Below are 122,633 nucleotides of genomic sequence, written 5' to 3'. Positions count from 1 at the left end.
GGAGGTGCAGAGAGAGAGGGAGACACAGAATCGGAAACAGGCTCCAGGCTCTGAGCCATCAGCCCAGAGCCTGACACGGGGCTCGAACTCACGGACCGCGAGATCGTGACCTGGCTGAAGTGGGACGCTTAACCGACTGCGCCACCCAGGCGCCCCTTGGATACCTTACATTTCGATGGCAAGTTCCAGCTTATATACATCCTAGCTAGAGCCCTTCTACATGCATCCTAGACCTGCAGCTTGAAAGGCTGGGTCACTTTTTCAACCTCCCAGAGCCTCAATTTCCTCATCGGTAAAGTGGGAATAATAATGCATATTTCACAATGCTTTTTTTTTGAGAATTTACTTAATATATGTAACACTTCTAGCTCTGTATACAATATGAAGTAGGTGTTGGACAGATATGTTTTTATTATTACTCCATGTAATCTTTTTTTTAATGTTGATTTATTTTTGAGAGAGAGAGAGCACAAGCAGGGGAGGGGAAGAGAGAGGGAGACAGAATCTGAAGGAGGATCCAGGCTCTGAGCTGTCAGCATGTGGGGCTCAAACTCACGAACCACGAAATCATGACCGGAGCTGAAGTCGGATGCTTAACCGGCTGAGCCACCCAGGTGCCCCACTTCATTTGATCTTGACAATAAACTTGTGAAGTAGATTTAGACCCAGGTTTCTGATTCCAAGTCCAGAGTTTTTCCACTATGTCGCACAGATCTGGTGACTCACAAATTATGTGATGATAATGATTTAGAAATAAAAATCTCAGGGGCGGCTGGGTGGCTCAAGTGTCTTCAAGGACACTTGAAGTCAGTCAAGTGTCCGACTTCAGCTCAGGTCATGATCTCATGGTTCGTGGGTTCAAGCCCTGTGTCGGGCTCTGTGCTGACAGCTCAGAGCCTAGAGCCTGCTTCAGATTCCATGTCTCCCTCTTTGTCTGCCCCTCATCTGCTCATGCTCTATCTCTCTCTCAAAAATAAATAAATATTAAAAAAAAGAAATAAAAATCTTCAAATGAACTAGGACAGTTCATATGGATTATTTAATAATTATAAAGTGGTATCATTTCCATGTGGTCTTTGGACTGACTTTCTCTAGTGGCATTGGGTTTTTACGGACTCACATAAGGTTTACATGGTCAATAACTATAAACACTCATAAGACAATAGGCTGATTTCAGGGCATCTTCAGAAAAGAATAATCTCTTCACTTGTCTATGTAGAAAACTAAGATTTTTCTAACATAGAAATCCCTGAGTAGGGGCAATTTCTGAAGCATATTTTGTTCTCTCTAGGCTGTGTAAATTGTTCACATAAGCTATATCGTTTTGAGTTATTGGGTTAGACTTACTAAATTTAAGTTTTTGTTTAAATTTTCTGGTTATTGAACTATACTCTGAAACAAGGAGAAACTCCAAGCAAATGTGTGGTGGGGGCTGGAAAGAAGGACATTAACACGTATTCGGTGCACGCTGTTTGTTCTTCAAGGTGCTTTCACGTATTTGTCTATTCATCTAATCAAATATCTGTTGGGTGCCTACCATGTGCCAAGCACTCAGCTAAGTAGCAGCAAGCTTACATTCTCTTCTATTAAGTTAATGTCCATATGTATACCCTATAGATATATATTTCTCTGTAGGAAAGTGGCTACTTGGAGCCAATAAGCCAGAGTGTGCCAGAGAAAGCAGGAATGTCCCTAGAATAAGGACTCCTAAGTTCCAGGGGTCACACACACACACAATAGCCAGGTGGGTTATTATGGTGTAGGCTGAAAGATTATTCAAAAGTCCCCAGAGAAGAGCTGACTGCCCAATTCTGGTCACCTGTCTCTGGGATGATGAAGGCCCTGGAGACCCTATTAATTAGACTCATGCCAAAAAGGCACAATAATGTGAATTAAGTGGGATGTTATTTGTTGTTACTCCCAGGCTTGGTAAATGGTGTAAACAATATAAACATGGGGCAGAGAAGGGAGAGTTCCAGGAAATGCATTGGAAATAGAGAAGTGGTTGGGGTAGGGACATAGGGAGGAGATGTCCTATCCTAATATATGTAGGCAAGACTCTCTATTCTGTTCTTCACTTTTGACCAGGCAGCTAGGTAGTTTTGGGCTCCCTCAAGAAATAACTGCTATGCTACTGGGTATTTACCCAAAGACTACACAAACACTAGTGCAAAAGGATATATGCACCCTTATGTTTATTGCAACATCACTTAAAATAACCAAATTATAAAAGTAGCCCAAGTGTCCATTGATAACTGAATGGATAAAGAAGATGTGGTACATATATACAATGGAATATTATTCAGCCATAAAAAAGAATGAAATCTTGTCATTTGCAACAACACGAATGGAGTTAGTATAATGCTAAGCAAAATAAGTCAGTCACAGAAAGACAAATACCATATGATTTCATTCATATGTGAAATTTAAGAAACAGATTCTTATGTGAAGTTTAAGAAACAAAACAAACAAACAACAGCAACAACAATGAAAAAGAGCAAGAGAGACACAAACCAAGAAACAGACTCTTAACTATTGAGAATAAACTGATGGTTACCGGAGGGGAAGGTGGGTGGGCAGATGGGTGAAATAGATGATGGGGATTAAGAGTACACTTATCATGATGAGCCCTGAGTAATGATGTACAGAATTGTTGAATCACTATATTGTACACCTGAAACTAATATAATACTGTATGTTAACTATACTAGAATTAAAATGTTAAAAACTTAAAAAAACAAAAAGAAAGGAGTGCTATGAAGAGAGCTGAAAGTATTTCCTGCTTTGTTGGCTCCAGTTAATCAGGAAGATGAGGCCTATAGGAAATAGTCCTTGCAGTGGAAGCAATTTAGCGGGAGTGACTGAAGCCTTATAAGAGCTACTGTTTACATCCAGCAGAAGTGCATGTTGATTGGTCAATGAGTTGGGCAGACAATTGCTTCTACAACTTTTATTGAACAGTTGGTTCTGGCATGATTCTGCAATTACTTGAATATTGCATAAGGCTTTGTCCTTAGTTAATAAAATGAAAAGAAAATGGAAAATACTATGCATGAGAAACATGGTCTCATTCACTTGCTTCTTTGAAACAGGTGGGAAATCATTAGGTGTGCTGATGGAGACAAATCTCTATCCTTGATCTGATGTTCTTCAGATGTAAGCTGACCAAATGTGCATTTACTTCTGAAGGAAAAACTCATATTAAAGTACTTACTCCCGACTTCAGCCAGGTCACGATCTCGCGGTCCGTGAGTTCGAGCCCCGCATCGGGCTCTGGGCTGATGGCTCGGAGCCTGGAGCCTGTTTCCGATTCTGTGTCTCCCTCTCTCTCTGCCCCTCCCCCGTTCATGCTCTGTCTCTCTCTGTCCCAAAAATAAAAAATAAACGTTGAAAAAAAAAATAAAGTACTTACTCAAAAATGCTAGAGGGGCACCTGGGTGGCTCAGTTGGTTAAGCCTCTGACTTTGGCTCAGGTCATGATCTCATGGCTTGTGAGTTCAAGCCCCACATCGGGCTATGTGCTGACAGCTCAGAGCCCGGAGCCTGCTTTGGATTCTGTGTGTCCCTTTCTCTCTGCTCCTTCCCTGCTCACACTGTCTCTCTCTTTCTTTCAAAAATGAATAAACATCTAAAAAATTTTTTTTAATGCTAGAAATAACCTTATTATAATTTCAACTTAGACAAATAAACTTTATTTAAAAATTTATGAGGCAATTGGGGAAACATGGACTGGATAGTTAATGACATCAAACAAGTTATTGTTAATTTTCTTAAGGTGGGATAATGGCATTGTGGCTATTTTTCAAGATTCCTTATCTTTTAGAGATCTAGGCTGAAGTGGTTGTGGGTACACTGATGTGGTGTTTGGGATTTGCTTCAACATTAGCTCAGCAGGAGAAGGGAAGTGGGTACGGGTTTGGGTGAAAGAAGACTGACTGTGGGCAAACAATTATTGCAGCAGGGCAATAGGTATGTAATGCTTGCGAGATGTATGTAGGCATCTCGGTTACCTGTGCGTTAGGAGGAAGTGTGTGTTGTCTTTTCCCAAAATGGCTTTGTTTTGTTTCTGTTTATGAAGTGAATCTGTGTTCTTTCTTAAAAATTAGTATACCTAGAAGCAACTCAAATGTCCACCGATGGGTGAATATGATATAAACAAATGTCGTATATACTTACAATGGAACATTACTGAGTCTTAAAAAGGAAGGAAATCTTGTCATGTGTTACAACATAGATGAGCCTTGCAAGATAAGTGAAATAAGTTGTATGATTCCACTCATATGAGGTTCCTACGTTAGTCGAATTCATTGAGACAGGAAGTAAAATGGCGGTTGCCAGGGGCTGGGGTAAGTGGAGAATTGGGAGTTGTTTAATGGGTACAGAGATTCAGACTTGCAAGATGAAAAAGTTCTGGAAATCTGGTTCACAGCAACATGGATATCCATATCACTACTGGACTGTACACTTGAAGACGGTTGAAATGGTGAATTTTATGTGATTTTTTTTACCACAATAAAAAAAATTTAGCTAGTACTTTTAGAAAAGGAATAAAGAAGAAAACAAGTATCTCCCTAATCTTGCAGCCTAGAAATAATTAGCATTAATGGGTATGTATCCTTCCATACGTTTTTCCTGTGGATACACACACACATACATATACACACACAAACACTATTTTAATGAAATATGGGATCATACCCACTTAACAATAAAGAAGATACCTTTTCATTCTGTAAATAGGTTTTCATGCTCTATTTCAATGGTTGCAGAGTTTTCCACCAAATTAGATCTATGGCAGAATAAAACTTTGGCAGTTGTTTCCAAAATTTTTGTTCTCAGGACTCCTTTATGCTATTAAAAATTATTGAGATCCCGGGGCGCCTGGGTGGCTCAGTTCGTTAAGCGTCCGACTTCAGCTCAGGTCATGATCTCGCGGTCCGTGAGTCTGAGCCCCGTGTTGGGCTCTGGGCTGATGGCTCAGAGCCTGGAGCCTGCTTCTGATTCTGTGTCTCCCTCTCTCTCTGCCCCTCCCCCGTTCATGCTCTGTCTCTCTCTGTCTGAAAAATAAATAAAAACATTAAAAAAAATTTTTTTTTAATTATTGAGATCTCAAAGAATTTTTTGTAGGTTATATCTGTGATATTTAATGTACTATATATTAAAACTGGTCAAGTAAAAAGACTTATTAATTAATTAATTTAAAAATAACTATAATAAATACATTTCATATTAATATAACTAACATTTTTAGGATAAATAGCTATCTTTTCTAAAACAAGAACATTAGTGTGAAGGGTGGCATTGTTTTACATTTCTACAAATCTCTTACCTAGCTTAGTAGAAGACAGCTAGATTCTCATATCAACATCTGTAGTCAGTTATGACATTACATATGCAGCTTCTAGAAAATTGCACTGTACTCTTATGAGAGAATGAAAATGAAAAGATCAAATAACATCTTGATATTATTATGGAAAGAGTTTTGACCTTGCAAGAATGTCTGGGACCTTTCATGAACTGTGGATCACATTTTAAGAACCATTGTTTTTTGGGTTTTTTTTTTAAATTTTTTTTTTAACGTTTATTTATTTTTGAGACAGAGAGAGACAGAGCATGAACGGGGGAGGGGCAGAGAGAGAGGGAGACACAGAATCAGAAGCAGGCTCCAGGCTCTGAGCCATCAGCCCAGAGCCCCCCGCCGGGCTCGAACTCACGGACTGCAAGATCGTGACCTGAGCTGAAGTCGGACACTTAACCGACTGCGCCACCCAGGCGCCCCTGAACCATTGTCTTTTAGATACTACTCTATGTCCTTAATTTTTTTTTTTAAATTTCAGCTTTATTAAAGTATAGTGACAAATAAAACTGTAAGATATTTATGGTGTACTATGTGGTTTTTTGACATATGTACACATTGTGAAAAAAATCCCCCCATCTAGTTAATTAACACATCCATCACTGTACATATTTACCTTTGTGTGTGGGGGGGGCATTTAAGGTCTACTTTCTAAGCAAATTTCATTTATACAATATAGCATTATTGACTATAGTCACCATGTTTCACATCAGATCCTCAGACCTTATTCATCTTATAGCTGAAAATTTGCATCCTTTTACCAACCTTTCCATGTCCTTTTTTTCCTTCTAGCCTTCTCTTTTGAACAAGTAGCCAGCCAGGCTCATTGTGGGGGCTGGGGGTTGGGGGTGAAAAGGCAGGAGAAAGGAAAGAAAGCTTTCATTTCCAAAAGCCTAAACCTAAACCCACGAAGGAGATTGTAGGCAGATTGTAGGAGATTGTAGGAGGGGCATCAGAGGTGACATTTCACTATAGTGCAGGATTCCGACCTTGTACGCATCTTGACATACATAGACAATTACAGCATTTGCAGGGCATTCTGGGGAAAGTGAATGCCCTGGAGGAAATCTATATATACACTTGGTGAAAAATGCATTCTATTTTGGATGTTATATAATTACGGTAAGAAAAATAAGTACAGAGCATATGTTTGCTAAATATCTGATTTATATACAACTTGCAAATACTGTCTCTTCCATTTTTTTTAACAAAAGATTGGAGTTTGATTTCATGGACAAAACTTTTGAATATGCACGGTTGTGTTTCAAATGGCTTCTCCCCATCTTGATCAAAAATTTTAAATGATAATCTCTTCAAATTATTAAAAAAAATTTTTTTTAATGTTTATTTATTTTTGAGAGAGAGAGAGAGAGACAGAGTGTGAGCTGGGGAGGGACAAAGAGAGAGACACAGAATCCGAAGCAGGTTCCAGGCTCTGAGCTGTGAGCACAGAGCCCAATGTGGGACTTGTACTCATGAAGCGTGAGATCATGACCTGAGCTGAAGTCGGTCACTTAACGGACTGAACCACCCAGGCGTCCCAATTCAAATTCTATTTTTATTGAAATATAGTTGACACACAATGTTACATTAGTTTCAGGTGCACAATGCAGTGATCCGACAAGTCTATATGTTATGTTGTGCTCACCGCAACTGTGACTACCACCTGTCACCATACAACGCTATTAGAGCACCACTGACTATGTTCCCCAGGCTGAACCTTTTATCCCCGTGATTTATTCATTCCATAATTGAAAGCCCGTACCTCCACTCCCCTTCACCTGTTTTGCCCATCCCTCTACCTCCAAATTCTTGATAAAAATTTTTGCTCACATAAGTAGATAAGAAGCAATTTTCATTTTTTAAAAAAAAATTTTAATGTTTATTTTTGAGACAGAGAGAGACAGAATGAGCAGGGAAGGGGTAGAGAGAGAGGGAGACACAGAATCTGAAGCAGGCTCCAGGCTCCAGGCTCTGAGCTGTCAGCACAGAGCCCGGCCGGGCCTCGACCTCACGAACTGCGAGATCATGACCTGAGCCGAAGTCGGACGCTTAACCGACTGAGCCACCCAGGCGCCCCGCAATTTTCATTTTAAAAACAGTTGTAATTATATTTAAAGAATCTCACAGCAATTCTTTCTCTTTCATGGCAAAGATAATGTTGGAATTTTCCGATAAAGAGAGTGGACTTTTAGATACAAAGATCTTTTTCACAGGAAGCATTTCAAAATCCGATAAAGAGAGTGGACTTTTAGATACAAAGAACTTTTTCACAGGAAGCATTTCAAAATAATGATGAAGCTGCAATTGGCAGAAAGAGCTTGCGGATGACCAGGCAGCGATGGCTCAATAGATGTTCCAGCTGACATCAGGGTGGGTGGATGCCTGGAGGACACGTCTTGCCCATCCCCTGTCTGCTCCCTACATGCACCGCACCTTGGCATTGCCTACAAGCACCCAGCACTCAGATATTACCCTACAGAAGAGGGAAAAGTCTTAATTGACAAGGATTGCATTTACCCACCTCCTATGCAATGGGTTCAAAATAAAAGTTGTTACAGAAAATGTTCTGAAGTTTTATATTTAGTGCACACCTCAGTTTGTGCTCTGAGACTCATTTCTGCCACAGTGTTTATTTAGCTGGTTTCCGAACATTTTGTTATGATAAACAACACTTTGGGAAACTTCTTTCCACACACTTGTTTTTCAGCTACATTATGATTATTTCCTTAGATTCAGTTGCTGAAGCAGATTTGCTGGATCAAAGGTTTGTGGCCTCTATCATCTATCTATCTGTCACCTATCATCTCTTTACATTTTGCTTTTTTTTTTTTTAAAGGTCTTTGTTACATGTTGGTCGAATAATCTTAAAAGTTAACTACTGGGTCACCTGCGTGGCTCAGTCAGTTGGGCATTTGACTCTTGATCTTGGCTCAGATTATGATCCCAGGGTCCTGGATTAGAGCCCTGAATTGGGCTCCTTACTGAGCATGAAGCCTACTTAAGATTCTCTCTCTCTTTCCCCCTGCCCTTCTCCCCCATGTGTGCTCTCTCTCTCTCTTAAAAAAAAAAAAAAGTTGTTAACTGCTTAAAAAAATAAAAATAAAAATTTAAGGAGTGCCTAGAGGGCTCAGTTGGTTGAGCACCCAACTCTTGATTTTGGCTCAGGTCATGATTCCAGGGTTGTGGGATTGAGCCCTGAAATGGGCTCCTTGCTGAGCATAAAGGCTGCTTAAGATTCTCCCTCTCTCCCTTTCTCTATCTCTATCTCCCTCTGCCCCTCTCCCCAACTTGTGCTCTCTCTCTCTCTCTCTAAAATAATAAGAAAAAAATGTTTTAAGTTGTTAACTACTCATATTTTTTTCTATCATTTTATTGAAAATTTGCAGATACATAGAAAACTTGAAAGACTTATATAGTAAACATACATGTAACCACCACCTCAGTTCTGCAATTAACATTTTGCTTTTTGTTCTATCATGTCTATCTGCCTAACCATCCTTCCAACAGTCCATCTTATTTTTCAATTGAGATACAATTCTCATATCATAAATTCACCCTTCTAAAATGCACAATTCAGAGGTTTTTTGTATATTCACATAATTGTGTGGCCATCACCACTAATTGCAGAATATTCTCATTACCCCATTAAGCAGTTGCTCTAAATCTCCATCTGCTTTCTGTCTCTCTGGATTTACCCATTTTGGAGATTTCACACAAAAGAAATCATACAATATGTGACCCTTTGTGTCTGGCTTTTTTCAGTTAGCACAGTGTTTTCAAGGTTCATCGGTGTTGTAGCATGAATCAGTACTTTATTCCTTTTCACGACTGAATAATATTCCATTGTATGGATATACCACAGGTATTTGTCCTTTTATCAGTTGACAGACATTTGCATTGTTTCAACTTTTTGGCCATTATGTATGATGTTCCTATGAACACTTATGCAAATTTTTGGGTACTTATATGTTTTCAATTCCACTGTGTATATACCTTGGGAGTAGAATAGATGAGTCATACAGTAACTCTATGTTTAACATGTTGAAGAATTGCCAAACGGTTTTCCACAGTGACTATAATATATTACATTCGTATTAGCAGTAAATGAGGGTTCCAATGTTTCCACATCCTTTCAAACACTTGTTATTTTCTGTCTTTTTGATTATAGTCTTATGGAAGTGAAGTGATATTTTCTCGTGGTTTTGATTTGTATTTCCCTAATGACAAATGATGCTGAACATCTTTTCATGTTCTTATTGGCCATTTGTATATTTTCTTCGGAGAAATATCTATTTAAGTTGTTTGGCCATAATCTTGTTCTTTTTTTTTTTTGATATTACAATGTAAATTGCAGAATCCAACATGCATTATAATCATTACCTAGAGTTCAGTATTTGTTTATGGTTCTTTTTCTTTTTAGGTAGAATTTACAAACAGCATGTTAAAAACAAGACAATAGACCTCAAATGGAGTCACTTATACTAAATCCCATATCACCAAATTCAGACTTAATTGCAGTTTCAGCTTTCCCAGAGACGGAATCTTAAACCAATTAATCAGGAATCACATGATTGGCACTAGTTAGGTAATCTGCCTGAGAGACCTCTAGTATCCCCTAAAGAAGAATGACCTTGGGGCGCCTGGGTGGCTCAGTCGGTTAAGCATCCATCTGACTTCGGCTCAGGTCATGATCTCACAGTCTGTGAGTTTGAGCCCCACGTCGGGCTCTGTGCTGACAGTTCAGAGCCTGGAGCCTGTTTCAGATTCTGTGTCTCCCTCTGTCTTACCCTCCCCCATTCATGCTCTTTCTCTGTCTCAAAAATAAATAAACGTTAAAAAAAAAAAAAAAAAAAGAAGAGTGACCTTGCAATAACTAATGCACTTTTTTTTTTTTTTTTTAACCTGGTGTAAGTTCCTTGTTCCCACTCTTTCTGCCTATAAAAGTCTTTCATTTTGGGGACGCCTGGATGGTTCAGTTGGTTAAGCATCCAACTCTTGATTTTGGCTCGGGTCATGATCTTGCAGTTCTGGGTTTGAGCCCTGCCTGGGCTCCATGCTGAACAATGAAGTCTGCTTGGGATTCTCTCACTCCCTCTCTCTCTCTGCCCCTCCCCTGCTTGCACTTTCTCTCTTTCTCAAAATAAATAAATAAACTTAAAAAAACAAAAAAAGGTCTTTAGGGTTGCCTGGGTGGCTCAGTTGGTTAAGTGTCCAGCTTCGGCTCAGGTCAAGATCTCACGGTTTGTGGGTTCGAGCCCCACATCCGGCTATGTGCTGAGCTCAGAGCCTGGCACTTGCTTCAGCTTCTGTGTTTCTCTCTCTCTCTCTGCCCCTCCCCTGCTCATTCTCTGTCTCTCTCTGTCTCTCAAAAATAAATAAACGTTAAAAAAAAAAGTCTTTCATTTTGTACTGCACCTCGGGATCCTTTCTATCTGCTAGATTGGATGTTACCCAATTCATGAGTCATTGAATACAGCCATTAAGATCTTTAAAATGGACTCAACTGAATTTTTTTTTCCATAAATGCACAAACCCTAAGTGTAACATTGGATGAGTTTTGACAAATCTGTGAACCCCAACCTCTATCACTTCAGAAATTTCTTCAAAGCCTTTTTGGACAAACCCCTGCTCCCATCCCCGGAGGTAATCACTCTTCTGCTTTTATTCATCTTATATTAGTTTGGCCTGCTCTATAAGCACATATTACATAGTCCTGTGTAATGATCCTCTCGCTCAGAATACTATGTTTGAAATTAGGCTGTCGCATGTATCAGAGTTCAGTCTCTCTCTCTCTCTCTCTTTTTTTTTTTTCTAAGCAACCTCCTTTATATGAATATATCCCAGATTGTTTATCCATTTTCCAATGGATGGGCATTTGAGGTTGTTGCCCATTTGGGGCTATTATGAATAAAGCTGCTAAGAACATCCTTTCCCAGTCTTGTTGTGGACATATATTTTCATTTCTCTAGGGAAAATAGTTGGGAGTGAAATTGGGTCATAGAGTCTTGAGTGAAACCGCCAAAAGTTCTTCCCAGAGATTGTACCATTTCACACTCCCACAAACAATGTATCAGGATTCTGGTTCATTCTATGTCCCCACCAACACTGAGCATTGTCAGTTTTAAACACTGTAGCCTTTATATGCCTGGACAGGACAGAAGTATAGTCCTATCTCATTGTGGTTTTAATTTTCATTTCTGTGATGACTAATGTTTTTATGTGCTTGTTTGCTATTTGAATAGCTTCCTTTGTGAAATGACTGTCCAAACTTTAGTTAATTGCATAGCATTTTAACATATGTTGGGTTGTATGCCCTTCCAGATAGTAAAAATTAAAAAAAGAATACATGGTGCTATGAATTCACATTTTTAAATGTCTGAAGAGCCAAAGAAATGCAAAATGTATTGGCAAGATGGGCCCGCCTAGGTGGCATGTCAGAGTTATGTAAATTAATGTTAAGAATTAGGGCCTGATAGAACTCACACCCAAGGATGTGGACTGTGACTTGAGTTACATTAGAACTTTCAGAGAATCTGGGGCACTTTTGCCTTTGTGAGAAAAAACATTAGAAATTGTATTCTACTATTGTATTGGTATAAAGATGACTACAATCCAAGCTTGATTTGGTATTACATATTCACTATTATTACATAAATATTTTTCTTCTTATTTTAAAAGAAATTCCAATTAAAGTATATTTGCGGCCACGCAAAAGTATTGTAGGCCTTAGACCCTGTGCCACTCTCAAAAATGAATGTCATTCTTGTTATTGACCACCTCTTTCTTAAATAATGGCAGAGAAAACTATGGTAATTATAAAAGGGAACTCACCCTAAGTCTGGGTTGTCAAAAATATATATATATATGTATGTATATGTATACATATATACACATATACACACACACACACATACTGGCCTGGAGGTCTGTAGTTCAGGCTCACTGTCCAGGCTGAATCTTCTGGTTGTTCTGCAACCTTTCAAGCATCTAAGTAGGTAATTTCCTAAAGGGTGGGACAATGGAATCTTTTCCTTGGTGGGGAAGCATCAGTATCAGAAAGCATCACGTACAGGAATGTTTAGGAAAATCACACCTATACATGAATATTCTGGAGTGAGAAAACTGTACATATTTGTCACTTAAGGGTTTAAGCGATTTTGGCCTGTTGGAGTAATACTTTCAGCTTTGTAATTCCCAGTTAAATGTATCATCCAGCAACTGATTTAACTCATGATTTTAATTTCAGATGTTATACGGTTAATCTATTAGATTTTAACTTGCCTAAGAACATAAGATTTGTTGGTTTCAGTAGTACTTGACAGAAAAATCAACTACATCAAATGTATAAATATAGTTGGAGATACTTAAGGGGATCTACTCACTTTAAAAGTCCTTCTTTAAGGTGAGGGTTAAAATTGTCTAGATTTATCAAGAGAATTATACATTTTTTAAAACTGTGACCTCTTAAAAGCTTAAGAAATCGATTTTGAATAACTTGGATACTAACTTTTAAAATGAGAATAACTCTCTGTGCACAAAAACCACCCATGAGGACATTTAAAAAACGGCGCTGACCGTGCGCATTGTGACAATGAAGGAAACTTGCTATAAGTGGTGAGGACAGGCTGAGTAAAGCAGGGATACCAGGAACCAAATGCAAATAGGAGCCTGCTCCTCCTCTTACCCAGGCCTCATATGTGCCATTCTTGAACCATAGTCCCAAGCTCAAACACATGTATCTATGAAGTCATATGGCATATGCCCTAGATACTCACACCCCAATGTCAAAGCCCTGTGTCAATTTGCTATGGTCACGTTCCTACAAAATATATTTAAATCTTTCCATCAGTACCTGGTCTCTCAAATATGGCTTCCTTCTTGGCCCAGACTTTCTGCTTTTGTATTATTTATCTGGCTATTTATTCCACCCAAATTCTTCTTTTTACTCCCTGGGTGCAAATTAGAGCTTTTTGAAGCAACCTCAAATTTTTGAGTCACTAGGGCCCTATTTACCCTCATTTAACAGAATAATGATTCCTTAAATGATGCCCTAGTGGCCTGAATAAATAGATGCCCCCTTCGAATTGCCTAATTTGCATCCTGAGCATGAGTTAGCCACCCAGCAACATCTAGAATTCTATTTTTATTTATCACATTAGTTAACTTTCTAGTTACTTCGAGAACTATTCTCAGAGTAGCCATATCATGTTGCTTGGATAAGGGAAATACTAAAGCCCCTGAGCCAATGTGGGTTAGTTTAAGTTGCTATATGAGGTAAATGTATATGTATAATACATACATATTCATATGCAAAAAGTATCATTTTTTAAATGTGCTGGTCATGATATTCCAATATGCAGGCACGTTAAGATATATTAATTTCACATTAAAGTTACCAAGTTTTTGTTCCCTGGGATATTGTCATGTGCACATACTCTTCATGCCTCTGAGAACTCCTCCTCCCACCTGTCCACAGAGTTGATTCTGTGCAGAAAATTTGCACCACGTTATGGCCACTGTTTCTTGCCACAGTTGATTAACCAAGGATGAGAATGCAATCTCAACTTGGTCATTCCTTCTTGGGAAGTTTAGAGACACAGGAGAATGTTCTTTGGTATGCACGTGGAAGACCCCATGAACCGAGTTTGGAAGCTGCAACTGGAGGACAGCCAGCCTGTACCCCATCCATAGAGCCCAAGGAGCCCATTTACAGAGAGTGGGGAGAGAGAGAGAGAGAGAAGCAGATGTGTGGAGCAAAGTAAAGGTAGATAAGGTCAAGGCAGCAAGGGAAAGAGAGCAGCTCATTGCTGATGGTTTCATGGTTCACAATCCCTTGTGAACCTGAGTGCACATCTTGTCCTTGGAATCTATGAAATGACCCTGCATTTTATAATAAATTCTCCTGTTCATCCTAGGTTACTTTGTTTGGGTTTCTTTTACTTATAACCCAAATAATCTTGACACAGAAATAAAGGCCACTTACTACATAGTAGGTACAAAATCTGAATCATTTTTTAAAGTGTATTTATTTTGAGACAGAGAAAGAGAGAGTGCACACATGCATGCAAGTGGGGGAAGGGCAGAAAGAGAGGGAGAGGGAGAGGGAGAGGGAGAGGGAGAGGGAGAGAGAGAGAGAGAGAGAGAGAGAGAGTCCCAAGCAAGCTCTACGCTCATCGCCGAGCCCAACATAGGGCTCTATCCCACAACCCTAGGATCATGATCTGAGCTGAAATCAGGAGTCGGATGCTTTAACCCACGGAGCCACCCAGGTGCTCCAGAATCTGAATCTTTTTTTAAAAAAATTAACTTATATAGGAGAAGACTAATGCAATCTCTTTCTGGTGTTCTGTAGGCTTTTTGTTTGTTTGCTTTGTTTTGTTTTTATTACATTTTTAATTTTAATTCCAGTACAGTTAACATGCAGTGTTACATTAGTTTCAGGTGTACAATACAGTGATTCAACATTTCCATACAACACCCAGTGCTCACCACAAGTGCCCTCCTTAATCCCCATCACCTATTTCACCCATCCCCCACACCCTCCCCTCTGGTAACCATCAGTTTGTTCTCTATAGTTAAGAGTCTGTTTATGAGCAGTGCAATTTGAAATGAAAGAAAGATCATGATCTAAATGGTTTTATTAGGTTCAACTGTTGTTAGGATTTCCCTTCCTATCTTAAAGTAAATAAACTGCACAGTAAGTTCAACCTAAAATACTAGCGTGAACATTGCATAAATATAAGCACATTGTCATTTTCCCTTGGTTTCCTCAGAAGCTTTTCCTTTTCAGTGGAGATTTGTGAATTCTGTAATATACCCTGTTCAACAGCAAAGTTCAGATCTTTTAGCAGATGCTTAATAAGCAGATAAGAGATTGTGCTGATATTGGGGATACAAGATGAATAAGACTGGTTCTTGCCTCTATAGGAGCACCCAACACATGAAGAAAGAACACCAATGCTTGTAAGTTCCCTTTCTCCCCTTTCTCTGCTGTTGGGGCTCTATGGAAATGGGGTGTGGTCACCAATGTCAGCTAGCTGGTCTAAACAAGCCACCTTCCTTGGAGTCTGATCTAGCAGAAAAGCACTGAATTAAAAACCTGCTTAAAAAGCTGGGCTTTGCCAATACTAACACAGCTCTGTGAATCCTTTTCCTAAGCCAGTTTCCCTGTTTATTTTCACAACTCTAACTGGGGCAAAGGGAAATTGAGAAAGGGGCTCACAGGGTTCGGTTGTAGGAAACAAATGACTCCATGTATATTTTGCAGAAAGGGATTTTTAAAACGGCAAGTAAGCACTTACAGAATTGCTGCTGGGGCCGTAAGAAAGGGCTCTTGGCTGGACCTCTGGGATGATTCTCAAGGACATCTTGCAGAACTGGCTCACCGGGGAATCAGAGGCTGAAGCGGGACTTGTTGATTTCATGGACACACTTTTCTAGCCTTGGTCCAGGACTAAGTGCCTCTGGACACCCATGAAGCCAATGATGGACATAAAAATGCCGCTACGGAAAACCCCAGGACAGTACTTGCCAAAGGAAGAAGCTAGAGAGCAGGAAGATGGCCTGTACCTCACTTCCACCTTCAGAATAACGATTCTAATAAAGCTAACACTTACTGATAACTATGCACCAGGCTAAGCAATTTGTAGGATTGAACTCAGTCCTCTTAACAACGCTATGAGGTAAATGCTTTCATTATCCACATTTTACAGACAAGGAACCTGAGGTAAAGAGTGAGTAAACATATTCGGGTCACACAGGTAGTAAGTAACAGTAGAGGTGTGCATGCATCCCATTGGTGCAATTGATTTCATGTCTGGATCCTAGCTGCAAGGAAGTCTGGGAAGCAGAGAATGACTTTTGTTTTTCCCACCCCTGCAGCTTTCGAGGGAGTCGGGAAGGCAGCAACAGGGTTCTTCACCACATCTATCCCCACAAGGCAGCTGCAGACCCAGGGCAAAAATGCCACAGCAACAGTGATTCAGCACAAGTAGATTCAATGCGTTGAATCTGTCATCTGTTACCCAAAGATTAGCTCCCCACAAAACCCTATCAAAGTGATACCAGCAGCTTCTAGATTGTTATCTGACACAACTCCTGTTTGAACAAGGCTTCATGTAGTTTGCTGTGTTTATTTCATTCATACAAAGTTACGAACTAAAATTTAGTGTTTCAAATTTACTCATTCTTGGCAAAATACGAAGTGTTTTTCTTTAAGAACAAGCAAGCCAACTCTGAAAAATGATCACGAACTCATTGGATGTCAACGACTCCCCTTCATTTCTCAGAATCAAACTCAAAAGTTGTCTTTTTTGTGACGATTTCCGTCTAGCGTTGAGTACTTTTGTGCATTAATTATATTATCTTCTATGAAAATATAATGTCGGCATGGGTTTTCTAGGGCTGCCATAAAGTATTACCACAGACAGAATGGCTTAAAAACAGAAATTTGTTTTCTCACTGTTCTAGAGGCTGGGAGTCTGAGATCAAGGTGTTGACCGTATTGGTTTCTATTGAGGCCTCTCTTTGTGGCTCATAGACAGTTGTGGCTTATAGACAGTTGTGTCTTCAGGCAGCCTTCCCTCTGCGTTTCTCTGTCCTAATCTCCTCTTCTAGAACCAGCCATATTGGATTAGGGCTCACCCTAATGACCCCATTTTAACTTAATTACCTCTTGAAATTCCCTCTCTCCAAATATAGTCATATTCTGAGGTACTGGGAGTTAGGGCTTTAGCATATGAATTTAGGGGGCACAACAGCCCATAACATGCACCCCATAACAACGTCCTTTGCCGGGGCACCTGGCTGGTTCAGTTGGAGAAGCATGCGATTCTTGATCTCAGGGTTGTGAGTTCGAGCCCCACGTTGGGTGTACAGATTACTTAAAAATAAAATCTTTAAAAAACAAATAAGAACAACAACAACAACAACAACAAAAAACCAGTGTCCTTTGCCAATTAAACTATTGTACTCTCAGCATTTTTCATACCAAATGCATTTTTTCCAAATCTAATTTTATTTTTACATACAGGAGTTAAAATGTTTTATGTAGACAAACATGCCCGTCTTTCCTTCAAGTCTTCAATTATAGTTTCTTGATTTTTTATTCTATTTATTTATATAACTAAAGTCTCTCGAGCTTGTTTTGGTATTATTCAAGTGATGGTTTTTATTTCTCTAGAATTTTAACTAATTATTCCAACATCACCTTTTGAACATGCCTTCCTTTTTTCATTTGTAGGTGATGATGTCTTCTTTATAATGTCATAAAGTTATTCGTATGTAACTCTATTGCTTGGCATCCAAGACCTACATATAGGTTTAGACTCGCACCAGGAAAGGGAGAGTTTTCTTCCATGTTTTCAGTTGGGGCACCCCTCAGCCTGTGAGGGGACAGCTGAGGAGGGTCACTGCAAATCTACTTCCCTCCTTGCTCTGTTCTCCTCTATTGTCCCCTGGGGTCCAGACTCCATTTTGCTACACTCTCAGTGGTTGAGGCTTGTGAAATCATTTGCCATTTGCATCAGAGGCAGGCAAAATAAATTTTTCTCTCCATCCCAAAGGGCAATGGGTCTTTACATCCTTCAGAGATCTGATGGGGGTGGAGGTTCGAAATAGCCATTCTGGCAAGTAAAAGAGGGGACTAGTTGGTCAGAGAAATATAATATGATTCCCGGGCAGGACTGAACCCCATTTAAATTTGGTGGCCATCGGGACGCCTGGGGGGCGCTCAGTCAGTGAAGCGTCTGACTCTAGATTTCGGCTGAGGTCATGATCCCACGGTTTATGAGTTTGACTCCCACATTGAGCCCCGCATCAGGCTCTGTGCTGGCAGTGTGGAGCCTGCTTGGGATTCTCTCTCTCTCTCTCTCTCTCTCTCTGCCTCTCCTCACCTCGCTCTCTCTCAAAGAAAACAAATAAACTTAAAACAGAAATAAAATAAATTTGGTGACCATCAATTATGGTGGAAGCCAGCAGCTCCATTATGTGCATGAGTCACTTTGGCAGGGACTAGGGAGATTTGAATTCCTTTGCCTGGGGATTGAAAACAAGAAGAGTGGAGAGGCTGAGATCAGAGAGATGGAGGAAATGGGACATTATCTAGTTCAAAAAGATAGGAATTAGGCATTTCAAAGAAGTCAACAGAGTGAGGACTGAGAACAGGCCATTGGATGCAGTTGCTGAGAAGCCGCTAGTGCTCAGAACTCCACGCTATTCTCTCCAATCTGCTCACCAGACTTACCTGTGTCATCAAATTGACAAATATTTTATTTTATTAAAAATTTTTTTAAAATATTTATTTATTTTTGGGAGACAGAGAGACAGAGTGCAAACAGGGGAGGGGCAGAGAGAGAGGGAGACACAGAATCCGAAGCAGGCTCCAGGCTCCGAGCTGTCAGCACAGAGCCTGACGTAGGGCTCGAACCCACGGAGCATGGGATCATGACCTGGGCCAAGGTCACTTAACCGACTGAGCCACCCAGGCGCCCCAACAAATATTTTAAAGCATTTGTTTCATTCACAAAAGTAAATATAACTAAATAGAATAACATCAATGACATTTTCATTAGATATACTGTATTATGTTTCCCACTAATTATCACTAATCCTCTAAATGGCAATATTCCAGAAAATGTAAGAACATAATAATAATTTCTAAAGTCACCCCATAAAGATGAAGGCATTTTAAAATTTTTAGTACATTTTTTGTTGATCACTAGAAAAAAATGAATAGCTTTTCTCATGTTTGTAAGTGCACAATTAAAAGCTAAAAAAAAAAAAAATCCAGCAACACAAGTAATATAAAGATATTACCCTAATATATAGAAATAGGAAGTGTGTGGGGTGCTTGGTTGGCTCAGTTGGTGGAGTGTGCGACTCTTGATCTTGGGTTTGTGGGCTTGAACCCCACATTGGGTATAAAGATTACTTAAAAATAGAATCTTAAAAAATGTAGGAAGTGTGTAATACCAGTAAGCAGTTTGGATTGTGTGTGTGTGTGTGTGTGTGTGTGTGTGTGTGTGTGAGGTTGAGTATAGATGAGCTCTTTGCCTGACAGGTTCACTCAGCTCTAAAGTCTAAGTTAAGGCTGAGCGCATATGCAAAACTGACTTTGGAAGTCAATTATCACAGACAACAGAAGGGAAAAGCCCTTACCCATGCTTTACCCACTGTCCTCTGTATCTTCTGGGGATAATAATGACAAGGCATTGTCTTTATGACAATAGAAAAGATATTATTATTAGAATGTCATTGTATTTTCTTCTGCTAATTTCTTGGAAATTATTTTTAAATAAAATTTCAATTTATATTTTAATATAAATATAATTTTAAAATATTTTCATGAAAATGTATAACAACCCTGTTTGCATCGCAAAAATTCATAAGGACGAAAGAGAGACACTGGCTACTTTGATGACCTTAAGGAAGACTCCGGGAATGTGCCCAACAGCATGACCTTTGAGACCCAATCCAACAACCAGAAGTTCGTCATCTTAGTAAAGTTTGAGCGGCCATAACTGCTTGAACAATGTATGGCAGAACCTGGCTGTGTGGCTTCGATTCCCCCTTTCCCCAGCACCCCCAAAGCAGTTGGCCTTTGGGGCTGTGCCCAGATGGGTTTTCTCCTACTGTTTATCATGCCACACTGGTCCCATGGGTGGTTCAGAGCTTCCTGGCAGTGGGAAGACTGAACGTTGGCCCATCCGGTCCACATCGTAGGCTCCAGCAAAAGAGCCAGGCAGCACAGACTCTTCTTTTGCTAATTTTTTTGGTTGAGCATAATGAACACTCAACAAGGATGGAGAAAAAGAAGAAAAGCAAAGGAAGGTTTGTTGTCCAATTGTGATCTTAGTGGCTGTGCCAGTTATCAATTTATTGTTACTCGCCTCAAAATCTACCCTTTATCGTCTGCTCTGTGATAGTGGGCTAGACTATTTAAGCGCTTCTTGTTTGCAGCGAGCATTTGGTTAGATTTTATCAATAGAAGGTGCTGGAAGGACACTGCAGGAGGAAGGAGCTTCTCCTTCCTGTCTGTTTCTTCCATTTTATTTCCCCCAGATTAGACGCATTTGCCCATCCAGGCAAAAGCAGCACTGGGCCACAGCAGGCTCCCTGAGGTAGGTGGTTGGTGTTGGGGGGCCCAGATCCCCCCTGCCAGCAGGCGTGCCCACCCCTCACTGTGTAGCATCCACAGTCGCTGCCTTGGCTAAAGTGACGGACTGATGAAGGGCACTTAACTCCATGATGCAATTTGTGCTCCAGAGCGTCTCCAGGGGATGAGACTGAGCTAGGCTTCCGTGGAGACCACACGCTTGCCTCACCGGATTCCCCTATTCTGCTCTGCTTCCCCCATTCTGCTTCTCCTGAGACGCTGTTTCCCCCATAAAGCACTTGTACGCGAATTCGCATCTCAGCTCTGTTTCTGGGAGCTCAGCCAAAGACCCACCACATAGACCCTGCCACATAGAATTCACTCACCAGATGCTTGTTGAATAAAAGTAGAATGATTCTAGGCTCTCTGATACAAATTGGCTCAGATTATAGGGTCTGTTGCTTCGCTCTTCTGAGCCTCTAGTTTGCTATCTGTAAAATGGAATCAATCAAACCTAACCTGTGGAACCGTTGTGGATAAAGCACCCGGCCCAGCCCTATGGTTCAGAGAGTGTTAGCTTCCAACCCCTCCTTTTGTTTCGTTTCCCTCTTTGAAGATGTGGGGACTCACTTGGTGCGTCCAGGGTTGGCATGAAGATGATTTTAAGCTGAAGATAGTTGAGATTCAACTGATGTAGAAAAAAGCCTTCTTGGAGCTTCCCTTACATGACTAAAAGCAGAAACTTCTAAGAAAGGAGCCTGCCATAAATTCTCTTTGGGGTGGCTTCTACTCCTAGGAGCAGGACCAGTAATAAACTTACCGTAATTACCCTCTCCAGGGGTGTTTCAAGGCCACGAAGAAGACAGAAAGACCACTGCATCCGTATAAACACATATTATCACAGTTTTTCTTATCTCCCATTTGTTCTCCTAGAAATCCATTTGTCTTTGCTAAAGGAATCTATTTGTTCTTCCCATAGAAGCTGTTAAATATACAAACCTTTAACTTGAACCATTCAACTAGCCAGCTGCTTCTTTGACTGGCTCCTGCGTATACACTGAAAAACCTTTTTCTCCTGTTAATGTGTCTTTTGCCCATTGAATTCACAAGCCATGGGCACTAAACCTAAGAGACTAGAGGAAAACGTCTTTCCTCTCCTACAGAGGCTTTGGAAAAGAGCTATTTTTTTCATTTGTTGCTGTGTGGCTCGACTACGTACAAATACAAACATCCTGGAACATTATCTTAACAAGGATGGATGATTCTGCCAAAACAAAACAAAAAAGCAAAACCAGTGTGATCATTATTGTACTCATCAGCTTTTAGCAACTGCTGAACCATGTCCAAACCACAGATGTCCACAGTGACCCCTCTCTCCCTTACACAGGAGGAATAGACAGCACGTTTAATTACATTGTTAAAATTTACAAGGGAAGTTAAAGTTTGCAAGGGAAGAAGGAAAGAATACAAACCAAAGTGTCAGCATGAGTTATTTCTGGATGAGGACATTTTAAAATTTCCTTTTTTTTTTTTGTTAATTTTTCTGTATTTTCTAAATTTTCAGCAGCGAATGTTAGTTTTATGATAAAAATCCTCTTTCCTTCTTAATAAATAGTATAAAAAAAACAAAAACAGGGACACCTGGGTGGCTCAGTGGGTTAAGTGTCTGACTCTTCATTTCAGCTCAGGTGATGATCTTGCAGTTCATGGAATCCAACCCCATGTCGGGCTCTGCGTTGACAGCGTGGAGCCTGCTTGGGATTCTCTCTTTCCCTCTCTCTCTCTCTGCCCCTCTCCTGCTCAAAAAATAAAAAAACAAAAGTAATTAGAAATACAAGGTAGGCAACATTTCCTAGATCACTCTTACTTGCTGGGTTTTTGTCGTTGTTTGTTTTGTTTTGTTTTGACCTTCAATCCAGATTTGACATGGCTTTTTAAACATATGCTGCATATTTAGCATTCCTTGCTTGCTGGTTACATAGGCAGCAGGAGGTAAAGTCATTTCCTCTGAGATTTTGTAGTTGATGCAAAGGTTAAAAAAAGAGACAACAGGCCCCAAATGGAGTTGTAGCAAATGGAGTTTGCTCCAAATGGAGTTGTCTCTCTCTCTCTCACAGAGTCGTGACATCAAGACTTTTCTTTCCAGGAAGCAACTTTATTCATGCTGGCTGGGCTCAGTTGGGTGTGTACCTGAAGAACTGAGCCCCAAACGCCACATGGCCTACTTTTTTTTTTTTTTTAATATATTTGCTATTTCTTCATCTCCCATATATGGTAACACACAAACACGTGGTCTGATTAAATGGTCTCATGTTCCGAGGTCTCGAGGGACGTTGTCACGTATGCATATGCCTTGAGGTGTTTTTTTTTTTCTTCACATTCCTTAGGGAGGGGACCCTACCACAGAGTCACTTGTGCTAAGCCCACATCACCAACCCAAGACCTAATACCTAACTTAATGTACCCATAATTGTAACCAGATTAAAGTGAGTCTGCTCCTTGGTGAGTTTCAGGTAGAGAAGACTCCAGGTAGAGGGGTCACATGAAGGAAGAAAGTTTATGTGCATGCAGCAGGTAACGAGATCACAGGGAATAAGTTCCAAAGCCGTAACTCCCAGAGCAGGGACGAGTGGGTTTCTTTTATTTAGAGTCAGGATAAATATTCGGAAAGGGGAGTTTTGTCATCTTATGTCGAGGTAGGCACGAGGTTGCGCATGCGTCTTAAGGAAACACGACTGTAAGTACGTTGTAGGTTGTGTTAGGGAGGCTTGTGCTCTCCTTGGGTGGAGATTTTAACATTACAATAAGGCGTAGGTAACTCTGACGACAGGATGTGGCTGCGGGCCTGCTCCAAGAGCAGGTATAAACTAGATGGGGTCTTGGGCTCCAGATCTCAGGTAAGGCAAGCAGGGCCTTGCTCACCTTTGAATCTGCACTTGGAGTTTAACCACTGGTTTATTGTCTCTGATCAGGTGTGGCTATTTCCAAGCCTGGTAGAGACTTAGTTTTTGCATTCCCTTTGTTCCCTTGAAATCCTTTACTGCTGAGGTTTCTGCATTTCTTTGTAATTCAGCACCTCCTGGGAGGTTCTGCCAGCCATGTGCTTGGGCAAGCTGGGCACAGACCAGGGAGAATAGCTGCGGGCCTAAAATGACTTCTCTTGTTTCACAAAAGCTTTGTCTCATCTTTTCTTTTTCTGGTTCACAGCCCTCTCGGGAGCTTTCCTGGTGCAATCTGAAACCTGCCGCAGCAATCAGAGGGCAGGGAGAGACCGAAGAAAGAGGCAGGCCGCCCTGGGTTGGTAGGTGGCAATTTAAATAATAGCAAAGGGAACTTACCTAGGAGGCTTGTCTTGGGCCGCAGCAAGATGAATAGATCCCCACACCGTCGCCCTCCAAATCTTAAGAGTTTTATAAACCTTGTCCTGCCCCCTTCTGCCTATAAAAGTCTTTCTTTCATTTTGCACAGCTCTTTGGAGCTCCTTTCTATCTGCTAGATGGGATTCTGATTCATGAATCAAATAAAGCCAACAAGGTCTTTAAAATGTACTCAGTTGAATTTTGTTTTTTTAACACAAGGGTTCAGCATTCGCCTCCCAAACCTGAAACCAGAGCTCATTTTGTTTTGTCTGCCAGAAATACTGCAGCTGGTCACTACTCCTCACTAGAGCTCAGCTCTGGGAGCTGTTTTTATCAAGCAGAGCTCCTATCAACAAAGGAAAGGAGAAATTTAAACAAGAAAGGAATAGAATGATTCCTTGGGAAGGACTATGAAATACTGACATGTCTTTTTTTTTTTTTTTTTAATTTTTTTTTCAACGTTTATTTTATTTTTGGGACAGAGAGAGACAGAGCATGAACGGGGGAGGGGCAGAGAGAAAGGGAGACACAGAATCGGAAACAGGCTCCAGGCTCTGAGCCATCAGCCCAGAGCCTGACGCGGGGCTCGAACTCACGGACCACGAGATCGTGACCTGGCTGAAGTCGGACGCCCAACCGACTGCACCACCCAGGCGCCCCACTGACATGTCCTTTTGAAGCCAAGGTGATTTTAAGATCACATACGAGTTGTTTGAAAACAATACTAATGTTGATTAGAATTCGATTAAGGACAAGTTCTAAGACACTTATACAACAGAGAACTTAATCTTGAACTGAATGAAGATGAAAAGAAAAGAAGAATAAATTGGGGTCAAATAGCCTTATTGGGAAACGAGGAATGCGTGTCCACATCTCTGACAGACTTTGCTTTTTAACTATTCTAATAAACTAGCATGTGTTGTGGAAATGTAATGAAAAGTGAAATGTCTTCTCAACTCAGAAAACCTCTCTACAAAGAAGAGAAAGAAAATAATTTTTTTATTGAATAAGCATTAAACCAGAATGTGATATGCATCTCTGGCCATCTGCTAAAGAGATGGCAGACAGCGGGGAAATCTTGCGCCGTTACAGCTGAGCGGATGCCCTGGTGACATTCGGCAGGTTTTGCAACGTGAACTCAGATGATAGTTGAAGTTAGGTTTGTCTTCTCCTAGGAAACTGCGAGGCAGGGCACCATCTTCCTTGAGGAGTACATTTCATAGAGATGGCTCTTGGTCCTCGGGGACACATTTCTGAGCTGTGAGACTGGCAAGAGGCTGATGCAGCCATTAAAAAAAAAAAGAAGAAAAAAAAAGATTTACATACGTTTGAAAAACAGAGAAAGAAATTGTGAAAGAAAAGGGAAAGGAAGGTCTCTTTCCTTGTTTCCAAAAGGTAGAATTAAGCCCCTTATCTTTAAGCCTTTTACACATACGGTGGGGTAACTTCTCAATTCACCTAACTCGGTAGATAATGAGGCGGGGAAAAGTAATTCAGTGAATGTCAGGTATGCAGTTTTTCCTCTGGCAAAACAGCAGAAACATACTCTTTTTCCGATTGCCTAGACCAGGGTTTCTTAACCACGGCACTATGAGCATTTTGGGGGGCAGATGATTCTGCGTGGTTTGGGACGGGCCTGTGCATTGCAGGATGTTTAGCAGCATCCTGACTTCTCCACCCACTAGATGCCCGTAGGACAACCCCCTCGCCCAACTTATGGCAACTAAAAACGTCTTCGGTCATAATGAAATATCCTAAGCGGAGTGGGGGTGGGAATCGCCCTCGGTTGAAAAGCACCGGTGTAGACAAATGATCAAAACACATGAACCAAAGAGGTAGGTGAGCCTGGGCTGGGATGCCAACAAGCCTTCTGCCCTCACTACCTGAGCCACACCTGTCTGAGGCATGCTGGAGCTGTGGCCTGAGCACGGATATCCCGAGGAACTGAGGGTCAGTCCGCTTAGTGGAAGACATCTCTGTTTGTATCACCCAGTCACCGGTCTCCTTCCCACCCACCCCCCACCTCCCCCGCCCCCACAGCACCTCTGGTCATTCTTTCTCAGTCCTTGTGATGCTGGGAGGAGGGTTAAGACCCGAATCATTGTAGCTCCAGGGCTTGTCTTGTGTCCAAGGCCTTGTCAATCACCGCACTCTATCTTTTCGGCTATCGTGAAAAAGAGGAAAGAGGAATGCTTTTTTGGATGGTTTTGCCTGGCTGTGAGAGTATGATCCTGCAGGCAGCCGCCTGGCCACCGTCATGGGGGAGGCTGACTGAGAATGGAAGCAATTCAGTGGGAAGCAGAATTAAGATAAAAGGCGAAAATATCCTGGACACAAAATTGGAGCCCTGGATCTAGCCATGTCTGAAACCATTGCTTCTGAATTGTCTGTTAATGTGAGTCATCAAAGCTGGGGCTGGGAATCTAGTGGCCAACCTGCACACAGCACTCACAGACCCTTCGAGCTTTCCGTTCTCCCCAAATGGATGGGGACGTGAGGTGGGTCTTATCCTCTTTTTTTTTTTTTTTTAGTTGCAAAGATTTTACCTCAAAATATTTACAGTTAATTTTTGTGGTGGTTTTAACACATTTCCACAAATACCTTGATACTTTGCCTTCAAGCAACGGGAGCTACATCTGCCTCCTCTAAGTTATGAACTAAGTAGACAGGGTGACTCACTTGTAGTCAGTAGAGAATGGAAATGTCCCAGTAGTAACTACAATGTCAAGATCTGCAGACGTCACCTGAACTAAGTAGTCAAAGTAAACATCTCTAACAATAATGAAGGATGGTACCATGTCCCCTCTTCCTGATAGATGCAATGAGGAGGGTATTATAGCACATGATATTTCTTCCAAAAATGTACTACCCCAGTCTAATCATGGGAAAATATGAAACAACCTACCAGGTGAGTGCCTTTCACAAAATAACTGAGGTCTTCAGGTCAAGGTCATAAAAACAAGAAAAGATCAATAAATTGTCAGAAACCAAAGTTAATTACGCAGGCCTGATGACTAAATGCAATATGGAATTTCGTTTGGTTCCTGGAACAGAAAAAAATATTATTGGAAATACATTATTGGGGCCATCGGTGAAATTTTAAAAAGTTTTTAGTTTCATTAATAATTTTGTACTAGTATGAATTTATTAATTTTCATAAATGTACCCTATTAACATTCTCTTCTAAACAGAGCCCATACTAGATAATCCAGTTGAGGGAGTGTGATGTAGGCAACTGCTTAAAAAAGTGTTGAAAGACTTGGAAAGTCAAAGAAAGGATGGGGGAGAAGGGAGGGAGGAGCAAGCCACATATTTGCAACAGCAGAGAGCTGCTACTACCCGTAAGACTAGAGAGATCAAGGGAGAAGGTGGTACCAGGAGGCCAGGAACCAGAGCCACCACCATCGGTGGGAACAGTAGGGGCCAAGGGCAGGCCACCCCAAGATAGGCCACTTTGGCATAAAGATTATTTTGAGTTAAAAGCAATCAAGACCCAGCAGATTCGGAAAAGCTCTTTACCTACCTCCCCCCCCCCCTCAACTGCCTAAAAAGAATGTATTTATTTATATTTATTTATTTCTCTATCTATTTATTTTCAGTCAAAAGGTCTCACGTGTTTATTACTGAACCAACCTACAGGTGCAGAAGCATAATAACAGAGAAAAGTCTTTTCCGTGATACAACAGATCAGGTAGTAGGGAGGTTTGGAACGTGACCTTCAGGCAGCATAAACGTGTGCCACCTCAGGTACGATCCCGTACAGACCTGGCTTCGTTCTTCTCCAATGCCGCCTCTTGGAGTTGTAGCTGGTGTTATTACCAGTTTTCATCCGAATCCCCTGAGGAATGGGACGATTCTGCTTTTTGGTTTCTTGGCCAGGAATCGCTTGATCCTGAAAGTCTTGTGAGAAGACATGGCAAGAAACAGTCAGCAGCACACGCCATGATGGCGGAGAGGAGGAGAGACCTAAAAGGAATTCGGATTGAGGACCTGCTCCAGGTGGAGAGCTGTAACCCTAGATAACTACATTATACTGTGAACTAGGCGTGGTCCAAGCAAGGCCTGTTTGATGGAAGCCCTCCATGGCCCATTGTTTCTCGGTGGCCCAGCAAACATTTGTTTACCACACATTTACCTTTTTTCAGTCTTCCTAAAGACCCCATTCCTTCCCTTTGGAGACCCAGACCTTTGAAGACCCGGTTCTGCTTGGTTCAGAATGACATATATACTTCATGCTGCCTGACTGTGTTTGGAATTTCCATCTCTATGTGGATGCTCCCCAGGTCTGTAACTAAATATGATTTTTCTCCTGTTAATCTGTTTCATGTCAGTTTGATTCTTTGTCTGGCTAGCAGGACCATGAAGGGGACAGGAATTCTTGCTTCCTGAGAGAACTGGCCACACTGCCAGAGGAGCTGAGACTGAAGAGGGGGTGTCTGACAGAAGCTGGAGCCTCGGGGGAGCCATGGCCAGAGAGGCCGCCCAATCGCCTCCCAGTGACTTTCATCGGAGAGACTGGAGAAGAAAATCTTTTCCTCTACCCTCTCAGGTTCAGTAATTGGGGGGCTGAGAATTTAACTGACGAAAGGCAGATTAACACGAAAAAAAGAGTTAGTTTGAGTGTGCAATCTGATTATATGCCAGAATGCTGTGAGGAGTAACTCAAAGAGGAGGTTAGAATTTGGGAGTTTATTTACCTAAGTTAGCAGGGGAAAGGGAGGCTGGGAAAAAAGCTTCTATTGGAAGAACAGATAGGTTTCTTTTTTTTTTTTTTTTTAATGTTTATTTTTGAGAGAGAGAGAGGCAGAGTATGAGCAGGGGAGGGGCAGAGAGAGAGGGAGACACAGAATCTGAAGCAGGCTCCAGGCTCTGAGCTGTCAGCGCAGAGCCTGATGTGGGGCTCGAACTCGTGAACTCGAGATCGTGACCTGAGCCGAAGTCGGACACTTAACTGACTGAGCCACCCAGGTGCCCCAAATAGAGTTCTTTAAGAAAGACAAATGGAGGGGCGCCTGGGTGGCTCAGTCGGTTAAGCATCTGACTCTTGAGCTCAGCTCAGGTCTTGATCTCAGGGTCATGAGTTCAAGCCCCATATTGGGCTCCACACAGAGCATGACGCCTTCTTAAAAAAAAAAAAAAAAAAGACACATGGGTTTTTAGGAGAACAAATAAGAGAGAAGAAAATGTGTCGTGATGTTTGTTTATATAGGTGCAGGTGGTCTTTCCGCCATGGAATTCCCCCAGAGAGGGGAAATATGGTAGGTTTACTCTTGGTCTCTCTCCTGGGAGCAGACCTGTCCCTAGCAGGAATTCATGGAAGTTAAATTTCTCAGAAGTTTCTCCTTTTAGTCAGGTAAGGGAAGTTCTGAGGGAGCTTCTTGCTGTATCTGTTGAATCAAATATCTTCAAGTTAAGTTAACTCTGGGGTTTATACCAACTCTGGGGTTCCAAGCAGGTCCTGAGGGGGTTCAGGACATGCTCCTGTCAAATATGACACCGTAGCATATTGAATATTTTAAGCTGAAAGGGTTTGAAAAAACAGAAGCAGTAAGGTCACTGTGAATTTCCTTCTGCCCTTCTCCCAAAACAGGTAATAAAATCCCCATGTGAGAGTTGCCCTCCCTGTACCCCAGGAGAAGACATCCTTATCACCAAAGACAAAGGGACACGGAGAAGCATCTGAACAAATAGGCCTTACTAAGTTTCCCCTGCTGTACTTACCCCATACTCTTTTACCTGCCGTATTTCTTTTTCTTTTTTTTTTTTTTGTTTTTTTTTCAACGTTTATTTATTTTTGGGACAGAGAGAGACAGAGCATGAACGGGGGAGGGGCAGAGAGAGAGGGAGACACAGAATCGGAAACAGGCTCCAGGCTCCGAGCCATCAGCCCAGAGCCTGACGCGGGGCTCGAACTCACGGACCGCGAGATCGTGACCTGGCTGAAGTCGGACGCTTAACCGACTGCGCCACCCAGGCGCCCCTACCTGCCGTATTTCTACACGACTGCCTACTCTTTGTTAAACCTAGCATAAAAATACTCAGGTTTAACTGTTTCTTTGGGCATCACATAAAACCTATATTAAATAAATGCGTGTGCTTTTCTCCTGTTCATCTGTCCCTGTTGGTCTAATTTTCAGCCCCAGCCAGGAACCCTAGGAGGGTCAAGGAAAACTTTTTCTTTCCCTATGGTCCCCACAGGCTTAACCTAACTGAGGGCCGCTGGGCAAGAGAGCCTGGGAAAAGGAAGTATCCAGACTCTGGGCCCTGAAATTCAGAGAAACAAGAAGCAGGGAATGGTTTTAAGAGCAAACGCACAAACGACTGGCCCATCTCTTTTTCTGTGGTCACCTGTGATCTTACCTTACCGTTTGCCCCATCTCGAGTCCTCCATTATGAAGGAAACAATGCCCACCCCTTAAACAGCAAGCCCAGTGGTTCATTTCTGGGTCTACTTAAATTGCTAACTTGCTGGTACTGCCTAAATAGCGAGCAGAGCTTTGTATTTGAGACACCTCCACCATGTCCCCAACAATCATATACATGAAAACTACCAATTTACGTTGGTTTACAAGCAACACCAAACTGAGTGGTCTTCATGAAACACCCGAATAACACTTGGAAGCTTCTTAATTCACAGTGTAGATGTGACAAGTGTTCCCAGAGATACGGAATGAAACCATCGTACCTATGGGACAATTGCCCCGCAATTCTAGCAGAGACCAGCCAGGGTACCTGTTTCAAGGTGGGATTCCACCTTCTCTTTCCCCAGAGATCACTGAAGTTCACAAGGGAGAAGCAGAAATCTGGATCGGGATTCTTCAGTCTTAGCCTGCTTAGTGGCTTGTATCTGACATAGGAATCCAACCAGCCACTGTGAATGAAACCACCAGCCATTATGAATCAGAAATATCCCAGTTATGCATTGGAATAAATAATGGGAAAGGCTCTCTGCCGAACTGACAAGAAAGAAGTTTTGGCAGCATCTGCTAGAACCTGCTCATTCTGCAGGAAGATATAACAAAGCATGCCCTGCCCTCACTAACGCAAGAGCAGAGGCCGCCACTGCCCAGCTCGCTGTTCTCCTTCTGCTTCCGTCCTTACCTTTCCTGTGTGTGGATGTGGGCTTGTGTCCTTCGTGCTTCTCTCAAGGACTTTCAGCTTCTCCTGCAGGAACACATGTTCCTCCAGCCCAACATCTTGGCAAAGATGAGTCTTTCTGCAGCAGGGCCGTTAATGATAGTAGGAGCTGGTGTAAATCTAGGAACCAGGGCACAGGGGAAGGCGGTGACCCAATTACTGACAGCTGTTAGAGCCTCGTTTCTCTGCATTTTAGTTTCCCCAGCAGAGTGGCACAGACACCACCATCATTAACATTTAATTTTGATTTAGTATGTCTGCACTGGCTGGAACAACTAAAGTGCAGCCTGTTGCCTATAAAAGTTCAAGCCCCTTTGAGGTCAGTCTGATCCGCACCTGCTCAGGCCCAAGCGAGGGGGAGAGGACACCGTTCAAGGTCATTCCAATTTCTAAAGGCTTCTTCCTGCTGCAGGTGTCTTGAAAGATAACCAAAAAGCTATGCGAAGAGCTGGGATTACTTATGCAAAACCCTCTTCTTCCTCCCCTGTGGTCACGCTGAGAAAAAGAAGAACTAAGGTTGTGTAATATAGATAGAAGGAACCCAAATACCAACCTTAGTGATGGCAGTTTTTTTTAGGTGGGCTAAGTGGTGCAATTTGAACATAACTAAAGAGTGATAAAGATCCTCTCCTTGACCATGCTTTAGATAGGCTCCTCTGAGCTCTCTTTTTGACCAGGCCTGGACTTTGACCTCTAGAACCTGCAGGCTCCCAGCACAAATGATTCCGTCCATTTCCCAGCCCCCCAGAAGCCCCTGCCAACAGACTTGAATATACACATAGTTTCTAATTGCTGGAAGCTGCATGCTTAGGATGACCCCAACCCCCTTTAAAGTATCTGCCTGAGGAATTCCTGTTTCAGCCCAAACCTGGTAACAAAGAGGCCCCAGGAATACCCCCACCCAAAACAGCTACTTTAGAAAGCTTGCAGTTGTAAATCCTTTCTTTCCAGCTTTGAGATGCAGACGTTCCACCACCCAGAACTGCAGGCTCAAGAACCCAGAGCTGTCGAAAAGCAAACTGGCAGGTAAACAACTCAGGCTCTCCCTCCCAGGCGCTGGGCGGCTTGCTCTAACTTGCACCACTACCTCCTGTCACAAAGATACTAGGAGTTTGCTTCTCCTCCAGATAAGCACCCAAGAGTGAGTAATCCCAGTCTGCTGGGACCCCAGCTTGGTCCCCTGCCTACTCCTTCATTCTGGCTTTAATACGTCTGTCACCTCTGCATGGATAGAAGTTGAGCTCAGTTCACACGGGCCCTCTTCCCCACTGCAGTGGTTATTAATGAATAAAGTCTATCCTTGCCACTTCAACTAGCGGCCAGCTTATCTTTGACAAAGGTCAGGTGGTAGGGTCCCCTCCCTGAGGGGAGAAAAAAAAACTTCAAGGCAACCTGGCTATATGCACATATGTATGACAACATCCCTCACGACCTTGTAACATGAGACCACCTAATCAGGCTGCATGTTTGTGTGTTACCATATATGAGAGACAAAGAAATAGAAAATGTATAAAATACTACGCCACGTGGCATTCAGGGTTCAGTTCTTCAGTGGACCCAACTGAGCCCTACCAGCACGAAAAGAGTTGCTTCCTGGAGAAAAAAAAAAAAAAAAAAAAAAGCCTTGGTGTCATGATTCTCTGTGCGGGAATCCTGCTACAGTCAAATCCACATGTTCTTGCCCTAGGGAGCAAGGGTTGTTAGATCGCAGTGCTAACAAGGCTAAGGTTATGAACTTGATCTCTGTATGGCTCTGTCCATATTGTGGCTGCATGCGCACACCTCTATCAGGTGTTTCTTTTTTTTAATTTTTTTTTTTATGTTTATTTATTTTTGAGACAGAGAGAGACAGAGCATGAACGGGGGAGGGTCAGAGAGAGAGGGAGACACAGAATCTGAAGCAGGTTCCAGGCTCCGAGCTGTCAGCCCAGAGCCCGACGTGGGGCTTGAACTCACGGACCGCGAGATCACGACCTGAGCCGAAGTCGGACGCTCAACCAACTGAGCCACCCAGGCGTCCCCCTATCAGATGTTTCAAGAGTGCCTCTCGTAGATCAGGAGAGACACCAGATTAGAAAGTAGAGATGGCCCAGCACAAACCATTTACTGCTGGCTTTGTTTTTTTTGTTTTTTGGTATCTCATTACTGCTTTAAGAGCTCAGATATCCAGATGGTGTGGCTTGCAGCCTTCACTCAGCTAGAAGACCACCTTCATGTCTGCCTTCCGCCAAACGCCCTTGTCCCTCTGTGTTAGACATTCCCAATTGCCTTGCCCTTTTAGCGTCTAGCTCATGGTCTGCCTCTTTCACCAGGTCTTTCTCAAAAACTCCACCTCCACTTCTCTGCCTCTAGTGCCTATAAGCATTTATCTTCGGTACACTGTCTCATTCTGTTACCGTCAGTGGCTCACGGTTCATGTAACTGTGTAAGAAACAAGGACCGAACATTCCACCTTTTGTTTTCCATCCGTGTCAAGCATCAGGCTAAGTATATTGAAACCGATCAGTTAAATGCATTTAGATATTTTCATTGAGCTTTCGAAAAGCTTTGACAAATCTCAACAAAATGAGGTTGAATTCCTTCATAGCTTCTAGGATGGGCAGTGGGCTGTTATTATAATGCTCAAAGTGCTTACAAAGTTACACAGAATCAAATGCCTGTTACTGCACCCTATATGGAGTAGACAGTCTATTGCCTGTGGAGTTTTTCCAATTTTGTGTGTGATCAGGCAATACTATAAAAAGACAATCATTTAGCATGTAGCATTGTAACAGCTAGGCTTTTACATTTACATTGTTGGTAGCCTACATTTTCATAGCTGTACACCGATCTCTTAATTATGATAACACACTTTATGCCCATTTAAGACAGAAAAAAAGGGGCGCCTGGGTGGCTCAGTTGGCTGGGCATCCACCTTCGGCTCAGGTCATGATCTCATGGTTCATGAGTTCGAGCCCCATGTCAGGATCCGTGCTGACAGTTAGGAGCATGGAGCCTGCTTCAGATTCTGTGTCTTCCTCTTTAACTCTCCCCCACTCACACTCCATCTCTCTCTCTCTCTCTGTCTCAGAAATAAATAATAAACATTAAAAAAAGAAAAAAAGTTTGGGAAGATGCCATAGACTAGATGGCTTGTAAAACTCCTCAGAGTTAGGGCTTCAAACTTCCAGTTTCTGTGGGAAAGTTGTTTTCTCTGTGTCCGTTTACTCATCTGTAAAATGGAAATAATAGTATGAGTCATACAGTGTTGTTGTTGGGATTAAATTAGTCACATGAAAGACTTACAACGTACTTGGCACATAGAAATTACTAGGTAAATGACTGTTAAAATAGTCGAAGATGTTAAGGCACGATGAACTTAGAATGTGGGTCTTTTTGCAAAGTTTCCAATGGATGCCTCAGGTGAATAAAACTTTAAACTGGTCCGGTACTCCAAATCATTGCTAGGGGTGCCTGGGTGGCTCAGTCGGTTAAGCCTCCAACCTCGACTCAGGTCATGATCTCATAGTTCGTGGGTTCGAGCCCCGCATCGGGCTCTGTGCTGACAGCTTGGATCCTGGAGCCTGCTCCAGATTCTGTGTCTCCCTCTCTCTCTGCCCCTCCCCTGCTCATGCTCTGTCTTTCTCTCTCTCAAAAATAAATAAACAGTAAAAAAAAAAAAAAGCTAGAAGGAAAAAAGAATCATTGCTTATTACCTTTTTTCCTACAGATAACCAGCTACGTACATTCGAGCTATAAATCTAACAAGGGATGGGAGACAGGTGATATTTAAGTTGTGTTTATTTATTTTTTTCAATATATGAAGTTTATTGTCAAATTGGTTTCCATACAACACCCAGTGCTCATCCCAAAAGATGCCCTCCCACTCCCCATCAACCCTCAGTTTGTTCACAGTTTTTAAGAGTCTCTTATGCTTTGGCTCTCTCCCACTCTAACCTCTTTTTGTTTTTTTTCCTTCCTCTCCCCCATGGGTTTCTGTTAAGTTTCTCAGGATCCACATAAGAGTGAAACCATATGGTATCTGTCTTTCTCTGTATGGCTTATTTCACTTAGTATAACACTCTCCAGTTCCATCCACGTTGCTACAAAGGGCCATATTTCATTCTTTCTCATTGCCACGTAGTACTCCATTGTGTATATAAACCACAATTTCTTTATCCATTCTTCAGTTGATGGACATTTAGGCTCTTTCCATAATTTGGCAATTGTTGAGAGTGCTGCTATAAACACTGGGGTATAAGTGCCCCTATGCATCAGTACTCCCGTATCCCTTGGGTAAATTCCTAGCAGTGCTACTGCTGGGTCATAGGGTAGGTCTATTTTTAATTTTCTGAGGAACCTCCACACTGTTTTCCAGAGTGGCTGCACCAATTTGCATTCCCACCAACAGTGCAAGAGGGTTCCCGTTTTCTCCACATCCTCGCCAGCATCTATAGTCTCCTGATTTGTTCATTTTGGCCACTCTGACTGGCGTGAGGTGATATCTGAGTGTGGTTTTGATTTGTATTTCCCTGATGAGGAGTGACTTAAGTTGTGTTTAAAGAGAATCTTTGAATTGTTAATTCGGGTAGTACTCATTCTTAACACAGGTTCCTACTTGGTGTGTGACACTGGGCTTAAGTGCCGGGTGGCATCCAAAGAGGATAAAAAAGGTCTTGGTCCTCCAGGAGGTTTCAAACTAGCAGTATGAAAAAGGACATCAGGCATAATGAAAGGCTCAGAATACTTACAGGAGGGAAAGAAGCATGTATGGGGTGGGGATCAGGACGTACCTGGACAATTTCAGCCAGGAGGCAGTGTTTGCGCATCTTTAGTTGACAGCTGGGGCATACCGTACATATTAAAGATGCACTGGGTATAGCATTAAAGCAATTAGGAAAGGAAGAGTTTGGAAATCGTGGGAAAATTTTGGGATTTAGTCCAGTTTGATGAAAGGAGGTATTAAGAGAATAATAAAAGGTCTAGCAGCAAAGGCAGGCCAGAGATATGCTGAGGCAATTGGATCTCATTTTGTGGAGGACACTAGATTTCTGAGCAGAGAAATAACGTGCAGGTATCGAAGAAGATGGATTATTAGTGGGAAGGGTGAGAGGTATAGTCAAACATCATCCACAGTTCTTAATGTATAATTAAAATGTATTTTTTCATTTTTAAATTATAGACAGTCTTTAAGAAAAATATGTCTACTAAGTCAGTCATCTTAGAAAATGCTTGTCAGATGGCTTCATGCCTTCTCGGTGGAAGAGGTAATTCCGGGGAAATCAGAAGGCAATCTCAGCAACTCTTCCACTTCTTCTTGCAAAGCCTCTGCTTTTTCGTGCAACAGCATCTGCAATAAAAAATCAAGGCATGAGACCAAAATATGCATTGCCAGAGAATTGTGAACATTTTTACCACCGTCTATTAGATACTTGAATCTTAATACATCAGCGATGTAGACATTAAAACTAATAATGAGACTGAAAAATAGCCACTTAAGAACAAGTGATTATAGTAAATGAAGCTGAGGCATTGAGTTAAAGCCATTTTAGCTGAGCACTGCATTTGGTACACCAAAAATAAAGGAGGTTTAAGACCCTCAAAGATTTGTTTTATTGAAGACTCAGCCACTTAAAAATTAACTTTTAATCTATAAAATGTAAGACAATTTTGCAAAAATTTAATTAGCTCTTGAAAATGTTATCCTTTATATATGCTTTTTATTATTCCTCAAAGTTTAGTATGCGATCTTTTAAAAACCTATCAGTGTTTCAAAGAAAAATTTTATTCAAGATCCTAAAATTAACATGGCTAATTTCAAAAGAAACATAAAGAGCCAAGAAAGTAGTTCTAAACGTGGCGCATAGTAAACGTCAATGAATATTTGCTGAGTAATGATTTTCCCTCTTTCTTTTAAAAACCACAAGTAGGGGTGCCTGGCTGGCTCAGCCAGTAGAACGTGCAACTTTTGATCTTGGGGTTGTAAGTGGGTATAGACATCATTAAAAAAAAAAAAAAACACCCCAAAACCAAAACCCAAACAACAACAACTTTAAGAACAAAAGCCCAGAAATCGAGTGTTTGTATTTGTGCAGCTGGGTTTTGTGTATACTGGGGTGTAGTATTTGCATCACTTCTGTTACAGAAGTTTTATAATAAAAAGTTCCGCAAAATCACGTGGAGGAAAAAATCATACGACAAACCCACTCCAAGCGTGGCATTACATAGCATTATATACAGAAGAGATTAAAATGCAATCAGGTAAGCTTTCCAGTAGCTGAGGTAATGGTGACCACGTAAAACTAATCTCCCAATAGATCCTCTAAAAACGATACAGATCAACAAGACCAAGTAAACTGCCCAAAACTCACGTGTCAGCATTACTAGAATACAGAGAACACCATCAGCTTCAAATTACTTGTAGTTAAAAATACCTGCCAATTTCCAGCAGAACCATTTTTTTTTACAATTTTATTTTTTTAGCTTATTTATTTTGAGAGAGTGAGAGAGCACGAGCAAGGGAGGGGCAGAGAGAGAGGGAGAGAGAGAGAATCTCAAGCAGGCTCCACAGTGTCAGTGCAGAGCCTGACTCAGGGTTTGAATTCACAAACTGTGAGATCATGACCTGAGCCAAAGTCAAGAGCCAGACGCTTAACTGACTGAGCCACCCAGGTGCCCCAGGAATCTGTCGGTGAAATTGTGCTCAAGGAACATCACCTGCACCTAGACTTGATTTAGAATATTAGACCTTGAGCCTGAGTCTGATGCCATAAAGGAATAAATCTTGTAGGGATGAGTATATTTTGCATGTGAGAGAAATGTAAATTATCTGTGACCAGAGAGCAGACATTACAGATGACTGCAGATTATCTGGCACTCCCCTCATGTACAGGTGGGGTCTAATTCCTCTTCCTTTCAATCTGGACTGATCTTAATGGCCTTCTAGTAACAAACAATATACAGCAAAAGTGACACTACACAACTTCCGAGGTTAGTTCAGAAGACGTCCTGCCTTTTCTGCCTCGATCTCTTGAAATGTTCACTCTCTGGACATTTCCTCTTGAAACTGAGCTGCCATGCTATAACAAAACCAAGCCTCATGGAAAGGCCATATGTAGCTGTTCCAGTTGAAAGCCCCAGATAACAGCCATATTTCAACTGCCAGCCAAGTGAATGCGCCATCTTGGATTTCCAATTCAGTCAAGCCTTCAGATGACTACAGCCCCAGTCAAAATCTGACTGTAATTGCATGAGACTCCAAGTGCGAATCATGCTGCTAAACCTCTCCAGAATTAGGATTCTGGAAACATAAGCAAAATAAAATAGCTGTTTTAAGCCACTAAGTTTTTGAGAGAGAGACAGACACAGAGAGAGAGAGAGAGAGAGAGAGAGAGAGAGAGAGAACCAGTGGGGAAGGGGCAGAGAAGGAGGGAGAGAGAGAATCCCAAGCAGACTCTGCACTGTCAGTGCACAGCCTGATGTGGGGCTTGAACTCATGACCCTGAGATCATGGTTACTCAAGCTAGTTTCCAAGCAAGTTCAACAGCACACCCTTGGGAGTGTCTGGACAGTTTTGTCAGCATCCCAGCGGGAAGTTTCCTGCTTGCCAGCATCGGCTGCAACACAACGAGGGAACTTATCTGCTGTCCAGTGAGCCACAGCCACACCCTCTCCAATGAAGTCTGAATCCCATCCCCAGGGGGTGGTGTCGGGTGAGGGTGAACATGCTCCTTATGATTCCTTCCCATGTTTGTTGAAGTTCTATTTACCCCTTAGAAAGCAACCAGTAATCTTTGGTACTAGTTACTAATTCTTTATTTATTTTTTTTTATTTTATTTAAAAAAAATTTTTTTTTTTCAACGTTTATTTATTTTTGGGACAGAGAGAGACAGAGCATGAACGGGGGAGGGGCAGAGAGAGAGGGAGACACAGAATCGGAAACAGGCTCCAGGCTCTGAGCCATCAGCCCAGAGCCTGATGCGGGGCTCGAACTCCCGGACCGCGAGATCGTGACCTGGCTGAAGTCGGACGCTTAACCGACTGCGCCACCCAGGCGCCCCCTAATTCTTTATTTTAAATGTTCCTCTTCAAATTACTGTGTGGTTTCCGTTCCTAATAATTAGAGCCTGACAGATATACCCCCCAAAATCAGAAAGTCCAATAACGATGGGGACAGGTCAACAAGACAAATTGGCCTACATCTAGAAAAGGGTAAGTAGGGTAGTAAATCACCTAAAACAAGATTATTTAATATGGATGAAAGAAACAGAAAAGAGAAACCTTTGGAGGCAAAGAGAGCTGTTTTCAAATATGTGAAAAACCACCATATGAACAAAGATAACAGAACAGTTCTAGAGGGTAGTACTTACAATGTAATGGTAGACATTGTAAGCAGGCAACATTTAGCCTCATTATCTTGAGATGCTTTTTGTAACACTACAAGTGACCAAAAATAGAACTGCCTAATTTTTGAGGTTGTAAGCTCCAAGCCAATGTAGGTGCTCAAAGTGGGAAGGCCAGATGTTGGGGATGCTGAGGAAAGGACTTCTGTGAAAAAAGATGAGGAGGCAGAACTCCGTGAGATCCAGCCTTCCTTGTACTTCAGTGAACTCTTGAGATTGTCTAATTTTCAGGAGGTCTTTTTCTCTTTTTAGGAAGCCTTGTATCATAACAGATGCACAGTTTTTATCCACATATTGTGAGTATATGCCTTTGTGTCTTGTAGTTAAATGTTTTTATGTCCAAAGTATAAGGCGATAACACTACAAAATATCATGAAGGTTAAAAAAATGGTTTGTTTGCTTACCTTTGCTGATGAAACAATTTGCTTGGCCTGGCGTCTTGATAAATGATCGATTGTTCTTATTAGCACTTCAGGATTTGCATTAGCTAAGTGAGTTAGACTTTTATAACCTGCATTGTACAACTGTTTTGCTCGACCCTAAAAGGTATTACAAAAATCAGTAGGATCAGAATTTGGGATTAGGAAAAACAATTAAGTGTCTTGCTGAAGGGAAAAATTTCACATGCAAGAGACAGAAACAGACGAAGGTAATAAAGTAAATATGAAAAGATAACACAACAGAACCCTGAGAAATTTTAAAAGATGGATTTGGGTGGTTCCAAACTGCAAGATAGCTTTCTGTGTGGCTTAAGTCAACTGATGTGTGTTGCAATCAGGAATGAGAAACCCATTAAGGCACTCAGGTGAGGGGCACTGGTTCAGACTCCCCATCAACATGTTCTAGTCCAATAGCCTTAAAATGTGTTCACCATCTACTCAGGGGACCACTGGGGTGTGTGTGTGCGCGCACGCGCGTGTGTGTTCCCGAGCAGAAGAATGCTTCTGGTTGAATAACAGAATAAGCTGAAACCAAGAGTTGGTTAAAGACACAGAGCTGAGAAACCAGCTGAGGATGCTTTCTTCTCACCCTCTTAGGAAACGGAAACCAGCCTTGTTGCCACCAAATCACCCCTTCCTGAAACAAGCATCTAGTCTAACCTGACAGAAGGTAATTCGTCATTAGAGTGGAGGAAGGGAGAGATGCTAAGGACGAATGGAAGCACACATATACTTGGGGAGTATCAGTTTTAGCCCCACTGTTACTCTATTTTCACAAATGTGATTTTTCATCAGGGCTGCTGCCAGATTAACAGTGGATTTCTGGGAGGCCATGGCAGCAATTTATTTAAAAAGAAAAACAATCAACTCTCATGGCAAATGAGGAATAAGTCCGTTATTATGACTTACCTCATGATAACACTTCACAAAAGAGTAAAATCTGATTTTCCTGTTAGTTGAAATCATCCCAGTTGGGAAACTGGGATGGGAAGCTACTAACCTCTAAAACTCCAGTCACTTCCATGAGGGGAATGAGCTCTGCCTTTACACAGTAAGTCAACTTCTTGGTAAGTTCTACCAAAAGGGCTTTATAAACCCAAAACTCCTCAAGTTCCTGAAGAACACACAGAAACATACAGAATTAATTTAAATCTGGCAGGTTATTTCAAAGTTTGGTTGGTGTGGTAATGGGCTCAGAGAGGACGTTTCCTTATGTAAGTTCTGCAACTTGGGGTAAGCCGGAGATGAACAATAATTCCAGGCAAAATTATTCTTTTTTTTTTTTTTTTGAGTTTCTTTTTTTTTTTTTATGAAATTTATTGACAAATTGGTTTCCATACAACACCCAGTGCTCATCCCAAAAGGTGCCCTCCTCAATACCCATCACCCACCCTCCCCTCCCTCCCACCCCCCATCAACCCTCAGTTTGTTCTCAGTTTTTAACAGTCTCTTATGCTTTGGCTCTCTCCCACTCTAACCTCTTTTTTTTTTTTTCCTTCCCCTCCCCCATGGGTTCCTGTTAAGTTTCTCAGGATCCACATAAGAGTGAAACCATATGGTATCTGTCTTTCTCTGTATGGCTTATTTCACTTAGCATTACACTCTCCAGTTCCATCCACGTTGCTACAAAGGGCCATATTTCATTTTTTCTCATTGCCACATAGTATTCCATTGTGTATATAAACCACAATTTCTTTATCCATTCATCAGTTGATGGACATTTAGGCTCTTTCCATAATTTGGCAATTGTTGAGAGTGCTGCTATGAACATTGGGGTACAAGTGCCCCTATGCATCAGTACTCCTGTATCCCTTGGATAAATTCCTAGCAGTGCTATTGCTGGGTCATAGGGTAGGTCTATTTTTAATTTTCTGAGGAACCTCCACACTGCTTTCCAGAGCGGCTGCACCAATTTGCATTCCCACCAACAGTGCAAGAGGGTTCCCGTTTCTCCGCATCCTCTCCAGCATCTATAGTCTCCTGATTTGTTCATTTTGGCCACTCTGACTGGCGTGAGGTGATACCTGAGTGTGGTTTTGATTTGTATTTCCCTGATAAGGAGCGACGCTGAACATCTTTTCATGTGCCTGTTGGCCATCTGGACCAGGCAAAATTATTCTAAAGAAACACTGCAGAGACAGAGGAATCTGATGAAGTGGTTTTGGGATAAGGAAGAAGATTAAAAACTGAAAAATAGGTCAGTAAGAAGAGTTCTGTTCATTTTTATCAAAACACCAGCGAGTGAATGGATAGTTTTTCTTTCCCAAATGACTGAAAACAATTCCCACCTCTGGGAATTTATCCTGTAGACAGAATATTGCATGTGGAAGAATTCTGATGCAAGATGCAGCAATATTTAAAGCAGCAAAAATATCAGAAGCAGTATTTAAGACAATAAAAATAATGGAAACCCTGGGTCAATAACTTAAAGCTGGGTGGGTATTTATTACATTGTCTAATTTTATGTTTGAGATTTTCTAGAATAGTTTTTTTTTTTTTTCAACATTTATTTATTTTTGGGACAGAGAGAGACAGAGCATGAACGAGGGAGGGTCAGAGAGAGAGGGAGACACAGAATCGGAAACAGGCTCCAGGCTCTGAGCCATCAGCCCAGAGCCTGACGCGGGGCTCGAACTCACGGACCGTGAGATCGTGACCTGGCTGAAGTCGGATGCTTAACCGACTGCGCCACCCAGGCGCCCCGCAGAATAGTTTTTTTTTAAAGGTCACTTTCCAACCTTGGAGTGTCATTGTGAGCACATGTGATACATGGAACAGCATTAGCTGGCTATTTTGTGGTCCCTAGAAAAGCAGTCTGTGCACTAAAGATGACACAGTCAAGAGAAGAAAACCTTGGACAGAACTAGGATCCAGAAACCCTGGCACCGCCTTTGCTCTAGCTTTCCTGTTACATTTGAAAATCTTTCTTCCTCACTAAACTTTATTGGGCTTTCCCATTACTTGTAGTTAAAGGTGCCTTAGCTAATACTATTGATTTTATACTACTTACGTAACTTTTTAAAAAGAAAAAAAAAACCACTTTAAAATACTGAAAATATACTCATGAGAGCACAAGTTGTCAGGTAGATTGTTTCCAGGATCAAACATCCAATTATAGTTGTTTTTCAAGTTCAATGTATAGATTCTTTTACTTGAACACTTTTATGCAGCTGAAGTCCTTATAGTCCTAAGTAAACTAAGGATGGAATATTAGGGGAAGTGCCTTTATATACGAAGAACAACAAACATAGAAAACTCAAGAAAACACATTTTAAAGGCTAGCCTCTCCTTATTACCCATAGTTTTTGTCTATAGCTTAGCTAGCATGTGATTAGAGAATGTGAGCTAATGTCTAAAACTCAGCATAAGTAGGAGGTATTTAGAAATGTGAATTTGCTAAAATAATTATCATTCACCCCAAAGTCAAGTATTTTGGATTATTTACTCATTAGTACATATTATAGAGTTAATTGCCATTATACATACACAGAATATGGGGATTTAAGATGGGGAAAGTGAAGATTTTAAACTTAAAAATAAAATTCATGGGGCAGCTGATTGGCTTAATCGGTTAAGTGTCCGACACTCGATTTGGCTCAGGTCACAATCTCATGGTTCATGAATTCAATCCCTGCATCGGGCTGTGTGCTCATGGTGTGGAGCCTGCTTGGGATTCTCTCTCTCCCTCCCTCTCTGTCCCTCCCCCAATCACTCTCATGCTCTCTCTTTCTCTCTCAAAATAATAAACTTTTTAAAAAACCATAACATATATACTTTAAAAAATAAATAAAATTCATGGGAGGAAAATGTTTTTAAAAAATTGAGTATAGGAACAAATACGGAAAGGATTATTACACTGCTCAATTAGAAGAAATTTAAATGAGCAAAAAAAAGGCTTATATTATAAATTCATCAAAAAAATTATCCAAGAAGAAAAATCTGATAAGCTTTGTTGTGTTATTTAAGGACACTCTGAAAGCTTCTTTTAGGAAAGTCACCCAAATGCATATGGCCAAAATAGCTTTCTTCTTGAATTATCTTATAAACTAAATACTTGACATAGAAACCTAAAGCAGCTGCCAAATGCTGGAATCAAAAATGACAAAATACTATGGAAATCAAGAGAGCATGGTCCCACAGAGTCACAAAGTAGCTGCCGGATATTGGTAACACACTAATGAAATACTTTACATGGTTATCACTCATGAGAAGGATTCTCCCACAGATTCTACATCAATGGAGAATTGTTGTTTTAAAAGTTGATTTCAAATACTTGTAACTATTAAAAAATTTTTTTTAATGTTTATTTTTATTTTTTGAGAGAGAGAGAGACAGAGAGTGTGAGTGGGGGAGGGGCAGAGATAGAGGCAGCCACAGAATCCAAAGCAGGCTCCAGGCTGTAAGTTGTGAGCACAGTGTGAGGCAGGGCTCGAACTCACAGACTGTGAGATCATGACCTGAGCCGAAGCAGACGCTTAACCAACTGAGCCACCGAGCACCCCTTTAACTTTTTTTAAGTTTATTTATTTATTTTGAGAGAGAGAGAGAGACAGAGAGTGATTGGGGGAGGGGCAGAGAGAGAGGAAGAGAGAGAAAATCCCAGGCAGGCTCTGCGTTGTTAGAGCAGAGCCCTACATGGGGCTTGAACCCACAAACTGTACGATCATGACCTGAGCCGAAACCAAGAGTCAGATGCTCAACCCAATGAGCCACCCAGGTGCCCCCAAATACTTGTAACTATTAACAGTGGTTCTAAGAGTAGGGATAACTAGGTGCTTTCTACTTGTTCACTATATATTTTAGTTGATTTTGTCATTTTTGTATCTTTCCTATAAGCTAGTATATATAGTACTTTTTAAGCAGATAAAACCAAGTATAAGTCAACAATGAGAAAATAATGACTAAATGGTTTATGAGTTTGGTAGCAGTTAAAACAAAAAGATGCACAAAGCATGTGTCATCTGTTTAATGGAATTACCTCACAGAAATGTAGCACACAAGAGGAGAACGTGGCAGCTCCAGTAAGAAGACTCTGTATATATCCTCGAGGCATGTTAAAATTTTCAGACACACTCCAAATGTTGGTCTCTTTGAGCAGGGCATAAAGAACAAAAGACAGGTATAGTCTGTTGACAATGTCCTTGTCCACCTTCTAGAAAGACACAATCAAATAAATTTATGTACTGGACCTGATAAAAATGTACATTATATTGAAATTGGACAAAGGTAATGGGAATGAAGTTACACTACAGGAAAGTAAGAATAGAATGATTCCACAGAAATAAAACTAAGTTCTAACATATGTACTTTATAGTAATTCAAATTACCATTTTTCCATGTATAAAAAAAAGAAATGTGCCAAATTAAACTCCAATTTAAACTTCCTTCTACAGGGAAGGTGGAGTGGGCTGGATTGTGTTTGTTCCCCACCCCCCCCAAAAGATATGTTTAAGTCCTAACCTGTGGTACCTGTGAATGTGATGTTATTTGGAAATAGGATGTTTGCAGATGTAATTAGTTAAAGATCTTGAGATGAAATCATCCTGGATTTACGGTAGACTACCTTTGGGGCTTTGTATTCAATGACTGGTGTCTTTATAAAGAGGAGTGGACACAGAGTGACACAGACAAGAAGGCAATGTGAAGATGGCACTGTCCAACGGAGACACTGGGTGGGGGGATGCATTTACAAGCCAAGGGATGCCACAGATTGCCAGCAACCACCAAAAGCTAGGAGACAGGAAAGAGGTTTTCTTCCTCAGTGCCTCCAGAAGGAGCCATCTTGATTTCAGATGTCTGGCCTCCTGAACTGTGAGAGAATAAATTTCTCTTGTTTTAACACACTGAGTTTGTGCTAATTGTTACAGTAGCCCTAGGAAAAAAGTACAGGAAGGGAAGGAGTTGGGAAGGCTTTTACATTTACTGTGCTATTTGTAGGTTGTATGTATGTGTGAATGTGATTAGACAAATGCATTTATTTAGAAAGGTATGTTAATAAGTTGTCCACATTGTAAACTAAGAGTAAATGTTGGATTCTATGATTTCCACATGGTTATGATAATTAATGTTTCCAAAGTTAAAACACTGACAGAGAAAAACTCTCCTATAGTTGACAATTTGTGTACCTGCTTTTGCCTATGGTGTCTAGGGACCAGTTCATGTGTAAAGTATTTCATAGTCAATATCAAGCTACCTTAGAAACTGAGTAGCTCATGCTTAAAGTCAGAGTAAAGAAAGGATGAACTTGAGAGAGAAAAAGTCAGTATAAAATATAAGATGATATCCTCTATGATAATAAAAGAATGTTTGGGATGAGAACTTAGGGTGGCATATCGAAGGCTGCATGAATTACAGATTCTGCATGTTGATACTGGATCACCTTTTAAAAAGCATTAAGCTGAAAAATCATGATAGCTGAATTGCCAGTAGGGAGAGATTGCTTTTTAATTTCCAATTTTAGTGCACCTTCATTATTAACTATAATTTGAGTCAAAGTAGATTTTGCTTAGAATGGATTTTCTAAGCCAAGAAAAGTGATAGAATTATATTACATGGTAAGATAAGATGTTTTATGCCAATTTCAAGATGTTTTACAAGAAATGTGTAAAGAAAAGTAGAGATGTCATTTCAATGTGGAGAAATAAAGTCGATTTTAAGTAAATATGTTCTCTAGAATTTAAATCAACTGAACATTTATTGACTATGTTTCATTAAAATGCAACAAAAATAAATTCTGATTTAAGTTTTAAAAGATGTATTATTCTAATAGGATTTTATAAATGTTTATTATTTGGTAATGAGTTCTAAATTAATATGATTTTGTTTTCATTTTATATTTTAAAGTTGGATATAAAAGGTTTGTTTTAAGAAATATTTTTATTTAACATTTTAAACATTTAAAACAATGTAGCTATTTCTGAGGTAAAAGACTCAATCAAAATACTGGGATGACATGAACACTGAAACATATATTTATAATTTTATGATATAGCAGTACCTGAGACAGGGCATCAGTTAATTCAAATGTGAGTGAACACCACTTTCACTTTGCAAAATATAATTAGTAGTATTTATGTAAATTCAAAGATATAGGGGGAAATGGTAGGTAAGATAATTAGGTTTCAATAAAGATTGGATTACCAGAAAAAATTAAAAATGAAAAAAAGTATATTATAAGGTGGAAAATGATATTAACTTAAGGAATTTGAAGGTATATTTGCCAGAGAATCATTTCCATTCCTCTTAAAGTTAGTGTGTTAGACGCTTCATATGTGTTGACTAAACTTCAAAACCCCTAAATATAAGATATTGCACAAAAAGTATTAACTTATCCACTTCAACCTTCTACAGAAGATACTTCAAGTACTAACTAGACTGGGAGTTCTTTAAGGACAACAAACAACAATAACAAAACCCTCAAACCCATCCTGTCTTAGAAGCCCTGACACCAAGCAGAAGGCCTAATAAAAAGTTTCTAGGGGTGTAAAAAAAAAAAAAAGTTTCTAGAGGGGCACGTGGCTGGCTCAGTCAGTAGAGTGTTTGATTCTTGATCTCGGGGTTGTGAGTTTGAGCCCCATGCTGGGCATAGAGATTTAAAAAAAAAAAGCTTCTAGAAAATACCTTTTTCTCCCTTGAACTGAACTTATTTCAGGATTATATACTATGATAAAAACATTTTATAAGTATTTTACAATTTTTATAATGTAAGGCATCAGTAGCTTAAGAAAAATAAGGCTTACTTTCTCCTATGACAAGAAGCTTATATGTGCATGACAGTGTTTCAGAAATACAAAGGTACACCCACAAAAAAAGAACATCACATCATCCAAAAATAAATACTATTTTTAAAAAATGCCCAAATTTCTGGTCCTGAGAATGTTTTAAAAAATAAACTGGGAATTACATTAACTTAAAGAAAAAAAACATGAAACAAAAAGATCAAATCAACAAAAGAGAGGACATAACAGCATTGATTTTGTTAAATCAACTTATTTAGGAAGAGAAAAAAAAAACTATGGTACCTTCTTTATAGCTTGACCTGATGCTTTCTTCCCAATAAAGTTTTCAGAGACTCCAAGAAGAGCAGCTACATTTTGTTCTGCTGGACTGAGCTGGCTAAACTACATTTAAAAAGAGTAAACATAGAGATAAATCAAACTGTAACTTTTAAAAATTCACCACTTGAACCAAATCCAGTATTTCCTGTGATATTACATTTTCATGGTTTTAAAGGATAGGAAGAAACGACACAAATTTTATTAACACATATTTCAAGCTCAAAAAATGTTACTAAAATATAACATATATTAGTAGAACATTTAAAGACAGAGTCACAAGCACTATGACCATGGACTATGGTTTCCATGGACTATGTGGTTATGTTTAATACTGAGATGTTTGGGGGAGAGAGAGAAGAGAGTTAAGCTTTTGAAAGTAAACGCATTGTATAGTACCACTTCAAAAAACTTAGTTATAGGATGCATGGGTGGTTCAGTGGCTTAAGTGCCAGACTCTTGATTTTGGCTCAGGTCAGGATCTCATGGTTTGGGAGACTGAGCCCCACGTCCAGCTCTGTGCTGACAGCGAGAGGCCTGCTTGTGAGTCTCTTTCTCCCTGTCTCTCTGCCCCTCCCCTGCTCATGAGCGTGTGCCCTCACCCTCTCAAAATAAATAAACATCAAAAAAAAAAAACAACAAAAAAAAACTTAGTTACAATTTAAAAATATGACATTAAAAAGAAAGTTAATTTCCTGCAATTAAAAGCCACATACTGCCTCTGCCTCATACATGTTCATGTCTCTGCCCTGTTATAGTAGAATCGTAACAAACCATACTCGACCACCTGGTTTTGTGACAAGCAGGATCAGTTCCACCTTGCTATTGGTGATAAAACTGACATTCCTTCTCAGGTGTTAACATCACTGGATCCATCATGCTTGGCTCTGATAGAGCTGTCATATAATTAAACTCTCAAAAAACAACTTTCACAATTTTCTTCACATTCTAGGCATTATAAAATGGAGTGGTCACCAAATCATAACAATAACTATCTTTGGGGAATGGGACCAGGGATGATCTTCTTTTCTTTTTTGGACCTTTCTTTATTTTTTCTATAATGAACATGTTCATATTTAACAGAAAAGTACTATTTAAGTTAAATAAACCAAAAATGCTATGGCCATATTACTATTTTAAAAACTGAAACATGAAAGGCCCAATTTCATATATATTTTAGCAGAGAAAAAAAAGTGAATAATCACTTAACAAAAATTACATCATCATTAATAAATAAAATAGTCTATATTGAAGAACCTTGTATTCTCACCTGCCTGAAGTATATCATCCAGTCTGGGTCACACTGAGAAGCCATATCATAGGGAGTTGTTAGGTAAATTAGGTGAAGAAGGCTTTCCAGTACAAGTCCTTCGAGACCTTTCTTCAAGTCTCTGTAGAGAACGTCACAATAAGCCAAATCTATAGTTCCTAAAAGAAAGATACACACATTTATATCTCATAATTGCCAAAGAGGAAAAAAGGTGAATTTTAAAAAGGTCTTATTTAGAAGTTACCTAAATGTAGCAAAAAGTCTTTAAAATCTCTTTAAAAAATGTTTTTTGAGTCCAGTATAGTAACTGTTATATTAGTTTCAGGGGTACAATGTAGTGATTCAACAATTCTATATATTACTTGGTGTTCATCATGATGAGTGTACTCTTAATCCCCTTCACCTATTTCACCCATCTGCCCCACCAAAACCGCTTCTTAGCTAATTCAGCACATTTGGAGGCCATTTTGATTGTATATATCAACATTTAACAAGTACATACCAACTACTCTGTTTTTGGAAATCTAACCCAGAGAAACATTTCCACACATACCAAAAATACATACACGGAGATGCACACTGCAGCTTTGTTTATAATTGAGAAAAATAAAAAACAGTGCAAATGTCCGTCAACAGGAGAATGGCTAATTAAATTACAGAATTCACAGTATGGATGATTACAGTAGAAAAAGAAAAATGAGGTATATTTAGAGGGACTGATATGTTAAGATTCTCCTAATATTTTAAGTGAGAAAAGCAACTGCCAAAAAATGCTTCCAGCTATGATTTCATTTTTAAAAATAAAATATAAAATAATATGTAAATTATATGCATAAATAGATGCATAAAATAATCTATACACATGTACACACACACACATATATATACACATACACATACTAATCTATATATAAGATAATACATGGAAGGATACACATCAAATTACTAACAGTGGTTGCCCCTGGGAGAGTGGAAATGGGGCAGGAGAATGGGATTTTCCTTTACATAATTCTAAGTTCTAAGGACCTTTTTAAACAATAGAAATGTATTATTTTTCATTAAGTAAATTATGATGTAGCCATTAAGAAAAAACTATTCACTGTCATACCATGGAATAATTTCCAAGATATTATATTAAGCAAAAAAAGCAAATTCTGGAATACAAATGATTGTTTATTTAAAAGCAAAAGCTTAAGAAAATCTTAAATTTGTATATATGTATATATTAGGTTTTGAAATGAAATGTACAGAAAATGTCTGAAAAGACATACACCAAATGGCTATTCTTGGTAGGATATTCAGATTTGTATGATTGCTAGGGGAGAGGGGTATGAAGGGGAATGACCATCTTTTCCCTCAAATACTTCTGCAGTACCCTAAATTACTTGTAATTCAACTTTTTATTTACTAAAAAAACTTTTTTTAAAAGTCAGCTCTACCTGCAAGAACTCATGAACCCAAGATCAAGAGTCGCATGCTCTACCAACTGAGCCAGACAGGCTCCCGTATTTTTCAACTTTTAAAAGCTAAAGTAGTTTGACAGTTTATAAACTTAATGTTATTAATATGAACTTACAATTCCAATTTAAAGAAACAGAATGATGTAATTTCTATTTTTTTTCCCAGCACATTTCCTCAGAAAGTTAGGGAAACTCTTACCCTTAAAAGAAGCTCGTCCCAGTTTTGTAATATGAAAACTATGTTGGAAATCTTCTTCAGACTTATCAGTAGTGTCTTTTTGTAGGAGTCCTTTTTCTGTCAGGTACCTAAGTGATTCCACAGTTATTTCCCACAGGCTTTTTTCTTTCAACAAAATTTTTTGCTGAACACCAAAAAATGTACCATTCATAAAGTGATATATGTCATCAAGATTTGTTGCAACCTGAAACAATTCAGGACATCATTGGGACATGTCCTTAATTCAAGGCATCATTTTGAATGCATGTTAATCTCCATACCTCAAAATTATTGAAATAAATTATATAAAGTCAACATACTTGCATATATAAAGATAATTTTACAGTGGGATTTTGAAATTAATAAGAAACAAGTTAAAGAAGTTATCATATTCATACTTTTTATGAACATCTACAGTTTTCATTAAAAAACTGCTCAGATTTTTGAATAATTTTTCACAGTAATCTCCAAAGCTGTGCTCTCTGTTTACTCTCCAGCCAATTATCCCAAATTCCCACTCAACCTCCTTCAGAAATCCCTTCACCTCTTTCTTTCAAGCCACCTGTGCAAGCATTCTTTAGCAATAAAAATTGTATTAAAACACACACACACACACGTAAAACACAACTGAAAGTCTCCTCTGAAACAGGATCAGGCAATACCTCCAACATATCACCTAAAAATAAACAGTTTTCTTTTGTCTCTCTTACCCCTGCTCTTTTGCTGCCTGTCTCTCCTCCCCCTCGTAGTCACTATTTAAAATCTATAATGGCAATTATAAGTAATACTTAACCCTCCATTTGGTATTCAGATGTAGAGTTGATGCTAAATTAGAATAATATTATATTAGCCAATTTCAATGAAATCAGCATATTATACTAAAATATAGTCAATCAATAAGCATATTTTTCTCACAATTCTGGTGATAGTTTCAAATGGAAAACTTAAGTAGTTATTTCATACTAAACCAATATGAGGGTTAACAAAAAAATATGAGGCACAGCCATTTCCTATTGCTTTTCTTCCTTTTAATAAAACTCATTCTTTTTTTTTTAACATTTATTTATTTATTTGGGAGGAGGCAGAAAGAGAGGGAGAAAGATAATCCCAAGCAGGCTCTGTACTGTCAGTGCACAGCCCAATGGGGGGCTTGAACCCACAGACCGTGAGATCATGACCTGAGCCAAAATGAAGAGTCTGACGCCCAACCGACTGAGGCACCCAGGCACCCCTTAATAAAATTCATTTTTAATATAGTATTCAATTAAGCCAAAACTGCAGTTTTAAGATATTCAAAACTGATACTCAGTTTGTAGATTATTACTTAATTCAAAGGTATGCAGGAATCAGAGATAAAACATACAGGGTGTCTGAAATATGGCTGTGATAAATAAATGATACCTAGAGGCTCCCTGAATGCCATGGCCTAACCACTGTTATGTCGTCTCATTAATTCCTGGAGTTTCCTTCTCTTCCACTAAAGCATGGATCTAGTCTCTCCAGGGCTGCTCATCTGTACCTTCCTGTACCTGCTGCCCAAGTCACAGACCTTGCCCTTCTTGCCTCTCACCCCTCTTCTACCTGGTTGTTCCTGTCCAGAGGACTTGATTTCTGCTTCAATTCCAACTCTAAAGGTTTTCCTGTTCTCTGCCTTCTTTCACAACTGGAGCCCTGTTGTGAACCCCTTCCCCAAGGTGTAAGAGGACCCCTGATGACCTGTCCTTCTCACGACTGGGTCCAGTTTCTTGAGTTCTGCCTCTTATGGGCAGGCGTGGAACAACAGCCGCCTACCTGCTAGTCTCCTGAACCAACTGCTGCCTGGACTTCTTGCTGCTGTACTCCAGCTGTTAAAACAGAATTTAAATGCAACTGTTGTTCCCAGTAGATCTTGCATTGCCAGGCCCATAAAACCACACCCTTGTGGCCAAGTCAGGTCTCCCAGTCTCCCTGTTACCTGAGTGTGCTTGTCTTAAGTGAAGTCCCAACTCCCTCCCAATTTCACTGCTTTTTGCTGAGTCCTAACTCATATACGTATTTGTCAGGGTATGTATTATGAATATTTCCTCCATGCTTTTCATTTTTTAGCAGTGTCTTTTGAAGATAATTTAAAAAATTATGATGAAGTCTATTTCATTCATTTTTTTCTCTTCATGGTTTATGTTTTTTGTTTCCACGTAAGAAATCTTAACCCAAGGTAACAAACAATTTACTCCTATATGTTCTTCTAGGAGTTATATTTTAGCTTTTATTTAGGTCTATGATCCACTTTGAGTTCATTATTTTGGACAAAATTAGAGTGAGGTAAGAGTAAAGGTTATTTTGTTGTTGTTGTTCTATGCAGATATCTTGTCAGTACAGCACCATTTGTTGAAAAAAAACTATCCTTTGTCCATTTAAATATCTTGGCACCTTTTGTTAAAAACTGATCATATATGAGGAATGCCTGGCTGGCTCCGTTGGTAGAGCATCGACTCTTGATCTTGAGGTCCTGAGTTCAAGTCCCAGTTGGGTATAGAGATTACTTAAAAAAAAAAAATTTGATCATATATGTGTGGGCCTAATTCTGGACTTACTAGTCTATTGTTCTATATGATCCTTGCACCAATATCACACTGTCTTGATTACTGAAGCTTTATAGTAAATCTTGAAGTAGTATGAACACTTGTTTTTTCACAAAATTAAATTTTGGCTATTCCACTCCTTGCATTCCCAAATAAATTCTATTAGTCTTCAATTTCCACAAACAAGCTTGTTGAGATTTTGACTGGGATTGCACTAAATTTATAGACTTTGGATGTAACATCTGATCAAAACTGAAAATTCCAATTCTTGAATATGGTACCTCTCTCTATTTACTTAGGTCTTTAATTTCTCTCAGCAGTTTTACAGTTTTGAGTATATAGGTCTCACACACAGTAGTTAAATTTATCCCTAAGTGTTGCATGTTTTGGATGCTATTGTAAATGGAGTTGTTTTTCCAATTATTTGTAGTGAGTATACAGATACGATTGAGTTTTGTACACTGACTTTGTATCCTATGACACTGCTGATTACACTCTAGCTTTTTTTGTACATTCCTTTGGGTTTTTCTTGAACCTATGATCAGCAAATAAGACAGTTTTACTTCTTGCTTTCTAATCTATGTACCCTTGTTTTTCTTCTGTCTTGTACTGGCTATGATTTCTGATATATCCTGAAAAGCAGTGTGAAAGTAGACCTTTTTTTTCTTTTCTGATCTTAGAGGGAAAAACATGTAGTCTTTCACCATTAAGTGTGATGTTACCAGCAGTGGTTTTTTGTTGTTGTTGTTGTTCTGTTTTTAAATAAACACCTTTTATTGAGTTGATGATGTTCTCTTCTAATTTGCTGAGTTTTTATCATAAGTGGGTGTTGAATTCTGTCAAATAAATAATAACATTGAATTTTGAATGTTAAACCAACTTTGCAATACTGGAATAAACTCTGATTGTGTTGCTGTATTACTAATACTTTGATAAGGATTTTTATTATCTATTTTTACTATAGATATGTAGTTTTCTCTTCTTGTAATATCTTTGTCTGGTATTGGTATCAGGATAATGCTGATCTCAAAAGATGAGATGAGCAGTGTTCCCTCTTCCTCTACTTTCTGGAAGAATATGTGTATGATTGGTATTATTTCTACCTTAAATGTTTGATAGAGTTTACCAGTGAAGTCAGTTGAGCCTGGAATTTTCTTTGTGGTAAGTTTTAAGTTGTAAATTCAATTTCTTTAATAGATATAGGACTATTTAGACTTTCTGCTGCTACTTCAATTTCAAAAATTGTGTCTTCCAAGAATTTTCCCATTTCATTTAAATAATTGAACTCATTTTTCAACATTCAAGGATACAATTATTTCAGGATTATTCATTACTATCCTTTTAATATCTCTAGGATCTTTAGTGATGACCCTCCTTTCATTACTGATATTGGTAATTTATGTGTTCTCTCTTTTCCCTCTGTTATCAAATCAGTCAATAATCTTACTGATCGTTTCAGAGAGCTAGCTTGTGTTTTCATTATTTTTATTCTCCAGTTTGTCTATTTTTTATTTCATTTTTGCTTTTACTAATTATTTCCTTCTTTCTACTTGGGCTTTTTTCCCCCCACGTTCCTAAAGTAAAACTTAGACCCTGAATTTAGATTTTTCTTATATTCTAATAAGCATCTAAAGTTATAAATGTCCTTTTCAGCACTTCTTTGGCTTCATGCCACTAATTTTGGTATATCTGTTTCCATTTTCATTCCATCGTAAATATTTTCTAATTTCCCTCGGAATTTCTACTTTGACCACTGGTCAAGTGTGCTATTTAATCTCCAAATATTTAGGAAATTCCCTGTTATCCTTCTATTATTGCTGGTATACTATAATTGCTTTCATTAGACACAACACTATATTGGATTTCAATCCTTTTAAATGTATTGAGACTTGTCTATGATCTCAGAATATGGTCTACATTGGTGAAATATTTCCCATGCACTTGAGAAATATTTCACACACACACACACACACACACACACACACACACACACACAATGGTACACTGGAAAGAGTACAGGCCAGCATGGCAGGAAACTAAATTATAGTCCCATCTAAACCATAATTCACTGAATGATCTTAGACTACTCACCAGTTTTCTGAGTCAGTTACCTTATCTAATATATAAATGGAATAAGACTTGATGGTCTTTATGATCTCTTCCTCCTTTACTAATTCCTTAGCAACCTCCCTATTGTAAGGATTTATTACATTATACATGGATTACTACAATTACTTTTAAACAAGTCTTGCAATACTTCTGCATGCTATTATCCCCATTTTACAGATAAGGCAACTGAGCGAGGTTTACGAGAGAGCTAATACCTTACCCAGGGTAATAAGAGACAGAGTTGGGACTGGGACACAGGTATGTGTGATATCAGAGCTCTTGCTCTCAACCACCACACTTTACTAATGCTCCACTGATACGTGACAGTGTCACAACTCTTTAGGCTACTATTTAAGCATGCTCTCCTATCTTCCCCAATTTATAGCACACAATCTGGCCCAACTTTTCCCACCCAACCTTCACCTCTTCAGGATCTGTAGGCCTTCTCTAGAGCTACAGAATCTAGTCTGTTGACTGATACCCCACATCATCTTTAGCTTTCTCATCATTCATTCTATGTTAAGTACCTGGAATAGCTTATTCTTTCCCTCTGCTTATCTACAACTTCTACAACTTCTTCTTTTTTTTGAGAGAGAGAGAGAGCATGCGAGCAGGGGAGGAGCAGAGAGAGGGAGAGGAGAAAGGGAGAAAGTCTTAAGCAGGCTCCATGGTCAATGTGGAGCTTGATGTGGGGTTTGTGGGGCTTGTGGGGCTCAATCTCAGGACTGTGAGATCATGATCTGAGCTAAAATTAAGAGTTGGATGCTTAGCCAACTGAGCCGCCTAGGTGCCCTGACAACTTCTATCTCTTTCACTACCTAGCACTGATTTCTTTTCTTCCTTATAACCTTTCACTATTCTGAAAAATAATTTTAACCCTAAAAAAGAATTTTAACTCAAGAGTAACCCTAAAAGAGAGCTAATCTCTAAGAAAAGGAGTGTTTTCCTAGTGTGCCTTTTCTTTTTAAATTTGTTGTCTGATAAAGGCTATACTGATCTCACAAATGTTTATAATATCCTAGAATGATCACAGGACAACAGGTGAACCTTATTCCTCACAAAGGTAGAGATGATGGATTACCCCACATCAGGACCCATGTCTTTACAGCTTCTTATAATCCCCAGAGTCTCCAAAAAGTCTCTCACTTGTAATGATGCCCAGTTATGATTTGTTGATTTTTCATATTTCATACAGCTCAAAGCATTAAAAATGCACATATAAATCTAGATTCAGATTTAGCATGTCAGGCTGTTCTTTTCCACATTAGATTAGAGGTTAGCATTTTTTTCTACTTTACAGTTCTCATAACTTTTAAATCTCTATTATCTCACATAACAGTAATAAGATTTAAAAATATTGAAAAATACCTTCAAACCAATTAAAGAGAGAAACAAAGTTTGGATTCCCTTAGTGAATTCTTGAACAAGATGGCTATAACAGTTTTCCAATGGTCTGCTTATTAACTCCAATACCTACAAAAGTTAAAGCAATATTATGTTTTGTGTTATTATAAAAAAATAAAGTGTTCTATATAAGTTTTTCTATTTTGCATAGATCTTGTAGAAGCAGGGGGAATTTAAAGACATAAAAACAAACAAATAAGAATTTAGCAGGTGTTTTCATGAAAATGGAAGAAAGATAAATAGGGAAAATACTTTTTATTGCTTGCCTGAAATACAAAAGTATTCAAACTACTTGTTCTAGTTCTTAATCATAGAGGAGAAACACTATTTAAATAAATATTAATAAATTTTAATATTTTATAATATATTACTATTTTATATAATATTTAATATTATAAATATTAATAAAATTAATAAAATTTTAAAGGATGATATATATCATAAAAGAGCTACAACCAAAGACCAAAATGAGACAAAATGATTAACCACCAACTGGATTGATTATTACCTGTTGCTTGTCTTTTTCTTGCAGTATAAGGATACTCTCCCCAATAGAATCTATCCCAGCACGGCCAGCTCGGCCAATCATCTGTTTATATTGGTTCCTCTTTAAAAACTCCTTGGCAACATAGGGAGCTCTTAAAATAACTCTATGGAATTGATAATATTAATTAAAAGTGATACTCCATCTATGATAATAGCATCTATCTTTTAAATTCTGTATTATTTATCTGGTATTAAATTTAATGACATGTTAACTCAAAATAATAAGTGACTACTATTTACCAAGAACCTGTGACGTCCTAGATTCTTTATATACATTATCAGTAATTCTTACAAAATTCTTGGTAATAATATTCTTTATTATTTTATTTTATCTTATTTTTTTACAAAGGGGCTAACTGAAGCACAGACAAGCTAAGTGGATTACCTCAACCCACAAAACTAGTAATTACCAGAACTATGGTCTGAACATGTTGGCCTAGCTACAAAGCTTATGATCGTCACTAGAACAACAGTCTCCAAAGATTTTTGATTCTATACTTCATAAATGAAAAATCTGACCATGCACTATGAACATATGCCTGCTTATGTATGTATGTATATATTTATATTACTGTCAACTATATAAAATTACAAGTTTCAACCGTTTTTGATGTACAAACATGGTACTTTCAATCCTGTTCATGTATATAAAAGTCTGTAGCGGGGCGCCTGGGTGGCGCAGTCGGTTAAGCGTCCGACTTCAGCCAGGTCACGATCTCGCGGTCCGTGAGTTCGAGCCCCGCGTCAGGTTCTGGGCTGATGGCTCGGAGCCTGGAGCCTGTTTCCGATTCTGTGTCTCCCTCTCTCTCTGCCCCTCCCCCGTTCATGCTCTGTCTCTCTCTGTCCCAAAAATAAATAAAAACGTTGAAAAAAAAAAATTAAAAAAAAAAAAAAAAGTCTGTAGCTAGTTTTCCTGCTCAAAAGTGAGAGGAAACCTGTCATTTATCTACTAACCAACCTACTCTTTTATTTGTAAATCTCTATGGACAGCCAAGATTATAAACACTTGAAGAAAACTAAGGACATAAAAGAAACACAAGAATATGCAGAAACAGGGAACAGAAAGAATTCTTAAAAATTCTGATCAGTATTCACAGAAAATTCTAGAGGCTATTATATTCACAATATGAGAACAGACTATTACAAATGAAGAGCAATAAGAGAAGATAGTTCTTGGAAATTAAGAAACAATTTTAAATTCATTAAAAAATTCAAAGACGGACTGAATAATGAATGAACACAGTTAATGGAATACAATAAAAAACTGATCTTGTCACATAGAAGTAAAGTTGAAGAAATCACATAGCTCATATAGACTGAAAACTGTGTAAGAAAACTTGAGAGATTTGAAAGCCCAATCTACCAGGCTTCAACCCTGTCCAAGGAAGTTACAAAAACAGAGAACAGAGATAATGGAAAAAAAAGAAAAAGCCAAACAAAAAATAAGATGAAGGCATAAAACTTTTTTGGGGGGAAGGGAGGAGAGGGTGCAAGTGAGTCAGGGGCAGAGAGAGAGAGAATCCCATGAGAGGCAGAGAGAAAGAGAGAGAAAGAGAGAGAGAGAGAAGCGGGGCTCACCCGGGGCTCCTGTTTCTGTTTTGTTTTTTTTTTTTTAATTTGAAGTGGGGCTCATGCTCACCTGATGCAGCACGCATGCTCACCCGAATCAGGGCATGAGCTCACCTGATGTGGGACTCGAACTCACCAACTGTGAGATCATGACCTGAGTCAAAGTCAGATGCTTAATGACTGAGCCACCAGGTGCCGGAGGCATAAAAGGCATAAAATTTAGATTGAAAGCATTTTCCCAAGTGCTAAGACCTATGAATAAAAAGTAGCTAAACTGGGATGGTTGGGATTAAGAATTAAATCTCCAGGGTTTCAAACCTTGGTTTTTGAAACTCATTTGTTGGCATGAAGTTGGGTACATTATTTAATTGTTCAGTGTCTCAGTTTTCTGTTCTATAAAATGTGGACAATAAAATATAACCTTCTTCACAGAGTTGTCATGAAGCTCTATTAAGTCAATGCATGTAAAGCTGTTATGACACAGGGGAGGGAGTATAATAGCTGTAATTATAATTATACACTAAGATGAAATTTTAAGGTAACAGAGAAAAATCTAAGTTTCTGGAGAGGAAAAAACAAACCTATGCAAAAACAAAAATGGGCAACAGTGGCTCCTAAAAGACATGGAACAATACTACAAAGTCCCCAAAGGGAAAAAATTGAAACTAGAATTCTTTTCCTAGCAAGATGTTCAAGTGTGAAGCTAAAATAAAAACACCTTCAGCTATAAAAAGACTCAAAAATTTCTACCCCCCAATCTAGCATTTAAAAAATAATTGCTCAGCAGTCAGAGAAAGACAAATATCATATGACTTCACTCATATGAGGACTTTAAGACACAGGGCAGATGAACATAAGGGAAGGGAAGCAAAAATAATATAAAAACATAGAAGGGGACAAAACTTAAGAGACTATCAAGTATGGAGAACAAACAGAGGGTTACTGGAGGGGTTGTGGGACGGGCGATGGGCTACATGGGTGAGGGGCATTAGGGAATCTACTCCTGAAATCATGGTTGCACTATATGGTAACTAATTTGGATGTAAATTTAAAAAATCAAATTAAAAAACGAAGAAGATAAGAAGTCTGCCTGTAAGGAAAAATAAAAGAATGAAAGTAAAAGACAAAAAAGAAAGAAAGAAAGAAAGAAAGAAAGAAAGAAAGAAAGAAAGAAAGAAAGAAAGAAAGAAAGAAAGAAAAAAAATTACTCAGGAGGTGCCTGGGTGACTCAGTCAGTTAAGCATCCGACTTTGGCTCAGGTCACAATCTCGTGGTTCATGAGTTTGAGCCCCTGCATCAGGCAGTGTGCTGACAGCTCAGAGTTTGGAGCTTGCTTTGGATTCTGTTTCCCTATCTCTCTGCTCCTCCCTAACTCACGTGTGTGCATGTGGATGTGCTCTCTCTTTCTCTCTCTCTCTCTCTCCCAAAAATAAATAAACATTAAAAAAAAATATTACTCAGGGCACCTAGGTGGCTCAGCAGGTTAAGCATCAGGCTCTTGATTTCAGCTCAGGTCATAAAATCATGGTAGTGAGATTGAGCCCCACTTTGGGCCCAGCACTGACAGCGTGGAGCCTGCTTGGGATTCTCTATCTCCCTCTCTCTCTGCCCCTCCCCTGAACTCTCTCTCTCACTCAAAATAAATAAACTTAAAAAAAAATAACTACTCAATGATGGCAAAATTAAAAGTAAACCACAGAAGGAATATGTGAGATATGAGGTAGTGGTAAACAAAAAACAAGTATAATTAATAGGATAGTTTAAATAATTATGGACTATAAGATGAAAGAAAATTAAAAATCTGAAACTAAAACTTTAGGAAGCTGCAACATACATGAGGCAGTATAGGAGAATATACAAATGCTAAGACTTGTTATGTTCAGGAGAGGACAAAGTTCTTGATTAAATCTAAAATGGCAGAAAAGCATGTTTGATTATAACTTAAAATTTTAAGAGTAACAACTGGAATAAGAGAAATAGGATATATAATTTCCTTTTTAATTCTCCAATTATCTGAAAAAAGGAAAATTTAATCAGTGACAGAGGTTGAAAATAAAAGAATGGAAAAAGATAAACTCGGCAAAGAAAATATAGTCCTAGTGTTCAAAGTAAAATCACTCAATGAGAAAAACAAGGACCTATTATATTGATAAAAGGTATGATTCAACAATAAGATATTTGAAGTAAATCTTTGTATACTTCAACAGTTTTGAAATACAAAGTAAAAACTTCTAGCAATGCAAAAAGGAGAAATTGGCAACTCTGTAATAACAGTGGGAGACTAACACAGCTCTCTGAAATCCACCGATCAAAGAATCACAAATAGAAAACAGAGGAGCTGGTAACAAGATTAACTGTGGTCTCATGGAGATGTCCAAAACTGCATACCCAACAGAAAATACATGTATTTGAAAAAATGTCACAAAGTTTAAAGTCACAAATTATAAAGATCATAAATCAATTATACAGGCCTATAGCTTTGGTAGTAACTGAAAAGATAATCAAAGACTTACTCTAAAAAGATACTAGACTCAGAAGTCTTTATGGATGAGTTCTCTAAGCTGTCAATGAAATCCCTATGTTAAATACACTCTTTCAGATCATAAAAATGGTAGAAAGCTTGCCAATTGTTTACAACTAAAAAAATAAACCTTGATGTCAAAACCAGATAGGGAGAGCACCAAAGAAAGGGATTCTAATACCAGGAAATCTACTAAAGTTATTTTTCATCAAAATAAAGGAAATAAACCACACAATTAACTCAGCAAATGAGGAAAAACAATTTGATAAATTCTCACCCACTACCGAGAAAGAACAAAACAACAGAACTCCTGGCAAGCTAAGAATTAAAAAGTTTCAAGCCCGGCCAATAGTTTCCGTGTGTCTTACCTTCGAGCTGGTAGATTAACGCCTGCTGCGAGGGTGGATGTGCAGGTAAAAAGGCACAGAACTCCTGTGGAATAGGCCTCTTCCAAGAGTTTCCTTTCATCACTTGTTAAACCACTATGGTGATAAGCAACCCCAAAAGGGATGGTGCGCTTTAAAACAGGACACAAGTTGCCACTGCTGACATTCTTCAAGTTTTTAATCACCTCATGTTTTTCTTCCTCCCTGTGTTTCAGATACTCCCTAGGAAAAACGATCTGTTAGAAATATGAACCCTTGACCTTACGGGAACAAAGTGCCTACTGCTTTAACTTTAGTAGATGCCTGTAAAAGTTCTTTATTAAAAATGATATTGCTTTCCTTAATAGAAGTACATAAGATGTTCTTAGAATTCTGATTCTGAGTTCATCAATTATGAGCCACTCTCAATCTTTTTGTATATCACAGAGTCCTATGAAAATATGATTAAGACTAAGGAAAAAAAACATAAAATAAACATCAAACATATCACTTTGCTTATAAGTTCATGGACTTGCTGAAGTTCATTCCTGTATTGCCTATGAAGGCAGGTTAAGACACTTGCTGTAGATGTTACAATTAGTTTTTTCATTAGAACATACATTTTTATTGGCTTTTTAAAGAAATTTTAAGTCGTTTGCTTCCGTGAAGATGGAAACATATTTGTTATCAAATCATATGTACTTATGTAAAACACCAATGGTCTAAACACTAGCATTTTAGAAGCTTCAATAATATCCCACAATGTCTCTGCATCTAAGAGTACCTATTATTTTAAACAGACATAGAGCCAGATTCTACTGCCCAGGGGATTTCATTACACCAGTTTCCCATGACATTTATGATAAGGAGGCACATAATTAAGATACAAGTGGATATCACAGGACTCTCAAGAAATCACATTTAAAAAGTTTTTTTTTTTTTTCAATGTTTATTTATGTTTGAGAGAGGGAGGTTGCAAGCTGGGGAGGAGCAGAGAGAGAGAGAGGCAGAGGTCAGTCAGCACAGAGCCCGATGCAGGGCTCGAACTCACGAACTGTAAGATCATAACCTGAGCTGAAGTCACACGCTTAATGGACTGAGCCATCCAGACACCCCTCAAGAAATCATGTTTTAAAGATACTCATTTAGAACCCATTTAGCTCTAGATTTACTTTATCTACATATAAATTACAGAATAAAGAAAGTATGCTCAAAACATGATTCACCATTTCTTAATCAAGAGCCACAAAAAGGGGTACTGAACTATACTCAGAACATTCAGCTTATGAAAGCAGCAAGTAATATGCAAAATATATTTTAGAGGAAATTTTCTTTCAGACGATGTTAAGTCCTATCTCTTTTAGAAAGTATCAAGTATCTACTATAATTCATTAACTAAGAATTCTAGAAAACCAAATTTTTAAGTGCTTCAGTGTTAAACACCAACATTTATGTCCCAAAAAACCTATTATCACCAAAAGCAAAATAAATCAAGGGTAAAATTAGTAAGTCTCATGTCTCCCAGAAAATGTCAGTCTCTAATAAATTTCCATATCGCTTAGCTGGTGCTATATTCCCTTATTCTATGAAAACAAATGATTTACTGAGACTACCTCAATGATAATTTAATTTCTTTAGGTTTTTATAATCAACATCATCATTGTAAAGGCAGACTATTAGTTACCAAAATGGGAAACTCCTTGACTTTATCCTAAACATCTACATCATTGTGCTGGTCAGTAAATTAACTATATTAGACCAATCCATGACAGTAGGACTGGATAGGGAGGTGAGGGCTGAATTAGAATCCATAACTATCTATGAATGGTGATACAGCACTGGCTAAGGGGCAAAAAAGAAGTCTGAAAAATACGATAAAACTACACATGGGACAAAGATACAGAAAAAAACTGAATTGTTCATACTTAAAGTCACTTTATACCCATTGCTATGAGTATAAAAGAGCCAATATTAAAATACTATAAAGTTACAAGCTAATAAATTTCTTAATTACTTAAGAAATTCAATTCAAATTCAAATTTATTTACTTTAGTGTAAAGTTTACTAAGAAAACTAAGGCAACAGTATTTAATTAAAGAGAAGGTTAAGTTGAAGATATGATTCATATCCACAGTGATTAGTGCCTGGGCCTCTGACTACAATAGCCAGTGGGTGAACTTGCTGCAGGTTGAACCTGCCTGGAAGGTTTTACAAAATCCTGATACCTGGGCCCCACCTGCAGAGATTCTGATTTTCTGGGATGTAACCTGGGCACTGGGATTTTTAAAAGCCCTTGAGAGGATGCATTTGCAGTCAAGGTTGAGAATCATTGATCTAAAACCATTATATCAGTCAGCATTCTCTTCCATGTAACCTTAGAATTCTTCTTTGCCTATTTCACATATATGAATCTCACAGTTAAACTTCCTTCAAGGTTAGGACCTTTAAAATCGACTGTAGTTATGATGTTCTACAAGAAATAAGCAGTGCTTGTTGAATAAACAGAATATATAGCATGTAAATCATGATAAAATAAAACAGAATATTTTTTAAAGATTAACATACTTGCTTAAAAATTTGCATATCATTTCTGCTACGTTTTCACAGTTCTTCTTAGTGGGACAAAAAACTAAGCAGGAATAATTGGGAATAACTTCTGTCACCAATGCTACCAAATGATCAGGATCCATCTTTTTCAGAGTATCAGAATACTGTACAACAAGATGCAGGAACAAGGTAGTTAGCAACCATGAAAACCTGTCATTTTACCAGTGTGCTTTGAAAGGTAAGTAAACCATCCTTAATTTTGAAGTTCTCATTTAATAAATCTGATCCTTTAAAAGAAAAGAAGAGACTCAGATTAAATTTTAAAACGTTAAGTCCCACTTTTAGGTTATTAGGGCTTTGTTAGGCCTATTTAGTTTTAAATTACAGAAATGAAAATAGTAAATGTTTTAATAACCCCACTGCATGTTCAGCTCCACTGGAGCAAAACAAAAAGTCCACAGAGAGAAACACAGATTGAGCCTAATAATGATCAAAGGACCATATAGATAAGATATGACTTTCACTAACAGTTTTCAAAAACACAGATTCAATCACATTACAGGATATATTTTCAGAAATAAAAAATGTATTCATCAAGTAGACATAAGGAAGTCAACATAGAGAAAAATATAAAATTATTTAAAAATCTCACTTCCTTCAACTTTATTAAAAACTAAGACACAGATTTAGAATATACCTTTATGGAATTCTAAACTATTGTAAAATCCCTTTCTTCTCTTTTTAATATACTTTACATAAGTCACAAAACATTAACATAGTAGACATTAACATTTTATATACAATATCTGAACTACATAGCCCACAAAAGTTTCTTCTTGTTTTGTGCTTGTTACTGAATGAATAAACATTTAAGGGAGAGGTCTCCAGATTTTCTTGGTTTATGGAGCCCCAGGGCCAAAAGAAATACCTAACAGTTTTGTTTATTAGGTATTTAGGTGCAAACAACTGAAGTACGTATTTCCTCACAATTCTGTAGCCATTTGAATAAATAATACACATCAGTTGAGTGAAAAAGATACTGTTATTTCATTTTTAACCATAATAGCTAACGAACAGGATGTGCGCACAACTGAGCACCCCATAGTCTTCCAAATCTTAGAATCAGATTGGACCTGGCTACTCTTTTTTCTGTCCCACGTTGACTGTCACACAGTATTTGTTTACAGTAACTACAAAAAACAAACAAAAAAAACTTCACTAAGATATAATATCATAGAAAGGAATACAGTGTGATCTAATGTTAAAACTGGAAACTACCTCAAAGTGGTAGTTTGTATGGTGTCCAACAGATGTCAAGCATCCACTGTTTCTCTCAAAAATCTAAACTATCCTACGGCACCCATGTGAATCTTATGTGGTGCCCCAGGGCACCTAGGCACAACGTTTGGGAACCTCATATTCAAGGGATATTAAAATGTTACCTTATAATTCAGTAGACGTGAAAAAGTCATGCCATTCTCAGCTTTGCTGTCAACCTCATATATCGCATCATTTATTTTCAAATATTCTTTTAATTCAACCTTGCATTAAAAAGACATTTGCAATTAATACCACATATAAATTCCTCTTTCCAAGTTTAAAATTTTGTGAAGTATGTTGTAAAAAAGGACAGCTACAGAAAAACTGTCGCTTTTCTAAGGTATGCAAAACATGCTTCAATTTAAAAGTTTTTTCTTTACCATTTCTTTGAGTCTCTTTTCCCTTTCAATCAAAATAGGGATTAATACCCTTAAAGAAATACTTCTGAATTGAATAGCCACTAAAAGGAAACCAGACACTTCTGTTATTTGTCACAAGAAGTATAAATAAGTCAATGTTCACACTCTTTTATTAAGGAGTTATTTGTGTTATTCCTCAAGATCTAAAATTTTCTGTCTCATCAGTCGTCAGTTTTAATTCTACATACCACCATATTCTCTTTAATTTAAGTATTTGTAGACAAAAGATGTTTATGAATACAGTTCATTGCATTTTTAAAAGAAGAGTGCCTAATTTGACTATTAAGGTCAGCCAAGTGTCTCGAAAATTCTCCTCTTTGATGCAAATGTAAAAACATCAAATTTTAAAATTAAACTTGGCGATTCTCAATAACTATTTTCTGAAAAGCTATTTAGACACTGAATATGCACATGGGTACTGCAGACAGAGCAGATGTTCACTATAAGCTACTTTCAGATAATTAAGAAATATATTTACTTTTTTAAGTATTTTGGGAATACCGTTATTAGGGAGTTTAAATTTAAATCCACATGAAGTCTTAGCTTATTAAAAAAGCATTGTAACTACCAATGCATAAATATATGAAAATATTTTAACTTTTAAGTTAAATGCTTTTATATGCCAATGACTCAAAATATGAATGACTAAATTCTGACCAAATGAAAAAATTTTTAAGAAGAAGTAGAAAAATAGAATGTATCTGGAAAATTTCATTCAATAAATATTCATTGAAGGCCCATAAGCCAAGTATTGTTGAGGTGCTACAGATACGCAAGTGACCCAAGCTAAGATCCTGACCCCATGGAGTTTATGTTCTTTATACACAAACTCTTATTAGCATGTAGCTATGGTGACTGGAATTATACCCCTTCTATGGTATACCTACTCTATGGTATTTTTTATATGGTATGTTAGCTACTTTTCTTTTTTTAAATGATTTATTTATTTATTTATTTATTTATTTATTTATTTATTTATTTCTGTGAGAGAGGAGGGCACACACACATGCATGAGTGAGGGAGGGGCAGAGAGAGAGAGACAGAGAGAATCCCATGAGGTGCAAAGAGAGGAGAGATGGAGAGAGAGAGGGAGAGAAAGAGAAGGAGAGAGAGTGTGGATCCAGCTCACCCAAAGTGGGGCTCAAACTCACAAATTGTGAGATCATGTGAGCCAAAGTCATATGCTTAACTGACTGAGCCACCCAGGTGCCCCAGCTACTTTTCTTTCTGAGTAAGATGATATAAAACAAATCCATACAGTGCAAACCTTAGGTACATACTGGTCTAAACTGGCTGGTGTAATATTCTGCTTGAAGGAATTCTTGAAGGTCTTCAACATTGTTCAGTGTTGCACTCATGCCAATAATCTGAGTTGTTTCTAAAAAAAAATCCAAAGGATTGAGGAAAATGTGTTATTTAGTGTATCAAAATAGTAATTTCAGCAACCTTTTAAAAATTTTATTTTATTTTTAAAGTTTATTTTTATTTACTTTGAGAGAGAGAGAGAGAGAGTGTGCTGGGGAGGGGCCAGAGAGAGAGGGAGACAGAATCCCAAGAAGGTTCTGCACTGTCACGGCAGAGCCCGATGTGAAGCTTGAACTCATGAACCAAGAGATCATGACCTGAGCCAAAGTCAAGAGTCAGATGCTTAACTGACTGAGCCACCCACGTGCCCTTAGCAACCTCTTTGAGTTCTGTATTCTTCCTGAGTGATCTGGGAAAGGAGGGAGGGAAAGAAGTAAGAAAAATACAAAGATATTACCAGAGTATTATTCTGGCAAAGACTGAAAACTTTCAGGTATCTTGACAGCTACTATTTGGAATTTTACAGAATCTCACACTTGTCAAAAAGTCAGATCTTTATCAAGACTTCTAAACAACAATAATGAGTATAAATATGCTTGTTGCTGACTATCTGGACCATTGTTAGGAAGAGTTATGACATGGTCCACAGGTATGGCTACAGGCAGATGAACAGTGTAGGATGTGGGGCTGAGTAGGTCCTGAACTCTTGTCATATAAAGCCCTTTATGGGATCTTGCTATCAGGTTGACAATTTTTTTTTTTTTTTTTTTTAAATAAAGGTGGAGTGACACTCATGTGGCTGCATGTCCTGGGAAGTATAAAATGGCTTCTTGCCATAGGAAAGCAACTCCATCAGGCAGGTTTTATGGCTATCACCCATTTTTAAAAATTTTTTTATCATTGAAATATAGCTGACATACAGTGTTATATTAGTCTCAGGTGTATAACACAGTGATCGACAATTCAGTACATTATACAATGTTCACCATGATAAGTGTAGCTACCATCTGTCATTATCATGGACTATCTTCCCTATGCTGTACTTTTCAACCTCATGACTTGTTTATAACTGTAAAGTTTGTACCTTCACTTATTTCGCCCATCCCATTATCAACTATTTTTGGTGCATAAGGAAACAGAGGCACAGTTAATATAACTTGCTCAAGGCCACATGTTGTTAAAAGTGAGTCAGGATTTTATTCCAGCTCCAGAGTCTGTCCTCAGCCGTGTGGTAACACATGACCCCCTATACAGACAGACAGTAGGGAAATCAAGAGAGAATGTTTCAGCACCTAGAAGAAAAAGGAATGACAAACAACCAAATGCTGAAGAAAAATAAGACAAGGACAGTCAGTATGCACTGGAGTTGACAAGCAGGTGACGATTTGTCTCTCTTCCTCTGCTTTATATTTTTCCATGGAATTTGTCACCATCTGATACACCATATGTTTTCTTCTTTATCCGTTGACTGTCTGCTCACTTTCACTAAAACAGGTTCAGTGAAGGCTGGGACTCTGTGTTATTCACTGCTAGAGCCTTAGCACTTAAAATAGTGTCTGGCACAAAGTAGGAACTCAGTAATTGTTTTTAACGAATGATTATAAAGTGCTGCAACCTGCCTAAATAATATTGCTATCAAAAATTGTAAAATAATTCTTAATATTTGACCTTTATAATTAATCACTTTTCCATATATTAGCTCTTGCAATATATAATTTAATAAGTCATTGCAACAGCACATCTATGAATAGGAAAGAAGACATTTAGAATAAATATTTCATATACACTGAAAGACTATTTGATGTTGCAAATAGCTCCTTAAAGTGACTACTTACATTCACTGGTCTGATGATGAGGATACTGATGGTGGTGGCAACAACAAACGTTTACCGAGTGCTATGTGCTAGGTAATTGTTGAATGCTTTACCTGGTTAACTCATATAATCTTCACAATGATCCCATCAGGGTGGAACCATTATCCCCATTTTACAGATGAAGAAGTAGGTTGAGTCACACGACTACGTACACACAACTAGTAAGTGGAACAAGATGTCCTCAAACGTTAATTTCCTTCATATTCACAGCTCTATTCATATACCATTTCCTCCAACAAAAGTTTATAAGTTTACTTTAGAAGTAAAAAAATCTAAGGGGCGCCTGGGTGGCTTAGTTGGTTGAGCATCTGACTCTTGATTTCGACTCAGGTCATGATATCACGGTTCGTGGGTTCTGGCCTGCGTTGGGCCTGCTGACAGCGAAGCCTGCTTGGGATTCTCTCTCTCCCTGTCTCTCTGCCCCTCCCCCACTCATTCTCATTCTCTCTCTCTCTCTCTCTTTCTCTCAAAATAAGTAGATTTAGAAAAAAGAAAGAAGTAAAACTAATGCACAATGAAAAACTTAAAAAAAAGGAAAGAAGTAAAAAGCTAATGCAGAATGCTTGAGTATCTTATTCTGTTAAATAATCTAACTAATGACACAAGTCTTTCACAGGCTTCCTGAGTATATATCAATTATATTTGAAAAAATACTTACTGCTAGTGTAGAGGACTTTTGCTAGGGTCATTTCCAGTATAGCCCCACGGCTTCCTTCACCAATCATGTGTAACTTTGAGATTTAAAAAAAAACGGGAGAAAAGTAAATTTGCATATGCCTACATAGAACACGCATGTATTTATATGAAATCAAGTAATCTTTGCTTTAGAATTCTTAAGCATTTTGGATATAGCAATTAGAGTACACATGCATTGTACCACTGATATTTTATGTTAATGAGGCTTGGGGGCAACATCCTGACACACCTGGAAATTGATAAGCATCATTATAAAATTGAATATACACATACACATATATTCACTCTTCAAAAAACACTTAACATAAAACCGAATTTAAGATTACTAAGCATGAAATGTATTCATCTGTACTGTCTACATATTAAAATAAATTACTTATCCTCATAGAGGTACTAAGTGGACCCACATAATAATACATGTTGATATTAATTAATTAGTAATAAAATATAATTATTCAACAATTATTAATAAAATGATAAACTATAAAAGCAGTTACTAACCTCATCTACAACAACCAGACCCAGACTGCCAATCCTTCCAGTTTCAATCAAGGAGTTCACCAGACTATGTCCTTTTTCAATAGTGGCAATATAGAGAGATTTTTTTTCCCTTCTTTTAATTGGGGGAAACTTTCCTTTGCTTCCAGCATATTCTTCAACAAAGAAACCCAGTTCTATACCAAAACTTGACAAACCTGAAATCTAGAATATCAGTTAAAATAAGCAAAAAATTAGATAATTAACTCAACTATTAAGAGCTCATGTCTATTTTTTAAAAATCTAAAATAGTACATAATACCAATGAATGAGAACAAAGTCACAGATAAGACACATATATCTAAGAAATGTCATAATTCACGTATGGCTCTTTGCAAAATGAATGCAACTTTTACATTACATAATCAATGTGAAAATAAATTTCAAATGTTTCCTCTTGATGTAAAAAAAAATCAGCATAAGTCACTTATTTTGATAAAATAATCAATTACTTTCTGCTTGAAGAGGCAGGCTAAATAGCGTAAAAAACATAACGTAAACAACATAACGTAAAAAACATTTTTTTTAATATTTATTTATTTTTGAGAGACAGAGACAGAGCACAAGATGGGGAGGGGCAGAGAGAGAGGGAGACACAGAATCCAAAGCAGGCTCCAGGTTCTGAGCTGTCAGTACAGAGCCCGATGTGGGGATCGAACCCACAAACTGTGAGATCATGACCTGAGCTGAAGTCATTCGCTTAACCGACTGAGCCACCCAGGAGCCCCTCAACGGAATTTTTAAAATGGAATTTAATTCACCAGTTTAGAAAAAAAAAAAAAATTCTTCTTTTAAGAGGCAATTAGTATTAGAAAAGACTTTTGGTAGGTTCTACATACTGCTTTGCACATCCCAAAAATATTAATTCTCCATCATTAATAGAAGTACCTCTTCTTAGTCAATAAAAAGTTTATGGGGCGCCTGGGTGGCTCAGTCGGTTGAGCGTCCGACTTCAGCTCAGGTCACGATCTCGCAGTCCGTGAGTTCAAGCCCGTGTCAGGCTCTGGGCTGATGGCTCAGAGCCTGGGGCCTGCTTCCGATTCTGTGTCTCCCCCTCTGTCCGCCCCTCCCCCGTTCATGCTCTGTCTCTCTCTGTCTCAAAAATAAATAAAACGTTAAAAAAAAAAATTAAAAAAAAAAGTTGTTACAGGAATGCCTGGGTGGCTCAGTTGGTTAAGTGTCCAACTTCAGCTCAGGCCATGATCTCATGGTTTGTGAGTTCAAGCCCTGCATTGGGCTCTGTGCTGACAGCTTGGAGCCTGGAGCCTGCTTAGGATTCTGTGTCTCCCTCTTTCTCTCTCTCTCTCTGCCCCTCACCTGTCTGTTCTCCCTCTCCCTCTCCCTCTCTCTCTCTCTCTCTCTCTCTCTCAAAAATAAATAAATAAACTTTAAAAAAATAGTTGTTACATTTATGGTACCTTTTCTATCTTAGTATGAAAATGTTAACAAATACTGCTTGTTAAAAAAAAATCGCACCTTTTCTTGGACAATTGCCACATATGGTAGGATCATTAGAACATCTTTCCGCCGGCAAAGCAGTTCTTGCAGCATTAAAATCTCAGCCACAAGGGTTTTTCCACCACTCGTTGGCAAGGAATATATTAAGTTTTTTCTTTCTTGCACAGAATTCAGTGTTAGGCAAGTATGTTGCCATTCTACAGAATTAAAAAAAAAAAGAAAGCATTCCTTTCCCCTTCTACAATTCAGTCTTAAGAAAGTTTTCTCGGAAGGAAAAACCAAATTCCATTCTGTGTATCAATCTCCTCATAATAATAAGTATAATTATACATACTTGTTAAATGTCAAACATCCCTAGTCCTCGATGGGCAAGCCAATGAGAGTCTAATTCTAATTCAGGCCTGGGCAAAGAAGTGGGTGACTAGGCCACCTATTCACCAGCTGCACACTTAGGTGTAAGATTCTAACAGAGCAGGTAGTGATCTCGGGTATCACCTGAGCCATCAAAGGAGCTAAAGGACAGTACAAAGATCTGTGTGAATTCTAATGCTTCGCTCTTATGCTCTGCAAGGAGATTGTGTAAGCTTCCCTTTCTCATCTACCCACACAACATCCTAGAGAGAAACGGGACGGAGTGGGAAAAAAACCCATGATGTTTTATACATGGTTAGAAAGACTATTCAACTGGCTATTATGGGGAGCTGAACTCTGGCCTGAATACCATTTTGAGCTGTAAGAATATTGAAACCACAGGACTAAGATTCTTAACCGGCACATCTAGGAATTCCACAATGTAGCAAGGTGGAATTCACTAAAAGGACCAAATCAGATCCAAAACAAAACTAGAATTTTGAAAACTAGAGTAACTACTCTCAAGGATAATCTGACAATGTGGACCATCAAAAGTCTTCAAAATGTGCATCAGTACTTTATCACTAGGAAAATGGGCAAAGGATATGATAAGACATTTCACAGCAGGAAGAAATATGAATGGCTAATAAATACGTGAAAAGATGCTCAACTGCTACCTACTTGGTTGGCAAAATAAAATACAAGTAACTACTAAAAACAAATAGCCCCACATACAGAAATTCTGGAGCTGACTGGGGACAAGGAGACATTCTTATGTGTGGCTGATGAGAGCATAAAATACTATAATCTTTTTAGGGGTGCCTGGGGGGCTCAGTCAAGTGTCCAACTCTTGATTTTGGCTCAGGTCATGATCTCACGGTTCGTAGGATCAAGCCCTGCATCAGGCTCTGTGCTGATAGTATAGAGCCTTCTTGGGATACTCTCTCTCCCTCTCTCTGTCCCTCCCCTCTCCAAAATAAATAAATAAATTAAAAAACAACAACAACAACAACCCTACACACTGTCTTTGGTCTAGTAGTATTGCTTCTAGGTCTCTACACCTATAGAAATAAAAACAAGATTATGTGCAAGATGTTCATCATAGCATTACTTATATAAAACAAAGAGCCATCAAAGGGTAAAGGCTGGATAAATTATTGCAATCATATGATATTCTTTACAGCCTGAAAGCAGGTGGTAGACTGATTTATACATGCTCAATATATAATGAAAGATTATAAATGTGTGTTAGACTGTAACTAACCAATTATGTACAGATTATTAGAAAATAATATATACATAGAAAAGGTGTACTTGAATGTATTACATTTTCCAAAAAAAGTTAAATAAAAAAAGGTGACTACTAATAGGATATATTGCAAAGCTTTAAAAAGTTACATCTGAATAACAGCCAAATGACTAATTTCTTACATTTTGGTGATTCCCAAATATTTGCAAATGACTTCTTTTCACTTTACAAATATTTCAAAAGGGGGACCTGGGTGGCTCAGTCAGTTAAGTGTCTGACTCTTGATTTTGGGTCAGGTCATGATCTCACGGTTCATGAGTTCAAGCCCCATGTCTGTGCCAACAGCATGGAGCCTGCTTGGGATTCTGTCTCCCTTTTCCTCTCTATCCCTCCCTTCTCCCCTTCCTCCCTCCCTTCTCCCCCTCAAAAATAAATAAACATTTAAGAATAAAAATATTTCAAAAATACTTAAATACTTATGTTTAATATTTAATACTTACATATTAAAAATATTTCAGGCTGGTATTACCCATTATATATGAAACTGTAGGTATCTGTGCAAAAATACAACTTGACCATATCCGCTTTTCATCCAACTCAGATTTTTTTAAAGTATAAAATGACCAAAATAACAAATACTTAGCAATATCACTTATCTTCACCCATTAAAAAATGATTAACTTAGTTCTCAACATTTATGGAAAACCCATTAAGCATGCAATTCTATGATAAAAAGGCAAAAAAATAATAACAGTGTAAGGTTGAGGTTCTCAAGCTCAGTGGTTCTCAAACTTTTGGCACACCAGGATCCACTGGAGGGCTTGTTAAAGCCAATTGCCAGGTCACACCCCCAGAGGTTGATTCAGTAGGTCTAGAGTGGAGCTTGAGAATACTTATTTCAATGAGTTTCCAGGTGCTGCTGCTGCTGCTGTCCAACAATTACACTTTCAAAACCACTACTTTAGCCCAATGAGAAGTGACACACATATTTATGCTTTAAATTGGTCATGTCATCAAACCAGATTGATTAGCAAAAAGAGCTTTAAAAACTTGTTATTTACTCAAGTTCTTACTTAGAAGCTACCAACATAACGATTGACAGTCATTACCCAAGTCTCATTTCGCATGTCCTTGACGCAGAACATAGCTTGCAAAACAACCACGATTGTTACTTACTTTTTAATAGACCAGGAACTAAGGCCCAGAGTGCAAAACTTGTGTTTAAGTGACAGGATCAGAATTCACAACTAGGCTGACAAGCCCCAGCAGTTGAGAACCAACCGGAGCCTACCAGGCACAGCGGTAGTTAATTAAGAAAAAGAGGAGTCAGAGATAGCCCTGTCCTCAGAGAACTCGCTCTGGCAGAAGATGTGGATTAAACAAAGAACAAGGAGCTAGGAGAAAAGCAGAGGGAAGAAAGTGAACGCCTGCTTCAAGGGCAATACACACCTTTAGCTCTTTAACTGCAAACCTCACAATTTAGAATTAGACTCTTTTAGTTTTACATTAGACTTTGTGTCCTTTCTCCACCTGATTGTCTTCTCCCTGAGATGAGAACCGTGTTTTCATATGGTTCGTAAGGTACTAATACAGGAGTTTCAGAAACACTTATGAAGTGATGGGTTGATAGGCTCATCTTTTGAGGATGGCAGCAACCATCCCTTCTTTGTCTAAAATGGCACATATCTGAAATATATGCAAAGACCCAGGATTTTTGAAAAACATTACAACATTTATTGTTATTAATACTATCTCTTTGCACTTAACTCTTAACTTCAGCTGTCTTCAGAGATGTTTAGTTTTAATCAGTGGTATTACTAATATTGATGCTGTCACTCAAGACATGAGTTGTAAAAGGAATTTCAAGTTTTGGTAGAGAAGACAGAGCCAGCCAAGGAAACACCAGCTAAGAAAACTGAGAAGCAACTAGACGATCAGAGATAAAAACAGGAGTGGAATGTCAAGAAGTCAAGAAGTCCGTGTTTCAAGGGTCTGGTTAATTGTGTCTGGTAAGCTACTAAGAAGTTAGAAAGAACTAAAAGTATTGGATTTAGACACCCTAGTCATATCTCAAGTTGAGAGCACAGAACCCAGGGTTGGAGTGGGCTGAGAATTGTGAGGTGAGGAAAGGAAGACAGCAAAGATAACAGATTTGAGAAGTGTGGCCATGAAGGGAAGAGGTTCAGTAGCAGCAGGATAGGAATGGAAGGCTTGAGAGAACTGATATTTTGATTCATCTTAAGATGAGATATGTGACCATGGGAGCATCTGCTTTCTATTGATTTGCACAAGTATTATGGTAATTATGGTAAACGTTTTTTCATTTCAGCAAAAAGCATTACCATATAATTTTCCAATTCCCTTGAACTGAACATAAAGGTCTCTCACTTTGCTGGGTAATGAATAAAAAGGACCAAGGTCATCTGATGATGACTCAATTGTTTTCTTGGCGACATTAATCTCCTCAGATAGGAGAGTCTCTTTGAGTTGTTTAGTCCTAGAAAATATTGGTGTTTGGGCCTTGGCATTTCCAGTCATGGCACTTTTTAGATGTTCTTTAAGGCTTTTTCTTCTATTCTCCTCTGAGCTAGTTCTGACTTTAGAAGAGGAATCATCAGTTTGCTGGTGTTGTTCTATGCTATTCTGGGGTAATTCCTCATTCACAGTCTTGTGGGAGGAGGAGTGGCAATCCCTCTCTTTGGTAGACTGATCGCCCAAATCATTTGAAGAATTATGCAAATTTTCAAAGTATAAAACCTGGGAGGAAGGTATATCATACAAAAGATCAGGTTCAGGTTCAATACAGACATCTTCCTGCCTACTCTGGTTCTTTGTGTGCTCATCCATTTTTAATTCAGTAAAGTTGTCTATGGTAGTAATGCTGAGTTTGTTGTGTTTGTCGCTTTCTGAACAAAGATCGTCAGTGGCAAGGTCTGAGGCATGTTTCCTATGTTCAGGAAGCTGCATATATTGTTCCAGGTCATCAACGTGAGCTAAAAAAGAGTTTTCAGCAAAGCTATCATAGTCACCAAACATGTCCTCTTCACTGTCATTATTCTGGAAAGAAAATGAAAAGATATATGGTCAATTCTAGCTTCACTATAAATAAAAAGTTTCAGTCTCAGGCTATACCAAGGTATAATTATATGGATCATAGACCTTAATGTAAATCACCCTATGAAATGGATATTATCGTCTCCATTTTACAGATGAAGAAATGGAAGCCCAGAGTGTGTAAGTGATTTGCCTAAACTGCACTCCTAGTGTATGGTGATACAGGGATCCTGATTTAGTCAGTGCTAAATCCTTAAAGGTAATCCTAAAAAGGTAGCAAGACCAACCGACATCCCTTGAAATGTCATCTCACTAGAAGTTTCTGATAACTGCACTATCTTTTCCCCTCCCATACTCCAATCTAAGACCAGCTTGTAACAGAACCATGCTTGTACCACTCGACATTCCAAGGAAATTCTGTTCCTAGGAATTTGGAATTGAAAGGGAGGGTCTGCATACGGACTTGGGATGATCTACTAAACAGAGGAGATGTAAATTTAGAGGTAGCAGTACAGTGAAGTGATTAAGAAAGCAAGATCGGAAGGGGCACCTGGGTGGCTCAGTCGGTTAAGCTACCGACTTTAGCTCAGGTCATGATCTCATCGTCAGTGAGTTCGAGCCCCGTGTGGAGCTCTGTGCTGACAGCCCAGAGCTGGAGCCTTCTTCAGATTCTCTCTCTCTCTCTCTCTTTCTGCCCCTCCCCCACTCACTCTCTGTCTTTCAAAAATGAATAAATGTCAAAAAAAAAAAAAAAAAAAAAAAAGCATGACCTGAAGTCAGAAACCCAGTTTCTTGGGCGCCTGACTGGCTCAGTCAGTTGAGGGTCTGACTTCCGCTCAGCTCAGGGGTTTGTGGGTTTGACTCCCCAATCCCCCGCATCAGGCTCCCTGCTGTCAGCAAAGAACTCACTTCAGATCCTGTGTCCCACTCTCTCTCTGCCCCTCCCCTGCTCATGTTCTCTCAAAAAAATAAACATTAAGAAAAAATAAGTGTTTCTTAACTTCTCAGGGCCTGATTAATGTTGTAAAATCAAGATAATGCAAATAGCTTAAGCTTAACAAAATACCCCGCACATAATGAGTGTGCAATAAATGGCAGATTCTATTAGCACAGTAGGAACAGCAGTAACCTGGAAATCTAGATTTGCATCTCAGTCATGCCACTTATTTGCTGCAAGTATGACTTTCATACCTATAAAAAAATGAGGATAGCAAATCAATAATACCTCACAAGTGAGGACTAACAGCGATAACAAAGACGAAGTAAGCAAATGAAGGCTAGTAGATAATTGGTCAATTGTTTGCATCTAAGAAGGGAACTGCCGAAATTTTGAAGTTTCAAATTCCATCACTTCTACAGCTGGTCTCCCAGGGTTCTTTCAGTGGGCATGTACGCTAGGAGACCTGGGTTTACATCACCGCTCCAAAAGTGGACAATGAGACCAGGACCCTGGGGAATTTGAGAGCTGAGGCGGTTGTACCTCCACGGGCTGCACCTCCGCGGTTTTCTTCCGCCGACTTCCAGCCATCATCTCCTCCTCGTCCTCCTCCTCCTCCTCATCGCCTGGCTGGAGATCGGCGGCGGTGGGGGAGGCAAAAATGCTCTCTAGGCTAGGCCGGTTCCTTTTGCGGACAGCAACCCGCCGGCGGATGCGGGAACCACCTTCATTCATGGCAGAGGCCGAGGACCCTGCCCGAACTTCGTCCCGCGTGACCCAGCCGCCAAACCCCCGTGGAAGAGGGAGTGGAGCACTGGGCGAGGGTAGCAACTGACGGGAAACCTCGCTCGCCTCTCCATCCACCTTAGGGTAATATCGCAAATCAATTGCCCGGAGGCAGGGGGTGGGGGGGGGGGGGGCACTCAAACCGGAAGCGGAGGCCCGAGCAGAGGGGTCCGCCTTCTCCTTGTCCAATCATAGGTGTCCCAGACTTGTGCCTGTGAAGGGTTGAACGAAAAGGTGCTGCGCAGGCGCATTGAAAACCTTACCGACTTCGGTTCGCCAGCGGAACCTTTGAATCGAGTTTTCGGGCCACCAGGGGAAGAACCCCGGAGGCGACTCGTCAGGACTATTTGGAAAGAGGATAAGGAAGAGGAGGAGCGAGGATCCATGGCGGCGCTCGTTGCTGTTTGCAGTGATCTAGGGAGGAAAAAGTTGGCGTACTTCATAAAGCCAGCTCTCTGCCTCAGAGATCCTAAGACTCACGCGGGTAAAGTTTCCATAACCTATGCTCTTTTGTGGCATTGCAGCCGTTGCATTGGCCCTAATTAGGTTGGTGGAGTGGTCACTGTTAGCCAAACGACGCCGGTTTCTAGGCGATTAAGAGCTTCTCCAGGATACGTGGGAATCTGTAATGGCCCGTGACTAGTGTTTTAAGGCAGAAGGGTGCGTGATTGTCGTCGAGTACACTTTTTTAACCACACGAAGAAAGTGATCTCCTGATTCTCAGAGTACTTGCTTGAGAGCTCTGTGTAGAGTTGGTAAGGAAAGTACATTTCCAGAGTCACCCAGCAGCAGATTATAGGGGATGTCTAACGTTCCAGATCAGGGCGAAATGGTGACATGGGCTCTCGAATCTGTCATTTCTGCACGTTATCTTTTCTGTCAATACTTTCTTTAGGGGGTCTGTTACTACATTTTCCCTATGGTATAACAATGCCTTTCTGTTGCTTTCCCGGTATTTCCATTAAAATCTGCCTCTAACCGTTGAGTGAAGGGAAAATAAACTTCAGGAAGAGAGCAGGTGAGAGGTTGTAGGGGTAGGGAGATATATGCCTTTTCCCCAAAGCCTTGGAAAGCACATTCATCATAAATCTTACTCTGCCTCACTTCTAAAGGTTTTTATCCTGTCGTTGTTTGTAAATATAAAACCTCTTAAAAAAATCTTTTTTAACGTTTATTCATTTTTGAGAGACAGAGAGCATGAGTGGGGAAAGGGCAGAGAGAGGGAGACAGAATCTGAACCAGGCTCCAGGCTCTGAGCTGTCAGCACAGAACCCCACACGGGGGCTCCTCACGAACTGCGAGATCCTGACCTGAGCCGAAGTCCGACGCTCAACTGAGCCACCCAGGAGCCCCAAAACCTCTTTGTTCAATAAAAATTTTAAATGTTTATTTTAGAAAGAGAGAAAGAGGAAGAGTGTGAGTGGGGGAGGGGCAGAGAGAGAGGGAGACACAGAATCAGAAATCTGCTCCAGGCTCTGAGCTGTCAGCACAGAGCCCAGCCTGGGGCTCAAACCCATGAACCGGGAGATCATGACCTGAGCTGAAATCGGATTAACTGACTGAGCCATCCAGGTGCCCCCAAACCTTTCTTTTATATTGTATCCCTTGGTTCACCTTGCTTCCATAAAAACAAAAATATTTCTTTAGTTACAGAGCTAACAAAAAAGAATTGGTTTGTTTCTGTTTGTTTAATTGCAGTGCTGTGGAGAAGCTGTTCACAATATACGCAGGTAGCCAGCAATGAGGACCTGGTAAGGCTTTTTTTCTTCCCTTTAAGGCATTTGCAAATATGAGCAAATTCTTACATTTTAGCTATTTGAATAAAGTTGAGCTGGACGACAAAACAATTAAGAAAATAATCAAAGTTTGAAAAATATAATTCATTGGTGAATCAGCACTTAAGAGAGCTTTGAAGTAAGAGAATTTCTAAAGATCTACCAAGAAGCATCAATTGTGTAAGACCATACTTTTCTTCCTAGATCTTAAATTTAAAGATATGTGCTTTAGAAATTAAAGAAGGTAGTTTTGGTGTGTGCAATAATTGCAGAATATCCAACAGAGGAATTGGACAAAGTCTCTTCCCCATTTCAGATTCAGTTCTTTGTGCCATTCATTACTGGAGGAGTTTGGGGGGGAGTGGGTTTGGTGTTTTAGTAAGTGATCAAAATTAAAGTTTTACAACCAGGGTGTTCAATACAGTTTCTTTTAGCCTGTAGATGTATTTTTATGGGTTTCAAGTGCTAGCTTTGGGCTTGGCCAGTATAGCTTTTCCTGCTATATGCAAAGATGATTTGACACTAATCAAACCATACAAAACATTTTAACACAGTGTAGAGAAGGAATGTAATCATTACATGTGAGCTGCATATAAATTGGATTAAGAGTCTGAAGGGTTGGAAAACAGAATTCTAGTCCCTTGAGCATCCTTCTTGGTCATTTAATGCACACCACAGTTCAAGAGAGTAAAGGACATTACTAGAGCTGTTTTATAGGTCATAAATTCCCCTGAGATGCTAATAAAATATGGGCTCTCAGAAAAAAGCTCACAATTTCATTCACTTGAAATTTTGCATACAACTACAGGGGGTTAAGGTCTTCAAAGCCATTTCTAGATAAGAATATCTTGATTGGAGACATGCCTGTACTGATTATAGATGGGAGGCATTGTGACAGAAGCATTAGAGGTAGTAGTGAGGACAGAAAAACCAAAAAGGTTGAGATATAAAGCAGTTTGGGGCCATGAAAGGTATCCTCCCATAAACAGAGATTGTATTCTATCCCAGAATCCTCCTCCATGATTTAATTCCTCCTCAGCCAAACCAAAGTACACGTACAAAACATTTATAAACACACTGAAATCCTTAAAATGGTGACTCTTTTTTAGAAACCTTGATTTTTTTTCTACAAGCCAAGCTGTCATTTATTCTTTTTCATATTAAGAAAGGTACAACTAATCCTTTGGATAGATTCAAATGTGGTAACCTTAAGATTTAATTCTATTTTAATATTAACACATTAAACTATTAGATTTTTTTCTTTCCTTTATCTTAGCCCATTCCAATGGAAAATCCTTATAAGGAGCCTCTTAAAAAATGTATTTTGTGTGGAAAACGTGTAGATTATAAGAATGTACAGGTGAGATATGGTTTTACTTCACTATGATATTTGATTTTAGGATTTTTGCTCCCTTGTTAGTCATAACTAAAGAGAATCAAGTCAGTTTTATAACAGGCTTTGTGTAGAGGCACCTGTTGTAGTAACTTCATAATTTCAAATCTGGTTTTCTATGTACAAGGCATCCCTTTTATTAAAATGAGAGCCCTTTGGCTCTCCCTCATCTATTATTTCAGCTCAGTGTTTTCTTCCTTTTTTTTCCCCCCTGCCTTAAAGGTCTTACCAGTAGCTCACTATGCAGGGATTCTTAGTTGGTAGAGTTAACAATTTGGAAAAAGCCCCTCTGCTGAAGTTGATCTCTGTACTGATACACTACCAATATCACTGCTTCAAAGGTATTTTTATTTGTTGTCCAGGGCTCAGCAAATTAAAAGTGGCAAATCAGGGGCAAGAATGGTTCTGGAGTTAAGTATCCTGACAGTAGCATAAAGTGATAGCTGCCTTAGGAGCAAAACCATTAAATTTAAAGCACGTCAGGAGGATTATGCGTAGTGCCAGCACAGTGCCTGCTACCTGAAAAGTACTAAAGAATTTAAATTAATAAAACACAAAATTATGGCAAGTGGCTTGATGTACCTTTTGAAGACCTCACTGTAGTCTGATAGAATAATGTGATAGCCTGTCATGATAGATGAAATGTTTAATGCTAAGCATAGTATTTTAGGAGAGTATCTGTGGTCAAGGAAACAGCTTTAGCACTGAAAACAAGTGCTCATTAAGCTGTTGTATAGACTTTTTTTGACACACTGGATAAGAGATGTTAACTTTGGTAATTAGCTTTTTCATTTAAAAAGATCTATTAATAGAATGGACATAGTATTTTTATTTAATGAATTTTGCCTGAAATTAAGCCTTTACATAACTTGACAGTGATATATACATTTTTTAATTTACACAATCAAGGTTGAACAAATGTATTGATATAAATTTTTTTTTCTTCTCCAAATAAAACTCAAAACAGCTTTTGTCCCAGTTTATATCTCCATTTACTGGATGCATTTATGGAAGGCACATAACAGGTATTTTGTTTTCTATTATAGCAACTTATAAAAATTAGATAAATCTACTTGTTATTTAAGAAAAATGGCAGATATTCAGATTGTGCTATAAGTCACTATTAGACCAGATATGACAGTACTTTGAGAAAGCCTCTTTGTAGTCCAAAAGGGCTATTATTTTACATGTCTTCTTATGCTCAGAGCTAACTACAGGCGGACATGTAAAAAAAAAAAAAATGAGGGCTTATGAAAATTGCATTGATGTTTTGGAGTATACTCTAATCATTCCTATTTATTTATACCTGGGGCCAATTGCCTCTAGGCCAAGTTGGATCTACCACTTGTTTTTGTAAATAGCTTACTTTACGTAGTGTCTATAGCCACTTTGTGAGCTACATCAGACTAAATTAGGACACTGTATGGCCCACAGAGACTAAAATATTTACTACCTTGCTGTTTACAGGTTTTCTAGCCTTTCCTTAAGATAGTTGTTGTGCATTTTGAGTGCTGACATTTTTTTATGAATATGAAAGCATTTCTTTCATAGGTCTTTGTGGGAAGAAACAGAAAGAAATCACAAAAGCAATTAAGAGAGCTCAAATAATGGGTAAGAGCATCTGAAAAACTGAATTGGGCTAATCGAAAGTTTTTGCTCGTTATCTTTTGTGAAGAACTTTCATTCTTTTTTACAGGGTTTATGCCAGTTACATACAAGGATCCTGCATATCTCAAAGACCCTAAAGTTTGTAACATCAAGTATCGGGAGTAAATTACATGTCTTATCATCAGTAAATGTATTTTACAATAAATGGTTGTATGGTTTTAATATTGACTCAAATTAGAAGATTTAATAATCTTTGAGTAGAAAATAGGCTAAATCTTGCCAAATGCTTGTAAGTTTTAAATTCTTAATAATTGAGATCTTACAAGGAAAAAGTGCTTCCACTGCTCATTAAAGAAACATTATTTAAAATGTTAATACTCATCACATTTTACATACATACAAACTTTAAAAATTGGTACTGTAGGATTGTCATTTTATCTGGTCCCCACTTAGCTCATACCATATACAACTCATATTGGGATTTTAAGTATGGGATAGAGGACTTGGAATTTTACTTGAGTCCCAGATTTTGTCTTGTAAATGGGATTTTAGGCATATGGTTGCATCAAGGTAGAATGCTTTTATTAATGCCCAAATTCCATGTGACAGAGTGTAGACTAGAAATTGCTTAGATTTTCTAACTACCAATATTTAAGTATGCCTGGCCAGGACCGTGGGTGTTCCCTTTATAGAGACATTAGTTACGCAGGTATGGATAGTGGTGCAGTCAAAGGCCCTAACATTTATTCCTGGGCTAGTCTATCTTGAAACTGGTAGTGTACTTTTTTTTTTTAAGCATTTACTTACTTTCGAGAGAGAGAGACAGAGCATGGATGGGGGAGGGGCAGAGAGAGGAAGACACTGAATCCAAAGCAGGCTCCAGGCTCAGGGTTGTTAGCACAGAGCCCGACACGAGACCCAAACTCATGGATGGTGAGATCATGACCTGGGCCAAAGTCGGACACTTAACCAACTGAGCCACCCAGGTGTCCCAGTAGCATAATTTAAAATGATCCATAAACAAATGGTCTAGTAATTAATTGCCAAAAGATGAGTAACTGGGGGAAAATGATATAGAAGGACCCTTTTCCTTCTTTTCATTTAATACCAAAAGGTGGGTCATCAAACTTAATTATGGAAATTCAGCTGGTACTGACCTTAGCATGCTTCTCTATGACTGGAAGTTTAGCATTTCTTTCTTCAAGATGGATCACTGTGCCAAAGTATGAACTAAATACATTACCTCTCTATAGTGCTTTAGCAAACTGAACTTTGTATGAAGGCCTGTTTCTTTTAAGGAGTCTGAAAAATCTTTAGTTACTGTCTTAATACATTTGCATATGTTGGTTGCTTATTGCTTCTGCTGGTCCTAGTCTAGCTTTTTTTTTTTTATTTAAAAAAAAATTTTTTTTTAACGTTTATGTATTTTTGAGACTGAGCATGAGCGGGGGGGGGGGCAGAGAGAGAGAGGGAGACACAGAATCGGAAGCAGGCTCCAGGCTCTGAGCCATCAGCCCAGAGCCTGACACGGGACTCAAACTCACGGACCGCGAGATGGTGACCCGGGCTGAAGTCGGACGCTTAACCGACTGAGCCACCCAGGCGCCCCTAGTCTAGCTTGTTTTATCTGTTGATTAGTAGACTGGTACATGGAGGGCAGGAAAACACTAAAGAGGCAGATGACTCCAGACTAGTAAGTAGCAGCGTAAATAAGCAAGAGAACTTACTTACAAAGCTGGTCTTGGGTGACCACAAGACAGATCTCAGAAAAACAGATCTCTGCACCTGCCTGTCAAGAGTCTTAAAAGTTTATATTGAGGCCTTAACTGGGTTTAGTCACACACAATCCATATGGTCTTAACAGCTTGCTTTCTCAAGTCCATGTCCTTGGAACACTCCCAATGTGGTAACAGTAGGCAAAGTGTACATTCCAAGGATGGGAGGGGGTGAGGAACCTTTGTCTCAGTCCAGCATACAGGTAAACTAGGTGATGTGTGCTCAGTGACCTCCAGCAAATCATTTGTTGGCTGCATTTAGTCATTATGTTCTATGTGATGCTCTATATGCTCTAGTGATATTTGTGGTTATTTTAATTTTAGTGTGTGTGAGTGGGGTGGGGAGGGGCAGAGGGAAAGAGAATCTTAAGCAGTCTCCACGCTCAGTGCAGAGCCCAACACGGGGCTTGGTCCCACAAACCCAGGATCGTGACCTGAGCCAAAATCAAGAGTCAGAAACTCAACCAACTGAGCCACCCAGCTGCCCACCTGCCCCATTTGTGGTTATTTTTAAGTCAGGTTTCAGACTGCCAACCTATTTCCCCTCCCTCTGCCCTGTGTTGTTACACCACAGTGCTTCTTAGGTAACCAGTTAAACAGCCCCAACAGAAACTCTTTATACAAAACATCTCAGTTGTTATGTGGGCTTCATTAGCACCCCATGGGTAACTAATACATGTTAACATAGATAAAAGATAATTTTGATAGTAGCTAGGAATTTGTTCTGCCACTAGGAAGTAGCAGAGGGAAAAGCTATGCTCAAAGTTTGTGTTCAGCATTTCATCCAGTGAGTGAAACATGAAGGCTTCACATAATGTGTAGGCCTTGTGGAAAATTCTCACAATTATGTAAAAGAAATAAAACACACAGTAAAAGCTCTCTTAGGCAACTTCCATTTAACCAGCTCACTGGATTAAACTGGAGCTTTACATCCTCAAATATCATACTGAAGCCCATAATTCTTCAAACCTGTTGAGTTCTACATTGCCAAGAGTCAGCTATTTTGTTCCCAAGTCTGTGTCAGTTTCGTCACTGTATTGAAGTAGGAGCATTAAAAAGTTACTGCAATGAAAACTAAGTAAATGCTTTCTAACTGACTGTACCACCCAGGGTGCCTGGGTGGTACAGTCAGTTAAGTGTCCCACTTCGGCTCAGGTCATGATCTCGTAGTTCATGAATTCAAGACCCACATCAGGCTCTGTGCTGACAACTCAGAGCCTGGAGCCTGCTTCAGATTCTGTGTTTCCTCTCTCTGCCCCTCCTCCGCTCGTGTGCGCGCACTCTCTCTCAAAAATAAATTAAAACATTAAAAAAAAATAGTTGTCAAGTTAGGTGTGGTTAGGACAACTAAAGAAGGGTGGAAGTAGGAGGATGCTGTAAAATGGAAAAAAAAAAAAGTAGCATTTTGTACTTAGGTTGCTTTGCAAGCTTCTTTAAATTCTTTATAAAGAAACTAAAACTGGGAACTATAAAAGTAATGGATGTGACTTATATAGGAACACCAGTATACTCACAGAAAAGTTCCTAGCCCTACAACAAAAGGTTGACAAAATGCATGTACGACTCCACTTCATGTTAAAATGAAATCTGCGATAGACATGTATATATAAATATATATACACATATGCACCATTTTTGGTTCCCACTTTAACTGGTGTTTCTAGCTACTTGACCAGCTACTGACCTCAGACACACCATTACCAGACTTGTCCTGTACTCAAGTACTGGATTCACTCAATTTTGTGTAGAGGACTCTAGACTAGGAAGAGATTATTTGTGCTGTATTTTAGTTGTGCCATAATCAGAACTGCCAGATTTAGCAAATAAAAATATAGGACATGCAATTAAATTTGAATTTCAGATAACCAATGAATAATTTTTTAATGAATGTCCCTAATATTGCATGTTTCCAGCATTTTATCTGGCAACCCTAGCCACTTATAACTTAAGGAATAGAAACTGTAATGACTTAAAATGAAATACCTCTTCATATTTTTAGACATCTTCTTCTATTGTGTTCTAATGCTAGTCTGTCTTTTCCAATTCTAAAGTATGCTATATAAGTTTAAAAGAACCATCTACTTAAATTAAGCCTTTCCCTCAACAGTTTTGTAAAAGGGGCACCTGGCTGGCCTGGTCAGTGGAGTGTGTGACTCCTGATCTTGGGGTTGGGAGTTCAAGCTCCTTGCTGGGTGTAGGAGATTAGTTAAAAATAAAATCTTTCAAAAGGTGGGGGGAAGAAAAACATTATGGTTTTAAAATAAAGTGCCTTAAAAAATAAATGCACTAGAACTTATGTATTACTGCAAATTGCTGAACATAGTAAAGACAATATAAATGTCTGGCTTTACCCTTCAGCCAATCAAAGCTCTCCTTTTGGCCTAAAAAGATCAAAATGTAGGAGACTGTGGATATTCACCAGAACCCTTCATTCTTTCAATCTCTTCATCTGTTTCAGGGCTGCTCAATGTATATGCTTTTTCTTGATTACTACTATCAGTATCTGTTTTAGATGGTTTGTTTTGTGTCTCTAACAGCCGTGACTTCTTGAATTGCCATCCATCATCAGTATCTAAAGCTTTATGTTTAATCATTTGCGGTGTACTGCTAGCTGGACTAGCTTCAGGAATGTCGGTGTATTCTACCATTAAGGTCAGGTTGTCTATCACATCAAGATGGTGGTTGGCAGTACAGCTACTTTTAGAAATATGCCTATTTTTCAAAGAGATAACACATGAATGAAGAAATTCGCAATCTGGAAAAAAGGTCCGTAAAGCTTCGCAAAGAAAAATGTTCTCCTGAGGGTCTTTTTCGACGGTCTCCCCTAAACAAAATAAAATTAACAATTCAACATGCGGTATTTGTTTTACAAAGCTTTTGTAGTGATCTATTTGTTAAGTCAAAAAGAGCTTAACTGAATATTTCTATCCTCTAAACTCAGAAAAATAGTGTGCATAATCCCAAATTCTAATTTACATGCCACTATATTCTAAACGAGAATTTAAGTTGTATTTTTTAGTATCAACAATATAGTATAGCTATAATAATACTGAGTTCTTTGTTAAGTAGGATTTAAGAGTATTAATAAAACAATTATTTTTAATCCTAAGGTACATAAGTTCATCAGTTAGTTTAGTGGGCTCATCCATTGTTCAATCAGGATTTTTTTTTAAAAGCACAGAAGGCAGTGATGTGTGAACTTTTTACTTACGTGCTACTTGAATTTGTGCCTGTTTTCTTTTTTTAATTTCCCATTTCAATCTGTGTACATCCTTTAGTAGTTTCTCTACTGCTCGCTCACTGTGTTCTACTTTTTTGCATATACTCTGCAAAATAAAATAAGGGCGTAGATAAAATTCTAAGTGGTGTACTACAGCCTAGGTTCATAAATAACAGAAAGCCCTTTGTGGATTTTATATTATTATTAGCCTTTATAAATATATATTTTTTTATTTTGCTATTTTCTGAAGGAATGCAACAAGCACTTGTATGGTGCTTTATAGGTTATAAGATGCTTTCCAGATGTATTAACTTCCCATTTATACACACACAGCTTTATCACACCTGTTATCTGCATGGTAATACACAGAAATAAAAAACAAAAATATTTAAGTCATTTACTTTGAAACAAAAAATACTGTAGTATTTTGAGAGATGCATATTTACTCCAAACACAACATTAAGAAACTGACAATAGGGGCGCCTAGCTGGCTCAGTTGGTAGAGTGTGTGACTCTTGTCTGGGGTTGTGGGTTTGAACCCCATGCTGGGCGTAGAGATTGCTTAAAAATAAAATCTTAAAAAAAGAAAAAGAAACTGACAATAGCAAGTAACTATGTTTTACTGGTACTATGAAAGAAACCAATGTGCAGACACAAAGGGAAGAAAGTTCTGATAGCATTTTGGCTCCTGGTTCCAATTCCTTCCCGAAGTTCAGCTGCTTTCTGCCTACAGCTCCTGTAACATACCTCTACATCCCCTATTTTAGCCCAAGTTAGTACTTACGACATAAGAGTTCTAATATATTGCTATATGAAATATTCTGCCATTAAAAAGAACTAGACTATGTAGCAACATGAAAAATGCTTAGTGACATCAAATAAAAATCATGACAGTCCCCAACATCATCAACTACATAAAAGCATGTGTATATGTATTAGGGAAAAACCAGAAAATATGGTAAAGTGAAAATAGTTATGTTACAAGTTGGGATTCTGGACATGTCTGTTTTCTAAAATTCCTGTATTATCATTCACATTAAACACCAGTGTGCATTAGTACTATAAAATGTATTAACCCTATTTCTTTCAGTGTGGTGTGCATGTGTGTGTGTGTGTGTGTGTGTGTGTGTGTGTATATATATATGTTTTTTTAATGTTTAATTTTGAGAGAGAGAGTGAGAGCACATGGGGGAGTAGCAGAGGAAGAGGGAGACAGAGGATCTGAAACAGGCTCCACACTATCAGCACTGAGCCCGATGCGGGACTCAAACTCATGAACCATGAGATCATGACCTGAGCTGAAGTTGGATGCTTAACCAACTGTGCCACCAGGTGCTCTCCCTTAGTGTGCTATATTGAGAAGTACGGTGGCCATGGAATATACTACTCAGATCTCCACTGGAGGAAGCATAGTTGACTGACAGCCCCAGCTACCAAACTTTCAGGTCAGCTACTGAAGCCACACTTCCCCTCAGACACTCTTAACCAATGACTAAACACAGTGGATATTAGTACAAATCCATTCCTGTAGGACAATTTTGCTTAGCCATCTCTCTAGCCCTGTAGTCTTTTTTTTTTTTTTTAATATTTATTTTTGAGACAGAGAGAAACACAGAATGTGATTGGGGGAGGGACAGAGTGAGAGGGAGACACAGAATCCGAAACACGCTCCAGGCTCTGAGCTGTCAGCACAGAGCCCAATGCGGGGCTCGAACCCACAAACCGTGAGATCATGACCTGAGCTGAAGAGAGACGCTTAACCGACTAAGCCACCCAGGTGCCCCTCTAGCCCTGTGGTCTAAAGCTCTCTCTACCCAGTTGTCCTCCCATCCTGTCTCCTCTCTCAGGTGTCAGACTCAGCATTGTAAGTCTCCCTGCCTGTTCTTGTTCCTCTCCCTTTTATCCTTCTCAGGCCTAATCTCTTACATGTCTAATCCCATCCTGAAGTCTACTTCTCAACCGATACAATGAAACAGAATTTAGTACTGTGGTAGATTATTCTGTTCTCAAATACATGCTTCCCTTTTTATCCTCTAAAAGGATTATATATCCCTGCCTACTTCCATGAAATAGGGATATATAATCTGGCCCATGAAATGTGAGTGGACGTGTCATGTAAGCTCTGAACAGAAGGGTGTTTTTTGGTTTTTAATTAAAAAAAATTTTTTTTAATGTTTACTTATATTTGATACACACACACACACACACACACACACACACACACACACACAGCATGAGCAGGAGAGGGGCAAAGAAAGACAGACAGGAGACAGAATCCAAAGCAGGCTCCAGGCTCTGAGCTGTCAGCACACAGCCTGATGCGGGATTTGAACTCAGGAGCGGTGAGATCATGACCTGAGCCAAAGTTGAACGCTTAACTGAATGAGCTACTCAGGTGCCCCTGAACAGAAGTTTTAAAGCTGTTGTGAATTTCCACCAGCTCTTGCTCTTTTCCCTTTGTCATGAGAGCATGTCCCATATAAGGAATGCTCCTTCAGTGTGGATCCTAGAATAAAGATGACATTTAGAACAGGAGCAGAGCTGCAGCCAAGATATAATGTGAGTGAGACTAAACCTTTGTTTTTGTAGGCCACTGAGATTGAGGTCTTTGTTACTGAAACTAAACCATTAGAAAAATACGAATCTAATCAAATGTCAAGTTATCCCTAAAAGATTTGTTATCAATTTGATATGAACTCTAGAAGTAGTCTTTAAAAGTGTTTGATATGTGAACTTACCTTTAATTCCTCTTGTAAAGAAGCATACATTTCATTTATTTTATGTACCTCCTTTAAAGATCCATCTTCTTTAAAAAATTCAGAGCTGTAAAAATTACCATTTTGTCAAGCAAATGTATAGAAGTCATTTTAATACTATGACGACAACTTATTTGTAGTTGAGGAGCAACAGAAGATTCTTTTTACTGGTTTTGCAGGGACATTTTGTCAACCTACTTGTTCACAGCAAAACCAATCAGAAAACTTAGTTCATGTATCTTCACATTAGCAGACTTCAAAGCCTCTTACGTACTACTGCCAAGACTCAAAAGATGTTAAGAAAAATAAAGACTGAAGGAGAGAGGGGGAGAAAGGTTTTCAATTTTTAAAATATTTTACTGAATTTAAGTCATCATTGATTAAAAGAGGCAACGGTATTTTATATACCAAAAAGACAACAACAAACAAAAAACCCGGTAAGGCATAGTTTGTAAATTATCCCAATTAGAGATAAATGTAAAACTGTGCATCTCAGAATTAATATATTCAGTTTCTTTAAAACTGTTAATTCTTGTGGAACACAAAAATAAATAAAATCTAGTCTCTTATTCTCCAGTAAGTACCCTGTAGTACCAGTGTTGTTATTTCTGACATTAACTATTCCCTTAACGAACACACAACAGTTCTAGCTATATAGCTGTAGCCTATAGTATGAGTGAGTCTTGGCTAAAGCCTCGTATTTTTGTTGTTACTTAATATCCAATCTAATTTTATGCCTTTATGATCTAAATTGCTGCCTTAGAAAATTATTTTCAGGCCAGCTACTTACTCTTAGAATATATATGTTGACATACACAGGATATACAACAACCCTTCTCTTTTCTGTGTATTATAAATGGCCAAGTGCTAGAAAGAAATACGGAAACAGTAAAAAATAGTCTAGTTTATTTGAAATATGTGGTTATTACTTTTCCTTTCTTATTTTGTTGTGTAATAAAAATTAATTTCAAAAAATGAATAGAAATTTAGTGGGAAAGCAGCTGAAGAATCTCACCTGTGTGTTTTTATTGCTCGGCTAAAACCAGTGGACTCGCAGGAACCTGATACAGTTTTATAACCCAGTTGTTCAGACATGCCCAGATTGGCCACCACTAATGGTATCCTGTGAAAAAGTCTGAAATAATAAAATTTTAAAATATAAAGTTAGAATAAAGTAAAATATTAACCTCTCCTTATTATATACCTATATATACTTATACATATTATATATAGAATACCTTTCCCCTACAAGATAAAAAAATAAAAACCCCATTCCATACTACTTACCTGAGATAAAATTTATTGACTTGAAGCAAATGGTATTTAAAAGTGATGAAATGTGCATCGTGCAAGGTAATTTTGTGAAAACAATACCTTTCTAAAAAAATTTTTTATTTTAGAGAGCACGAACTGGGGAGAGGAGCAGAGAGAGAGAGACAGAGACAGAGAGAGAGAGAGAGAAAGAGAGAGAGAGAGAATCCCAAGCAGGCTCTATGCTTAGCATGTAGCCCGACATAGGGATCAATCCAACAACCCCGGGATCATGACCTGAGCCAAAACCAAGAGTTAGACACTCAGTCGACAGAGCCACCCAGGCGCCCCTAAAAGAAGACTGTAATGTCTATTTTAACATGTAAAAATAGGCAGTATTGTTGAGATTCATCCTGTCTTCCATGAATAATAAAATTAATCTTGGCACCAGGGTGGCTCAGTTCGTTAAACATCCAACTTCAGCTCAGCTCATAATCTCACGGTTCGTGAGTTTGAGCCTTACATCAGGCTCTCTGCTGTCAGTGCAAAGCCTGCTTCAGATCCTCTGTTCCTCTCTCTCTCTGCCCCTCCTATACTCTCTCTCTCTCTCCCCCCAAAATAAGTAAACATTAAAAGAAATTAATCTTAGGGGCACCTGAGTGGCTCAGTTGGTTAAGTCTCTGACTCTTGATCTCAGCTCAGGTCTTGATCTCAGGGTGGTGAGTTCAAATCCATGCACTGGGGGTGGGTGTCAAGCTCACTTAAAAAAAATAATAAAATTAATCTTAGTTGGTACTCTTTTCACTTAATCCTCATATCCCATGAGAATGTTGTTTACATAACCTGTTGGGAGTCTCTGTTAACTCATTTTGGTGGACCACCAAGAACAACCTTGTTTCTTTCTTTGCAGAGGTTATAGAAAAGCTGCTCAAGTACCTAGGATTAGTTCTATATTACGTCCTTTAGGAACCATATCCAAAGTACACATATTTTTTCCACCTTATAACAAATCCTCTGTGGCAAAAACACAAGTCATCATTCCATACTGGGCTTCTAATTTCCTTATGCAACCTTCATCTTCCCCATCTATAAGAAAATATGGTACACTAACTTCAGAGGGTTATTGTAACAAATGCAACAGTATTTGAAATATTTGTTAGGCTGCAAAAAGTACAATGAAAACACTGAGTATAGTTTTCTATTAACTGAAAACAGCCAATGACTGGCCAACATTACCCCTTCTGAGGTTTATATAAGGCATGCTCCAGCCGATGAGTAGAGCAGCTTTCTGTTATTATACTTGGTGTTAACAGCAGAAAAACCAGTTCCCGGCTTGAAAGATGCTTCTGTAAGTTTTTATGAAGCAGTCTCTCTCTAAATGTCATGATCTGGTCTGAATGACGTCGGAATTTGTACCAACCAACCACAGCCTGAGGGAAAATACAGAAAAATATCAGGTGTAGACCTTAGTGGTTACAATTATTATGTGTCTTACTGTCATAATCAAGCAATAAAATTGACAACCTTTAAAATAGCACTCTTAAATTTAGCAAGATTTTGGCATATATAAACAAAGTACATACTTAAGTATATACTTTACATTTATAAAGCACGTAAACTGACTTGTGTAGTCAAATTATTTTCCATTCAGTTATGGAGCTACTATTTTACTCATATAGAGAAAAAAAATTCCTAACTTCTTTTAGTTTCTTGGTATCATTTGCTATTTTAAAATCTTAGTCTTCAGTCAAAATTTAAATGAAGAAAATGTCAGTGAAAACAAATTTACTTCCTATATGGATATTTGGTTTGCTAAATAAATTGAACCCAATAGCTTTTAACTGAAATTTATATGGGAATGATACCACCTTTAGAAAGTGGGTTTCAAAGTTGAGTAAGATCATATGAAATGGTTTTACAAACTGTAACATTTGCTGAACAAATTTGTTAGTATTACTAAACTTTTTTTTTAAAAACTGGAAAAATAAAATCTCATTTAGTAATTATAGTTTAGTAATTATAACAAAGAGCAACTACTTTGCTTAAAGGTCTGTGTATGACAGTGTCAGCAACTAAGTTTTGTATTTGCACATTTAAACTAAGGAAATTAAAAGTTTTCTTCTTTTTAAAACTAAAAAAATTTTATAAGTACATTTTTAAATACCCAAATATAATCAGGGGGCAAGCCCAAAGCATTTTCAACAAAGGAAGTTTTTTAAAAGAAACTTACTGAATCTACTTTTATTCTCAACTCAGAGACCAAAAAGTTTTAAGAAGTACCCCCCCCCGCCCCCCCGCCGCCAATTTTGTATCTGGGGGGAAAAACCTGTTTTGATCATTCAGCAAGTCTTACCTAAACACCAAGTATACTAGTAAAGGTTAGGTGCTATATAGCAAAGCGCTTTAACTGCAGCTATGTAAAAGAACAGTAATGAGTTAAGTCCTGGAATAAATGGTATGGGAAGGGGTATGGTAGGAATGTGGAAGAGGAAGAGATCAATGCTAATTAGAATAGTCAAGAAAGTGGGGTGCCTGGGTGGCTCAGGCGGTTAAGCATCCCACTTCAGCTCGGGTCATGAGCTCAATGGTTTGTGGGTTCAAGCCCTGCAGGGGCTCTGCGCTGACAGCTCAGAGCCTGGAGCCTGCTTTGGATGCTGTGTCTCCCTCTTTCTCTGCCCCTCCCCCGCTCATGCTCTGTTTCTCTCAAAAATAAATAAAAGTTAAAACAATTTTTTTTAATTAAAAAAAAAAAAAAGAATAGCCAAAGATGAGAACAAGATTCATATTTTTAATGACTGGTTTTGCTCTCAGAGCAATCCCTTTGAACTTCTGGAAGGAAAAAGCCTTTCTTTCTTCACTTGCTTTATAGAACACTGTGAAGACAAATGTTGCCAAAAACTTCTGTTAAAGTATTACACAGTTTTAGGATATAATACCAAAAAAACCCCAAAAAGTCAGGGAATACCTTTTTGACACTTGATAATATTTTCTTCAGTGCTTGCTCATTTAATTCACCAGAAGAATTATAAAAGCTGTAAAAGCCAAAATTAAAGGCATTTCAAAGAGGCTACAAATATGGATTTTATTAGCATTTTTAACTTTAGTTACTCCTTACCCACCCAAAATCCATATACCTACTTGCTGGTCATATGAAGTTCTAAAAATAAGAATAAAGTTCTCAAATTAACAGACTTAAAGTGGTAGAAATAGGAGATCCATAAGCAATGAAAAAGGCAAAGGAGTGGAGAATCCAGGGATCCTTCATTCAACAAATATTTCTGTATGTCCGTTGGACGTAGAACACTATACAAGCTCTAGCTTTTTCTGGCAGAGCAGTTTAAGACCACACAAAAGCCTTTATTTCTATCATCCCCTACCACAGATCTTTCTCACCTTTACCATACGCTCCACTGCAGTTCTTATACAACCTTAGCTATGTGTACATACAGTGTGACTGTAAGATAGTAATGTTGATTTTTCAAGTACAATTGATATAAATCATAAAACTACACCATGTTGTAGTTGTTTGCTTTATGAAAATTTAACTTATGTGTGTATTTTTCTACATGTATGTTATACCTGAATGAAAAGTTTTAAGAAATATCATAGCCTATTAGGGCTACAGTGCTATTACTATCTGTAGGACTAAAAACACAAGTTTTCACCATAGAAAGGCAATAGGAAGCAGGCTGGATAAAGAACCTAACCAGGCAAAAGATTACATTAGAATATGGTAAGTGAGGACACAAATGATCAAATAAACTGGAATGAAAGAGTAGAAAAAAGGGCTGCTGTTGATATATGAGAATGTGTCACTGAGTTTAGAATATGCAATGAGGTGACTGGGTGTGAGAAAAACCCTCTAGGTAAACTGGTACCTGGGAGAGGCAGTGGCGACCAGCGAAAGCAAGCATATAAATACAGAGAAAGAACTATTAGATAGGGCTGAAATGAACAAGTGAATTTTCTTTAAAAAGTCTTTTCATTTTTATCAGTACCACCATGTATAACTGACAAGATATCTTGTTAGTTTTAAAATTTACTTCATTCACACAGAATAATTTTCACAATAGATCATTTACTTCCTCTTGCTACTTACCTAAAGAGCTGATAGCATGGAATATATTTCTGGATGTCTGGAAAAAAGGAATTTTTTGCTATGATTATGTAAGTTATCATTTGAATAGCATACACCAAGCACCTCATATATGAACAGCATATACTGAGGGAGGAAGTACTTTACCATGATCTCATTTAATCCTCACCACAAAGCTATGAGACCAATCGTTCCTTCCATTTTAAAGATGTGGTAACAGGTAGAGAGAGCGGGGGGGGGGGGGGGGGAAAATTCAAAGCCCGTGCCTCGGTCTTAGCTAAAACACTACACTCCCTCTCAATAGGTTTAATAATGGCAACACAAGAGATAAATTTAAAGTTGCTATATTTTCATTGGGTTCTAAAAAGGTCATGCTCTAATTCTACCCAATTGACAACAACAGCTGTTAAGGGGATTATCTTTTGTTATTCCAAGCAGCTGCTTCATAAAGGATCTGTCAATGTTAACTACAAAAAAAAAAAAAAAAAAAAAGCTAGTATCCTTTAGGAAGTAACTTTTATTCTCTTTCCAGTAGAAATGTATCAAAATACATCTGAATTCTGGTAGCTACAGATGCTGTGCAAAACAGATTAAATTCTATTGCATAAGACATTATTATAAGTCTCGTAAGAAATAATCCAGATGAATATGGTGTCCCCTCTATTATTCCAAACTTCCAGATCTCTCAAAATTATTCAAGGAGCAGTATGAGTGAAACATCCACATCTGATAACAAAGAAACTTATCCAGTGCACACAAGTCCAGGGGCACCTGGCTGGCTCAGTTGGTAGAGCATGCGACTCTTGATCTCAGGACTGTGAATTCGAGCCCCACACTGGATGCAGAGAATACTTTAAAAACAACTACAGAAAAAGAGAATACAAGTCCTTCTGGGCTTCCCACTTTTAATTGTAACTTGTGTCAAAAATCAAATTTTACCAGACAGCATTTACTGGATTACTGTAATAGCAATCACTTATTTCAGATAGTTCCTGTGACATGTCCTCTTTGCGTATCTCTTAGCTGGGCACATCCTAGCCAGATTACTAGAATTTTTTTTAGTTACTTAAATCAAAGACATCAGTGTGATTACAGAGAATTTGTGAATCTTCAGCAAGGTGAGGAAACCCACTATCAAACTGCTGTTGAATCTCTTCAAGTAAACATCTGAAGGCTGTAGACATCTCTGCATCTTTGTACCTGCAAGTGCCATCTTTAAAGAGAAAACTACATGAAATCACCATTTCAATAACTTTATGTGTATATTAATAAAAGTCATTCGGTCTATTTAAAAAAGGAAAAGTGATCATCCTCTTGAGACATTTTTCTTCTAGAAAATGTATGTTACCCTCAGACAAATCCCTGTTTGAGAAACAACAACAACCGAACAGAAACAGTCTTTGTAACTGATAATTGGTCAAACATACTCTGGTGTAGATATGGGAAAATACAAAAATGATGAAAATCTCACTAACCAAAGCAATGTAGTAATTTGTAGATCCTGGATTTTACTTGTTATCATCTAATAATCCAACATTTTAAAATAATTTGAGCAAATACTTATGTGTTCCTATAGCATTTGCCTAATACCTCAATGCTTAGCATTGTTCCAGCACGATGGAGTTGCTCAGTAAGTGGTTGCTTAAACTCCTCAAAATACTTTTGCTTACTTTTGGTGGTATGCCAGTTACAATGTGGGGGAGGGGGGGAATGCCCCAAAGGCTTGTTTTTAAAGCTTCTGTCTGACAAGGAAAAAAACCACATTAACAAAGTAAAGCTACAAACTGTATCAACACCTGTAACACAAAACAAACGGCCAATTTCCCTAAGTTGTAATTTGGTATTACAAATCAATTAAGAAAAAGCAAAACAGTAGAGTAGAAATATAGTCAAAGTATGCAACAGTGCTGTCCTTTCCAACAAACAAAAGCTAAGAAATACAAATTAATATAATTTCTTTTGATTTATTGAATTGGCAAAGATGAAAAGATTGGAAAATACCTAGTGGTGGCACCAGTATGGGGACCCAGGCACTTTTACATATTATGAAAGAGTCTTAAGAACATGACTTTTCCCAAGGCAATGGTCTGCCTCTAGGAATTTGACTTTCCAACAGACTCGAAGTCATAGAGACATATGCACTACAAAGTGTTATTGTATTGTTTTGTATTAACAAAAAAACAAAGTCATTTGTAACTGGTTTAAGTAGATACAGTGGGAATTCTTAACTGGTAAGTAGATACAGTGGGAATATAAAGCCATTAGAAAGAATGGCAAACTATACATATTGATACTATTCTACACTAACAACAGTATCAATGGAGATATTTATCTTGAAGATATTTACCCATTTATAGTATAATCCCTTTCGTGTAAATAAAAATACACATTTATATACATGTGTATTATTAATGAGCAAAAAAATACTCATAAAACAGTGGTGACCAGAGAAGACTCTATTGAGCGTGAATTTAAATTTACTTAATATATTTACTTTACACATATATACTACATTTATATACATATATAAATCCACATATATACTTCCATTTTTAACCTTTTAAAGTGGCAAACAAAAAATGACATACAGTAGGAATATAAACTGGTACAGTATTTCTGGAAAGCAATTTGCTAATACAGATCAAGAACCTTAAAAATGTTCATACCCTTTGACACTATAATACCACCCCCAAGAATCTATCCATAATAAATGTAGGAAAATATTTATGTACAAGGATGGTCACAGAATATAATTTATGATAATGAAAAACTGGAAACTACTGATTATAATTTAAAGGACTGCTGAAATCACATAGAGCCATTAAGAGTAAGAAAGCTAACAGAATACACTGCAGTTATAAAAAATGATATTTAGAGGATTGTTTAACATACGGAAGTGGTCATGACACAATATGATGTCATGATGCCACATTTTTTATACAGCATACTACCAATTTTGTTTTTAGAAATATGCTTAGATAAAACTCTGTTGGGTAATCAGAGCCTCCCCCCCACCCCCCATATATTTTAAAGCTCCCTTTTCCCTTTCTTCCCTGAAAGAACAGCTGCCATCTGCTGCAGGTGTTTCACCACCCACTCATCAAACCCTTCACAGTCTTGCCTTTTCCACACCACACTCCAGAAGTTACTTACAATGATCTAAAACGGAGTCGAAAAAACTGAGTTTTTCAGTTCTCATCTTCCAATTTTTCTGTAGCACTTAGTGTTTGTGTCCAAACTGCTTTATCTTTTTTATTGGTCTTGCTGACTGGTTCCTTCTCCTTTTGTTAGGCCACCTTCCTACCACTTAAATACATGCAGGAGCTAGTTCAGCCGCGTTTCCCCACAGTAATCTTACCGCATCTTATGTTCCACACTCTTGCTTTAGGCCAGAGCCATGATTTTAATTGAGAAATGAAAACAATGCATCTTTTAAAATCTGCATTAAAAGGTTTTATCTATTTTTTAAAACAATTTACAAACTAATTTATGCTGATCCCATTTAGTATAAACCATCAACTATAGTAGACACAGAAATAAGTGATCACAGGGGCGCCTAGGTGGCTCACTCGGTTGAGCATCTGATTCTTGGTTTCTGCTCAGGGCATACTCTTGCGGTTTGTGAGACTGAGCCCCACATTGGGCTCCATGCTGACAGTGTGGAGCCTGCTTGGGATTCTCTCTTTCTGCCCCTCCCCTGCGCTCTCACTCTCTCAAAATATATAAAGAAAGTTAAGGGGCGCCTGGGTGGCTCAGTCAGTTAAGTGTCCGACTTCAGCTCAGGTCATGATCTCAGGGGTTGAGTTTGAGCCACACATCGGGCTCTGTGCTGAGAGCTCAGAGCCTGGAGACTGCTTTGGATTCTGTGTCTTATTCTCTCTCTGCCCCTTCCCCACTTGTGCTCTGTCTCTGTCTCTCAAAAATAAATAAATGTAAAAATAAAATTTTTTAAAAATGTATAAACAAAGTTTAAGGAAAAAAAAGAAATTGAGTGACTCACCAATTGTATAAATAACTTCAACATCATCCATTTGGGAATCAGTAATACTATTCTTGGCTTCACCTTTCACTTCCCCAAGAAGAAAACCTTCCTATAAAGGTAAAAAGCAATCTATGGAATACCATGATAGAATTACTACTCAATCACTTAACCAATATATCCCAAGATCAGGTGAGGGTCCCTGGTGAGGGACCAGGTACACTTTCAGTTTAGTTGGGAAATATGAACAGTTCAATAAAAATGAATAGAAGAGACTGTAAATACTGCTGTGATTTTAGCACACCTAGAAGATAAAAGGCTTAAAGCCAGAAATGAGTACATAATGTCTGAAGAAGGAAGAGCAGGGTAGTTTGTCTTGGAACAGAAGGCTCCCCTTTCTGAGTAATGAAATTATGGATAGATGGGAATAGCGCCAATAATGAAACATCCCAAATAACTAGCCAAGGACTCTGGATTAATGGCACATGCTTCTGGGAGCCAGTGGGTGCTTCTGAGCTATGAAATGACACAATGATCAGTGGTTTTAGACTAAAAGTTATACAAAAATATTAAAGATTTGGAATTCAGTATCAAAGTCTGATTTCTAAAAGGGGAACTAGGAGCCCTAATTGTTTTTAAAATGCAGGCATTTTGCCACAACAGCAGTGATGTCTTTGAATTTCAGAGAATTCGATATTTTCATTTGGCACATTTAAAGACCCAATATGCTTGATGGAGAAAGATTTTACCTTCTTTATAATTAGGTAAGAATGCCCCCTCCCATTCCATTAAAAAAAAAAAAATGACAAAAAAAAAGTTTCAATAATGTGAATCTTTACTGGAATCTAGGGGGAACAATCCAGAACTCTATAGTCCAGTTTTTTAGACAAACCCTGGGAAAGGAAGCAGTGTCAATGCAAGAACAGCTATCCAGAAAATCACCTTTTAAAGATGTTAGGAAAAAGATGTAAGAGTAATGGCCTCTCTAACACAATGCTATTTCCCAAGGGCTAATCCTTTAAACTACAGAGACTTAAGGACCCATTTTGTTTATATTCACACAAAGACTTTCCAAAATAATTTCCACAGCCACACACATTATAAATTGTCATATATTTGCTCTTAGCTAGGTATTAATCTACAAAGTTATTTAAAATTGTAGGGGTGCCTGGGTGGCACAGTTAAGTGTCCAACTCAATCTCACTGTTCCTGAGTTCCAGAGCTGATGGCACCCAGCCTGCTTGGGATTTGGTCTTTCTCTCTCCCCCTCCCCTGCTTGTGCTCTCTCTCTCAAAATAAAGAAAGAACACCCCCCCCCCTTTAAAACTGTATACATGAAAGGTATCAACTCCAACCTTATTAGGATTGTGCCAAAAAACAAATTTGGAAACAACATGAAATGAAATACACAATATTTAGCAGAAATCAGTAGGCTGTGTTCAGTACGGTATTCTCTAAACTGTAGTAGCATACTAAGCTCTTAAATCTAAGCCAGTTATTTCTTGGGCTCAAAGTTTTATAGTCTTTTTCTGATTTCATAAGTTTTTCAAAACGTGTACTGTATTTAAAAAACTACCTCACTACTTCATCCAGAGATTTTTGAACCTGGCAGAAGTATGAAATAATAATATCTAAATTTGAGGATAAATTTAAATGTTTCTATTGTAACTGAAAGCATCAAAAAGGAACTAGCTGAGGCCTTACAATTTCATAAACTTGACACCAATGCAAACAAAAATCAGGTATCACATACTCCAAATTAGGCTTTCCCATCCACTAAGCTTTGCCCCAGAACAGCCACTGGATGGATGCATCTTCTATTCCTTCACTAGCCTACAATTTCAACAAACGCGCACAGCAGCTGCTCTGCACGAAAAAATTCAGCGGCCTCTGAAAACCACTATCGGTAGTTAGGGGGAACGGAAAGTCAACCCGCAACACCTTCCTACCGTAGTGCGAGAACGCTCTGTGAACTCTCCATCCTTTCACAACTAAGTTTAATCGGAAAAAAAGGGGGACTGCTGGAAAAGAAACGCGAGTGTGTGGGACACTCGGGTCCGGGCGAAGAAATAAACACTGGTTAGAAAAGGAATGGCTACTCCTGGAGAAGACTTGCCGGACGGGAGACACACCTACGACCGCCCGGGAGAGGGACAAGGCAAAGCCCCAGGGCAGAGAACCAGCGCGGCGCCGCGCCGTCGGGAAGCTCATGGGCGGGGGCCGGGGTAACGGCGGCAAACGGCGCCCGCGCTCGGGGCCTCTCCCGAGGCGACGCTGGAGCCCGCCTCGCCCCTCGGGCTCACCGTGTCCGAGTCGGTGTTGAGGTGCTGGAAAGCGAGCGCGCCGAGCACAAAGCCGGAGAGCACCGCCGACGTACTCTCCCCCTCCATGCTTCCGCAGGCTCAACGCGCAAGGGGGATCGGGAGAAGCGGCCCGGGCCCGGCTCCTTGAGCGTCGCGGCGGTGAGGCGGGGCCGAGCGAGGAGGTGGTGCCTGCGCCGGCGCACTGGACCCTGCGCGCTCCGCCGAGGGGGCGGGCCCGGGGAGGCGAGGGAGCTCCGGGTGGAGGAGGGCGCGGCCAGGCGGCTGTGGAGGGCGGGGCCGGGGCGCTGTAGGTTTTTCACCTGGGGCGCGGTCCCGGCCGCATCGTGGCTTCCGCTGACGACTTCGCAGTAAAGGCGGCTGGTTGTTCGCCACCACGAAGTGCGTTTGGGTGGCCAGCTGCTGCCAAGGGCCCTGTGGCGTATATGCAAACTATAAAAAACGAACAATGCTGACAGAATAGAAACAGTGCTTATGTCGCTGTAATAGCACAATGGAAATACCCTGGGTATGGATTTCAAAGTGCGTGATACTGCCATTTACCCATTGAGACCTCTAGCATACTGGCACCCTTTTCATAGTCTCTTCTAGAACTCTCCAGTGATGTTACATCGTGCGTGTGTGTGTGTGTGTGTGTGTGTGTGTGTGTGTGTCTGTGTGGTGGGGTGGCGGCTTCGGTTTCTTTGAGGATTTGCTATCTTTTAGAAAACTAAAGAATCAGGTTAAAGAATATGCTGATTATAAATATTGTTTAATGATATGTATAACCGTGTTGTGTTGAGTCATTTGATATAAATGGTAAGGGGAGTGGGAAGACCAGGGCTTGACAATATTCCACACACAATATGTAAAGCTATGTTTCTTAAATTATTAAGTCAGCAAAATATCAGACTACTGAATTAAGGTTGCATATTTTTGGGTTTTGTTGTGTGGCGGCTGTGTTTGGCTGAGTAACACGTTGAAGACAGATGTGTAGAATTATATGTTTATTACCTGAAATTAAGTTTCTTGCCTTCAGTTTAGCAAAATCAGTTAATACGAAAAGATTTGTCACATAATTTCTGTTTTGTGAATGGTAATCTAAAGGATTAAAAAATAAAATGCAACACTATTCCAAGAGATCAGAAATAAACCCTCAATATAAAGTCGAGTAATTTTCAATAAGTTTGCCAAGACTGTTCATTAGGGAAAGGACAGTCTTTTAAACAGATGCAAAAGAATTGTTAGGCCCTTTCCCTATACCACAGACAATAATTAGCTCAAAACGGATCAAAGATGTCACAGTAACACCTGAAACTATGAAACTCTTAGAAGGAAACATAGGGGGAAAGCTTCATGATGTCGGATTCAGCAATGATGCTGTGGATGATACCAAAGGCACAGACACTAAAGGAAAAAATATAGAAATTGCATTTCACAAATTAAAAACATTTGTCCATCAAAGAACGCTATCAAGGGGTGCCTGGGAGCTCAGTCGTTTAAGCATCCTACTTTGGCTTGGGTCATGATCTCATGGTTTGTGAATTCGAGTCCCGCGTGAGGCTCTGCGCTGATATAGCTCAGAGCCTGGAGCCTGCTTCTGATTCTGTGTCTCCCTCTCTCTCTCTGCCCCTCACCTGCTCACGCTCTCTGTCTTTTAAAACTGAGTAAATGTTAAAAAAAAAAACATTATTAAGAGAGTGAAAAGGCAACCCACAGAATGGGAGAAATATTTGGAAACCATATATGTAATAAGAGATTAGTATCCTGAATATATATAAGGAAGAACTCAACAACAGTAAAATAACCCAATTAAAAAATGAGCAAAGAACTTGAATAAACATTTCTCCAAATAAGATATACAGATGACCAATAGGCACACAAAAAGATGCTTACCACCACTAATCGGTAGAGAAATGAAAATCAAAACCACAAAGAGATACTACTTCACATGCATCAGGATGGCAACGGTATAATAAAAAATATGTTTGGTCTTTGTCCCTGCATCCAGGAACAATGCTCCTATAACTCTTGGAGTCTCCAAAGTGATAAAAGTATCTTTTTGCTAATGTGCTCTAGGGTTGGGGGAGCTGGATAGCACAAGGATGGGAACTAGTTGCCAGAAAGACCAAGCCTTAATTAGATTGGAATTTTTAGCTCCACTCCAGACCTCTTAGGTGACAGGAACTAGAGATTAACTAGAGATTAACTGTGAACGGCCAATGATTTGATCAATCTTGCCTAAGTAATGAAACCTCCACTAAAACTCCTTAAGAATGGGATTTCCCTGGGCAAAAGCAAGCAAATGTCTGAGAAGTCTTACCAAATTTGTTTCCTGGGCTTCCTCTCATGGGTCTTCCAGAGACTAATTAAAAAAAAAAATTAAATTAGCTGACAAGGAAATGGGGAAGGGAACAGAGAAGAGAGAACTCTCCCAGTAAGGAGAAATCTTTAGATGGTTATTAACAAAGAAGATAAATAAAACGGACATTGATGGGGTTGAAAAGTGTACTTACTACAGCACTATTGAAGTTTGGGTGGACCAAATGAACCCTCTGCTGGTTCCCCAACATTAAAATGCCCCAAACGAGTTTGCTCTATTTACCCCAACTTGAAGGAATTTAAAAAGTTGGAAGGCAAAGAATACAATGAGAAACCTGGCCTATGATCACCCGGGGCAATAGGCAGATTAAGCAAAATAAAGTTTGACAAAAGGGCAGGGTCCCTTGGCTGGGGACCCAAAGCCTAACACTCAGGAGTAGGTAAAATGGTCAGAGGATGAAGAAAAGAAGTTTCCAAGATTTCTGGACACAGGAGATGCATACATGGTGGTATCAACAACTGTTGGTGAAGCCCTACCAGGGGCTACAATTAGATTGAGAGAATATAGAAATGTAAGAGTTGATAAGATTAAGGTGAAAGTTTGCCTGATAGAGCTCTGCCATCCCCCTAAAGGAAAGCAATCTGGCAATAATCAACATTTTTTTTGTCTAGTATAACTTCCTTGTTTCTGCTCCCTTCTGCCTATAAAAGTCTTTCATTCTTTACAGCTCCTTGGAGCTCCTGTCTGCTAGATTGCTGCCCAATTTATGCATCTTTGAATAAAGCCAATAAAATCTTTAAAATGTACTCTGTTGAGGGGCGCCTGGGTGGCTCAGTTGGTTGAGTGTCCGACTTCGGCTCAGGTCATGATCTCATGGTTCACGGGTTCGAGCCCCGCGTCGGGCTCTGTGCTGACAGCTTGGAGCCTGCTTCCGATTCTGTGGTCCCTCTCTCTCTGACCCTCCCCCCATTCATGCTCTGTCTCTCTCTGTCTCAAAAATAAATAAACGTTAAAAAAAATTTAAAAAAATAAAATAAAATTTACTCTGTTGAATTTTGTTTTCTAACTATATTATAACTGACTGGGGAACACTTTTCCTACTTAGTGTGGGGCAATCCAGTCGGGTGGAGGCAGTCGTCCAGGAGTTGAAAGAGTTCACCCAAGGCAGAACAAAGGAGATAGAAGTTTATTGAATACACTGCAAGCAAGCAGTGGGCAGGGCAGCAAAGAGACTGTCTGCCAGGAGGCAGTGGTGCGGGGCTATAGTTGACAGGGGAAGGATGGGAGGTATGGGAACGAATAGAATTTTCCTTTTTTGGTCAGCTAGGGTTTATGGACATTTTGAGGTGGGTTGCCTAATGGCTTGTTTGTATTCAGCCTGGGGGTCACTGTGGGCACTTTTACTTTACTCAGGTTTTCATTGCTCAGGTTGGTTGCCTAAAAGAGGCCTCTAAACTTAGTACTGTAAAACCAAAAATCTGCTAAGGTTTTTACTTTACACCATCAAATTGTCCTAGAGTAAAACTGTTGTAATTTATAATTCCATGAGAAATGACTACCTTGAAAAAATAAATTGTCACTAACTGGAATCTTTGCCAAGGTTATATGTCAAAAATTTTCTCTTAGATAGTTTCAATTGTTATGATAGGTAGTTTGCTTGCTCATGAAGTTGAGACATTATTTGGCCATTTTTACTTGTTCTCTCATGAATTACATCAATGTATATTTGCTCTTTATCTATTGTTGCTTACATCTTATTGATTTAAAAGAGCATTTATAGGGGCTCCTGGGTGGCTCAGTCGGTTGAACGTCCGACTTTGGCTCAGGTCATGATCTCACAGTTTGTGTTTTTGAGCCCAGCATCGGTCTCTGTGCTGACAGCTCAGAGCCTGGAGTCTGCTTCTGATTCTGTGTCTCCCTCTCTTCTCTGCTCCTTCTCCACTCATTCTCTGTCTCTCTCTGTCTCTCAAAAATGAATAAACATTAAAAAAAAATCTTCTAAAGAGTGTTTATACATTAAAGATATTAAGTTTTGTCTGTCAAATATTGAAAGTGTTTTCTTCTCAGATGGTTTTTAATTTTTAATTTTAATACAGAAAATTGAAAGCTTTGTATTTAAAACTTCCATTCATGTCTTTAATCTTTCTAAGGCATCATGTTTAGGAACACCTCCCTATGTTATGATAAAAAAAACATTATTTGGAATTAGAGGCAATTATTAGTTATGACTAATCACTAATGCCATTGGCCGCATGGAACCATAATAGAGATCATTTACCAAAAGTTTAAACACTAGATTCACACAAACAATAGTATTGTTTTTAAAAGACTTTAAAAAATGATAATTGTTGCCTTTCTTCACTAATTTTTTTTAGGGGGTTCCAGATGGTAAAGATGGGCTCAAAGAATGATGTAAACATGTCACCTTGGCCTAAGAGTCAGGTGGAAAGGGTGATACTAACCAAATCTGAGGCAATTTGAGTATTAAAATAACAATAATAATGGATTATGTCCCGTTAAATAAAGTAAGAATATTTGAATTCATACTGATGTAAATGAATGAATGAATAAATAATTAGGGTAAGAGGAAGCTCTTACTTTCAGTAAAATATCAACTAATAAATGTAGAAGAAATCATGAAATTAGAAAATCTCTTTTGGGAACTCTCCTCCTCCTCCTCCTCATCATCAATACAGGCAACAGGGGGGCCTGACTGGCTCAGTTGCTTAAGCCTCGGTCTCTTGATTTCTGCTCATGCCATGATTTCAGGGTAGTGAGATGAGGCCCCTGTTGGGTTCTGCTCTGGGTGTGGAACCTGTTTAAGATTCTCTCTCTCCCTCTCCCTTTGCCCCTCCCCTGCTCACATGCTCTTTCTCTATCTCAAAAAAAAAAAAAAAGCAATTACTGGCAACTGATACCACCACTGGGCAATGTTTGAGTAATAGGCTATTAATGTAGTCTCCAAGTATCCTCCCCAAAGATTTTTATGAATGGCTGGAGGAAATATACCTTCACAAACATCACCTTAACCAAAAAATGAAAGTTAACATCATCAATAAAGAGACAAATCAAGATCAGATGCCTCATGACATGATGCTCCGAGAAGAGAACATCCTGTCTGTGATATTCTTGCCAAAAGTGCATAATCTGAATTTTACCATGAGGAAACTTCAGACAAACTCAAATTGAAGAACATTTTATAAAATAACTGACCTGTACTCTTCATAAATGTCAAAGGCATGGAACACAAAGTTTGAGAAACTGTTCTAGATTAAAGAAAACTTAAAAAACAGGACAATTAAATGCTGTAAGAAATAACCCACAATGATAGGGACAAATTGGTTAAAACAATATTGAACTGTTGTTGAAAAATACTTTTACCTGATTTTTCTTTGCTTTTTTCCATCATTAGCATATGATAACTCAGGAAAACCTGAAAAATAGAGCAACTTTGGAATCTCCACTTTTTAAAAAATTTTTTCTTTAACACTTATTTATTTTAGACAGAGAGAGACAGAGCATGAACGGGGGAGGGTCAGAGAGAGGGAGACACAGAATCTGAAACAGGCTCCAGGCTCTGAGCAGTCAGCACAGAGCCCGATGCAAGGCTCGAACTCACCGACCGCGAGATCATGACCTGAGCCAAAGTCGGACGCTTAACCGACTGAGCCACCCAGGTGCCCCTGGAATCTCCACTTTAAGAACTATTTTAAAAATTTATAAATAGACCTCCTCCAGTTACCCAAATTGCAAATCTTTGAGTATGTTTAAATAACAGTTTGTAAATTTTCTGGTCATATTGAAATTTTTCTGCCATGTTCTACATTTTGTGAAATATATATATATATATACACACACACACACACACATTTGTTTTTCCAACATAAGGAATTCCTTTAATATAGTCTATTAATAATAATTTTTAAACACCCTATTCTACAGGTGAAATACTTAAGGAACTGAGGAAGAGACTTTCAGAAATGTCATTGTGCATATCATTCCCCAAACTCTAAAAAAATAAAATGAGATGATCTATTATAAGAGAATAGTCTGAATTTTTCAAAAATCATAATCTTCTTTCATTTAAAGTTTTACTCCAGCAGAATAATAATAATACAATCTTTACCTCAAAATCCTCATAAACTGTCACCATATGAAAATTTTATAGGAAGTTCTCATGAAGGTTGGCTTGACTCCTACTATGACAGATTCCTCCTGGTACATTTCTAATATTGTCAAGTATTTTCAAAATACCATTTTTACAGTATATGTCCAACATGTATGAGATACATTTCCAAAAGGAGCATTTCTAGACATACTCCTCCCTCATGTACCATCATAAGATATAAGAAGAGACACCAATAGAAGTCAGCCTTAGAACATACTAGAAAGGAAATTTCAACCTCAAATAGGTTTCCTAAGTTCCAATGCATACTCTTGTGGAAATATGCTTTCCAGCTGTATTAGTTTTCTACGACTACCATATCAAAACACCACAGACCTGGTGGCTTAAATAACAGAAATTTATTTCTCACAGTTCTGAAGCTACAAGTTCAAGATCAAGGTACCAGCAAGATTTTTTTTTTTTTTTGAGACCTCTCTCCTTGGCTTGCAGATGGCTTCCTTCTCACTGTGTCTCTGTGTCTTCACGTGGTCTTTCCTCTGTGCATAAGTATCCCTGATATCTTCTTATATATCAAAATTTCCTCTTCTTATGAAGACATCAGTTGCTTGGGTTAGGGCCCACCCTAATGACCTCATTTTAACTTAATTACCTCTTTAAAGACCCTACCTGCAAATATAGTCACAGTTTGAGGTTCTGTTGGTAAGGGCTTCAACATAAGCATTTTGGGTGGACACAATTCAGTCCACACCACCAGCGTGATGTGTTTGGGATTCCAGATATCCAGTTCCACTGGAGATCTGATGCTGAGGTTCATTAAGTGGTCTCCCTAAGTAGAAGGCTTCCATAAGTAGAAAGCTATCTCCAAACGATCAATATATCAATAAGATACCATTGGGTATTGTCAAAGATAAACAAAGCTGGACATTTGTTAAAGTGGTAAAAGCAGCTTTTATTTAGTAACTACTGCCAGAGGGGAAAGAAGTGAGGTCCATTGCAATTTGTGCAGAGATGATAGGGCATATTAAAGGGAGTATGAGGGATGAGAGAGGGGGGAGCAAGTATAGGCTTAAGCAGAGTCAGAGAAGTGAAAAATTACATAAAAAGGGCAACAGAGTTGGTCGACGTAAATGTGATTAGACCATCTGTTTCTGCTAAGTAGCATCTATCAAAATTAGGCTTCTACCCTCCCCCAAAAGACTGAAGGCAAAGACCCTATCCTTTCTCATTATTACATTTCAAAGGTATGGTTTTTTGGTCCTTGGGAAAGACACTCTTGGTCATAGGAAATACAAATATATCTCAAAGGGGCAGAGGAAGGATTTATGATTGTAAGCCCTGTTTAGTAAGTGCTCCAAGAAAGGAAGGTCAGGGGCCTATCATCAGATATTGACTGAAACAAATAGCAAGTTCTTTTGGCAGTCTTGAGCTCTTCCCCTCAGAAATGCAAGGTAGGGGGAGGGGCAGTCATCCCAGGGACATGGCCTTAGTCTGCTCAGAACCATGCTAAAGTTTGGTCAAGGCTCTTAGTGTATGGCTTTGGATTGGAATCATTTGTGCTGAGAGTTTTTATAGTCCTTGGTATAAACATCTTTCTCCCATCATCTTTGGCTCAAGATCCATGATCTGGCAACGAGCTTTAAAATCCCTAAATATCATTCTCAAATAATTGAATGACTGCAATTCTTTGCAACCACTGGACTTTCTAACCATTGGACTTTCCAACTATTGGATTAATTGACACTGGAACCTTCTAGAATATTATCAGTCCCAATACATCTACATGCCTTAATTACACCCTAGGCCTCCAATAATTAACTGCTATAACTGTTATCTTCCAGGGCCCTGAAGAAACCCAGAAGACATCAAGAATATAAAAGAGAGGGGAGGGTGGGTGATGGGTATTGAAGAGGGCACCTTTTGGGATGAGCACTGGGTGTTGTATGGAAACCAATTTGACAATAAATTTCATATATAAAATAAAAAAAATAATTAAAAAAAAAGAATATAAAAGAGATGTGGGGCTGATAATGGAAGCTATTATCTTATTATTTTCTCACAAAGTCATATAGAACCCATTATGTGATTTGTTTAACTCCATTCAGGGCACGTGTCCTCAACAATCACACCAACTAAATCAAGGCAGCAACTGATACCTTCAAGTTACCTTAAACTGCACATTTGTCTACTTAATGAGAATCTCTGGGACATTTCTCCCTGCATTTACCTCATCAAAATGCAGGGTGTAATTTGGGCATGATTCTGGTGAACAGGATTTACTCTCAGCTGCCAAGGTTTGCCTTAGCTCCAGAAATCACCTCACGGTCGACATCTAACCGATCTTGCAGGGGTATAAAGACCTGGCCATTTTGGCCCAAAGAGGGTTAAGTTTGATGAGTCCCATATGCTCCAGAGCTCCCTGTGGTTTGGCCAAGGCTTTGCAAGGTCTGCATGACCATTCGTTTTCACCTTCTGCTTAATCCTACTCCTATCTACCTCCCAAGTGTTCATCCCTAATAAATGCCTTTTAGGCAAAATTCCATCCCAGTGTTGGCTTTCAGCGAACCCAACACACATCAGTGATCAATTAGACTCCAAATACTCAAAAACAAACCCATCAGTTTCTTTATTTTATTAGGATAATAAGTTACCAGGAATGGTCTGAGACACTGCATGTCACTGGTTTATACAAGGATTTTTTGTTTCACCTAACTGCAAGTTCTTGAACAAAAATCTGTGATACATAATTTAACCATGACTATGACCCAAATTGGATAGTTCTAGGCTGACTAAAGAATTGAATGTAAAAGTGGGTTCTAAATATTTCTTATGATATTCATGATTGCATTGATCTTTTTGTCTTTCCCCATTGTCTGATATATAGGTGTTTAAGTGTTGCTATGCAGCCATTATCTCAAGGTTAAATCCAACTGAAAATACTGTGTCAAAAAGCAGTCCTTATGTACACCTCTGTTCCTTTGAGAGCTGACAGTAACCAAAAGGGGGTAACTAGAATTTCTGATGAAGAAAATGATGCACTTTTGGTTTAACTAGATAGAGCTGTCAACAGGAGAGCAAAGGCAGACATGATACACTATAGCTAAGACTCTCATGGCAATGGTCTCAAAGTGTGGTTCCCAGAGGAAGAGTATCTGGGAAGCTGTTAGACATGCAAATTCTCCAGCCTCACCTCAAACCTAAGGAATCAGTACAGCACTCAGTGTTTTAACAACCTCTCCTAGAACCTACTAACTTTGGAGAACCACTGTCCAAAAGAGTCTGCAAGCAACTGAAATTGTTTTCCCTGGGACCCAGTAGCATGCTCTAGGGCAGACTCCATGATGGGCTCTCAAGGGTAACTTCCAGTCAATCAGAGACTTCAGTGAAAGAAAACAGAACCCTTATTTTCCTAGACTATCATTTTTCTTCTTGTTTTATCATTTTTTTTAAGATCTTTTTTTTTTACCTTTGTTTGATTGTAAACAAAAGTAAATTCCTAATATGCGACTTATGTGAAAGATCTCTGAATTATTCTGTGACGTGACCTAAGCAAAGCCAATTTGTAAATTAATTTTTCTGAAATTAATATTTTGAGGCTGGTAGACCTAATATTTGAGTCTGGGATTGCCAGGCTGAGGAAATAACCTACCCCAGAGTATAGCCTTCCAGTGGTGAGTCTAGCGTATTTGACACCTACAAGCATATTGGTTTTTTTTGACTTTCTTTCTTCTCTACAACAAAGTTATTTTCAGTAATGATAACAAAATAAAATAAATAATGATAAAGTCCAGAAAAGAAATGCAAACACTGAAACTTTTCTTTTATTGAACTCTATGTATAATTATGTCAGGGAAAATGAGAAAACAAGTAAATAAATACTAGAGTACAGAAAGGACAAAACTAACGGATTAATGTATATTTTATTAAAAAATGTTTGTATTTATTTTTGAGACAGAGCGAGACAGAGCATTGAGCAGGGGAGGGGCAGAAAGAGAGGGAGACACAGAATCTGAAGCAGGCTCCAGGCTCCGAGCTGTCAGCACAGAGCCTGACGTGGGGCTCGAACACTCAACCACGAGATCATGACCTGAGCCAAAGTCAGACACTCATCCGACTGAGCCACCCAGGCGCCCCGATGTATATTTTAATAATAATATTATATTGATGTATATTTTTGAAATGGGGGAATTCATCTACACATTGGTCTATGAAGTAATCAACAGTAACATCACAGTTTTTCTTCTAGGGAAATAAACCTGTAATGAGGTATAGTCTCATTCTCTGTTTGGAATTCCTGTGAAAACTAGTAGGTATCTTACTTGAATAAGAGAAAAAAATTTATGCCCTCTGCACTATAACAATTTAGTGAATAACATAGCATATTGACCTAGTAGTTCAATACCAGAATATAGAAGATAACAGTATAAGAAAAGCAGTTCAGCTGCTCTATTAGAATCATGTTAGAGACTTGATGCTTCAGAGGGATGTACTTGCTTACTGAAATTGGGATCCAATAATATTCATCTCTATTAAATAGTTGTAGGGCTCACTCCGGCAGCACATATACTAAAATTGGAATGATACAGAGAAGATTAGCATGCCCTCTGCGCAAGGATAACACGCAAATTCGAGAAGCGTTCCATATTTTTGAGATCTTTATGTAAAAGAAAAACCTATAACTTATTTTTGGAAAGCTAGATGAACAATCTTTTGGAATACTTGTGTTAATTCTTTTCCTGGATAAAACACGTGCCAAGCATTTATTGATCAACTCATTAATTAGGTTTTCTATTATTTAATTTTTTCCAGCAATTAAAATCTTTCTTTCCACCTGCTGGAGAAGTGTGAAAGCTAATATTTGATCCTGGGCTTGGCGATGTGTGCAGTGAAAATTGTTGGAAAAATAATTTAGAACCCATGATAGCTGAATGGGTAAAGAGACTATTTCAGTCTTTTCTATGGAAAGGTATGAATAGACTCACTCAGCTTCAGTCTTAAGTAGATTTTCCTGGAGAAATGGGAGTGTTAAATTCTCTTGTTTTTTTTCCTAGAGCATACTATTGAATTTATATTTTAAAACAATTTAATACCTGCTTGCTTTCCAGATAACCTGGTGGAAAGCAAAAGCCACAGCTGTTAAGATGTTTGATGGATTCTACTAACAAGACATTCAAGGTGTGACTCACTGATGCTAATTTGTTTCAGTACAATTTTTTGTGCCCTCTGGCACTGGAGATTTCACGTTGCTACATCCTACCACCCTGGGTGATGAAATAGCATTTCTGTTTTGTTTTTCGCCAACCCCAGAAAAAGGAAAGCTTGCGCAGGATTAAAAAAGCCTTAAAGGGGCGCCTGGGTGGCTCGGTCCGTTAGGCTTCCGGCTTCGGCTCAGGTCACGATCTCATGGTCCGTGAGTTCGAGCCCCGCATCGGGCTCGGTGCTGACAGCTCGGAGCCTGGAGCCTGTTTCGGATTCTGTGTCTCCCTCTCTCTCTGCCCCTCCCCTGCTCATGCTCCGTCTCTCTCTGTCTCAAAAATAAATAAACGTTAAAAAAAATTAAAAAAAAAAAAAGCCTTAAAGTTGAAAAAGATGTTGGGGGCGGGGCAGCGCCTGGGTGGCTCAGTTGGTTAAGCATCTGATTGTACGTTGCGGGTCAGGTCACAATCTCATGTTTCATGAGTTCAAGCCCCACGTTGGGCTCCACGCTGACAGTGCAGAGCCTGCTTGAGATCGTCTCTCTCCCTCTCTCTCTGCCCCTCCCCTGCTCACTCTCTCTGTCCCTCTCAAAAATGAATAAATAAACTTAAAAAAAAAAAAGTTGAAAGAGATGGGAGATAAAATTAAAGCTTTGGTTTGATGATACTAGTCAAAAGTCTACCCAGAAGTTCTTTTTTTTTTTTTAATCACTTAACTGAAGGCAGTCGATGGTTGTTATTTTACTCTGTCTCTTCCTCAGAGAACAAGTTGGGGAAACCCAGTTCCCCTGTTAGAAGACTTCATGTAATGGGACGCCTGGGTGGCTCAGTCGGTTGAATGTCCTACTTGGGCTCAGCTCATGATCTCATGGTTCGTGAGTTTGAGCCCCACATCGGGCTCGTGCCTCTCGGCACAGAGCCCGCTTCAGATCCTTTGTCCCTCTTCCGCTCTTGCTCTCTCTCTCTCTCTCTCTCAAAAATAAACATTTAAAAAAATTCTATATAAAAAAAAGAGAAGGCTTCACGTAGAAATGTGGGGATCCTAAGAATCCTGGGAAAGTGATTCCCGTGGTGGTCGAGGCATTCTACAGCATTTCACTGAAGAAGCAGAGACCTGGTGTGACCCGTGTGTGAGAGTGAGCTTCAACAATTCTGTAAAAATACTTTATGCTGCCACAGACATCTGAAATTGTAAAATGGCAGCCCATGAAGCCTCCCATCGCCACGAGCAGGCAGCACAGAACGGCTTGCTGCCCCTCCAGAGCCCTGCTGCAGAGCCCCCGATCAGAAACCATTGCTTCCCATCTCCATAACTCAGAAACCTCAAGTGGCACCAGAAACATGAAAGGATGCCATCAGGATTAAAAAAGAAACACCCCAAACTTCATTTGTGTGCACTGACTGCAGTAAAGCTTTCAGGGACAGCTATCATCCGAGGCACCACGAGTCCTGCCACACAGGGATCAAGCTGGTGTCCCGGTCAAAGAAAACTCCCACTACCGTGGTTCCCCTCATCTCCACCATCGCCGGGGACAGCAGCAGAACTTCGTTGGTCTCTACCATTGCTGGCATCCTATCAACAGTCACTGCGTCTTCCTCGGGCACCAACCCCAGCGGCAGTGCCAGGAGCACAGCTATGGCCGTGGCCCCGGCCGTCAAGAAACCCAGTAAGCCTACCAAGAACCATGCCTGCCAGATGTGTGGGAAGGCCTTCCGGGCTGTGTACCACCTCAACCGGCACAGGCTCTTCCATTCGGACCAAAAGCCCTTCGAGTGTCCTGTTTGCAATCAGCGCTTCAAGAGAAAGGGCCGATGACTTCTCATGTGAGGTCTCATGAAGGAGGCAGCACCAAACCCCATACTGGCAGTGTCTGTGGGAAAGGCTTCTCGAGACATGCCCTGTTGCCTTGGCCACCAAAGACAGACTGCGGACACACACGGGGCGCCACGAAGGCAACGTACGGTGTAACGTCTGTGGGAAGCTTCTGAGTGCAGCATACATCACTAGCCACTTAAAGACACACGGGCAGAGCCAAGGTATCAGCAGTAATACATGTGAACAAGGCGTCAGTAGAACATGCATGCATGAGTGGAGACCGGCAGCCAGAAGCAGCAGCAGCGGCAACAACAACATGTGATAGATGACCGGGGAAGCAGGTGGGGACACTGAAACTGGGGGAAGAAGCTGTCAAAGCAAGCAAGCAAGAAGCTGCCAACCCGTGCCTGACCTCCGTGGCTGCTATGACACCTGTGACTCTCACTGCTCCATTCAATGTAATGTCCTGCGTGTCACCTGGGGCGATGTCAAACCCAATCACAGTGGCAGCAGCAACAAGCATGAAGCATCCAGTAAATGTTTCAAGTGCAGTTACCATAACCAGCCCAACGAACAGAGGGCACCCTGTAACTATAACCAGCCCATTATCCATGACCTCTCCTTTAACATTCACTACCCCAGTCAACCTTCTCACCTCTGTCACTGCTCCAGTGAATATAGCCCACCCTGTCACGATCATGTCTCCAGTGAAACTGCCAACACCTGTGACGTTAGCTGGCCCTCTCAATATAGCAGTGAGGCCCGTAGAGGGCATGCCTTTCTTACCCCAAGCCTTACCCACATCACCACCTTGATAGACAGCATTATAAAATTTAAAAAAAGGGGTTAAAGTAAATATTTACCAGCAACTTACTTTTAATTTATTAAAGCAAAGAGTAAACTATGGGGACACCTGAGTGGCTCAGTTGGTTAAGCGTCTGACTTCAGCTCAGGTCATGATCTCACGGTTCCTGAGTTCAAACTCTGCGTTGGGCTCTGTGCTGACAGCTCAGAGCCTGGAGCCTGCTTTGGATTCTGTGTCTCTCGCTCTCTGCCCCTCCCCTGCTTGTGCTCTGTCTCTCCCTCTCTCAAAAATAAATAAACATTAAAAAATTTTAAAAAAGTAAACCATGAAATGGGGATATTTCATTACATTAGTTAATAATAGTGTAGCAGCATTTTTCTCCAATTTGGCTGGGATTATTCAAAGTAGGGTGTGTATGTAATTTATCACTAGACCACTTTAGTTTAATCAGAAATTCCTTTTAGCTGACAGCATTGCTTAAACAGGATAGTAGCTGGCAAGATGAAATGCCAGAATTAAAACCAATCATAAAAAAGCAAAACCCATTTCAAAATTAAAAAAAAAGCATTACTGTTTCTAATCCCAAGAAATCATTTTATTCTAAACACTAGCAGAACTCTTCTCCCCATACAAGGTGGATGGCTGGATGACTGATTTTAACCTGAAGTCCTAAATCCACAAATTTAGAATTTGTGAGAGCTAGTGTAGAATTGTCTGTGTTTATTGTTTTTATGAGTAAATACATGCATTGTCATAATAAAATGCATTTCGGAGAATATGCATTTTACCTTTGAGAATATGTTAATTTCAGGCAGCATTCTTTATGGGAAAGGTGATACCAGCTCTGATATGCAAAGCGTATAATAATTTATGATTCTACTTTCAACATATAATAGAGATCGTGACCTGATATTTGGAGATGTAAATATCACTCAGTATATTAATCCTGATAGAACATAGCATTGTAGTTGACTTAAAAAAAAAACCAAAACAACAACCAAAATATACAAATTTTGTTTTGGTAAGAAAAGGCCTCAACTGACAGCGGATAAGTCAAGTGTGTGAACAGGCAGACCCCTAACAAACAGAGGCCATGGGACTGTTATTCAGGGGCCAAGAAGTACTTTAGAACAGCCAAAATATATTGCTTTAAATTGGAAGATGCTGGAGGCACCAGGATGTGATATGCCCCTCCCCTCTCTTTCCCAATCAGAACCTGTTGATGCTATGATAGGGAAAGATGTGTTAGTTGCTCACTGCAGTTTATGTCTTATATTAAATTGTATACAGTTTGTATTCTAACCACCAGCTGGGACTAGGTAGTATGCCCCTTCAGAACAAGCAGAATGTATCTTTTTTTTTTAAATTTCTCCTTCCATTTCTTAATCAAGTATTGTGCAGATTTGTTCAACTTTGTAAACATGGACATCACTTTTTTTTTCTTTGAAAAAACACTTGTATCAGCTTGGTGGTGTTTTCAGGGAGGCATTTATTTGTACTCCCTGTAGGAACCCAGGAATGATTCTGCACGTTAAGACATGTGCTTTTTATTTCTTAGCAGGATGTTTTATCTCTGTATGTAAAGTAGAAACCAAAAGTTAGGGAAACAGATACTCTTTACACCATTAAGCCACACATTAATGTTTTTAAAGCATTGTGTTAAAAAAAAAAGTTCCTAAAACCAAGATGCTGTGATTTTTTTTAAGTTACAATATGTTTTTGGGGTTCCCCCCCCCTTTTTTAATCTTGCAGTTAAAGGAAATGGAATTTAGTTGTATTAATCTTGCAGAATGTTGGCAGGACTGACTATCAAATTGGATGACTTCAGTTTATACCCCACTGTGTCAGTTCAAGCATCAAACACCTTACATCTGAGGCAGACTTCCTACATCATGGACAGATATCTGTGTGTCATTATACAAAACAGTTTGAGGGGGTTGAACTACATAGTAAAAAATAAAATAGTACTTAGTGTAAAATAACTTTATAAATTATCTTTTATACTTTAGGACATTAAGTTGTACAACTTCTGTACATATAAAAGCTTAGGAACATTCTGTTTAGCAGGAAGGCAACACATTCCTACACTTTTAATGTATATGTTTTGTTATAATGTCCATGTAAACATGCCCTCTGTTTGTGCCTTTTAATTAGTGTGTCTCAATAAACAAAATGTAGAGAAAAAATAGTTGCAACATTTTATTAAACCTGTAAGAACAGATACTACACTTGATCTAAGCCAAAAGGCCGAGAAGCAATAGTTGTGGCATTTAAAAGAGGTTGGTTAATGCAAACTCAAATCATTTCAAGGAAAAACCATGCTTTTTTTTTTTTACCTCTTTATTCGCATTTTTATATATCTATTTTTCCCATAAAAAGTATCATAACAAAAAAAAGGATCATAACAAGAATATAGAAAGCAATGATTGCAATTATGACGAGGGCCAAATTTTGAATAAATATGCCTGAAAATAAATGAGTATCATAAAGGAAGATACAAGTTTATCTTTTTAAAAAAAAGTTTATTTTGAGAGAGAGAGAGAGAGACAGAAAGAGAGAGAGAGAGGGAGACAGAATGATCAGGGGAAGGGCAAGAGAGAAGGAGAGAGAGAGAATCCCAAGCAGGCTCACTCTGTCAACGTGGAGCCCGATGTGGGGCTCAAACTCATGAACTGTAAGATCATGACCTGAGCTAAAACCAAGAGTCAGATGCTTAATTGACTGAGCCACCCAGGTACCTAAGATAATATAAATTATCTTAACAGCCTATCATCAATTATAGTTTCTTCAAAGGAAATTGAGTGTGTATGGCCATGGATATGCTCCACTCAGGTCTTCCAGGGAACCTACTGGGGGACACAGTTGGCTGAAAACCTTCACCTGCAGATTCTATGAGAGCTGTGGCCACCTTCCCCCCCCCCACCCCGGCTGCTCCCAGACAGTCAGTGCACATGATGGAGGTACTAATGAAGGCCCATCCTTATGAGAAACCACATTGCTTTATCAGGGGACTTGCTCAAAGAGTCTCCATCAGCCTGGTGGAGATTTTTTTTAGCTTGCCTTGTAGTCTGAGACTCCTCTACAACTCTCCTTCCTTCCCTTTACCCTTTTCCAGGTGCCAGACATGCATGACATTGTGAAGCCTCTCCCTCCTTACTCACCTTTCCCCTATCATTCACAGATATTTCCCCCAATATGGCTCTTGAACATCTAACCTTGTCTTTGTGTCTGCTTCTCAGGATCCAAATGGACAGAGTGCTTACCTTCTCATGTCACCCATGAAGGTCTTCCTGAGCCATAAAGATCCCATTTTCAATTTGTGCCAGTGTTTTTTATTTTATTAAAAAAAATATTTATTTATTTATTTTGAGAGAGAGAGAAAGAGAGCATGCACGCACACACAAATGTGTGCAAGGGACAGGGGGCAGAAAGAGAGAGGAAAGAGAGAATCCCAAGCAGGCTCCAAGCTATCAATGCAGAGCCCAACGTGGGGCTCGATCCATGAACCATGAGATTATGACCTGAGCCAAAATCAAGAGTTGGACACTTAACCAACCAGCCACCCAAGCACCCCAATCTTTTTTTTTTTAAGTTTTTTATTTATTTATTTTGAGAGAGAGACAGCATGAGTGGAGGAGGGGCAGAGGGAGAGATAGAATCCCAAGCAGGCTCTGCACTGTCAGCACAGAGCCTGATGCAGGGCTCGAACTCACGAACTGTGAGATCATGACCTGAGCTGAGATCAAGAGTTGGTCATTTATCCAGTCGAGTCACTGGGGTGCCCCAGGCACCCCAATCTTTTTTATTTTAAAATTCCCATCAGTGATCCAATGTAAATATTCATGTTGACCATTTACAGGTCAAAACAAAGTCATTCTTTTTGTCCCCAGCTTTACTGAAGTATAATCGAAAATATAATTGTATAAATTTAAGGTATATAATGTGATTTCATGTACATGTATATTGTAAAATGATTACCACAATAAAGTTAATTAACACATCCATAACCTCACATATTTGACTTTTTGTATGTGTGTGTGGTGAGAACATTTAAGATCTTCTCTCTTAGCAAATCTCAAGTATTTAATACAGTATTGTTAACTATAGTCATGATGTCATACATGAGATTCCCAGAACTTATTCATCTTATAACTGTGAAAGTTTGTACCCTTTGACTGACATCGCCCCATTTCCCCCACTGCCCAGGCCCAGCAACCACCATTCTATTTTCTGTTTCTATGAGCTCAACGTTTCTAGGTGCTCAAAAAAGTGAGATCAGATGGCATTTATCTTTCTCTGTCTGACTTATTTCGCTTAGCATAATGCCCTCAAGATTAATCCATATTGCTGCAAGTGGTGGAACTTCATTTGCTTTTTATGGCTGAATAATATTCCATTCTGAATATACACTAAATTTTCTTTGTTTAAAAATTTTTAATGTTTATTTATTTTTGAGAGGTGGGGAGAGGCAGAAGAGAGAGACCCGAAGCAGGCTCCAGGCTCTGAGCTGTCAGCGCAGAGCTCGACCCAGGGCTCAAACCCATGAACTGTGAGATCATGACCTGAGCTGAAGTCAGACGCTTAACGGGCTGAGCCACTCAGGCACCCCCTACACTAAATTTTCATTAGATAAAGTCACTACATAGAATACAGTACAACATGGAAATGGAATTATAAAATATCTAAACAATATATCAGAAAAAAGTTTTAATCACATGCAGGTATAGACTGTTATTAGCTTACAATATATTGTTGAGTTTTATTGATAGACTCAAAGAATTTTGCCATAATTGTGCTATTTTCTATGACTGTTTCCCAAATTTTCAAAATGGTCTGTGCTTATAGTGCTAGTTTGTTAGGGCCTGCCAGAACAAAATACTAGACTTGGTGGCTTAAACACAGAAATATATTTCCTCACAATTCTGGAGGCTGGAAGTCTAAGATCAAGGTGTTGGTAAAATTGGTTTCATCTGAGGCCTCTCTCCTTGGTTTGCAGATGGCCACCCTCTCCCTGTGTCTTCACCTGGTCCTTCCTCTGTGTGTGTCTGCATTTAAATTTCCTTTTCATATTAGATTAAGGTCTATCCTGATGACCCCATTTAACCTTAATTACCTCTTTAAATTCCCTATTGCAAAATATAGTCACATTTTGAGATACTCAAGTTTAGGACTTTAACACATGAATTTGGGGGACAAAATTCAACCCATAACACTCACATGGATAGGTAAAATACACTCATCCTGTGTGTTTCTCATTTACTCTCACTATTGATATGTAATGCTTTTGTTACCAGATGTGTGGATTTTCCACATATCAGGCAATTCTCTGATACCAGCCAGATGTCCTACAATTTAATTCAGTTCTGATAGCATCTACCTGGAGTAATCGGTCAATTTCGGCTCTTAACACAGTGGCAGCTACCCTGTCCCATTCCCAGCCCCATAGTAGCCAGATAGACATATGTTCCTGGAGCAGCTTACACACAGCTTGCAGGAGCTAGGAGGGAAAAAAGATATTCGATGCAAATAGCTACCAAAAGAGAGCGGGGGTGGCTGTATAAATACCAGACAAAATAGACTTTAAATCAAAAAAGTTTACAACAGTCAAGGAAGAATCCCATATATGAATTGAAATTCAACACAGGAGGAAGATATAACAATTATAAATGTTTACATACCCAATGACAGACCAGCAAAACACAAGAAGCAAAATCGGATAGAGTTGAATTTTTTAATTCAAGAAATTAACTGCCGAAAAATCGACAGTTCTACAATAATAGCTGGAGACTTCAACACCCTCTCACAATAATGGATGAAACAGCCAGATGAAAGATAAGT

General features: G+C 39.0%; 3 protein-coding genes, 2 long non-coding RNA genes, 1 other non-coding gene and 3 pseudogenes across 15 annotated transcripts; 4 read left to right on the top strand and 5 right to left on the bottom strand.

The window, feature by feature from the left end:
* Window positions 1-24,789: 24,789 nt before the first annotated feature.
* Window positions 24,790-27,293, bottom strand: LOC115512473. The gene is made up of 3 exons (XR_003968401.1): window positions 26,718-27,293; window positions 25,856-25,976; window positions 24,790-25,089 (listed from the first exon to the last, which is right to left on the bottom strand). It is a non-coding gene; the product is annotated as an uncharacterized LOC115512473 (long non-coding RNA).
* A 151-nt stretch (window positions 27,294-27,444) lies between these two features.
* Window positions 27,445-31,433, bottom strand: LOC115512472 (annotated as a pseudogene).
* Window positions 27,818-29,629, top strand: LOC115512474. The gene is made up of 2 exons (XR_003968402.1): window positions 27,818-28,361; window positions 29,403-29,629. It is a non-coding gene; the product is annotated as an uncharacterized LOC115512474 (long non-coding RNA).
* A 4,626-nt stretch (window positions 31,434-36,059) lies between the features above and the next one.
* On the bottom strand, window positions 36,060-78,528 carry HELQ (helicase, POLQ like). 5 transcript variants are annotated; one of them, XR_003968399.1, is made up of 19 exons: window positions 78,138-78,528; window positions 75,946-76,660; window positions 72,022-72,200; window positions 70,510-70,710; window positions 69,971-70,043; window positions 67,414-67,511; window positions 65,837-65,935; window positions 64,413-64,558; window positions 61,851-62,090; window positions 57,355-57,496; window positions 56,811-56,915; window positions 50,755-50,977; window positions 49,096-49,253; window positions 47,793-47,891; window positions 44,750-44,923; window positions 40,772-40,885; window positions 39,736-39,870; window positions 39,299-39,476; window positions 36,199-36,278 (listed from the first exon to the last, which is right to left on the bottom strand). XR_003968399.1 is itself a non-coding variant. In XM_030313530.1 (18 exons), the coding sequence occupies exons 1-18, from the start codon at window positions 78,327-78,329 to the stop codon at window positions 36,174-36,176; spliced, it is 3,198 nt and encodes a 1,065-aa protein (XP_030169390.1). In that variant the 5' UTR covers window positions 78,330-78,526; the 3' UTR covers window positions 36,060-36,173. The 5 variants fall into 5 exon arrangements, 4 of the variants coding, with proteins under 4 accessions (XP_030169390.1, XP_030169391.1, XP_030169392.1 ...); XM_030313530.1 differs by lacking the exon at window positions 39,299-39,476 and having other exon boundaries at window positions 36,060-36,278; window positions 78,138-78,526; XM_030313531.1 differs by lacking the exons at window positions 39,299-39,476; window positions 75,946-76,660; window positions 78,138-78,528 and adding an exon at window positions 75,053-75,931 and having other exon boundaries at window positions 36,060-36,278.
* A 105-nt stretch (window positions 78,529-78,633) lies between these two features.
* On the top strand, window positions 78,634-83,378 carry MRPS18C (mitochondrial ribosomal protein S18C). Of its 3 annotated transcripts, XM_030313538.1 has the most exons (6): window positions 78,647-78,864; window positions 80,079-80,131; window positions 81,432-81,515; window positions 82,516-82,573; window positions 83,100-83,159; window positions 83,245-83,378. In XM_030313538.1, the coding sequence occupies exons 1-6, from the start codon at window positions 78,765-78,767 to the stop codon at window positions 83,319-83,321; spliced, it is 432 nt and encodes a 143-aa protein (XP_030169398.1). In that variant the 5' UTR covers window positions 78,647-78,764; the 3' UTR covers window positions 83,322-83,378. The 3 variants fall into 3 exon arrangements, with proteins under 3 accessions (XP_030169400.1, XP_030169399.1, XP_030169398.1); XM_030313539.1 differs by lacking the exon at window positions 81,432-81,515 and having other exon boundaries at window positions 78,643-78,864; XM_030313540.1 differs by lacking the exons at window positions 81,432-81,515; window positions 82,516-82,573; window positions 83,245-83,378 and having other exon boundaries at window positions 78,634-78,864; window positions 83,100-83,156.
* A 3,765-nt stretch (window positions 83,379-87,143) lies between these two features.
* Window positions 87,144-102,702, bottom strand: ABRAXAS1 (abraxas 1, BRCA1 A complex subunit). Of its 4 annotated transcripts, none has more exons than XM_030313534.1 (9): window positions 102,537-102,685; window positions 100,255-100,345; window positions 96,258-96,294; window positions 95,124-95,190; window positions 93,395-93,588; window positions 91,923-92,042; window positions 90,890-90,974; window positions 88,143-88,257; window positions 87,144-87,755 (listed from the first exon to the last, which is right to left on the bottom strand). In XM_030313534.1, the coding sequence occupies exons 1-9, from the start codon at window positions 102,621-102,623 to the stop codon at window positions 87,322-87,324; spliced, it is 1,230 nt and encodes a 409-aa protein (XP_030169394.1). In that variant the 5' UTR covers window positions 102,624-102,685; the 3' UTR covers window positions 87,144-87,321. The 4 variants fall into 4 exon arrangements, 3 of the variants coding, with proteins under 3 accessions (XP_030169394.1, XP_030169395.1, XP_030169397.1); XR_004343539.1 differs by having other exon boundaries at window positions 87,359-87,755; window positions 92,814-93,588; window positions 102,537-102,702; XM_030313535.1 differs by lacking the exon at window positions 100,255-100,345 and having other exon boundaries at window positions 102,537-102,620.
* A 10,819-nt stretch (window positions 102,703-113,521) lies between these two features.
* LOC115513123 lies at window positions 113,522-113,628 on the top strand. Its single transcript, XR_003968550.1, has one exon. It is a non-coding gene; the product is annotated as a U6 spliceosomal RNA (small nuclear RNA).
* Window positions 113,629-115,370: 1,742 nt separating this feature from the next.
* Window positions 115,371-116,805, top strand: LOC115512469 (annotated as a pseudogene).
* A 2,142-nt stretch (window positions 116,806-118,947) lies between these two features.
* On the bottom strand, window positions 118,948-119,054 carry LOC115513244 (annotated as a pseudogene).
* Between the last annotated feature and the right edge of the window lie 3,579 nt (window positions 119,055-122,633).

The sequence above is a fragment of the Lynx canadensis genome, chromosome B1 (assembly GCF_007474595.2).
Source record: "Lynx canadensis isolate LIC74 chromosome B1, mLynCan4.pri.v2, whole genome shotgun sequence".
NCBI lineage: Eukaryota > Metazoa > Chordata > Mammalia > Carnivora > Felidae > Lynx > Lynx canadensis.
The sequence above is the reverse complement of the archived record's forward strand: the minus strand, read 5'-3'. Positions and strand labels throughout refer to the sequence as shown.

Bases quoted from the DNA above. Each gene is read 5' to 3' on its own strand.
- MRPS18C (XM_030313538.1), top strand. From the start codon at position 78,765: ATGGCGGCGCTCGTTGCTGTTTGCAGTGATCTAGGGAGGAAAAAGTTG. The intron at 81,516-82,515 runs GTGAGATATGGT...AACTCAAAACAG, and splicing joins TAGATTATAAGAATGTACAG to CTTTTGTCCCAGTTTATATC. The intron at 83,160-83,244 runs GTAAGAGCATCT...TCTTTTTTACAG, and splicing joins TAAGAGAGCTCAAATAATGG to GGTTTATGCCAGTTACATAC.
- ABRAXAS1 (XM_030313534.1), bottom strand. From the start codon at position 102,623: ATGGAGGGGGAGAGTACGTCGGCGGTGCTCTCCGGCTTTGTGCTCGGC. The intron at 90,975-91,922 runs GTGAGATTCTTC...TAATTTTTACAG, and splicing joins CGAGCAATAAAAACACACAG to CTCTGAATTTTTTAAAGAAG. The intron at 88,258-90,889 runs GTAAGTTCACAT...TTTATTTTGCAG, and splicing joins CTTTACAAGAGGAATTAAAG to AGTATATGCAAAAAAGTAGA.
- HELQ (XM_030313530.1), bottom strand. From the start codon at position 78,329: ATGAATGAAGGTGGTTCCCGCATCCGCCGGCGGGTTGCTGTCCGCAAA. The intron at 76,661-78,137 runs GTACAACCGCCT...TTTTCTTTCCAG, and splicing joins CGGAGGTGCAGCCCGTGGAG to AATAATGACAGTGAAGAGGA. The intron at 40,886-44,749 runs GTAATTCCATTA...TGTGTTCTTCAG, and splicing joins GTGTGCTACATTTCTGTGAG to GAACTTGAGGAGTTTTGGGT.